Genomic DNA, 144,179 nt, shown 5'->3' with positions numbered 1-144,179 from the left:
TATCCACACAAAACATCAAAGCCTTCAAGCTCGCACAAAAATGCCTGTGGTGGAATCTTCAACAAGCAAGGTGGCATTTCTCTCACATCTGTTATGCTGACTCTAGTCTTGTTTCCATAGTCCAAAAAGAAAACAGAGAGCTCACCCTCATTTTTGTCAATGACCTCTGCACGATACCAAAACTCATCGTCTAAAAAGCGAGCAATACATAGACTTCCAGGAACAAGAGCATCTGGATCAATATGGTTCTGACCTGCTGAATTCTCAACTTCTGAGAGACCTAATAAGATCTCATCATGTTCTTCTGAACTAGCAGACTGACACCAGAAAGTCTGATCATCATTTATGACTGTGACATAGGCTTCCAATTTCTGCCCCTCAAAAAGGTCTTCCAGAAAGTTATGTGGGGAGCAGTGGCTCAGCACTGATCTCTCTGGCACTTCTCTGATATCAGATACCTGGGATGGCTCCTTCCTTTCCTTTACTTGCTCAAGTTTCTCTGAAGTGATTTCAGGATCTACAGTAGGCACTTTATACGTAACCTTCACACCATTGTCTTCAAGGTTAACTTCCCACACAGACCCAATTTTCCTGACAAACTGGCACTTGAACACTTTTTCTCCACTGCTAGAAATCTTTTCTTTGAAAGCAGACACCACATCTGGATCAACTACAACCTCTTCCCCAAGACCAGCAGCATCACTCAGCATACAGTGTGTGCTGTACATTGGCAGCTGCAAGAATTTCTCGTGGAGTCTGCCCATCTTGGAAAGTGGAGTCATGACTGTATTGCCAAAATCAACAAACTCAATGAGAGCCATTGCATCACCATGGAGTTCTCTTACAACTGCTCGGTACCATGAGGAATCATCTGCGAACTGTGCTTGAACAAGGTCACCTGGTAGCAATTCTTTGAGCCTGTTGGTTTCTGGAGTTGAATTGGGGTCATTGAGCTTTTCTACCAGGGAAAATATATGATCCTCATCCCTTAGACAGTGCACATAGAAACTTAATGGGCTGTTACAATGTGACATGTAGACATCTGCTACCATACCAGGTGTGACAGAATTTGAGGGCAAGTCTGAAAGTTTAGGAAGCTTTTCAGCATTACTTTCCTTTTGGGATTCTGTGCCATTTACTGTTGACTTGAGTTTCTTGGTATCTGTTGGAAGATCTGAAGATCTGACATTGCCACCAGCAGATGACTGCCTTTGCTGTGGAGGTGTGTACAACTCTAGTTGTGGACTCTTGATCCTTTGACCATTTTCATGAACTGACTTTGTTTTGTTCCAAAGTTTCATTTCATTAGATTTCCTGTCATCCCTTAAAGTAAAAGGAGGTTTTGAAGCAGAGAAACTGTTTTTCTTCAGGAATTGTGTGTCATCTTCCATTTTTGTGGTCCGTTTTGTCGTCTTTTGCAAATAACTCGGTGAAGCCTCAAAAGCTCTCCGACCATGGCAAACAACCTGGCTTTCTGTGTGCATCTCAATCTGAAACTTTTTCTTGAGCTTTGAATTGATCTGAGTGTTTCCAAGATAGAGCTCAACTAGCACTTTCCCATCAGGTTCTCTGGCCACTACTAGCGCTCGGAATTTGCATTCTGTTGCAGTTGTCTCAAACCAGCTGTTCACCTCACTGGAAACATTCACAGGGACATCAGAAAGACCACACACCACTGCTTGCACAGGTACAGACATGATGTCGTTTGCCTCTCTGGGAACTGGGAGCAAGTCAGATTTATCTACTTCAATAGTGTCCCCGTAATCCACAAAGTGAACCAGGAGTGCTGGCTTTGTGGCCTTGATCTGCCCTCTGTACCACTGCCCATCAGTATACCTTGCAAAGCACAGAGTTCCAAAGACTGCTGGAAGCTTCACATTCTCAAGCTGACGACAAAAACTGCTCACTTTCATCTTGAGGTCATTAATCACATCAGCATTCTTTTCAAGCTGGCAGTAGAACTGATTGACATTGTTCACACATGTCACTGTGACCTCTTCCTCCATCCCAGTTTTGACACTGTGTGTTGAGTAGTAGTATGTATCCAGATGAAAAGATGGTCCCATAGCTTTTTTGGGAGGTGTACCTTTCATGACATTTACCATACTAGTGCAAATACTCTCAAATGGAGTTTCTAGATCCACAATGTTGAAAACAATCTTCTGCTCACTGCACATGACAGCATATATGGTGCATTTCAGAATCACAAAGTTGGAAGCAGCCGAGTCCACAAAGTTTTTAAACCTTTCTACTGCCTCTTCGCTCCACTCAGTTACAGCAGATGTAGGGTCATTGGGATTCCACAAACTGCATCGAAAAGCCTGACCATGCAGAGTAAGAAATTCTGGGCTGATTCTCCTCAGGTCTTGGAAGGAGACTGTCTCTGTCTGGCCATAGTCAACAAACAACACATCCACATGAGCAGTTTCATGTTTATGAATCGCAAGGGCCCTGTACCACAATCCGTTACCAGGGTGACGAGCAACACAAGCCGTTTCAACATTTGGCTGAAACTCACTGCCTGCATAGTGTGCCTGTATGTCATCCATGAGCAATTTCAAGAGTCCTGCATTATAAACTAGCTGGCACCAAAAGTCGCTTGGGCTCTCAATGAAGGACACATTGACATCAAGGACACTTCCGATAGGAAACATGTGTTCCTTAAAGGTAGCCATTCTTCCTTTTTTCTGGCTAAGGCCAAATATGTTTTGGACTTGGAGAGCCAATCCAGTGTTCTTATTCCCACATAGTGGGCTGGCAACTGGATATTGTGTGGGAGGCGTAATAGCAGGATGCATTGTGTCTTTGCACTGCCCTGGTTTGTCAGCCTTTTCAGCAAGACCAGAACTACACAACAGTGTACTGACTTGTTGTTCTCCCTCTGCTTTGGGATCTGTCAGATGGACAACATAGCCACTATCATATTTGGCCAGTACATGTACTTTTAGTTCTTTATCAGTTACTGCTTTTCTGAAAAAGGCAGAGGCACTCTGACTCCATCTCCCATCTTTAGGTCTGACACCAGCCAGAGTACATTTTAGTGCCAATCGTGGCAGCTTTTTGAACTCAGCAGGAAGTATCCTGAGGTTTCTCCTATTGACCACTTCTGTATTTCCATAATCAACAAAGAATACCTCGACCTGTGTCTCACCAACTTCAGTCACAGTTGCTCTGTAGAAATCACCATCTGCTGCTTTGACTGCACAGTAGAGTCCAACAGTTGGAATTCTAACAGATCCTTTATTCAGAGAATCTTTGTAGAGATGGTAGATAGTATCCATTAATTCATTCAACTGCTTTGTATAGTTTTGCGTTTGGATGTAAAACTCTGATGGGTTTGTTACATGCTGAACAACTGCCACATGTGAGGAGTTTAGCAGGAGAACTTCAGCAGGCACCCTCTCTGCAACTGCTTTCCCTTCTTTTTCTTCCACAACTTCTCCAGGAGTTAGCATCGTTCTTTCTTGCTGGGCTGGATGCGGTTGCCTGTGTGCTGTGTTGCGAATAGCATAATCTTCCAGTGTTTTTTCACAGTCCAGCAAACAGCCCTCTTTGGAACCAAACAAGATGTTCATGTTTGTATTGTCATCTCCATAAAGAGTGACATAGTGAACACCCTCTGAGATGCTTTGGTACTCAAATTTGGCAATCATCGTCTTGTACAGCAGGAGAGACTTGAGGTAGTCAATTTGGGTGGTTGTCCATCCTACCCCTTTGTCAATAACTCCATGGAGAGAGCAGATGTAGGTGACAACTGGCATCCTAAAGAACTCTGCAGCCAGTGACCTTACATTCTCCACTTTAACAAACTCTTTGGTTCCACTGTCAACATTCAATACTTCCACCATGTTACTGGTTGGAAATACCTGCTGTAGAATAGAGCGGTACCATTTGCCATCACTTCCTCTTGCAGAACATGGAGACCCAATCATATCTGGGCCTATAATGCAATTGGGCATTCTCCCTTCGCAGCTCTGTGTAAGCTGATCTGACAGTTTCTTCAGTTCTTGAGAGAAGACCTTTAACTGGCAAAAAATCCTCTGTGGGTTTGTCACTTCTGTTACAACGACTGTCTCTACAGTTCCTCCCTGTAGCTCTGGGTACATGAACACCTCTTGCTTGCGCAGTTGTTCAACAGGTCCCACGGACAGCCGTTTGATCTCTGGAAAAACCTCAGCTCCACTATGGGGCTGCACTGACTTCAGGACAAAGTCCTGGAAGATGTTTGGGGATAGTTTCTTAGCAAATCCCATCTCATACATTTGTTTGGATATGCAAGGTATGTGTAGGAGGAATGTTCTGTTCAGGTCTAGTACTTGCTGCACATGTGCTGAAACACACTTCCCAGTTAGAGATTTCAGAAATTCAAGCGCCATTGGGGACCATTTGTTCTCAAGTGACAGTGGTAGCACATTAGCTAGCACACAAAACTCCACTTCAGGAGGCAGTTGGAAATGCTCCTTTTTACTCCATGCAAGCCTACTTGTGCTGGCACGGCATGTTGTTCCTTTGTCAATGAGGAACACTGTGTATTTCGAGCCATTACTTGAGACTATGCGAGCCCTATACCAAATACTCTCAATCTGAACCAAGCACTGGTCACCAGGTTTTCCTTCCAGTTCTTGCAAAGAGTCCCCAGGGGACTGGATGTCTTTGGCTAGACGTTCATACTCTGCAGTCCTCTCCAGGCTAAATTTTCCCCAGAATTCCACAAGTACACAATAGGGATGCACATGGACCCTGGATATGAGAACAGTTACATCTGATCCTCGTGTAGGGAGTCCTAAGATTGACGACATTTTGGCAGTTTTATCAAATCTAGCTACCCATGATTTGTCACCTCTCAACACCGCTGCATGAGGATCTGGATCTTATCTGGAAAACACAAGAGCGCACACACACACACACACACTAAATGTAACAACCAGTGGTATAAATTTGACGTTGCCTCATTTGAGTTATCACATTCACAAGATTCTTAGAAAACTTGACCTCTGACCTTGAGATTTGAACTTCTCCAAGATTTTTTAGCAGATACATACATGGTATGAGTTTCAGAATCCTGAAACTGAATTCAGAAGCCCCATTCTTGAGTTACTGCATTCACAAACTTGTGTCCACGGCGTGGTTATATCACCTACCCCTAATTTATGTAGTAGAGCAGCAGTTCCCAACCTTTTTTGCCCCATGAACGGTTTAATGTCCGATAATATTTTCACGGAAGGGCCTTTAAGGTGTGGCGGATAAATAAAACAAAATAAAATTATACAACCAAGACAAAAACTCTGGTATTTTGTAAATATAATAATAAACGCAAATTCACTGTGTAATTTCATTAGCAGCGTCCTCCTAAAAGGCGCCAACAACATTAGGAGTAACATCCTCCTCTCTGCCCCTTAATGCTCTCTGGTCACTATAGTAATAGGTTAATAGGTTTTCCATCAAAGGAAACAAAACAAGAAACAAAACATCAATCAAAAAATTGCTCTTTTTTATTCGGGCTACTTAAATTTATTTTGGGCTACCAAAAACTGAAGAGCCCCTGCCCGAAGGGCTACCAGGGATTTTGAAATTTTGCGAGCCCTGGAACAGGCTTTTCCCCGCAGCACGCTGTGAAATAAATACTTACCAAGAAAACGGCGGCCGTTACAACTTATGTCTAAAAATGTATAGTTTCATACATCGGTTAAAACACTCTACTCCAGCTACATGACGACCAGCTGGAAACACTTCACGCAAGTCGAGCTCCCCGAGATTCACAGAATTTACAGAAAATGTTAAATTTTTGTGATTTATATCGTTATCGGGACGATAGATGTCTTATATCTAGATGGCACCAGCAGTATGCACGGCGACACGTCCGTCAACTCTGCTAGCTTTGCTTTGGCTTTCGCTAGCCTTATCCTTCTCTATTTTATCCCAAAATGCCCTCGCTCTGCGTGTGTACAATCGCCAGTTACTCTTAGAAATCAAAGCATCGTATACCCTGGCTCTTAAGCAAACTGAGACAGGAGATAGAATAGAATAGCCTTTATTGTCATTGTACAGAGTACAACGAAATTGGAGATGATTATGGGCCTCCTCCACCACTTTTTGAGCCCTGTATCCCGGTTTATCTGTGCCAACACACATACACCACTTCCTGGAAGAAGCGCCCGAGGAAACGGGGAAAGCGGGCTGGTACACTCATCAAAGTCCGAGCTCTTCTCCGTGCTTCTCGTGGAACTACTGGACCAGCAGAGTGCGTCTTTAGATGAATCCTGCCTGTTGTCCCTGGAGCTCCCACGACACTTGATCCCCCGCTCTCAGCTTTTTATTTCCCTGAGTGGCCTGGGACCCGTGGATGCGGCGTGGACCACGGAAATCTTCGCACACTTAACCGAGCTGGAACATCTGATGTTAGGATCTACACACTCCAAATGGCTTTACTAAATGTAAGATCATTAGCAAACAAGACGTTTGAATTAAATGACTTCCTAAAGTCACAACAGTTGGACTTTCTGAGTCTGTAGCTTTTTCGGGGCTGGTCCCTCCTAATTTCTCATTCTTCAGCCTCCCTCGGTCCTCTGGTAGGGGGGGAGGCTTAGCCACTGTGTTCAACGCTCGATTTCATTGCCATCAAACATTACAGCACGACTCATTTTCTAGTTTTGAACTCCAGCTGTTTGAGTTACACCTGAATTCTGCTGCGCCTTTACTGTGTGCCCTCATATATCGCCCTCCCAAGTTTAACAAGGATTTTATCAAAGAGTTTTCAGGTTTTATGGCTGGAATCGTTCTTAAATTTGACAGTTTTTTAATCCTTGGTGATTGTAACATCTATGTCTGCTGTGACTAAACTTTTGGTCAAGGACTTTTTAAATATTATTGACTCTTAACTTGATCCAGTGGGTTACTGGTCCCACGTAGGGCTGGGCGATATGACCCAAAATTCATATCTCGATATTTTTTAGCTGGATGGCGATATAAGATATATATCTCGATATTTTTTTTAAGCCATAAAGTAAGAACAAAAAGAGAGTTCTTAGTCAAAGCTGTGTCCCAGATGTCACACAGGCACTTTTATTGACATACAGCGCAGATGTACATGAAAAATTACTCAAAATTAAATTATGAGCATTCATTAAATAATAATGCTCCATAAATAAAAGAAAACAATGTTGTTTTTGTGCTAAACAAAGAGCTCACAATTGTGCAGTCAAAATGTAAACTAAAAGACGTTGAGCGTAATAACAAAGACAGACAGATTTCACAGCTGCTCTGTTCCCAAGTTCTACTGCATGACTGACAGCCTGGAGTTTGAAATCCGCTTCATAACCACGTCTCTTACAGGTGCTATTTATGGTCCTTATACACACACACAATACGGTAATACTACGTTGAAGCACAGTACGTATCACTCCGCGAAGCTCCTCAGTAGCCGTAATGCGCCGACAATCTATCAAGCAGTGCAGCTCCGTAACTTACCAAAGTCGAACTAAAACATTTTTGACAGACTGCTGAGCGCCGTGTACCACATAAAATCGGTTCGCGGCCATCAAGCACAACCAGAATTCATACATAAGGCGCGCTATTAACTTTTGAGAGAATGAAAGGATTTTAGGGTTAGCGCGGTTAGCTCGTTAGCTCGTTAGCATGGTTAGCTCGTTAACACGTTGACGCCGTCCAGCCCCACGCATGGGGCGATGCGCAGTAACTCGTTAACGGAGATTTGCCGTGTCCATCTTGTCGCTGCCTGCACGTGAAGCGATGGGGGAGGAGGGGGAGTTGTCTTCAGTGAAGGAGAGAGGCGAGGCCGAGTAACGTTGCGTAGAGACAAAAGTGGACGAAAGAGAGGCAAACTTGTGGCTTTGTTAGTTTATGTGATAATTCTGGAGTCACTTCTTCACCAAGTATGTGCGATGATTTTTTAAAGCATTTTTTAATGACAAGATCCTATTGATTAGGGCCCTTGTCTCGTTGTCTGCTGCCTCAGATCAGAGTCCTTCTCCTGTGTGCTCAGCTGTCTTAGAGCAGTTTGATCCCGTCTCCCTTAAGGACTTGACCGCGGTAGTTAGTAACCTAAGATCATCACACTGCCCCTCTGATTGTCTCCCCCCGAGCTTGCTTAAAAGCACTTTTAATACTGTTGGGCCTTTTATCCTGAGATTAATTAATACGTCCCTTGCTACAGGCTACGTCCCATCATGCTTTAACCCTCAGAGGCTTTAAGTCAAAAAAGGGACCCTTTTGGGTCCCTTTGGATTTTTGATTCTCAATATATCAGTCATTTTAAAGACTAGTTGCATGAAACTTGGCCAGGAGGTGCATTTTAGGATTATTTTTAAAATTCAATGATCCCCTCTATGGTGTTGTGTATAGTAAAGGAGATTCACATAAGTGTTACCACCTGTGTTTATCGTACCATTTTGGGTCCCATTGACTCCCATTATAATCACATATTTTCGATATACTGTAATCCTGACATGTGATAATTTTTTATCTAATGGATCTAAGCCTCAGCCTTCAAAATAAAAGGAAAAATATGTTTTGGATCCAATGAGCACAATATTAGGTACAGCACCACCATAGACATTTTCAGTGGTTTTGAATGCAGGACATGGTTATCTTATTATGCAAAATACATGACAATAAAACAGCTGACCACCATAAAATAGTCTCGATGTAGTGGAGCTGATATAAGAGAGTGGTGTGAATGTGATTGAGAATATATTTATAATATATATTATGGGTCCCCCCCCCCCCCCCCCCAAAAAATAAAAATAAAAATAAAAAATAAACAGGGGTCTTTATGACAATAAAGCTATAAAAACATAAAAAATATTAAGAAAATTATGAAAAACTTTATATCAGTGGATAGGTCTGAAGTTGTTTAAACAAGCTGTAGTTCAGCCTCTTCTTAAAAAACAAAACCTGGACCCAACTGTTCTGTCCAACTACAGGCCTATCTCAAAGCTTCCTTTTCTATCTAAAGTCTTGGAGAAAGTGGTCTACCTACAGTTGCAGGCACACCTTGATTTTAATATGATCTCTGAAAAATTTCAATCTGGTTTTAAATCACTACATAGCACTGAGACGGCACTTTTAAGGATTTTTAACGATATTCTTTTAACTCTGGACTCTGGCAGCCCTGCTGCCCTTTTATTGTTGGACTTGTCAGCAGCTTTTGACACGGTCGACCGTGACATCCTGTTATCACGGCTAGAATTTCATGCTGGCCTAAAAGGATCTGCCCTACAGTGGTTTCGTTCCTATTTGTCAGAAAGGTTTTTTTTATGTCAATATGGGCCCCCACAACTCCAAAATAGCCCCTCTTAAATACGGTGTACCTCAAGGCTCTATTTTGGGTCCTGCCCTGTTCGCACTCTATTTGTTGCCATTGGGCTCCATCTTCTCGCGGTACAGCATTTCATTTCATTGTTTTGCTGATGATTTGCAGATTTATCTACCTTTAAAAGCAGGGTCAGACCATCCGCAGCTCTTATTACGCTGCCTTGATGATGTCAAACAGTGGTTGTCATTAAATTTTTTAAAGCTAAATGAAAATAAAACTGAGGTTGTCATTTTTGGCAACTTTAATCGTATCGACAGCACTCTGGGCACCCTTTCCTCGTATTGTAAAACATGTAAAAAACCTCGGTGTCTACATTGATGGTTCTTTTAAATTGAATAAGCAGGTGAGTGCAGTAGTTCAGTCCTGTTTTTTTCAGTTAAGACAGCTAGCCAAGGTAAAGCCATACCTTCCAGCTAACATCTTTGAGCGTGTTATTCACCTTTTTCTTACTTGCAGATTGGACTACTGCAATTCATTGTATTATGGTCTGGATCAGGCCACCATCCATCGTCTTCAGATGGTTCAAAATGCTGCTGCTCGCCTGCTAACTGGTACCAAACGGAGAGAGCATATAACCTCAGTTTTAGCTTCTTTACACTGGCTTCCTGTCTCCTACAGGATCCAATTTAAACTTCTACTTTTTGTTTTTAAGTCACTTAATGCCCGAGCCCCTCCTTACCTGTCTGAGCTCCTCTCTGCCTATGCTGCCTGCCTAACCTCAAATCCCGTGGTGATAGATCCTTCTCTGTGGCAGGTCCCAGACTTTGGAATAGTCTCCCCTTAAATATTAGATCTGCACAAATACTTGACAGGGCTCTAGACTAACTTTTTGCCATGGGCGTACCGGTACGCCTAACTTTAAAAAGTTAGGCGTACCGGCACAAAAGTTAGGCGCACACAAATTTTCTAATAATTTATATATTATAATGTGTTTTTCTGGATACACTGTGCTTTTTCAGCATTCAAAGATTGATGACACCGTGTCAGAGCACTGGCTATGAATTTCAGAAGGATCAGGCCTTAAGTTAACAGAAAAGTTAGCAATAGTTCCTTTCCTATTACAGCTACATCCACTTCTGTTGTGCCTAGGCTGCTCACTAGGGCTGGGTATCATCACCGATTTCTATAATCCATTCGATTCCGGTTTTCAAAGTCCCAATTCGATTCAACTTAGCCTCAAACAGTTAGAAATATTATAATTCTGATCATTTATCAGCAGTGGCGTGTCCAGCGGGGTGGCCTGGGGGGGCACAAGCCACCCCCCCAACCAGACTGGCCACCCCAGGTGCCACCCCAAAGGCAAAACAATAAAATTCAATCAAATATCAAATGTCCGATTATGTTTTCACGGTGAAGCTCAGATATCCGATTGTAAGTGAATGCAGCATCGGCTTCTGCGCTATGCGCATCACGTTAGCAAAGGTAGGAGAGCCAAGCGCGAAAGATGGCACTGCAAGAAACAATTTTTCGGTGAAAGAAAATGAGGACAGAATAAATGTCCCGGTAAGTAATATTAAGTTTGTTGAGTTTAGTAAACTTCGGTGAAATTAGAATACCAAGGAAAAAAATAACACTTAAAGAATTATTGCAGCCGTCGAATATTTCAGACAGTATGCTACTGAGGGCAGCTAACATAAGAGTTATGAGTTATAAGATATAATCTAAGTCGTAACATTGCTGTATGGAGCTGCAGATTTGGTTGCAGGTTAACATCGCTGGACTGGCCATCGGGCATACCGGGCATATCCCCAGTGACTTATTTTTTATTTTTTTTGTAATGGCATGAACAATGAGAGGTGGTGGATTGGCCAGATGCAGGTCGATGTGTAAAAATAACTCAGTTGTTGGTTGGTGGCTATCGCAGAGCTTCCACAGAGGCCAGCAGGTGGATGAGGGAAGGGGAGGCAGTAGGAGAGCCCCGAGGCAGCCACCAGTCCGAGTGTCAGGTGAACTGAACTTCAGGTAAGAAGTTATGAGCTGCAGTCTATCTGGGTCAGATATAAACCACGTTTAGGTGGAGTTTATTTTCGTTGTGCTGACTTTTTACCCTCAGTTGCAATAACTCATACTGCGTTCTAGCCAGTTTGACGGAGTTTTTATACAGCTGGGTGGGTGCTATGATGTTACTGATAGTGAACTTTATTTTATTCATAAGGTTAGTTAGTAGAGTTGCCAACGGCTCCTTAAAAAAATGGAATGGTCCGTCATTCAGAGAAAATATTACACGTTTTGTATTGAGCTGAGAAGAGACACAGTTTGTCCCGGACTTTCGCTATAATGAAAAAAAGACACAAAGCTGGAGTTATTCTGTCTTTACGCTGCACAGCTGCCTCTTCTTCTCTCATTCTCTCCCCTGCCTCTCCTGTTGCTACTTCAATCATGAAACTGATCAATGATCAGCTGATCGGCTTTTCTCTCTTGTTTGTTTATCGCCCACTTTGCGCCAGAAAGAGGAAACCAGCGGATGTCGCGCTAAACAACAGCAGCACGTTTAAGCTTGATCAGCTGTTGTTAGAATTTATTTAATATTAATTTCTAGTATCAGCTGATGTTTGCTGGAGCCACAGCTGTAAAGCTGCTGGTCATTATGTCGGTTTGGATATGTGGTGAGAGGGAAACATGAAGATGAAACCAGGAGATGTCCTTACTGAATCATCAGAGCTGTGATGGAGAAAAAGGTTTACCTTTTAGGTGACATGAATGAGTTGAAGTTATGAACTGTTTCTGAGAGACAAATAACACCAGGATCCTTTTCTATGTAGCTGACAGCTGGTAACTGTGCAGGGGTGGATCTAGCAAAGTGTTGCCAGGGGGCCAGGTAGGGCATTAACAGGGAAAGGTGGGGCACAAAGAAATACTTTTCTTTCTTATTTTCATTTAAAATATCTAGCTTTTATTAAATAATTATCTAAATCTTACAACCAAAGTTTTTATCTGACGTAAAATGTATAGAAATCATACATATACCAACAAGACTGTACATCACTGTCACAACAGCATTTGTTTTCATTCAAAGTCTTTATGGCTTTAATACCTGGTGGGCCGGTCTGTAGTCAAAATGCCCAATTTTCTGTCCCAGTCCAGCCCTGCAGGTTAATACTGGCAGTGTCACCATGCCAGCTGACTGGATTTCATCATCAGCCAGTGTTGTTCTTTATCAATATTACCACAGTTTACCATAAGGCAGCATAGAAAGTATTTACTTGCTTTCAGGTTTTATTCAAATGTTAGTCTTTTCAGTTGTTTCCCCACTTTTTTTCTGTTTCAAAATCAAACACCAGTTTGTGAGAAGATTATCTTCTTTTTTTAATAGGCAGATAAAGTTTTACATTGGAATTTGTCAATTGTTTGTTACAAATGTTCGTATTTTAATATTAAAAAATGTTTTTGCCCAAAACATATGTGCACTACATGGCAGTAAAAATACTATGCAAATATTGCTGTCCTTGAATGCTGAGTAAACACTGACAAAACACTGATTGTACAGTGGGGCAAAAAAGTATTTAGTCAGCCACCGATTGTGCAAGTTCCCCCACCTAAAATGATGACAGAGGTCAGTAATTTGCACCAGAGGTACACTTCAACTGTGAGAGACAGAATGTGAAAAAAAAAAAAAATCCATGAATCCACATGGTAGGATTTGTAAAGAATTTATTCGTAAATCAGGGTGGAAAATAAGTATTTGGTCAATAACAAAAATACAACTCAATACTTTGTAACATAACCTTTGTTGGCAATAACAGAGGTCAAACGTTTACTATAGGTCTTTACCAGGTTTGCACACACAGTAGCTGGTATTTTGGCCCATTCCTCCATGCAGATCTTCTCGAGAGCAGTGATGTTTTGGGGCTGTCGCCGAGCAACACGGACTTTCAACTCCCGCCACAGATTTTCTATGGGGTTGAGGTCTGGAGACTGGCTAGGCCACTCCAGGACTTTCAAATGCTTCTTACGGAGCCACTCCTTTGTTGCCCGGGCGGTGTGTTTTGGATCATTGTCATGTTGGAAGACCCAGCCTCGTTTCATCTTCAAAGTTCTCACTGATGGAAGGATGTTTTGGCTCAAAATCTCACGATACATGGCCCCATTCATTCTGTCCTTAACACGGATCAGTCGTCCTGTCCCCTTGGCAGAAAAACAGCCCCATAGCATGATGTTTCCACCCCCATGCTTCACAGTAGGTATGGTGTTCTTGGGATGCAACTCAGTATTCTTCTTCCTCCAAACACGACGAGTTGAGTTTATACCAAAAAGTTCTACTTTGGTTTCATCTGACCACATGACATTCTCCCAATCCTCTGCTGTATCATCCATGTGCTCTCTGGCAAACTTCAGACGGGCCTGGACATGCACTGGCTTCAGCAGCGGAACACGTCTGGCACTGCGGGATTTGATTCCCTGCCGTTGTAGTGTGTTACTGATGGTGACCTTTGTTACTTTGGTCCCAGCTCTCTGCAGGTCATTCACCAGGTCCCCCCGTGTGGTTCTGGGATCTTTGCTCACCGTTCTCATGATCATTTTGACCCCACGGGATGAGATCTTGCGTGGAGCCCCAGATCGAGGGAGATTATCAGTGGTGTTGTATGTCTTCCATTTTCTGATGATTGCTCCCACAGTTGATTTTTTCACACCAAGCTGCTTGCCTATTGTAGATTCACTCTACCCAGTCTGGTGCAGGTCTACAATACTTTTCCTGGTGTCCTTCGAAAGCTCTTTGGTCTTGGCCATGGCGGAGTTTGGAGTCTGACTGTTTGAGGCTGTGGACAGGTGTCTTTTATACAGATGATGAGTTTAAACAGGTGCCATTCATACAGGTAACGAGTGGGGGACAAAAAAGCTTCTTACAGAAGACGTTACAGGTCTGTGAGAGCCAGAGATTTTCCTTGTTTGAGGTGACCAAATACTTATTTTCCACCCTAATTTAGGAATAAATTCTTTACAAATCCTACCATGTGAATTCATGGATTTTTTTTTTCACATTCTGTCTCTCACAGTTGAAGTGTACCTCTGGTGCAAATTACTGACCTCTGTCATCATTTTAAGCGGGGGAACTTGCACAATCGGTGGCTGACTAAATACTTTTTTGCCCCACTGTATCTCTTGTACTTTATCAACGCAGTATCTAAAAACTTTGCACCGTAGTGGTTAAAATCTTATTCTAATAAGAGTTAAAAGTGCATTCGGTTATTAGGTTTATAGGATTATTGAATTATGGTTAACGGTTGGTAGAATTTTTTTTAAACATTATCTGCCAATTACATCTGCCACCCTTCTCCAAATCTGTGCCCCTACCTGGCCCCCCCAACAAAAATTTTCTAGACACGCCACTGTTTATCAGTACTGACTTCATCAGAATTGTGAACATCACAGCAGATGCCTTTGTGTGAAAGTAACTGAGAATACAACACAGAAAAACATGAAGGAGATTTTCCTGGTCTGGCTTTTTATAGCAGATAACCTTAAAAATATTCTACAATGTTCTGCATATAAAGCTTAAATTTCTTCAGTATTGAACAACAGAAAAAAATAGGCTTTCTTGTCCGAGGTCATTTAGGTGAAAAAAAGAAAAGAAAAAGACAGCAGCCGACAGCGCTGTAAACAACGGTAGACTGGTGGGTAATAAGCGAATGAATAATACAGAAAACAGAGATTGGAGACGGGAAACTGTTCTTGAAGTACAGAGAGAGAGAGAGAGAGAGAGCTAGCTGTGCATGAAGTGTGATTTTAATAGTCGTGGAAGCAAAACAGCAAAATTCATGACGACATTGATCAAATGTGAAGCGCAGTTTGCTGCTTCTTTTGCTGCTGGCTCTGTGAATTTTGGCTGGAGAGAGAAAAACCTGCAGCTCAGAATCAGCGCAAAAAGACGTAATCACAGCGAACAGTTGGTCGCACAGGTGCAACCAATTTTTTTTTTTTTTTTTTTTTTTTTTTAAGTCGCACCACTGAAAAATTTGGTCGCACTCTAGAGCCCTGCTTGAGCAATTTAAATCTTTACTAAAGACACATTTCTATGCCCTGGCTTTTAACACACTATGACCCAAGCATTTTGGTCTTATTTGAATTAGTTTAGTTATTGTTTTAATTCTTTTACTGTCCTTTTATTGTTTTTTTTATTGTTATTATTGTATTACATTGTTGCTTTTTAATACCATTTTCATATTGTTAAGCACTTTGTGCAGCATCGGCTGTTTGAAATGTGCTATATAAATAAATTTGACCTTGACCTTATATCGGGATATGAGATTTGGTCATATCGCACAGCCCTATTATAATTATTTATAAAGTGTTTTTTACAAACTCTAACATTAGGTAACCGATGGATTTTCCAGTTTGAGTGCAGCTGGTCAAACAGCCAAAGAATATTCTCAGTTTCTTAAAACCATTTTGCAGCCAGTGACAGCACAAAAGTGAACACTTAAACTGACTTTTAGTGTCGTTGTTTTCCTTAGCGATTCAGTCACTAGTTAGCTAACATAAACTAATGTAATTCTATTAGCCTCAACCAACCACATGAGGTCACATTCCATACTGACGGAAGATGGCGCAAAACATAAGACTTTAAGCACTTGTACTTGTACTTATGTTAGTTTTTGAAAGCAAAGCTTAATGATGTAAATTAAGCTTTACGTGTAGAGTTTCAAGCCCCATTTGAGTAGCGTTTATGTAAAAATACAGTAGTCGTGTCCAAATTCATGGGCTGCATCCTCCCGAGGACCCGGCCTTCGCAGTCTACGTGGGCCAGGTCCTCAGAAGGTCGGGTAGGCCGGAAGTAAACAGCTGTGAAATTGGACGGTCTAGCCTTCTGAGTAGCGTCACCGCTGTCTCGGTGGAGTTTAATAAACTCGGCTGTCTGCTCCTTGCTATCTAAAATATAACAGGACACTGGCGTAAATTCTCGACCATCTCACACTTCTGTTTAATCAGTTTTCTGTTTGACGTTTATTCAGCTGTGTGAAAACCAAGGAGGAACCCACCAGGGGGATTAATAAAGTTTTATTTTATCTAATCTAATAACTTTAATCTCAGCCAAACCGATTTACTCGCGAACAAATAAAACACTGAAAAAAGCCAGACAATAACATTTTTAGGTTGTCTAAGTGACTTATATATTACGTTTAACCTGAGTAGCGAAAGTCGGTGATCTGAAAATGATGTGCCGGGAGTTGTGTCGTTCTCAGCGGCTCTAGTGACCCTCAAGCTCTCGGCTAGCTATCGAGCTGGTGGGTAACAGACGTCTCCGAAAACGTCGGAGCACTTTTGCAAATATGCGATATCTTGATAACCTGAGCAGATATTTGAAGTTTACACACCCACATTCTCGCCTGAAAATATGTTAAAAGTTTATTTTGTGACCCAGAAAGATTAAAAAGAGTAATTTTAAAACTTAGTAGCGGCCGCCATTGCCGGAAACTGGAGTTTGGCTGGGCCGCGCTATGAATTCTGGGATATGGTGGGCCACGAAGGACACACCCAACCCATCCTTCAAATTCGAGGAAAAGGACGCATTTGCCGGCTGCATTCGGAGGAGTCTACGAATTTGGACAGCCTTCGGCACGTCGCTGTGACGTAATCGGTCTACAAATGCGGCCTCAGGAGGATGCAGCCCATGAATTTGGACACGACTGCTCCTTACCAACCACCAAGGAACGTATGAGCGCCAATCTCAAAGAAAACCGTTAGTAATACCTGTAAAAACTCTCAATGATGCAGTAGAAAAAAAAACTGCTGTCGTATTATAAGCACATTTATCTTGGTAGCTACTGTAATTACATTCGTTTGTGTGACCCGCAAAGACCCGTATGGGCTCAAAATGTGGTCATAAATATTTTGTACTTGTAAATCGGTTTTGTACTTGTAAATCAGGATTTGTATGTGTAAAAAAATTTGTGCGTGCGTAAAAAAGATTTGTATGTGTAAAAAAAAAAAAAAAAAAATTGTGTGTGCGTAAAAAAGATTTGTATGTGTAAAAAAGATTTGTGCGTGAGTATAAAAGATTTGCAGGGGTTCTTTTGGCTAAAAAAAAAAAAAACCCCTGCAAGTTACAAGTACGAATTTTGACCCTATTTTTCTTCCTTTCATCTGATTGGTCAATGTCATGTCAATCACAAATGTAACAATCCAATCAGAGAACAGATGGGTTTGGCCGTCGGAAGGCCGCTTTTTTTGAACTGCAGGTCTTTGAAGGAAATAAATGCCCTTTTACATGCCAACCCAGCGTTTTCCTTCATCACCACAAAGGAAAACAGTCTGTGGTCGTCCGAGTTTGGTGATTTTTGTGTCACAGGTCTACGTGTTTAATATAGGGACTACCACAGCCTTTTCACCAGCGCTGCGGAACGCAGGGTGGGGGCGGGCAGTGTTTTGTAAATGACAGTCTTCATTACAAAGCTTTCTTCGTTATGAATTAGCATACATGTTTTTACATTTGAAGAACTAGCAAAAAAACCAAACTCTTGTAGAGGACATAAAGTCAGAGATAGAAACGACAAGGAGCAGGTGCATCTAGTACAGGTAGAGCTGCTGCAAAAACCCACAGAGCTCAGCAGCCAGCGCAACAAATTCTGGATCCTTTGCTTTTAGTTAGCAGTTAGCATTAGCAGCACATCCTGCTCTGATGTGAAAGGACTTTTATGCTGCGCACTGTGACTCACAGCAATGGTCCCAGGTCAGCCCTGACTTTGTGTTAAACTAATCCTAAAGTAATAACGGTATTTCTAACCACTGATATACCACAACTTTTTCCTTTCAACAGCTACTGAAAGTTAGGGGACCTAGCTGCTATTGGATATTTATATAGAGATCCTCCAGCTTCAAACTGTATTACCCTTCAAGGACCTGCAGTTCAAAAAAAAGCGCCCCTCCGACAGCCAAACCCATCTCTGCTCTCTGATTGGATTGTTACATTTGTGATTGACATGACATTGGCCAATCAGATGAAAGGAAGAAAAATAGGGTCAAAATTCGTACTTGTAACTTGCAGGGGTTTTTTTGACACACAAGTCCACACACAAATCTTTTTTACGCACGCACAAATTCTTTTTACACATACAAAACTGATTTACAAGTACAAAATATTTATGACCACATTTTGAGCCCGTAGACCCGCTCTGCAGAGAACTTCACAGGCATACATTAAATTACTGGGTTGCAGTGATGATAAGTAAATGTGTCTAACAGTGGGGTCAAGTAAAGCCTCAACCGTCTAAATAGCAGGAACTTTTTCTTCTTTTTTTTCCACGACAAGATTAAACTTCGAAATTTTAAATATACTTTTCAATTATTTTAAATATTTTAAACGAGGCGAAAAACGGGACACATGTTATCACAGAAATGTTTGACATCATCTTGAAAATTAGCACTATTAGCACAACCCTATCGTTTAGTTATTGTCTTTTCTGACAGTCCAGTCTAGTGTCAGAAAACAACATTATTCCAAACCTTTCATGTTAAGAACTTATTTTAATGCTAACTAATTACCTATTATCACACGTTACTTCAATAACGCAAAAGCTAGTATCATATCAGGTACCAAGTTAATAGGCGAGGGCTCATTATGATGATTGTCCCTCAGTTTAAAAGCACACAGAATTATAGTAGCGAACCATGCAGGATTTAGTACATAACTTACCGTTTTTACACCTTGAAATCCTGCCGAGTGTTCTGGAAGTACCGTCGACGTTAGCTCCTTGAAGACCTGCCACCGTTAGCCTAGCCAAAAAGAAAAAAAAACGCCCGTAGCCCCAGCGGCGCTAAACTTCTCCTCACCTAAACTTTGCAGATTTAACCCAGTGAGCTAAATGTTAGTCCAGGCTCGGTGTTTTTATCGTTTCGTGTAATTTGTCTACCACTTTTAAAGACTGATTTTCGTGGTAACAAAATAATCGAACTCGACGACCGATTACCGTTAACACGTCCAACTCCCAACCACGCGCGTGCCCAAAGTCGTTTCCCTCCTCCCACCCGGAACTGTTATTCGCGCTTTTTTTTCTTTTTCCTTTTTTGTCCCGTGCTCATATTAGTATATGGTGCAATATAAAATGAAATAAAATTCCACAATTAGATTTATTAGATTTTTTAAAATTAATTTGTTAATGACCCATCCGTCACGTTTTTTTAAAAGTTATCTGAAAAGCATTCAGTTAAAGTAGGAACACTCACTAGAGAGGTCACACTTCTCCCATAAATAAAAATAACAATATTTAAAATACAACTTTAATGTATACTTTCTAAACTATAAAACGTACCAAGAAATGAATTTTCTATGAATTAGTTGTGACTCATATTTGTCTTGAACCTGTCTTAAAGAATTCAAACTATTATATTCACTTAGAAGAGTTAGAAGAGCACTTTACTCTCAGATTACTGTTTACCTGTTTGTTTGGGGGGGGGGGGGGGGTGTTTTGGTTTTTTTTAAGTTACCAAAAGTAGAATCAGAGAAAGAGCCTAAACTATTTATTAGTTATGCTGCTGGTTTCCGTCCATAGAACTGGTTTTGGTTCTTTTCCTGTAAAGGCTGTTCTTCCTTGCTACTGTCACCAAGTTTTTGTTCATAGTGCATCAACATATCACAGGGTTCTCTTTGTAGGCTATTGTAAGGTTTTGCCATACAATATTTAAAAAACAGCTAAAAACTCATCTTTTTAAACTTGCCTTTGGTTGATTTATGTTTTTATGTTTTAGCTTTTCTGTGAAGCACTTTGTGATTTTTATCTTGAAAGGTGCTATACAAATAAAATTTTACTTACTTAATATTGTTCACTTGCCAATTGTTGTTGTTAACAGGTGCAAAAATAAAACAGGTTGTACCAATGCTGTAACCAAGCACTCTGACAGTATAAATAGTTTGGGTGAGGTTAGATATATATGAGGTGTGTATATATATATATATATAAGGAACAGACATGAGGTATTTGTTAGGGGTAAAACTGGCCAAAACACACAGAGCAGAAATACACCCACTTAGTTTTAGTTTAATTTTAATGGCAATAAATATTTATTTTGAAAGTAAAATATTTGCTTTAGCAACTTTTATATATAAAAATATTAACGTATGCAGTTATTGTCTGTTTATCAATTAAAAAGACCATTTGAATCATCTTGCCAGCTGACCTGACCTTACAGTAAGAAATGCGCAGACCGCAAAATACCTTGTACTTTTTGAAAACTGCACATGCTCAGGAAACTATAATGTGTAAAAACAAAATCCTGCTATTTCCTCAGAATTGATATGAGCTGGAACTTTCCATAAGAAAAAAATATTTTCAAGAACTCACAATGAGAAAATAAGACAAAAATAGGGTGGTGAGAAATTCATTTTCTATGAATTAGCTGTGACTCATATTTGTCTTGAAGTAAATAAATGCCAAAAGAAAGAAAGCTTAATTATGTTTAAGAGCTCCTGTTTTTGCAGAAGTGGGTGGAGGAAAGAGGAAAGGTTGCCTCAGGAGTTATTTCACCAGAATCCTTCCTCCACACAAACAGGACAAAAGGAAATGTGCCACTCTATGCAGATAAAGTTCAAAAGCTACTAGCAGTATGAGTACTCATATTCGGACATAGACATTTGCAGAGCTAAGCACTGGTATGATTACAGAACTTCAGCATCATTAAATGTGAGCACGTGTTTTTATTTAACATCACACAGCTGCTCTCTTATCTTACAAAACCAGTGTAAGAACAGTAATAAAGGTACCACAGACCTTTAATAATGTGTGTGCAACCTGCCACACAGTTGTGTCATGTAATAAGAAGAGCAAGGATGCTAATGTTGCATTTTTCATGTAGCAGAGACTGTCATCTCAAAAGAGTAAAAGTGCTTATGATATCTGGGAAATCAGAGTGAACACCCCCTCCCTAACCAAAGTTTTTATTATAATTATATAAAAGATAAGGATATATGATAATTATGCTTTATTGCTCACAGCCATAGTATTTGTTTTTTTTAGTGCTGTATTCAAAAGGTACATTTTCTTGTGATTTGAGTAGTCATCCTGCAAGGGGCAGAATATTTAAATAAGTCACGCAAATGTGACGAAGAAAGTCTGTGGCACGAAATCTAATATCTAAAAAAATCATATCTTGCACCTGTTGTGGCTGTGATAGTTGCTACAAGCAGTGTTGTCTTTAGAAGGGCGAGATGTCATCAGAACCAGTGCGTAATGGCCACATGGATGCATGGATGCTCAAAGCTGTAAGCAAAGTGTCAAAACTCTGGCTTCGTCCCAAAGCTCTTTTTTTTTTTTTTTTAGCAAACACGAAAGTAATTTTCATTTGAACATTTAATCCAACAACCAAATAAGTGTGTGCGGCTGTGCTCATGCATGAATGAGTTAGTCTGTAAGCACAGTTATAGGCCCATGTGGTTCTATCTGTTGACTATTCTTGACTTCACTATTGGTGTAGAACCTAACGAAACTGAGACATCTCCCTTTACAAAGTGTTCTACAAGTTCCTGACACACACACACACACACACACACACACACACACACGTACATATATAATTTGCAGACCCAATATTACTCGCCCCATATGCATGACTCTTAACTGATGCCCATGACCTCTTAACTGTTTCTCACATCAAAGTCTGGGGTCCACTCTCTTACTGTCAGTCAAGTTCATGATCCTTCCTGAGGGAATGAGCTGAGCTGTACAATCACAATCTTTCCCTCTATAAAACATTATTGTTCCCATTACCTGTAAGTTAGTACAACTTTGTGTTCCAGTGGTCAGCTTGGTATTAAATGCAACAACTGCCTGGTAACAAGATAGTGATTTGAATCAAGTGTTGTGGAGCAGGGAAGCACCTAAAAATCTAAAACAAGAAGTCCCAGTGACTATACTAAAATTTTTAGTATATATGTCTCAAAAACCAGTAGACAGACTGGGGGAGCGTGAGAGAGAAACACCTATCCACCTTTAAAGGTTAGGAAAATGAGACAGAGTGGTTTGGTGGAAAGCTCTGTGTTTGGGTTCAATCGGAAATCGGAAGTACGTCACCAGTCAGCTTCCGTTGCCATTTTGACGAGAAGAGCCGAGCGCCTGGTGGGACTGCGTGTTTATCGTTCGTGGGTTTAATTTGAACGAAACAACCCGTCACAATGGCTATGCAAGCAGCAAAACGCGCTAATGTAAGTGTGAGAAAGTGGGACTGTGAATTTTGTGATAAATAGAGCTTCAGAAACATTAGCTCAGTTAGCTTCGAAGCTAGCCTTAGCTTGTGTTAGCGCACGGTTAGCCACTTAGCACGTTAGCAAAATGAAAACAACAACATTGTATCGTAACATTTCTCGTTGGTGCTTTTTATGATGTCTATCTTGAGCACACGGTTAAAGTCGTCTTCTGTTTGAGATGATTGATGCTGTTCGGGCTTTGGTCGTTAGTTTAAATGTCTGAGTTGTATACGTAAGGGCAGGAGAGGGTTGAAGGGGCTGGTGGGTAAAATAAAAGGAAGAAAATAAAACGGTTTACTACTGATTTAACTTAACTCCGGCAAGGTTTGAGTTAAATGTCTACAAGCTACGTTTCCGCGGTAGCTTTGTGTTGAATGCTCGTCAGTAGTCGTAACTTCAACAGTGTTTATTTATCCGAACTGTTTTATTGTTTTTTTGTGCTGCAGATCCGATTACCTCCTGAGGTGAACAGAATCCTGTATGTCAGGAATCTTCCTTATAAGATCACAGCAGAGGAAATGTATGATATCTTTGGGAAATATGGACCAATACGACAAATCAGAACGTAAGTGTTTCACTGTAGATTTTCAGAAATAGCAGTTGAAGTGCATGAAGTCATATTTTGGAGTTGGACTCCACGTTTATCTGTCTTTCTCTATCTTTGACCAATATCTTCAAATGTTATTCAAATCTCTCAATTATTTAAAGTGGACATAAAAGCACTACATCTTTCTGCTACTTTACTGTACATTAGCTAACTAGTCACAGAACTGATAACTCTGTAAAAAACAGGTACATTGAAACTTAAAAGCAGTCTAAGGAGGTCACTTTTCTCCATGTTAAAAAACCAAGGACATACTGTCCACCACTGTAGGACTAAGCATTGTTAGCTAGCTCCAGGGTACCTTGGGTGAGCAGACAGAAGGGCTGGCAGAGCAGATGCCCCACAGGCTGCGGCAAGCACTGTTGTATGCAATAAAATAGTCTTTCTTTTCCCAAGCGTTTCCAACCAGGTTACACCATAATGAGTTACGACATGTGTATCAGATCTGAAACATAGCTAAGTTCCTTACTGATGCATGATCAGGAATCTTAGCATTCATTGGTGTGTTCACAATGAGAATAGACAGACCAAAAACAAAAAATGGCAGCCTCAGAGGAAGAGGTGCAAACAAATTATGCTATTTTGCTAAACAAATTGTCCTTCCTCATCTAATAGTTTTGTATTATGGCACATTATTTGTTCAAAGTCTGATCTAAATTTGAATTTGGTGGTAATTTTATTGCGTTAGAGCACTGACTGCAAGAAACCGCAAGGTATGACCATCACGACTGAATTTCTGAAGCATTTCCTCTAAACTTTGTATTAGCCCGGAGCTTCTAGCCAAGATAATAAGACTGGATTCAGAGATAAACAGTACAAAGTGGGGTAGATGGTACATAAAAATCAATCTTCTAGCAAATGACATAATGACATTATGTGGAGGACTGCTATGAGAATGGATCCCTGATGTCCTTTGATGACCTGAGGAAGAAGAATCTGTCCTGAAGAAACTTTGTTTTATATCTCCAGTTAAGATCTTTTCTTAAAGCCACTTGGTTAAAAACTGCTCCATGAAGGAAACTCGCCTGGTCTTATTTCAAAAGTGTATTCTGTCTTAATGTGTGCTGTTCCAGAACCGGGGTCACAGGTCAAGGGAGATGTGGGGCTGTGATTTGCATGTAACAAGTGATGCAAAACGAGGGTCGCAATTATGTCAGAAATGTTTAAGTGCAACCATTAATTGCAGATACAGACTGACCCATTATGACTTTCTCCATCAAACGTACAATTCGGCAAAAAATTTGCATAAATATAAACCAGCGTTATGTAGGCTGTGCTTTAGATGTAGCCTTGAGGAGGGTTCATTCCTGCACAGTACGTGGTTTTGCACAAAGGTACATTCTGGCATAACTTTTCCAACATTATGTCAAAACCTTTAGTTACCCTCTCCATTAGATCCTCAAATATGTTTATTAAGAAACTTTACAAATGTTGTAACAAAAACAAAACCACTCTGCATAGAATCCTATACAAAGGTTGATAGAATACATAAACTTATAGTTATCAGAGTCAAGCATTGACTTCTCTTGTTTTTGCTGCTTCTTCAACTTGAAAATCTTGCAAAAAAAGGACAAAGAAATACTTCTTTCACATTATCTCATTGAGTGCATCACTTCAAAGTTGAAGTGAGAAAAAGCAAAGCCAAAATGTAATGGATGGAGATTTCCCCCCCCCCCCTCACTGTGGACAGTATCCGGATGGATAACTAGCTGAAAACTAATGCTTTAAATGGTAAATGGCCTGTATTTGTATAGCGCTTTACTTAGTCCCCATGAACCCCAAAACGATTTACCCATTCACACACTGGTGATGGCAGCTACATTGTAGCCACAGCTGCCCTGGGGCGCACTGACAGAGGCTTTAAACACCTGTTTGATAGTTGACATGACAGTTTTTTAAAAGTAGGGCTCCATGTTTTAAATTAGTCTTAATAAATGTAGTTTTAGGTGTTTGTACTGGGTGAAGATTGCTCGAGGTTTGAATTTGATCCACAAATGTCGCTAACAAAGCCACTATCCCTAATCAGGGGATAAACAGGTGAGATATTTAGCAAATGTAGCACGCTTTCTTAAAGTTGTGTTTTCAGCATGCAGGCAGTGGGCAAATTTAAGCGAATGTTCCAGTAAAATCTCCACAAAAAGTCACAAACAGTGTAAATCCAAAGCTAGCCGGACCATAACCTCAAACAAGTAAATAATGGCTAAAATCACAGTGTTTTTAAATTCACTCAGTCTAAGGTTAGTGACGATGAGGTTGCTAAAAGTTCCACTGCTGATGAGAAGAAAGATGGTCCTGACCAGAGCTCTGACTCTGCCAGCGTTCTTCAAGAACATAAAATCCAACAGACCTGTGTGGACTCTTATTTGCCTTTATACAGACTAGTCCATGTGATTGTTCAGTGCAATGGCACCAGCTGCACATGCACGGTCCCAGAACTATAAGGTTACTATACTGGCATGTCCCAAAGGTCGTGTATTCCCTGCATTGCAGTGAGAGAGCTCCTGGATGTCCTGGCCAGTAAAGTAATAATTTTTTAAAAAGTCCACTTTATTCAGCTCAGAGGAGGTCTAACATTTAATTAAAAAAACACCCCGCTGTCATGTGTATACAATAATAACACAGGAAATAAGAGAGGGCTAAGAAAACAGGAAAATGCCCCACTGTCACCCACCATCAGTAGGTCTGGTAATGATTTCCTGTGTCTGATGTTTTTCGTAGAGGGAACACGCCTGAAACAAGAGGAACCGCTTATGTCGTATATGAAGACATCTTTGATGCCAAGAACGCCTGTGACCACCTGTCAGGCTTCAATGTCTGCAATCGTTACCTCGTGGTCCTCTACTACAATGCAAACAGAGTACGTATGAGCATTACATCACTGCAGGCACAAAGGTCTTTTGGACCACATGGTTCTTGGAGGTCCCTGAAAGTAACTCTGTTCCTCCAAGCTACATAGATAGCTTCAGGGCTTCTCAATGTTTGCGTTTGAGCTGACAGTATAACTGCTAACATGACCTAACAGCCAGCTGGTGAATGACACAGCAAAACATGTCATTGCTGTGTCATTGCTTTCCTGATGATAGCAGAGCTCGAGTCTTTGGCCAGCACGCGAGGAACAGAGTAGCTGTAGCACCACCCCCTCCATCACTTAAATGCTTTTATGCTACATTGAGAAGAAACAGAGGGTGCAAATACAGCCGGTATGGCTTTTTTAAAAACTTTGTTGTAATCCTTTGTTTTCAGTCTTCACTTTTTCAGTGTTTAGATGCCAAAGGCAGAAAATCACGTGTAATTGTGCTTTAATGAATCAGCATTTTGTTGTATTTCCTCAGCTACTTCTAAACATGTATAAAGACTTAAAGTTCCCCAAACTATCCCTGCAGTGCCGACACACAAATGAGGACAAAGTGCTCTCACAGAACAGGGCTTAGTCTGTGCTTTAATATTAAATAATATATAGTTTTGCATTTCTATAAAATGAACAGAATATTCATGTACTTTTTTTTAATCAACTCTTTTCGCAGGCTTTCCAGAAAATGGACACAAAAAAGAAAGAAGAACAGCTGAAGTTGCTAAAAGAGAAATACGGCATCAACACAGACCCTCCAAAGTAGTCTTCATAAAGCATTTCTTTTCAGTTCTAGATGTGACATGTTGCTCTGTTTGGACTGGTTTGTTCTAGTACAGTTGTTGCTTATACATCCTTATTTTGGTTTTCTGATTTTCATGATCAAATCTGTATGAACCTGGTTACACCGTCAGTATTTGAGTTCAGACCAGGGCAAAATCTGCTTGTCAGTTTAACTTTAAATTTTTGTTGTGTTCCTGTCAAAGTGATTGACAAGCGAGACAACCTCTTTAGCAGGAGACACGTCCTAGTTTTCACCCAGGGCAACATGTTAAAGTCTGCTAGAGCACATTGCTTTTCTCTCCATACTTTTAATTTAAAGCTGACCATGGATTTTCATTTCTATAAAATAAATCTTTTTTTCTAAAAGCTGCCATCTCCTTGTGTTTTTAACATACTGTAGATGTAATTTAGTGGAAATGCTGTCCTCTGCGTGAACCCATTTAGATCAATAGACTGTGCATTTTCCACATTTGCACAAGGGTTAGGGGTCGGCCGATTCTTAGTTTGCCTCAGGTTTTAAATGGCTTGTGATGCATCCCTGGGGTTTCAGTGGGATGATGAGTGTGGAGACGAGAGCCGCATGGTGACCTCTGTGCAGTCAGTGGTGTGCAGAGTCATGGGTAAACACCACAGGCTTTCTCAGTCACTTCCTCTGAACAGTGTTTGCATTCCAAAGTATTACCAGGAAAACACAGGATTTCCAGAGGAAGAAAAGACGATCACAATTTTAATATTAACATTAAATCATTCCTTAATAGTGACACCTAGTGGTTGTACAAGGACATTTCAGATGATTTTATTAGCTGCGTCATTACAAGGTTTTCTATGGCCTTTTAGTAAATTAGGGCATTATTTTTATGTATACCAGTAAATCTGAAATAAGGACCCACATTTGAATTTTACATCAAGTACCTGTTAGAGCTAACAGATGTGTGGCTGAAGATCACAGCAAGGAGTGCAAATCCAAAACAATTCCAACAGTACTTGTTTTTTATTGCTTGACAGTAGGACGTACTGTAATTATCTAATAATAACTACCAGCTCAACACTTACAGGAACCGGATTAATCGCTTTTCCTTAATTATGCTTAACTGGACTGTTAAGTACAGTAAACAAGACTAAACACATCACTTCTGACATTCAGTGGATTGATAACATCTTGTTTTGGACTTCTTTAAGTTACTTGAAGACGTTTCACCTTCATCTGAGAAGCTTCTTCAGTTCTAAGGTCACATGGTGGAGAGTCCCAGATATAAACCTAGTGGGAGTGACCCCCCACAGAGGGACAAAAAGACCCCCTGATGATCCTCTAATCGCCTGAGCCAAGGTGTGAAACTGGGTGTGGGTCCCAATCAGCCAGAGTTTCGGGTGTGTTCATTGTGAAACCTGGCCCCACCTTATCATGTGATTTCCTGAGGTCAGATGGCCCAGGATGTGAGTGGGCGTTAAGGCGTCTGGGAAGGATCTCAAAACTGGATTATAGATGGCAGAGAGTTGGTGTCGTAAACCCCGCCTCTGTTCAAAGATGGTCGCTCACAGTGGACATAGATGCTTCTTTCACTCCTCTTTCAAACCATCTGTCCTCTCTGTCCAAAATGTGAACATTGGCATCCTCGAAAGAGTGACCTTTGACCTTTAGATGCAGATGGACTGCTGAGTCTTGTCCTGTGGAGGTGTGGAGGTCATTGCAAGCTCCTTTGACTACGATGACCTGGATGACTGAGAACCTTCACAGAAACATCTTGTTTTATTGCCGTGGTTCTTTAGAAGCGAACGATCCCAGTCTCGGAGGACTCACAAATGTAAAGTGGAATCTTTAATGTACACTTTATATATTTCCTTTGTAAAAGCATGGACGGAAGGGTATGCTAGGCTTTGGCCCACATCAGTCTAAAACTGTATGTAACCATGAATAACGTGTTTGGGAAACTACCTGCACAGCAGGCAGCACTGTTAGTTCTCTCAGTCTCAGAGCAGCGTTTCTAATTTTGATTGAAACTGTCAGAGAAAACGGCAGCTTTGAGCAGCCATGATATTAATTTACAGAGGCTGTTAGAATTATATGTCTAACGTTAACATGTTGGTGACACAATAATTTCATCCTAACGGCACTGACGTATTCATAGGGTTAATCTTTGAGACAAAATATCACGAGGTCGTCATGATTTTGCAAATATTCCACCTGGTAGTGCAGTTTGCACAAATTGTTTTAAAAATGCACTCAGCCTACAAACATTACTGATGAGTCAAGATCTGCACAAAGTGACAGAAACACTGAAGCAGCTGCACATTTTATTCTTATTGTCATGTTTGTCCTGTTTGTCAGGTGACAGCAGAACCAACACAAAGCTCAGAGAGCAATGGTGACTCAAGATCACAGGTGAAACTGGATGATGACCTGGTGGTTTGTGACTGTATTTGAAGCACATGTGTGACTGCATGTATGTGGAGTGTCTCACTGTCATTCATCAGGTGACAGAGGCAGCTCTGCCATGTTGTAGCTCAGAGGTGACTGACTGATGATTTGATGCTATAGATTAACTTGTAATATATTTTTATTATCATGACAATTGTTAGGCTGCTGATGTAAATTGATTCATTAGTGTATGTTTGACAAAGAATCTGAATTGACATGTCTCACTGTTTATATGGCACAAAGCCATGTGTTATTTTATCAGGTGGCAATATGTCCTAGTGCAGTCAGAGGGGAGGAGCCAGGGCCAAAGGTGAGGCACATCAAGCACAGAATAATACTTTTAATCTGAGGATAAAACGCAGGTACTGAGGCTGAAAGAAGCTTCAGTGCTCTCAGAAGACTAAAAACATGGCTAAGGTCAACAATGACTCAAATGAGATTAAACAATGCTACTGTATGTCCACCAGGACAGACTGGACAGTATAGATGTAAAACCAATATGCCAGCAGTTTATCTCAGTTAGTGAGAGGAGCAGGCCTGTGTTTGGCTGCTTCACATAGTGGACATTGAGTTGTTGTGTGGGGCATGTAGCCCATGTCTGTTGCTGTAACCGTAGTTCATGTTTAGAATAAAAAGCTCACTGACTTGATCGGGGCAACAGTGTCTAAACTGTTGCATAATGTTGCTGAGAGATCTTTGACTCTGAGGTCATCTTAGACGAGTAGTTTTATGGACAAAACCCAGCAGGTCACTCAGTGTTCCCTTAGTGCCAAAATATAACAGATGTTGGTGTAGTATAACTGAAGTAATGTTGTTAAGTCCTTAAAGTCATATTCTTTTATTGTCATGACTGTATTTGAAGCCATTTTTATTTTTGTATGATACCTGATTTATATGGAATATGGCTGAAGTAAACTAAAGCCTGAAATACTTCGTCAGTCATTTGTTTAATAGTAATTTAACATTATATAATTCACATATAAAACTATGAATTGTAATTTTAAATGGTTTAAAAGCAGGTAGAATAGCATATGTAGGCAAGTATACTTCTCCTTTTTTATCAAGAAGCAAAGACAAAAAGGACAAAAAAAGAAACAGGGCAGGTTCAGTGGTCGGATCGTCCGTCCCCACCGACGCCAAAACCAAATCTACGCCCTTGTGTAAAAGTATAGAATGGAAGTTGAAATGTAGTGAAACAGGAAATAATTGGGATTGAATTGGAAATAATTAATGTCGGCTAAAACCTACCAACCTACCTTGAGTGTAGCTGTGAGGAAATATACTTGATTTTACACATTTGTGTTCAATGGAACGTTTTCACTCTTTGTTTTTGTGTAGTTTATTTTGGGTAATTCCGTCACCATTTGTGTGAGCGAATACGCTCACGTTTTATTATTTTTATTTTTTATTATTTTTATTTATTATTTTATTATTAATATTATTCTATTATTATTATTATTATTTATTATTTATTTTATTATTTATTATTTATTTTATTATTTTTATTATTTTATTATTTGTTCGTAGGGTTTTTTTCTTGTTGACGACCTTCCAGCTGTTTCTGCTGAACATCTGCCTACGAACAGAAAACTTGATCAATGTGGCCAGTTTGCTTAAGCCAACAGATGTGTATCGCAGTGTGTAGGAGAACCCACACATACACTGTGATAAATGAACATTTTGAGTACACGGTCGTGTTTCTTGGGCCAAGAGTCCTGAGTGCTGTTTAAAACTCTCAGTTAGCACCAAGTGACTGCAGAGACCGAATAACCACATCAGTGTTCTTTTTAAATTATTGGTTGTATGAAAAGTGCTGAAACATCTTATTTAATAGTTGTTATTTCTATAGTATTGATTTAGTTTGGCTTAATATGTAAACCCTTAATGATGGTGTGACTTGAGCGGTCGAATAGCAGCACGATACAAAGGCTGCCTACTAACGACATTGTTTTGTTTTGTCAGTGTCGGTGCTCCTTACTGTCTTCCTTCCCATAGAAACAGTAAGAAAGTATGATATGTTTTATAGGACTGTGAAAATGTTCTCTGTCATCACGGCTGCACGACGTGTAATTCATCTGAAATAAGTAGAATAATGGAAAAAGAGAACAAGTAACCAAAGAGGAGACGGTAGGAGTATTAGTTAAACTATTAAAAGTGATGAAAATAAAGCTTAGACAGGTGAAAACTAAAAAGTTTAATAACAATCACTGAGAAAAGCTTTAAGAGAAACATTAGCTCATTTTGAATTTGAATGTTTTTTGCAGATTGGTGAACCTCTGCCGACACTTCTGAGAAACGCTGCCTGCGTCAGTCATGTGACGAAGTTCACCACATTATTTGCAAAATGTTATATTTTTCAGTTCCACTTAAAGAGCTAATATTTTGAATGAAATAGTAAAATGTCTCAGTTTAAACCTTTGGTATGTTTTCTATGTTCCACTGAGAATAAAAAATCTTAGCATTGTGTATTTGAAATTGGGTTTGTAATAATTATTACTTTAAGGTAATTGAGAAATAAATGTATTAGCCAGAAGAACAGCTAATGCTAATATGTGTCCAATCGTATCAGTGACACCTTTTTGTCTCGCTAGCTCTAAGCTTAAACAACGACATCAGCATAGGTAACTATGAGGGGCCACATGAGACCGAAGGTTGGGGACCACGAGCGTGCCTCCATGATTGACCTTTAAGTAACTGAGCAGACAACAGCCCATTGAACTCCTTTTATTAGATTAAACCACAACACAGGGAGTAGTGCAGCCATGTCGTCAGGGACACAATACATGCTACAAAAGAATCCTCGTACACGGTTGCCATTGCTTACATTTGGTATCTTGATAGCAGTAAGAATAATAACAGAGTTGTAATTAGAAACATTATCTGGCCAAAGATGTTCATGTAAAGAAGTTCAGATTAGAAACTCGACAGGGGGACAAGTCACACTGCTGTAAGATGACGATGGACTGCTATGATATATCTTTATTGCAGTACTGTGTATATTATGACACGTCACGTCTCCTCTATCCTCCGCTAGCTCGTAAAATACCGGTGGTTTTACGCAGGCTGGAAAATGGGCAAACAGGTGATTTCCAAAGCATTCTTGGGCGGGGCACTGCGCTTCACTGAACTTCTCTACACTTGGTATGCATCAGTACGTGTACAATTTGTGAGAGAAAAGGAGTAAAAAAGTACAAAAAGTCTGACTGACTGGTTAGAGAGAAAGACTTTGAGGGGTTGAGGAGGGGGGCAAAAATCGTCCGATCTACTAAACACACGGCTTTACGGAAAGGGCCGTCCTCTGGTAGTAATGAAACGTCATTCACTGCTCCTTTTGCTGCTTTAGCACTCATTTACTTCCACTGAAAAAGACAAACAAGACACTCCAACAGCCTAAGAAACAAACAAGAAAACAACTCCTCTGAATCCATCGTGATGATATGCAACCCGTGGGCGAACGCGAACGAAGTGGATGCGATGGTAACATAGAACAATCTAACTCCTGCTGAAGTGTTTAGCTCCAGTGCTTCCACTTCATTTCAAAAATCCTCCATGTTCAACATCTGTTAATTTGTATGATGACTGGATTGTTGTGTTTCAGTGCGCGTGGAGCAGGGGTTTAGTTCTTAGCAACATGTACCACACCTAATCTACAAGGAAACATGCTCCCACACTTAAAGCAGTCAAAAGAAAACGTCTCGACAAATCACAAAAAACCTACATCCCATACGACGGACTGACTGCGGTCAACTTTTTCCTCCCTAGTCAGTAAAAATGATCTCTCCCGGTTCTCCCACCACCAAAGTGTCATTGCGCTGCTCCGATAAGGCTTCCTGTCATCGATCATAGGATGCAAAATGAGGAGCTTTTTTTTAAGGCAGAACCTAAAGGCATGCAAATTAACTACATTTACAGTATTTACCGACAGCACGAGCATGTTTTCGGAAGGAAAAGTTGGACAAAGTCCATCTCTTCTAGAGCTATTGGTACTTGAGACGATGGATAGAGTGTCTTATTGGAGGCAGATACATTATCATAGGAATTTGGTTCGGTTGACGTTACTCGGTATAATGAAACACACACAGCTAGCGCCAGTAAACTCGGAACAATAAATAGAGTAGCGGCAAATTCAACGTAGCACATCACTGATGCGCAAGCTCCAGTAGAATGAACCTGTATGGAAAATACTTTGCACACTTCACATTTTGGCAGTTGATCTTTAAATAATTTAAATATATATTCATATTTATAGATCTATATATATATATTTATATATATTAATTGTGCGAGGTGTTTATATGTAGCGAGAGTTGTGTGTGCGTGTGTGTGTGTGTTTGTACTGTGAGTGCGCACCTGCACACTAGTTGTATGTTGTGTGTAGATCTTTTATAGCAAATAACATTCTCATGCACACGAGTGTTTCAAACACAAGAAGCAGATCCATTGAAAGGTAGTCCAAGCATATATAGAGATTTTTTTTCAGTGGAAATAGCTGCAAACTGAATGGAACATGAAATTCTTTCTGTGCAGTCCGTGGCGGCTGGTGGAGCGCTCCGCTCGCCCTCCGGCCTATTTCTGGAGGTCACACTGCAGCAGTAATACGATGGACGGGTCGCTCTTGGCCGCCTCTTTGAACTCCTCCAGCGAGATCTGATCGTCGTTGTTCTTATCCATCTTGGAGAAGATCTTGTCCACCCTCTGCTCGGGCGTCAGGCCGTCCTCGTTCATCTTCATCATGATCACCGTGCCCACCATCTTGTAGATGGCCTGCAGGGGGAGGAAGAGGGCAGAAGACTTTTAGAGCACGCTGCAAAGTTTCCTTCAGCTGCCAGTCTCTAAATCTGTACTCTAAATATATGTTCCTGTCTATTTAGTCCTGAGGAGGCTGTAAAACGTTGTGAAACTAGCACTTGTGTTAGCTGTTAGCTGCTGTTAGCTGCTGTTAGCCTGTTAGATACTATTAGCTGCTGTTAGCAGACGCTAGCACACGTTAAAGATGCTTTACATTGTTGAGCTCGGACACTTACATAATCATTCTCACACAATATGAAAGTGAGATTTTTGGGATAGTTTTTCCTGGTACTGGCTGGCATAATATTAGCTTATATTAGCTGGCTTGTTGTCAGCTGTCTGGAGATGTGAGGGCTGCAAGTCTGAACTGCTGACAATAAGTAATTGCGACAATATTGGGAATAAATTGACAGTTTTGTGTGTTAGAGGCGAGGCTTGAGGTGAGGAGGAAGAGGATGACATGGAAATGAGGAAGGAGGGAGACTGTGAAAGATGTACATGTTCAACTGTTGCACATTTATAGTTTGAAAGAGCTATTTGTGATCTTAAAATTCAAAGCAACTTCTATCATAAGTGGACCACACATGTGGCGGCTCTCCAGCCACAGTCCAACACCTCTATTTAAGATGGTGGGACAACATGGCAAGTTCCACAAACTGTGTCTGCTCCTCCGTATTCTCTATGGATTAATTATGAGTTTATGAAAATACAGAATTAATCACTAATCGATGTATATTTACAATATTCTTATTTTTCTATAAATACCCTCAATAAATTACTTACTGTACCTTTACGTGGAATTTAAGCTTCTGAGTTCGATCTACGTGATAAAAATACTGTAATCACAAACTCTACACAGTAACTTATTGTGTAGTCTGACAACAACAACTATGACAAACATGCTCTTTACTGTTGTTTCCTACTAAGCATTTCCAGTAGCTTCTTCAAAGAGAGAAACTCCACTGCAGTTATAGCCAGTCGGCTGCAGAGCTTTCTCGTGTGCTTTAGCTAAACCTATCAAGGATGCTGAAGTATGAAGCTGCTTAAAAGTGGTGACTTTGATAGTAAAGTTTGCTGTAATGTCTATTAGGAGGTTCTATTTGTCGGTATAATTGGATATGCTGATCAAATAAAACAAGGACAACACAATATCTGCAACCTGCGCCGACTACAGATGTTGTTATTGTTGTTCACCCGCACGACCGACAGGGTGAAATACAAATCTGTGCAAGTTTCCTCTGAAAAAGCATGAACACCGCCTCTCTTCTATTGCTGCTGACACAAAGCTTTTTAATTATGTCTTTTGTAGTCAGAGAGACATTAAATTCTATATGTTTCAGATCGCCTGCAGGCGGAGAACGAACACTGCATATTTTCCTTCAGCTGTCACGTTCTAATGTTTTCGGGTGTCTTCGGATGTGACGTTACCGTTCAGAACAACTTCACTGTGGATTTTGTTGCTAATGTTTGCCTGCATGAAACAGTGGGAAATGCCTTTGGGAAGCATGAAAATGAACTGAATGCTGAATATGAAGAGGCATCAATTCCATGTTTCTCCAAATGGCATTTTATTGATCCTTAAACAAGGATCACGAAAGAATGATAAATTAATGGATGCCTCAGTGCAAACAGGTCGAGGGGCAGGAGTGGCCTGAATTACAGATGAGGACGTTTGTCTTTAGCTGCAAATTGTTTGAACAGCCTGTCTCAGACTCGACAGCCTCAGCTCAGCGCTCAGTAACCAAAGTACAAAAATAGTTGTCCTGGTGACTCAGCAAGTTACAAAGCTAGTATAAGGCTGTCCAAGTAAAAATAATCAAACCCCTTCAGAAAGTTTCTAACCACATTATACCTCGATGATCTCCAGCATCTCCACCCGTGTGATTTTGCCGTCTCCATCCAGGTCGTACATGTTGAAAGCCCAGTTAAGCTTCTGCTCGAAACTGCCCCGTGATGTGATGGACAGTGCGCAGATGAACTCTCTGAAGTCGATTGTGCCATCGCCGTTCTTGTCGAAGGTCCTGAAGGCGTGCTGGGCAAACTTGGACGCATCGCCATAAGGGAAGAACTACAAAGAAAGAGAAAGGGGTGGGTATGTACTCGGGTATGTTTCTATGATTCAGTCATTTGAAGTCATTGGGCACAAGAGCCTTTAGATAATGTTTCAGAAATACAACCTCTAGTGTTTTTCACATGAGTGGCCAAATAATGTACAAACATGACGTCTCCTGAGAAAGCAAAGCATTTGCAATCAGTGAACACTGATTATCTTGGGTGGCTAAATGAACTTCGATTTCCTATTGCAACTTTTGTAGGCTGTAGCTTTGTTCTCATTAGATTCACCAGTGACAGTAATTGTTCCAGGTGGTCTGTTTGGCAGTAGGATTACTCAAAGTTGTGGACAAATGTGCACAAAGATTTAGCAGAAGTGTTGGCTGAACGTCTGAAGCTAATCTGAGATGGATGAACTGAACTAACAAAAGACTCGATATCCTTGTGGACCCAGCCTTGGTCGAGGTTTTCAGTCTCACGTGGCTGTTGCTGTGTATTCATGTGCAACCATCCATACTGTAAAGATGTCCTGGATAGCTGTCGCTTCCAAACGCCCAGAGCCTGCAGTCTTTCTTAAATTCTAGTTCCAAAACAGGCAACTCCGGTTTACCGTGTTCACGAGTCCCTGAAGGTGACCCCAGGCTTTCCCATGAGTAATGAACGTCAGGATCTCTGACACAAGTCGCAGCTAGAACTACTTTACACTTTAGCTCCAAGAGATATTCACACGGCTGTTTTATCCTGACACGTGTGACTTTAATGTTCCAAGTTACATGACCTTTTCCCTCACAGCTTTGTTTCGCCGGACTTCCTGCTGATGCTGATCTGATGTCTGATACATGTGCATCTGTTGGCTATGCGGCTGCTAACGTGAGGGTGATGATATTCACCTGCAAGCGCGGTAGAGCCCATACTTTTGTCATTTCATCAAACCTAATTAAATCAATGTTTTGTAATTACTTTAGTGATTAACTCACTTTAATTTAGCACTTTAGCCCGATTGCTAGTGAAAAATGCCGATAATTATCATCATCGGCCTTCTCAGCAGGACCACATTAGCATTCTGATTGGCTGAAGGTGTATTTGTAGCATAGATGCTACCTTTAAGGCAGTTCTGTAGATAATACCTGAATTATGTAACTAAAAACAAACCAGTTGAAGGTGTAACCATGTGCAACATAATTTCATTTGTTGAATGTTGCAGATGTTTTTATTTCACTCAGCTTTCCTCTGTTTTTGTCCACTGATGCCTAATTACACAGCCCATCTCTGCTCTCGACAGTTCAGTAAAGGCACAGGATCCACTGGGTTTTACCCCCAGTAAAGTACTTGAAGCACAAAAAGTGTGTTGAGAGTCGAAGCAATCCATATCATTACTGCACGCCAGCAGCATATGAACACAAGGGCAGAGATTAATGCTGTAACTGCGTGGAAGGCCACCAAGCCCCCGCTCAGCTCTTTGTCATCTACCGTACAGCACGAACCCTGTGGGCGGCTGCGAGAAGCTGAGCCATTCATTAGACATAACCTTCCGTTTGACCTCCCTGGTAAAAAGTCTGGGTCGATGGTTAATCTTAGCTTGAGCGAAGCTGCTCCCTGAGAACTTGGGCGGGCTGCTTCAATCTTCATCGAGCAAATGGAACAAAGAGAAAGATATTCCATGTTGTTTTATTACTTTTGCACCTGATTTCACCATAACTCGTTCAAGGTCAGGCGCAGCCATGCCACAGAGTGAACGTGTAAAATATGAGCAAAGGAGTCTGTGCAAAAGAAGAAAGTCAGGCCCTCTTAAACTTTGTGTAATCTCTGCGTGTTCACAGGCTCACATTCAGGAACCACAGCAGGCATGCGGGTACCTTCCCCATTTAATATATCTGGAAATGTCAAGGCATCCTGCTTGTACTGACATTTGCAGAACTACACAATGAGCAGCTGAGTTGAAACACAATTTTTCTTTTTCTTTTCAGTGAACGTCACATTTCCACTATCAGATTTCACTCAGAAAGAAACGCTGTCGTCAAAAGAAGACTGATATTTCCTTGTGCAGTAATCTTTGACAGCATGGATTTGTTCTTGGACCTTACCAGCCTTGCACACATAAAAAACACAAGCAAGACCCCGGCACAGCACAGAGCGGGAATCAATGACAAAGATATGGCATCGATTAAGCTGTGAAAATCATTAAAAGCGTGAACAGTTGAAGCTGTAACTTCAAAGTGTTGAAAAAAGCCTGCAGATGGGTAACAGGCAGCAGTTAAATCTGGCTGGTTTTCACAACCAGTGGAGTTAAAGCAACATTAGCAGTTATTTGAATTGCTAAAGTCACCCAGCTCCGTTCTGGCCAACATCAGTGTTAGACTCGGGTTTGTGTAGAAGCCTCATGCTCCCCCATGTTCACCAGCAGGTTTGCTGTTCAGTGTTGGACACGTAGTTTACAGCAGAGCCTTCATTTAGATGAAAAATGTATCTGGTCAGAAGTGTGGGGTCACACCACCTGTTCTGTGAATTCCTGTGTTTCCACAGGTCGATAATATCAAACACCCAGACTCTCTGCTGACTGAGTAACTACAGAGTTATTCAGCGGTTATTCCTCCGGCGCTAACACAAAAACTGTACGCCTCAAGCTTCATAGCATGGATTTCCAGGGCTGAGCAGATCCTGTAGCTGTTGTGTGCAGGTAGCCCAGTACTCGTGTCCATACAGTGCACCTGAAGCGAAAGAGTGAAATTGTGTCCCAGACAAGGTAACAATGAACTTAGTCACACAACAGAGCTCTGCAAAGCTGACTATAACTCCAGAGTCAGAGGATAACTCCCTACAAGCTGACCACAACAACCTTCACAGCTTTGGTTTAAACGGTGATATTTTAAAAAGGATAGCAGCCGATGACAGCTTGGTGACCGAACTCATCAGTTTCAAAGGCTGCAGCCAGAGGAGAGCACCCGTCAATCATTATTCGTTATTAGCACATGCACACAGGGGCATTTAAGGACGCTTCCCAGCACTGGACTCTTGAGGGGCAACCACAGGTTCTGTCCCTCTGTGACATCCTGTTACGTCACACACCAGCAGCACATGTTTTGATGGAAACCTCACATAGCCTCTCTACTTAAACCAAACCCTGCATGACAAATTTTCTGCTTTATTCCCAAATGAAGTGCAGTCCAAGGTGTTTTTCAGTGTTCGCACCGTTGTTGAATCTGTTTTCAGCTAGTTCCCAGAGCCGCTGGCTGTCCCTTGGTTGTATAGCTTCGGGCCAATGAGGACTGAGACATGTAATGTTCTGTTGTTTAAAAGCCAATGTAACGATACTGGAATACACAGCAGATGAACTGGAAGTGTAATGACTCTCATTGACTCTCACATGCTAAAGTGACATGACTTATGCAGCATATAGTTGCTTGTTTGCACATCCAGAAACATTCGTTAGGTGTTTGTGTAGGTTACAGGACAGCACAGAAGCTCTGATCACAGCAGCACAAGAGCATCCTCTAAGCACCACAGAGGCAGGAGTCCACTGACTGTATCACCCATGCAGACTGTCCAAAAGTGCCCCAGAGACTCAGCACAGAGCAGCGAGATGTTAGAAGCAAGCTGGGATGGTGTACAGTGGGAGGCACAACCAAGTGGCTGTGCTAGCGTACAGGAACATCTGTGCCACGTATGAAGTCTCCAAGCTCCCATAGGAGCTTCCAGTGTTCCACACAGACAAGCAGCTGCTGGCCGACCAACCACACGCAGTGGTGACTGACAACGATAGATGAGAGAATCCCAGCAGACAAACAACAAAATAAAGACATACTCGGTGCCATTAGGAGCATCAGGCCCTGTAACCCCGAACCTGGAACAGTGACTCCAGCAGGTTCCAGGCACAACATCAGAAGTTTGAGGAACAGCTAAGATGCACAGAAACCTCAAACTCCTAGGCCTCTGCTACAGGACCTATACATGCATGTATACACGTGTCTGTATACTGATCAACTACAGCAAGCCAAAGCCCATGTGTGCAGCAGACAGTCTCGTCACACTCAGAAACAAGGATGCTGCCCCATCCTGCACTAAGACTGGGGGAGGAGACAAGGCCATGAATCCTAATGGGAAAATGGATTGCAGTGACTTGGAGATGAGGGATGAAACCACAGAGAGTAAGGGTTAGACCGTGTTAGCTCAGGTTATAAAAGCCACAATGAGGTCCCACCCATGTAAATTCTGCTGCAGTGCGAGCCGATCAGACTGCAGTGGGAAGTTTAGAGAAGTTCAGAAGAGAAAAGATATGCGGGGGAGGAGGGTGTCAGCGGGCACAGAGATGAGAAGAGACAGAAGAATTTCAAAAGAACGAAAGGAAAAAAGGAGCAAGGCAGACAAAGTGTGAGAGGGAGAACGACAGAGCTTACACCCATGATCCAGGTCCTTATCTGCCCTTTCAGAGAAGCCACACTAATGCGAGGCTGGAAGTCCCTTTAGGGCAGGGACAGCCAGCGCGAGCCAGCTTGCATGCACGGGACGCTTTGTGCATCAATGCAAAGTGGCTTCCTTCCCTCCTTCCCCCGCACGGTTCTGCCTCAGATCATCCCCCAACCCCGGAGGAACGGGAGGAGGCACGTGGACCTACGGGACGACGCGGGAAGAGTTGAGGAGAGGGAGGAGGAGGCTAAGTGAGAGGGGAGAGGAAAGGTGCCAAGGAAGGGATGCGGGAAGGATGTTTAAGGGGTGGGAGGGGAGCGAGAGAGAACGCCACTGCAGTTCCCCAACAATCTGACAAGTTATGAAACAGTTACGTAAAAATGAAGAAAGAGCAAACAGGCAACAACAAAACGTTCACTCGATGGCACGCAATCACAGTTTAACAACCAAAAATGAGCTCGTCACCACTTGAAGGGACCGTGTCCTCGACTTTACACTTACAGATATTAGGCCGTTAACGTCTCCATTAAGTCGTTCTCTCCTGCTGGTCTGGCAGCTGTTTGCAGCCGGCCATCAAAGCCGGCTCAGTGCCAGACCGCTCAGCCAAGGGCCAGGCGCACAGGCGCAGCTGCTCTAATAAAGGCTAATGTCGCAAGGTTTGCATGCGTGTGTGTGTGTGTCAAGGCTGATTCTGTCAACAAGCACACACCACCTGAAACATGCTGCTGGTAAATGGAACATTAAAGCCTTTATAATCAGCCTGCAAGCTGGTACTGGTGCTGATCCAAACGCTGGGAGGCAGGGAGACTGGGCAAGAGAGGACAGGAAACGCGTGTGGGAGAGAAAGACACTCAATCGTCACACTTAACTGAAGGCCATTTCACACTGACAGAACGACTGCAGGATCATGGAGCAGATGAATATTGCAGCTCCAAAGTGCCGTGAAACTGCAAGTGACTCAAACGAGCTCATCAGTAACAACCAGCACAATGACTTTGACTCCAAAATAACTTCCAGGAAGTGTCTGATCTGCATTTCTCTTTAGCTGAACTCTGCCGGCTCTTCAGATAAGCGTTCGGCTGAAACTGCAGCTTAAAAGCTTTGAGTGATGACATCACAAGGGTCAGCATTTAAAGACATTATATTTACTATCCACAGTTTCTGATACAGTTTGGAAGCTGCTAATACTAAAACTGCTGCACTGTAATGTGTGTGTGTGAGAGACTGATGAGAAGCAGCAGATAAGGACGAGCTGTTTGGCATTTCTCTGCAGTTTGAGCTAAACTCGCCACCCATGACGAACTCTGCAGTCAATCCAAATCCCCGGACCTTTAACCAGGAAGTATTTTCATTTTGACCAGCGCTGCCAAGTTTCTGTTACCTCTCGCTGAGCTTTCGAGCTCATCTTGCTAATGAAAGTGGGCAGCACTGCCAGATATGAGTGAAAGCTGTGGAACACGAGAAAGATCAAGTTTTATCCACTCAAACGTCCACAGTGAAGGTGAGACAAAAGATATCGTAGTTTCTGAAGGCGATATGGCGCCAAATGCAAATTAAAATATAAATACATGCAGGTGATGTGACAGGATTATCCTAACAAGCCACCATCACACAATGACCCTATTATGATGTTATCGTGACATCATCATGACTCTGACTACAATCTAGGCTCCAACCAACCCAGACCTAGAGACCATCTGTGATCGTTGGGGTGGCACTGGTTGCTAGGGAAAAATGAGAATGACCAGCGAGTGAGTGATTGGTGTAAAACTGGCTGCTACAGCCCTACTCACACATGGGTCAGTGCCCACCCCCTCCAGCAACTCCAAGTTACTATGGAAAAGTAAGTATTAAACAACTGGTTGTTGGAGGTCACCTGGATAAAACTGGTCATACATGGAAAGCTGCTTTTAAACAGAGACAGGAGACTCTCCTGTACAGTGAGGTAATCTGAAGTGTAAATACATTCGATGGCTTTTCCTGGAAGCAAATTATAAGAATCCATCAGTAAATTTAGTGCTGAATGTATTTTGTTTTTAAATGCAAGCATCACTGCTTTGCTTTAACCTCCTAGGACCTGCGTCCACATATGTGGACATCACATTTTGGGTTATTTAGACAAAAATACTCAATTTTGCTCAACAAGGGCCTGATATCCACTTACGAGGACATTATCCTGCTACTGTTCTATCGAATATCCTCATAAGTGGCTCTCATTTTTCTTAAAAACAAAAATAAGGTAAAAAAAATAATCTGGTGATTCTTTGTTTTTACATTCATCAGGTCCCAATCAGCCCAAATATCAAAGAGAAATTAAAAATGCTGCTGTGGAAGAGTTCAGGTCTGAGGAGGTTAAAAATAATAACAGATGCAAACCAGCCTTATCATGCATTGTGCTTATAATCTTACCAAACAAAGCCAGTAGATGAGCTGCTTTACATGCTGCAGACCTCTGCAAATGTCAAACCACATGACCTATTACCATCCATGCACTCAGAGTCCCACAGCGCCCACTCTGAACCGCTGCCCTGTCGATGCCGTGCTCCGTCACTCTGTTTTTCATGGATTGGGAATCATTTGAAATCTATCCCTTTCCAAATGATTCTACTTGCTGCTTCGATAGAGCTGCACACAGTGAACATACTCGACACTCAGTTTGCTGGTCATCGCTTCCCTTAATATGGACGGTTCAATATTCTTTTGTCAGGGAACTAAACCCAACAGGGAGACAATAACAATAAATCAGACTGATAAATATAGTAATAATTTATGATCTCTTGGTGATGCATCCACACAGCCCCCCCGAGGTCAAGGTCTCCTTGCATAAGAGCCCTGCAGGACACTCTGTTCTGCCTCTCTGTTGTTATCAAAGGCACATTTGTTATTGGCTGTGCATCTCTCCAGTACACGAGCACAGGGTGCAGAGGTCAGTCTGAGCCTGTGATCCGCCCTTCAAAGCGCTCGAGGTCTGTAACAACAAGGCTTTAGCTTTGACGTGTTTCATACAGTTTCCATCGCTCTGGCACCGGGGGGAGGGGGGGGCCTCACCTTTCATGCATTCCTTCGCCAACAGCGTGAGATGTAAGCAAAGATACCCTAGCCTCGCTTTGCTCTACGGCTGTTTACATCACCACGCCACCAGAGGTCCTGCTTCATTGAGCTCGAGAGCAGGAGAGGAGAAAACATGCATAATCAATCGGGGGGGTGGGGAGGTTGCAGCGTGTCTGCTTGCGTGTGCGTGCGCTCTTACATAAAACGCTCAGTGACGTGCCAGATACAGACACTGAGCCGGCGCAAATCTGTGGCTGCTCCTGCGTCCAAGGCCCCGGGGTTCAAACAGACAACACAAATACAAACACACACTTTGCTCTGGAAAATGCATTTTTAGTCATCCGCTCAGGTGAGTGCCGGCTGCGATATCAGCTTTGTAGCAAGGGAGCAGTGTGTGAAGAACAGTCAGTGAACAAGAAGAGCTCACCTAAGACGCGAGTGTCGTTTTCATAGTAAGTAGAATTATTTTTGTGAAATCAAAGCTGCTTTTCATTTTGTTGATTGATGAAACCTCCGTCCTCACACAGTCAAACATCTGTTTCTTTCTTCTACACTAGCATCTTAGGGAGTGCAGGTAAATGGAAAGATTAAAAAACTAATTTCTGAGGTCAAAGTCACTTATTTATTACAAGAATAAGAACACAATCCGATTTTCTCTGATATTATAACGTCTTATGAAACAAACTGGAAAAATTGTTCTGAAAAAACTTGAGAGATGTTTGAAACTTTTGGGAATAATAACCTGAGCTTAGGTTAGACTTTAACATCAAACATACAAAATCTTCTGAGTCTTGCAAATGTATCTCAGAGAACATCCATATTTTTTCTTTTCTCATAAATGTAAATCAAATCAAATCAAAATTTATTTATATAGCACATATTAAAACAACAGTGTTGACCATAGTGCTTCACAGTCAATAAAACTGTGACAAGTCGTAACAAGGTTTCCGTAGGTGAACCTGCGGAAGGATCATTACTGTACAACTGTAATCTTAGATGGTGCAGATGTTCTTCTTTTTGTCCTGTATCCCAGTTTATACAGCACCAAATCACAGCCTTTATCCTGGAAGCTCTTGGCGACAGTGGGAAGGAAAAACTCCCACAGCCTTCAGACATTACTAGATTTTTCTCTACGGTACCATCGGGGAGAAATGTACTAAAGCTTACTGAAAACACGTCAGCGCTCTGCTCTGCGCCCTCCTGCTGTCACTTTATGCTGACCTGTAAAACAACATGTGTTTGCTGTCGTCTTAAACCACACGTGCTGTTACCATAGTAGCCAGGAGTGCAGTTTTTTTAAGATGACGATTTTAAGTAAGCAAGTTTGCTTTGATTAGAGGGGGAGGATTTTAAAATAAGGACTAAATATTGGGCCTTGAGCAAGAGAAGCCACTTCACAGAGCCATAAACCAGTCCCACCAGTGTCTGTTACGACACCACATACAAACGATATGAAAGCCTGCTTTGAGAAGCTGGCGAGATGTCCCGCTGCAGTCCAGAAATCGGCATGAAAAGCCCGTTCCTGGGCTGCTTGTGCATTGAGAGGAATTTGGCACTAACCTGTCTCCAACCCTGGTTATCAGTGGTTACAAAACACCCATCTGGCAGCAGCAACTCTGCATTAGGAGCATAAATGACAGCACAACAGCAGATGGCACTGTTGAGGTGTGGAAGCATATTTAATGCCCGAGGGAGCGAGTGAGGAGAACAGCTATTGGCAACGAGGAAAGAATGAATAAACGCATCATGTTGCTTCCATAGCAAAATTCCTAAACAATAATCCAGATTAAAACTCTTCATTCTGATACATAAATATCAGATATACATATATGTGTGTGTATTAGCCGGTCTTATCCACCATTATTCCTCCGTGTCTCTCATCAGACACAGAAAAGCTAGTAAGAGGTGCAGGAGTGAGTCACTGCCAGCTTTGGCAGGTGGACCTGAGGGCTACCCTCTGCTCCGTGTGACGTAGTTCAAAGCGAAGCAGAACAACAGGGCAGAAATAAAAGGACGACTGTTTTATCTTCCCTTTGCCAGTGGTGAGTCTAAAATGGTCTTTTAAGAGCTTGGCAGATAAATCCACAGCAGCTTGTGCTTTTTTGAAGGCGTCTTTTAAACAAAAGCTCACGATCGAGCTTCTCCTGCTTAGCCGGGGCCAGGAGAAGAAGAAAGGAGGCGAGGGAAGAAAGAGATGTAGCGTTTGAGAGGGAGGGAGGGGGAGAGGCAGGGAGGGGGAGAGGCACGGCAATTTTATTGGTGTAGCACACTTTCAGCACAAGGCAATTCAAGGTGCGTTACATGATTAAAATAAAACATGAAACATTATAAAAGTAAAATACAAGAAAACATTTACAATAAAACAATAATCAAGACAATAATTTATATGAAAAATTAAAACAAACCAGTAGAGAGCCATAATAGGATCAGTTACTCATAAGCAAGTCTAAATAAGTAAGTTTTAATTTTAGAGTTAAAAGAGTTCAGTGTCTCTGCAGCTTTGCAGTCTCCTGATAGTTCCAGATGTGAGGGGCATAGAAACTAAAAGCTGCTTCTCCAGGTTTAGTTCTGGTTCTGGGGACGGTCAGTAAACGAGAGCTGGAGCACCCGACTGATCTGGATGGTTTGTACCATGACAGCAGATCCCTAATGTACTCTGGCGCTAACCCATTCAAGCATTTATAAACTAATAAAAGCACTTTAAGGTCTATTCTGTGAGCTACAGGGAGCTAGTGTAATGGCTTTAGAACTGGAGTAATGTGCTCTATTTTCTTGGTTCTAGTGAGAACACGAGCAGCAGCGTTCTGGATCAGCTGCAGTTGTCTGATTGGTTTTCTGGGTAAACCTGTGAAGATACTGTTACAGTAATCAAGGAGATAAATGCATGGATGAGTTTTTCTAGGTCTAATTGTGCCATCAGTCCTTTAATCCTAGAAATGTTCCTCAGGTGATAGGAGGCTGACTTTGTTATGACTTTGATGTGGCCCTGGAGGTTCAGGTCTGAGTCCATTATTACACCTAAAGTTCTGGCCTGGTCGGTAGTTTCTAGTTGGACCAGCTTGAGCTGATTACTGATATTTAATCGCTCTTTTTTGGGTCCAAAGAGAAGTACTTCAGTTTTGTTATTGTTCAGTTGAAGGAACTTATGAGACATCCAGTTATTAATTTGGATAGGTTCAACATCACCTGGTGACATTGAGATATAAAGTTAAGTATCGTCTGCATAATTGTGGTAGTTAATATGGTGGTTATAATCTGGCTTAACGGGAGCATGTAAATGCTAAATAAGAGGGGCCCTAGGACGGAGCCCTGGGGGACCCCGCATGTGATTTCTATATTTTGTGATGAAAATTGGCTAATTGACACATAGAAGTTCCTGTTCTTAAGGCCGGACTTGAGGCGGTGAGGAAATACCACACAACGGGGAAAAACCCCAACAACACAACAACAACACACGACCTCCTCTGAGTTCTCTCTGGATGTCTGCAGCATGCTTCATTACTTGCATTGTGCTTTCATTTTACACGACTCATCAAACATCCTGGGCTTCTTCCTCCTCGAGCATGAATTCATTATTCATGACTGCTCAGTCATGTTTGAGTCTGTGCGTGCGTGCACACATGGAAAAGCCCGGTCCTGACTCTGCACGTTCACGGCTCTGTCGCCTCTGCTGCCACGGTGTTGTTTCCATCTGACTTAGAGAGGGCTAACACACCCACACGATGTCTTAATGGCTTCTATCATCTCCCCCGTATGAGCCTATTTATAAAAGTCAGGGATGTAATTTTGACGTGTGCTCGTTCTCACCCTGAGGTGCATGCCAACGTACAGCTAGCTGCACTCTGGAGGCTACACGTCTGTAACCTACTTTAGGAGCACCTGCCTTACACGCACTGAAGTGCTGCCAGCTGACTGCTCTAATTTTAAGTAATCAGTAGTGCTCTGATTTGATGTGTTGCGTGCTGTGGTGTCGCAATTACATGAACAGCAGCAACCTTCTCCTCTCTCGATCCACTTCTCACAGGTACGGGCGTCCTGCCTGCTCTCTGAGTTTGCTCGGAGGGTAACTAGTCTGTCCGGCAGAAAAAAACAAAGACAACACGTCCAGCAAAAATGCCTTGTTGATGTCAGTGGTCAGAGGGAAACAGGCAACAGTAACTCAAACCGAGGTATGCAGAAGAGCATCTCTGATTGCACAACATGTCAAACCTTATAAATGGTAAAAGGCCTGTATTTGTATAGCGCTTTACACATCCAGTCATCCACCCATTGGTGATGGTGATGGCAGCTACATTGTAGCCACAGCCACCCTGGGGCGCACTGACAGAGGCGAGGCTGCCGGACACTGGCGCCACCGGGCCCTCTGACCACCACCAGTAGGCAACGGGTGAAGTGTCTTGCCCAAGGACACAACGACCGAGACTGTCCAAGCCGGGGCTCGAACCGGCAACCTTCCGATTACAAGTTCAAACTCTTGAGCCACAATCGCCCCTTATACTTCTAACAAACTGACTCTTTGTTGTATCGCTTGGTATTTTTCACTTGCTGTGGATGTAAACATTACAACAGTACGATTGCAGGTCAGTAACAATCTCACGGCCCTCGTAAGAAACCACAGGTCTAAAATCCCAGAGCATGACAACTTCCCACCTCTCGTGACTCAACTTTGGGAGTCATGGAAGAGCGGCGAGGCGTCCTCCGTGATGCATCACACCATCCTCGTGGTGAGTATTGAGATGGAGGTACAAGGTAGCACCTTTGCAAACATCTCTTGCCCATAGGCCAGAATTTTAACAACATGAAGCCGTTTCATGGGTCCATCCTGTCTTGTATTAATGGTGCAGGCTGCTGCAGGTAGCGTAACAGTGTTGAGATATTTTCCTTGCACACTTTGGGCCCACAGTACCAGCTGAGGATCATTTCAACACCACAGCCTACCTGAGTATTGCTGCGGATCGTGTTCATCCCTTTACGACCACATCTTCCGATGGCTGCTTCCAGGAGATCATTCCACTTTCTTGAACATGACGCTGTACTTCACTGTAGTTCGTTCAAATGGCCTCCACAGTCACCAGATCTCAATCCAGCAGAGCACCGTTGTTGGATGTGATGGAACGGAAGATTTGCATCACATGCACCAAACAAATCTGCAGCAACAGTGTGATCCTGTCATTTCAATATGGACCAAGATCTCGAAGGAATGTTTCCAGCACCTTGTTAAATCTGTGCCATATAAAATGAAGACAAACGAGCTTCCAACCTGGTACCAGCCAAGAGTATCTAATGAAGAGCCCCTGAGTGCATGTGCGCAGTTCTGATATTTCAAAAGCGTACGGACATCACACGCGCTCCACTACAGTAGCTTTGCATGACAATGGTTCAAATGAATCCTTATTCACCTTACACTGTGGAGCAGGTGTATGCCTGATCTGCTCTACCTGACATCATACGTGACATAACTTGTTTGGCTCATAGGCGTACTTACATCGACCTCAGTATCTGACACGTTGATCAGTTTGCGTACCTACCATCAGAACAGTACAGAGAATCTGGAAAAACATAGCAGATCCCTTTATAATTCTGCAGTTGTATTCATGTTTTATATCCAAGTCTGTTGATTATTATCATCGTCATTATAAAGTCTTACTTTACAGCTCAGGGACATAAATATCTAAACTTTCTCCAATTCTTCAGACTAAAAGAGAAGCTAACGCACTTACTGATGCATAGTGGCCACATGTAGGCTAGGCTATATGTCACGTTCTATGTAAGTACTGAGGCGTAGGCTTTATGGGTGCTTATACGTGATGTTCTGCAGCACTTATCACGTCAGTCACAGCAGTTTGAATCGGTCCAGATTTGCCTCCATAATTAAATGCTTTTGGAAAAACAAACTTCATTCTGGGAATCTGTTGGCTTTATTATCTGACATGGCATACCCACGGGGAAGGAAATTCAGATGCTGCTGATTGAGAGACCCTCACTGCATAACCACCAATTTACTAATGTGTTTATCTTACTGCTCAAATCATATCGATGCAATTATGGCACAAACTGAAGCATGACACGAGCTGTTGTGTGGTTGGGATCATTTTGTGACAGAACAAAGGTCTCATCGCTGTAATGGCTTCACTTTTGTAACGGTCTGACGATAGTTTCTCTCTTGCAGTCATGACAAGTAAACCAGACTGGACAGCTGGGTCAGCGAGGACAGATAAAAAGATGGCAGTGAGTAAAATCTGAAACAGTGGACTCGAACAGCAGGTTCTACAGCACCACAGTGAGTGCAGGATTTGTGTTTGTGAGGGGGTCATCAGGATAAACCTGGATTTCACTGAGTCCAAGTCCAAGCATAGAGGTAGACGTGAGTGTAATAGATCCTCTCCAACAATAATTATATTTTTTCTTGAACAGTTTTAAAGCCTGAAAAGCTCACGATGCACATCTTATCCTATTTTTAAAGGTCCATGTGTTTGAGAATGTGCATGCCTTTTGAAAACTGGTAAATATAATATGTGTGTATAAAATCTTGACTTCTTCCACATGAAAGTCAGGGGTCAGAACGATGGGGCTGCGGCGTCTCTCTCTTGGGTGGAGCTTGCTGACAGGGTGGTTTGCACTCTTGTTAACCAGCTGAAGGTCACTCTGGCTGCCACGGCGGGATTTAGCCTGCACCGTGACACTAATAGCCTTGTTCACCACTCGTCTGTGATAGAGGATGTGCCAGTGTGCGGCTCAGTCTGAATATAATTTCCCCTGCTGAACGGACCCCATTATCGCTCTCCGTGCATCTAAAGGCCCTCACTTACTTCCTCTTCTCTTGCTCCCACACCTCAGCAGCAGCAGTGAGGTGCCCTCAAAGTTACTGAATAATTCAATTACATTTTTACAGTCCGGACCGAGGCGCCGCAAAGAGGCCAGAGAGCAGCCGGAAGGCTTAAAAGCAATTCATTATTCCGAGTCGCCATCTGTGCGTCGGCCTTTTCGCTCTCTCTGTTTCGACGTGCCTCTGCAAGCACATTCACGTGTCCGTTACAGCTCTACAGCTTCTAGTGCATCTGATCTGCAACACTCGGAGCAATTAACACCAATTTTCTGTTCTGAAGGACTCGCGGTGTAGAAACCACTGTTTGTCTTTGTGAAAATTACAGTCTGCTTACTCAGTGTCAGATTCTCCTCCCTGTGTGCTTTCCAAACATTGTAAACTACTCGTGTTCATAATGAGTGAGTCATTTAGTCTCCAGTTTATCATCGTCATTTGTCTGCTTCGCGGTTCCTGAGCAGCTTCGAGAGCATCGGGATTGTTTCTATATTTGTGCAACTCGTGAACTGAAGTCGACACGAAGTATTTCATGCTGTCGATGGAATCTCTGCCTTTCAGGAGCCGCAGTGTGTAGCATTCAGCACTGTGTGTGTGTGCGCTTTGTTGTGACAACGATGGAGAATGGCATGAGTGCTTCTGAGATGACAAAAGCTATTTTTAGTGCACGGCAGCCACAAGCCTCCTTGGAAGGGAGGTGAGAGAGGAAGTGGGCAAAGATGGAGGAAATAACAAAGGGGAAGATGCAGAAAGGAAGGAGGGAGAATGGCAGGAATCGACATGGGAATCAAATAGGAAATTATAATAATTTGATATTCTTTGTGCATGTTCGAGGGGCTGTAAGAGCTTTGGTGTTGTCCTGCTCCGTGTATCGTTTTGTTACATTTATTATTTTACAGTAAAATTATAGTAACACATTTTTTCAATCTTTCTAAACCAGAATAACAGAACATCAAAGAATTTACAGAAAATAGCGCGAGAACGATCCGTAAAAATGTAACACGTGCAAATAAAAGACAAAACACAAAGACGACATTATGAACCGTTACACAAAAGCCTGTACAAGTGTGTAGGGCTGCAGCGTTTGATTATTTTAGTAATCGAGTATTCTATTGATTATTTCATTAAGTAACTGGATAAGAAAACAGCCTTGTTGTGAACTCCATGCTCTGTCGGGATTGCTGCAGGTAGTTGCTGGATGGGAAAGCGGTGGTCCTGCGGCCCAGTCCTGGATTACTGTCCCCGCTGAGCCTCGGACAGCTCGCACTCAGGGCGTGGAGGCGGCTCAGTGCCAGGCTGCCCTGTGTGTGCTTTGGTGGCGTACGTCAGGCGTATCGGGCCGATTAGCAGGACAGACCAGCTGTTTGTCACCTTCCATTCCCGAATCCTGGGCAGAGCCCTGTCTAAGTTGCTGTTGTCCCGCTGGGTCGTGGAGGCCATTCGGCAGGCGTAAGCGTCTTCAGGAGTTTCTGGAGCGTGGGTGCACTCGACTCGAAGGGTGGCCACATCGTGGGGCTTGTTGAGGGGAGCCTTCCTCTCATTTGTGCAGCGGTCAACTAGTTTTACGGCTTGAATGCGCAGCCAGACCCTCTTTCGGGTAGCAGGTGCCGGGTGCCCCTCAGCGACAGCCTACATCTAAATGGTCAGCCTAGTGTTTTGCGGTCAGACCATAGCGGCTGGCTCTGTTGCAGGACTTGAGGCCAGGATTGCGTCTGGCAGACGGCTTTGCCTTTTGCATCTGGTGTGGCCTTCACCGGGCCGTCCTGTGTAGATGTAAATCTTAAATAGTTTGTTTGCAACACTGCGATGGGTGTGGGCTGCACCGTCTCCTCATGGGGTGTCTTAAAGAGTTACTTAGTGAGTTATGTTGGGTAATCACAGCAGGCTAAATCATGCACTGCTTTCTCCTTGCAGCAGCAGCAGCAGTGCATTGAGCCTACGCTACACAGCTGTGTGCCATTGTCTACAGTTTGTGGCACAGCGAGTAGATAGTGCTTCCCCGAGCTGTTTGCAGCCAGACAGAGAGACACTGGTAAGCATCGTCACAGTCAAGTCTAATTATCATTATTATTATTTTCAATTATTTAATGAAATTCCAAATTGTCTGATTAAAATCCAATCTGTTAATATCCACCATCACCCACTCTAACGAGTTACTGCCTATCAGTAGCTGGATTACTGTTTCCATTTTGGTTGTTCCTGATTTTGCACCCTTCGTCCAAAACGTGGTGATTTGTTTTTGTGTCATTTGTTTTCCATTTTTGTAGCTAGAAAAACAAAAAATCTTCACTGTAACTAAGGTTGATACTGGTCCACGCTGACACATCCCAACAATTAGTGATGTAGCAGCCTCTTAAAATATTCACATTTTGTTGTGCAGTACAGAGATCTCTCAGCTCCAAGCTGCTTGGCTGTCACAGAATTATTAAATATGTATACGCCCAAGACTTTTATTTGTTTTTGTACAAGTGTGCGCTGTCACATCTATGCCAAACGATCTCCTATAGCTAATTTTCCATGTCAATCTGAGGCTGCAGCGCGGTCGTTTCAGTCTTTGTCTCCTGTGATTAGGGGACATATGTTTCCTCGCAGAGACGGGCTGTTGGCCAGATGATGTCAGTGTCCTTCTGTCACTCCATTTACCTTCCTCGCATTCAGCCCTCCGATCCGTCTTTCTGTCTGTTTGTGGGGAACACGGGGAGCCTCGCAGTCTGCTGAACGGTGCACACAAACACACATGCGCGCGCATCACACCCGTCGACAGGAAAAGCCTTGAGGCTATGAAAGCGTGACGCGACTGAGCAGAATCCATCCATACATCTGCTGCATATTCAGGTCAGCATCTGGCTGAGCGTGGGCCAGCGTTACAACAATGCATCAATCGCCTCCCGCGCAGCCACAAAGCACACGTATGATGTCTCCGTGTATATTTCCCTGGTTTTAGGGATTATGAGGACCTCGTTAAATGCATTTAGCAAACACTCAAACTGGTTTCGCTTTCTGTCTTTTTGCTGTTTTAATGCAGGAGTCAGCCACAGACGACTGGAAGGGAAAAGACAGAGTTTCTGTTTGCAGCAGAAACCACAATGAAGGCCATTATACTGATGCTGCCTTATCACAATAAGTCTATTGATGCTCACTGGATGTTACTTGGCAAACAACACAATAACACACAGACACACAACACCAAGAAGGTATGAATCCTGTTTTGCAAGTGTTTGGATCACTGTTAAACATGCGCATTTCTGTGCATGTGTGTGCATGTGTGTGTGTGTGCATGTGTGTGTGCATGTGTGTGCATGTGTGTGTGTGTGCATGTGTGTGTGCATGCTTCAAGCACAAAAACAAAAAATTTTGCAGTGACACAAATCTATCACCTCTTTGTTTCTGCGAGTGTCATTATCCTGTTACAAATGGCTCACGGAGCAGCTGGCATGTCATGGATGACAAATTTCACACACTGTGGCATGGACGCACTCGAGTGCGAGTTGGCACAGAAGCCTGCGATCAATTTTTATGTCGCTGTCTGGTGTTGGCAGTGCCGCTAAACGTGAAGATCCGCTGGGACGCGATGGCTGCAACGAGTCATTTCAGCGACCTGGGACAGTTTGACCAGGATCTGTGGATTCCACAGGCTCCGTATGATCTCCGGCTCTTTGTGACTCAGACTCTGCTTTGTGTCCTGCTTGGCTGCAACTGGAACAAACTAAACATCATGTTGAATTTAATAAGTCATGAAATGAACAGCTGACAGAATGTGTTTACTGTGGCAATGACTCACATTATAAAAATGCTTTCCTATAGTTGCCTTTACAACTGGCCTCCAATGGCTGCACGTTGTTGGGTAAACTTTTCCTTACAGCTAAACTAACTTTTACGTACAGAAGACAACCAGCCTCAGTTTCACATCATCCTAGCGAGTGTGATTTATAAGAAAGATCAAATATGTGGATATAAGAGAACATATGATGGTTTCCCTGTTTTCTGTCATGTATATTGTTACAGTGCTGGATGCTTGTACTGAATCCCTGCGAGCTACAATCTAAACGCTTTGTGTTAGACAGTCCTCCATACTGTTGGCTCTGTATGACATCACACAGACAGGATAACCCTAATACGGTCATTTCAGCCAAATAGAAGCTTAGTCACCACCTGTGGTTCAAACTTTCTGCCAATCAGAAGAAGGTTCCCTTTTATTTAATCCACAAGCAGTTGGTTTGTGGATTAACATAGTGGGTGTTTTCTGAATAACTCTGATTTCATTCACTCTTCATATAAACTGCATTTAAATGGATAAATTCCATTTCATTTACCGCACTAATGCACATTTGCATTGTGCCATTATCATTTGGACATTTCATCCAATTTTACAATCTAAAATCTAAACGTGACTCAATGTGATTTCCTATCTTTCAAACGTATAAAAGCGACGGCTTCAAAGAAGCATAATTCAGCACATTTAATGAGACGTTCTCTAATGAGAATGCAGCTCGTTCATAACCCTCCAGCTCCAATCAAATCTAATAAGCAGAGGGAGCAATCACAGCGTTAACATGTACAGAGAAATACTGACTCGCCACACGTGTGCCCTCAGACACAGACACTGTTATTTCCAGCTGACACTCTGCACCTGCGCTCTATCGCAGTGCCTGCATCCTCCTACAAGAGCGAGAGACAAAGTGCGTGTCCAACCAAAACAGTGCATTACCTCCAGGCTGGCAGCCGAGTGTTTAGCACCCTGACAGGGAGGGCTTGTGGACGGCTGTCGCAGGCCCGTGTGGGGACGGGCAGGATGTCTCCTGCTTGTAAACGTAGGAAGCTCGACTCCAACGAGGCCTAATGACTAATAAATAATGCACGCGGGCTTCCTTTCGCTTGCTTTTACTTTTCTCATCTCTGCCCCTCTCTGCTTCTCGCTTTCAGCCAACGCAAACATGCTGTCCCGCCCCCCTCCTGCTAAACACATGACCCCCCCACCCCAGCACTCCCACCCACCACGAGCCACCCAGGAACAATCTGTCCTGTTAATGTGCGGCCCTGTTTTCCCACACTTATCAGCCCTCTGGATTTAAATACAGCCGTACCGCTGATACTCTGTTGCCTGGAAACACAATACGATGCAGTAATAATAATAACAGCATTTTACCCCCAAAGCCTGCAGGACCCTTTAAACGGGGGCCACGTTGCCCCAAACTGTTCCTCTGTCGCACTGAGAGGTAAAGAGGCTTCTTTCTTTTTCCGTGGGTTTCTTTTGTGCCTGTTTCCGTCCTTCAGCAGCTCGGGTTATTTCTGCGCCGTCATTTTAAAAGATTTTCGGTGCCTTTCAGGAGACTTTAATGGAACAACTGATCCAAATGGAAAATGTCATTTCTGGCCCTGACAGACGTTCTTTGTTCGGGTTCTTTTCTCCAAGAATACCTTCACTCATCTCCAATGTTTTCTTCCTCAGTTCTTTTCTTTATAACAGCTGGTCTCAGCTGATGCATGACTTCCGACGGCATTTAGAGGAAGTGCGCCGATGACCTCACTGGCAAGGCGTGTCTTACACAACGGTAACTCCCTCAGGTTAAGAAGCATTTCCTGGCACTCCTGATGAAAGCTTCTTACTCTGGCTCAGAGTGCTTTCTTCCATGAGAACTAAAGTTAAAACACGCAGTGAACGAGGACGAGATGCTGAGATAAGCCTGATGTAACAGCAAGATAGTACGGAAGCACTCGGCTGCACTTTCATGTACTCAGTGTTTTTAGGGCTGTGCGATTCAGAAGTGGCTGCTCCTCTCACAGGGAGCTGCCGGGACTGCTTATGATCTGCCACACGTGTGAATAAATAAGTTTAGATCTGCTGGATCACTTCGAGTCATGAAAACCTTCCTTTTCCTGTCAGTAGCAGCACTCCTGCTAATAGAGAATAATTGTTAAAGTTGATATTTTTAGCCACTTTTTGCTATTTTATTGCAGTTTGTTTGTTCTTGGATCATCATTGAATGCGTTCATCCTTGTTTTGTAAGACTAAATGAAGAAATCAGGGGATAAATTCGCACTGCTGGGTCAGAGGTAATGCGATACGGTGGGATATTAGCATTAGAAGGTAATCATCTGTGATATCATCTCTGATATCAGCCTCTACGATGGTTTTCTGCCCAGATACAAAAGAGGCGAATGGGAACGTGGCAGCATGCCGGCTCAAACCCAGAAGGGTTTTTAATGGCAGCGTAATTTGCCTCAGTGGTTCTTGTGGCGATTCAGAGTACACTCAAGTGAGCCTCCAATCAGCCCTGCTCACACCAACTGTGGGAAAACTCACTAAGTACACATCATAGTGGTTTTAAAATTAACACATCTTTAATGACTAACACTGATGCCACAATATCAGCCCACCCTACTTCTCTGACTGCTGGTAGTTTTACTGTCATTATACTGCAAACCTGCTCGCATGCTAAATCTCTGCTAAACCGAACCAAAGGCACCCAGTCAACTTTCCTGTATTCAGAGCTGGGACTGGTGGACTAAAAGAAGCCTTCGACGATAAGGCTGATCTGGGAAGGCGTTAGACTCTTCAATCTTTAGAAAATCCAGCCTGTGACAGGAAACTTTGGTCATTTCAGACCAGATCCGGTGAGCACAGGACTCAAAGTCCGATTTAGTGTGTGGGGAAACCTGAAAATCCACACCGCTAGCATAGCAGCAAGGAAAATATTTCCCCTCAGAGAAGCTCCTCCCAGACTGATGTCTGTTTTCTCTGTGGGAAGGCGGTGATCACGCCTGATCTTTGTGGATTAAGCCAAACATATTAGCTCCTGTTACACGAGCTATGATGCTACAAGCGTAGAGCTCGTATGAAGGTGGAATTTGGCAAGTGATGCTAAAGAGCATCACCAGCTTAAATAGAAATTCACTCGCTGGGCTCACGTCCTCATTTTAGGTTTGACAGCGTTTTAGTAGCTAAACGTACGAGCTGAGCTGCGGTTTGGGGAACGCCTCAAAGGGGACTGCGGCGGCTCCCGGCCCAGCAGAGCCCCATGTACTAAATAGAAGTGGGAGGGAGGGTGGAGCACGAAAACGAGAACAAACAGCTTGTAGAACTGAGGGGGAACATGTGTAGATGAGAGCTGGAAGGAGCGTTTGGAGGCGTGGTCCCGCTAATAAAATAAAAAAATACTTTATCTCCAACTAATGACGGCGACTTCTGGCCGAGGTGAAGATGCACAATTACTTTGTACTTCAGTAGAATTTTCATGTATCTGTACTATTCTTGAGTATTTATGCTTTTTACACAAATATCTCTACTGTTCACGTCCCCGAGTTTTCAAAAACAGGCTTGTTACACAGAAGACCCTCCACGCGCCGCTGGGAAAAAACACATCATCGATGCATCGTCTATGGAGCCACGCTGAGGGGTTGAGGTGAGCCGGGATGATCCAGAACAGCGTTTTGGATGCAGATGTCTATAAGTTTCGGTTGCGCTACCACAAATATCAGCAAACATACATACGTGTACAGTCTGTGGCACAGTGTGTCTGCTAGCTGCAGGTCCAGCTGCTCTTTCCCAGGGAGAGAAAAGAAAAAGACGGAGGTGATATTCAAAGGTAAGGACTGGAAACGTAAAGCTTGTGTGCAAAGCCTCATTTTTGAGGCTTTTGAGAAGCTGTGCTGCTGAGGTGATGCTTTCTCACAGCGGGAAACATCCTGCCGTGCAAACCGAAGTATATTAACGTTTTGTTATCCAAAGATTGCCGGAAAAAACTGGGGAGTGTGTGCAGCTAAAGCGATTAGCCTGCAGCACTGTGGTGGAGTTTACAGTAATGTGCTGTGCTGGTGCAGAGCATCTGTGGTGGACATCATGTTAGGTTACATCAAGGGTAGCACACATCTATTTAGATTTAAGCTGATGATGCTGATTCGATTCAGTGAGCTCCACCTTTATAAAGCTTCATACTGCTTCTGGTCTCCAGATGTTCCTGCTGCTGCATACGAAGCACGTATTCAGCTCAAGAACACAAAAATAAACTTTTTGGGGAGTTTTATGTTTTAAGGTTCCCATCAGATAGAATTACTCATTAACTGGACTGGTTAAACTGGGCTGGATGAAGTGCCCAGTAAGATCCAGCTGTATGTAATACATTTGTGTTGTCATAAGGGCTCAAAACACTAAGTAAACTCTGCAGGTTCATGTAGCTTCATTTTTCATCACAGCTTGTTCCTTCAGTTTCAAAACTACCCTGAGATGTATGAAAATGCTAAAATCAGCACACGAGCTTATTGTTTGCTTGTATATGACACTTAAATAGTTTGTTTGCTTGTTTTTTTGTGTTATAAATATGATACAACCCTCCTGTACCACGACGTGACATCACACGGTTGGACCGTGTTCTGATTTTCAACTTGAACCCGAACTTAACGTGACCGCGGAGGAAAACACGGCGAAACAAAACGTGCATCAATACGAAGACGCAGAGTTCACAGAGGTGAGGCGGTGAGAGTGGGCGGGGCCCCGGCGGCTGAGAGGAGGAGCGTTTGAGCGTTTCTGGTCCAACATATTCAAGCAACTGTAACTTCATGATGTAGTTTTTTTTATCCAGGTTTGTTTCGCCTCGACTGACAAAAACACAAAAACAAAGTGTATTTACTGGTCTTTGGTTTATTACTGGTCTTTGTGGGGGAACTCCCGAGCTCACTGAACTGGTCTCAGAGGAGACAGCGGATGGTTTACTGCCAAGCAGGGGAGCACCTAACGTTTCCCAACTCTCCCATTTCTTAAATCCAGTTTGTCTTTAGCTGTCTCTGATTTGTGGAAACAACAGCCGGCGGTATTTAGACCGCACGGATCCTCCCCTTCCTTCTCCTCTTCTCACTTCTGTTGTTTCCTCTCGCCTGGAAATGTTAACCAGAAGCTTTGTGGTGTCGTCGGGATGATTAGAAATAGCAGTTTTATAACTGGTTTATGTCATCAACCCTCCAGTGAACTGCAACCGAAGTGTAATTGCAGCATTCATAGGTGAAAATATGTGTTAAATATTTCAGATGTTTTAAGACGATTAAGCCTGTTGGCTGAAATCGTTGGTTCTTCTTCACACAGCGAGTCGAGCGTCACTCTCTGCAGCAAACTGTGCCGCTGCCTCTTTATTCTCCTCATCCAGTTCACACAGCGTCACGTCCCTCTACTGTAATCTGCCCTCGCTGTTAGCAGCCACACCAACAGCTGCTCTGTGAACGCCTGCTCGCTGAGCTACAGGAGAGTCAGTGTGTCGTGTAGTAGCACATAACACGTGTGCAGTCCATCACAATGAAAGTGAGCCAGTGGAGCCTCACCTTGACGTAGAGCTGCTGGAACTCCTCCAGGTTGAGCCGGCCGGTGGGACAGTCCTTCAGGAATCCCTTGTACCACTGCTTCAGCTCGTGCTCGTTAAACTCCGTGTTCTTCACCAGATCCTCCATCACTTCAGGGGTCAGCTTGCTGTTCTGTTTCCCCATTTTTCCTGTGACAAGCAAAGCACAAAAAGGGGGAGGGGCACACAGCATCTTTAAATTAATACAGAGCACAGAGAAGAACGTCTCCTTGTGTGAATCTGCAGGAAAAGTCTGGAGAGCGATTCATCGGAAAGCAGAGAAGTCGACACCAGAGCTGCGTCTAAAAATAAGCTTTGAAACAAATGGAGTGAAATGCTGTTTGCACCTCTTGGACAACAGGGTCAGTTTGTCAGACTCGCTGCCTTTGAGCAGCTGCTTGGCCCACTTTTGTTTACTTTGTTTTTAAAGGAAAACTCAACCACTGAAATCATCACAGCTTCTGAATTACATTCATTAAAGAAGATTAGCCCAGATTAGCATAAATAAGAAAATCATCCTAGACGACTACAATGTGTGCGGACTACCAGTCTAGGGAAACAACATATAAAATCTTTTTTACGTAGGTGTGTGCCTGTCCTGTCCTTCTTTGAATTATTTTTAAGACCACGTTACATTAAAATCTTGTTCTTCCAGTTAAACCTTTAACCACATTTCCTGTTCTGGCCTTTAGTTCCTCCTAAACAGAGAGAATCTCATCCTAAAATCCTAAAAATGAATCTCTGGCTTTTGGAAAGGGTCCCAATGACATGTTAGGCTCCTAAAGTAGTTAACCCACTGTGACTGTGACCCACTGAAACACTCAAGCATGTTTTGCTTTAAAGTGCCTTAATTTCTCCGTCTGCCCCCCAGCTGCCTCTCCTGCATCGAGCTGCCTGCATCTGCGTGATGCTGATGCTGCCACTTTATGGCCTTGATTAGCGCATTAACCAACTCATAATTATCCTAATGTGAAAAAGATGGTTTCGAGTTTTGGAACATTTCCGCTCGCTCTCCTGAGATGTTTTATTAGATCTCTTCAGCTCAAAAACCAGGGAGCACGTGAGGCAGCAACAGTGTGACGTGTGTCTCTGCGTGAGCACCTTTCTTGGCGTGTCGAGGCTTCAATATGTGGAGAAAATCAAAAGAGCTCAAACTTTAGAAAGATGATTGTTTTGTATTGGCAGGGTTACACTGTGACTGTGTGGCAGAGGCAGCGCAGGGACTGGTTTAGAAAAGTGTCCCTGTGTTAAAGATCCTCTCACATCTGCCAAACAGCAGCCGCGCACTGTGAGAAGTTATTAAATTAACAAGTTTACAGTTGCCAAGTTTGCTTATTGATCATCTATTGGAGCTGATTTTGTCCCAGTGCACCGCTGCTATACCCTTGTTGCAGATCCAAAAACCTTCTTGGCTGCTAGAAGACAAGTTTATATGGAAGACGCTGACATATCTGCAAGCACTCGCTAACTAGCTGCCAGGTTATACGGTGGAGCTTTTCCCCAGCAGTGGCGCCCGCCCCGATGTTTGAAGCCCTGCTGCTCACTCGCTGAACAGAAGAGAGGGCAGCAGCAGAGCAAGACCTTCATTTCATGAAGCAGCACTGTTCACAAAAGCAAAGTCAATAAAGGGCTACGAAAGGTGCTCGGTCGGCCACGAGGAGGTGAAATGAAGCATAACAGCTGTGAGTCAGAGAGATGTCAGCTCCCCAAGCTCAAAGAGTTTTTACATGTGAACCCCCAAATTAAAACAAACACATAAGCAGCGATCTGAAGCGTGCAGTGCTACCTGCAGCCATACGTGACACTGTATCGTAACGGGAAAATATAATAAGGAGAAAAACGCATTTTTATGGCATTTGAAAGTGATAACATTTTGGTTAATATGGTCACAAACATGAAAGAGTTTCAGTCCCATCTAGTTATCAGCAAACTCCATTTCACTCAAACGTCTTCCTAGAAGTTTAAAATAGGTTTGTATTGTTTCACTATGATGAAGAGCAGAGCAGCTCTTTTTTATGAGCCCTGAACCACAGGTCAGGCTATTATAATACATCGTGAAATGATACGGATGGTGTGTGTGTGTGTGTGTGTGTGTGTGTGTGTGTGTGTGTGTGTGTGTGTGTGTGTGTGTGTGTGTGTGGACATCTCAGTTGCTTCATCTAATCTATCTGCAGGATTGTTGATGGAGAACTCCAACAGTGGAAAAAGCCACACATCAGATCAGAAAAGTTATTCTTAGCAAATGGGGAAAAATGAAAAGTTCTTCAGTTCATGAAGACCGCATGAAGCAGACTTTTCAACAGCTCAGACACTCCCTGCACCAAAATCTCTCTACGGGAGATAGATATACTTTGTCCTGAAAGACAATTTCAAAAGGTTTTTCCAGCTCGGCTCAGCGTGACCCGAGTTCACAGGGACGGTTTACCAAACGGAAATTTGAGTTATGCAATGACTAAGTGTGATACCACGTTGTCTGCAAGCTACATGGAAATTTCAACAAATAAATGAACTCATAATGAATGAAAGTGCTGCAGGTGCACTATGACACAGACTGTACTGAAAATATGAAATTTTGATAACAGTGAACAAAAATCCAATTAAATCAGAGAAACAGTGTGACACAGAGCCATTAGCTTCAATACCTGATGGGAGGTGGAGGTGGGAATCCAGCCAAAACTGGGACAAAGATGGAAGCAGAGAGGAACGAAGAGAGAGGAGAATACAGATGGAGAATGTCTGAGCTTTTTCCTAATGCTCAGTAAGAGACTGTAGAAAGACAACAACAGTCACGGTGAGGATGTAATGCGAACTTTTCCCAACTCTGAGGGAAGGACCGGGGATGAAATTGCAGGATGCTGCTTTCGAGCTTGGAATGTCTGCTCATGACCAACCGTTAGCTTCAATGTGACGCACAACAAGTAAACTGCTGCTGTGGACACAGCGTTACACTAACTATGTATTCTGCATGTTTACTGTGTGTATATGATGTTTAACAGCAAGCTGTGAACGAACCCGAATGCACTTACCAAAGTTTCATGTGTCTGTGCACACATAGTGAAATTACTCTACAGTAAATACGCTAATTTAACATTAACACTGTGGGCTGGCCTGCAAGCCTGAGTAAACTCTGCAACTGTTAGCTAGCTAGCGCTGGTATCAACTTTAATACCAATGTTGTATCCTTCTACTGCTGGCCTAAAACCTTTGTGCTAAGATAACAAGTGCTCATCGTGTAGAGTAATTTACACTTAGCGACTTTCGCGAGTCCAGTACTCCTACGGCACTCAATTTAGTTGTACTAGAGCCTGACTGATTTATCAGCAGGCCAATATTAGCAACAGGCTGTTGTTATAGCTGTTTGCTGATCACTCATCAGTGTCAGAATATATAACGGTCGAAAATTAAACAGTAAAGAAGAGAAAGGAGAAACACCCTTCAACCATATTAGGTGTTGACGTTGCACAGTTTGTCCAGCAGGGGGCACTCTGCAACTTCCTCAGTCTGAACGTCACAAATACAACAGTTAGCTATAAACAGTTGGTCAGTTTACCTGAAAATAGTAATTAGTTACTAATTAGTGATTACGTCTCCAAGAAAATAATCCTATTACTTTAATGATTACTTATTTTCAAAACTAATTAGTTACTTTATTCCTTAGTTACTTTTTAAAAACACGATCAGAAGAAAAACAGATCAATCACCTGATATCAGTCAGACTCTAAGCCACACATACCACGAACACATATCCACTCAAACAACTGCCTCGTGAAAGAAAACGAAATGAAGCTGAAATGAGCCAAACTGTTCAAAGAAAAACAAACAAACAGAAAAACTGCTTTTAGAAAATGTACTAAAGATTTTGTTTAATGTTTCCAATTTTACTTTGGATCTGACTTTTCAGGGAGCCAAAAACTCCAGAAAAACCCTGATATCACAGCAGCCCAACAGATGCAACAGATGCAGTACACTGGACGCATCCCACCACTACTGTGTGCTGCTCACTGAACAAGAACAACGCAGAGGGAGGAGCTGCGGCAGGACTGCTGCGTGTCATCAGTGTGTTCATAATTTGTTTTAATCATCTTCATTCATTCAAACCAACAAATTAACCAGACACTCAGATACATGGATATTATTGGAGCTAATCATTACCTGAGCTTTGGGACATAAAGCTACAGCAGAATAACATCTCACTGATTACACCAGCCATGACCTGTAAATGCAGACGTACTTGGCTTGTAGTTATAACACAGATTATACAACCTGAACACTCAAAAATGTTCAGTTAAAAACAAACCTTGCATCCTTCAAACAGTAGCTTTTGAAGAGCGCAGAAAAGCACGCCTGTGTTACTGTGACCTGCTGGGCATCCTAAATGCTTTCAGCTCGTTCTGTAAAGAAGCAGCTGAACAGTTTCCTCATTCATAACTCAGCCTGTCATCCTTCCACTGTGCTGTCAGTGTGAGAATCTACTAAACTGGCTTTCTAAGATTTTTGGCAGCAATTGCAATTATTCAACAGAAGTGAATCAGCTATACAGCTACGGCGCTGCTATATTATGAAATAAGGCTTCTTTGTGAAAATGTTTTTTAATTACAAATGAGAAAAAAGAGAAAAAGGAAACATCAGCACATGGCTGATTAAAAAAATTGAAAATAACGACGTTGGCGTATGTACGAGTGCTCAGGCATTTGGCTCATATTGAAGATAATCTACGCTCGGCTCTGTATGATGTCACTGAGAGCAATTATCACTAATAAGGCCGTTCTAAGGAAACAAGCCCCTCCCACCTGCTGTTCAAGCTTTCTGTTTATGAGGCGCATAAATAAATATTCGGAACTGTGAATCATACAAAGCAATTTTTAGTCCAAGAGTAAAAATGTGTAGAAACGAGGGTCCCTTTAAGGTAAGTAGCACAGGCTTGATGTGAAACATTGACTGTAAACGAGCGTTTCCCTGTAACGGGCAGCAGCAGGTTAAAGCTCCTCAGTGTTGCAGTGAAACTGAGGAGCCTGAGTGCAGCAGGAGGCCACCGTGCCCTGGAAGAGATGTGAGCAGAAGACGGTCTCACTTACTGTCAGTGCATACGTGAGTAAGTGACTGTGTGACAGAGAGACAAAGTAAATGCATTTGTATTTATAAAGCACGTGTGCATGTACGAAGGCATTACTTATGTGTTTAGGAGCGCAGGTCTGTCACAGACGCTCGCTGATTGAGAATGAATTGTAGTGCACTTTGCATCCCAAAGATAATGGAGCTCATAAACATTTGAGGAACATCTCAAAGCACCCTGAGCACAGTAAGAGCAAGCAGCAGCATATGCAGCGCTGCGGCAGCGCACGCTACCCGTCAGAACCTCCAGGGACTGAATGCACTTTTGATAAAAGACACAAACATCTTCTGCGCTGTTAATGGTAATTCTCCTCTAAAACATTCAAAACCTGCTTAACAATAGCGTCGCATCACAATGCAAGTGTTGCTCTCACCAGTCATTGAACAAGGGCTGAATCTGCATCTGCAGTGTGCCAGCGTGCTGCTAGGATCCAGCTTTACAGCACACGGTGCTATAGCTGAGCCTTCAGGAGGGGGGGTACGCAAAATTCATGGGCTCAGCTTCATGGTGCGGCTCTTGGGTTTCTGGAAGTAAATGACTGTAATTTTTACTGAAACAGCTGAGACACTTAAATGTTGTGTAACATCAGAAAAAAGGCTGACGGGCTTCAAAGTCAGCAGAACGATGTTCAGCTTTAACAACACTGGGACAGGAGACGTCCAAGACAAGCTTGGTGCTCACAGTTTAACACGGCTGACCGATGCATATGCTGGTGCAGTGAGACCATTTACAGCATTAACTCCATGTGTAGTTCGAGTTAACACATAGATCTCAGAAATATAATTGATATATTATCATTGCCAACAGCTTTTTAGAATTTTTTCTTCTGGCAAGGCAAACATGTCGACACCTTCTCGGCTGAATAAAAACTGCATGTACACCGAGCGCGCACACACACTGTTACACCCTCAGTTGGACTTATAAATGAATATCGTGTTTTTATAAGAGAATGCAAATATATCCTTTCTCAAGGAGTGAAAATGACAAGTCACACATCGTCTTGATACCTCCCACCCCATCTCGCTTCATATAAAACCTGCACAGCCTTTAGAGTGACGCGTGAGGCAACATGGCACGTGGCACAATTTCAAAACCTATTCAACCTACACATTTTTTAAAAGCGTTTTTTCTGAGACCTTTCATTTATGTCTGCAGCTGATGATTTGAGTGACGTATTTATCGGCTGTATCAAAGCAACCCACATGGTCTGTGTATCTGAAAACATTGCTGTTCCACTGACTGTCATTCTTGCGAGCTGCCTACGAGCCCGGTAACTCCCTGTCACCTTCCCCCTGTTGTTGATGTTTACTGAATTGCAATAAAATGAGAAATGGAATCAAAAGTATCTTTTTACATGAACGTCGCCTCTCGGCTAACAAATGCAATAATGACTAAACTCGTTTCCATTCTTACTTTGTTACACTGTCAACACCAGAGAGAAGGCGCACTGCAAGAAATGGGATGAAGGCAAGGAAAGCAATCAGGGAGGTGACTGGAGACACCCCCCCCAAAGAAATACGCCTGATGACACTTAGTTATATGCACTGTAATGTATTGAGGCGGTTAATCACATCTACAAAGGGCCAAGGGGGGCAGCTAGTGCATCATCAGCCAGTGGTTTGTTTTAGCAAGAGAGTTGAGTGGGGCTGAGTCTGGGACGAGGGGTCACTCTGCAGTGCGATGCAGAGCAGAGCGCCATGCTGACTCCAAACCTGAGTCATAGCCCTTTGTCTCACAGTCCACTGAGGGTTCAACAGATAGTAATTACACATCATGTAATTACACATCAGCACACAGGTATGGTCTGACACAACAGACCTGCCCCAGAGCCAGGCTGTGGGCTGTTACATAACACTATCCCTTTGCCATCATTTGCCAACATGGATGACCTTGAGAGGCGGGCAGAGTCCGGGCTAAGACGAGCAAGGATAGGAGCAAAGCAATCTGAGGCTTTAATATGGGCAAATATTACAGGAGAGATTAATGTGTGTCTGTAGAGAGGGGGGGGGGGGGGGGGGGGGGGCAGCAATGATTGGATGGGGCTGGTGGATGTGATGTGGTCATGCAAGATTGATTTGCAAAAGAAAAAAACAACAACCAGGCGCTTCCCACTGAGGATGATTGGGGTTAAGGACACACACCACACCCCGTCTTCTTCTTGCACGCACACACACACACACACACACACACACACACACGCACGCACCTTGCGCAACATCAGCACCAGTGACAAACTACAGCACATCACACCACACGGTGCCATGTCATAGCAGCCCACCCCACGCAAGTCACAAGTACAAATCGTCAAATTTCACACAGTCCCCACTGTTACACAGAACAGCCTCGCTGTCCTCACTTTTGTTGTTAAATCCACAAGCCTTGTGTGTGTGTGTGTGTGTGTGTGTGTGTGTGTGTGTGTGTGTGTGTGTGTGTGTGTGTGTGTGTGTGTGTGTGTGAGTGTGTGCGTAAGCAGCAAGAGTAAACCCAGGTAAGAAACAACCATGTTTATCTAATGCGATATGATCAGAAGGCTGTACTGATATATATATATATATATGTGTGTGTGTGTGTGTGTGTCCTTATTAAAATGGACTTCAACCACAATACATCGATACATTAGCCTTATGATACCGAAAGGATGACGCACTGAGTTGCATCATGCTGATATAAATATAAATAAATATAAACTGAGATGATGCCGAGCAGTACAATAATAATTAGATTTTCCTGCATCTGTCAAGATTTTACGCAAAGCCTTCATCCTACCTTGCGAGAGTGTGGAGTCAACGAGTGTGGAGTCCGGTCTGGTGTCTGGAGTGGTCCAAAAGAAAGAAAAGAGAAAGAAAACACCTGCGAGCACGGCAAACAGCAAGAAATGCTCTTCTGTCGAGCTGAAGATTAGCGGTGCCTTTTGGGTTGTTGGATTTATTTAATTTTAGTTTAATGCTGGGGAGAAGTCGGGCTTTTACAGAGAGGAAGCTGTGCAGGTCCGTAGGATGATGCTGCGCAACACAAACTGCTGCTGATGTGCTGAGAGGAGGAGACAGATACTGAGAGAGCGCGCAGTGTGCGTCTGCCTCGCTCCCGCTGCCAGCCTGTGGCTGTGGATCACCGATACAGACAATAAAGGCAGCGAGGAGCAGACAAACACCAGCGTTTGTGTCCCCAATAATATTTTGTGAAGTAATACAAACCTTTCTTTGCCTTCCAGTGTCAGAAATACACATTTCAATGTGTTAGCAGAGGCTAATATCGATGGTGTTGACTTTATGTTAGCTAAAGCCTTAGTTACGTCATATTAATCAGCCCTGTTAGTTTCGCGCCAAATGTGGGACATCAGTTGGCCAGCGATTGTAAATACAGCAGCCTGGTGAAAAAGCTTTCCTTCAGAAGGTAACAAATGTGGGGCAAAAAACGTAACTCTCAGCATCTAGAGAGTCAGTGTAGCTTACAGTGTAAAACAAAGTCGCAGTCTTTCTTTCATTATTATAGCAATATCACGAACTAAGCTAGTGAGAAGCCAGCTAGCTTCACTTGTAAATATTACCTCTATAAAGCCTAACATACAAAAACCAAGTTACACTATTACAAGTGACTTTAAAGAGTAATTTAGGGATCTCTGAAGAGGCAGGCACTTTGTATGAACTGTTAGTTCTGTTGCAATGGCTAGAAAGTAAAGGCTAAATGAAGGCTAACAGCTAGCAAACCTAAGTCTCTTTTTACCTTTGCTAGCTACAGGACACTACCTTGTTATAGTAGCATGAGTACAGTAATGAAATATTTCATCGTGGCATTCTTTAGTTTTTTGATCGTTGTTCACGACAGTGGTGATTAACATCTACACCTGTTTTCCGTCTTTGGAGAATTTCTTTTGTGGTTGTTTTACTAAGCCAGCTACAAGCTACACCTACAGCAGCTGTCATGAAGCTCCTGGTGCATAGTTTTGTGCTGATGTTAATGGAGCTTTACAGAAAATTGAGTCAGCAGAGCTTTAGTGACCTTGACACACTATACACCTCAGCAGCCCTGCTCCAAGTTTAGCTGGTGTGCCATTTGTGGCTGAGCTGCTGTGGTGTCTAAATGCTTTGAGTTTGGATTAATTCTACTCACAGCTGATTAGAATATCACAAACTGGCTTGTTGCAATGATGATATTCTATTACAGTAGCATACCTGAAATCATTGAGCTCTTTAGGACAATCCATTCTTTAAAAAATGTTTATAAAGGCAGACTGCACGGTTATGTGCTTGGTTTTATACACCTGTTTCAATGGGACTGAAAACACGTGAATTCAAACGTTAAGGGATGTGACCCAATACTCTCCATATATTTTGGGTTGTATGGAAGCCCCAAACGCAATTTCATTGTTCTTGACAATGACAATAAATAAATAAATACTAAATACTAATACTATAGTGTATATATCATGTAGTAGACCGTTACAGCATTTATGTGTGACAGGATATGCCAGGCACCCTGTTGTCCTGAAATTCTTCCTTCTGTCTTTTGTGTGGGTAATGGCAGCAGTTTGACATGTTAGAAGCACAAATCATGAAATGAATGCTGACTGACTTCCACTCAGCTGTTTCTGTTTTAGGTTATAGGGTCATGGCTCAGTTGCTGTGGGAGCTGATGTAAAAGATGCTAGTAAAACTCGTTAATATGTTATTTGATCAGTCAAAATATCTTATAAAAAGAGGCTTATCATGCTCATTGTACACAAAGTACTGGTACTGAGGTGTATAGTGTGTAACCGTCAGTGGTATGGTCAGAAACCACATCAGTACTTGATACTAGAATAACACAATATTATCTTTTGTTTCTTTAAAGGATTGTTGGGGGATTACTTCCATGTGATTGGAGTCATAAGGTGAGATGCTGCACGTGCTGTTGTGTAATGAAATGTGCACTCTTGTACATGATGAAGTAGCTCATTGTTCACCAGCATTGTTATAATGATGCCTTTGTAATCCAGCCTCTGCATCGTGTTTTTTCTTCCTAAAAATGTTATTTGCCAACAGTAAGTTTTGTATTAGCAACATTCTGGACATGATTGCTTATTTGACGAGTAACACTCGGATTTGAGCTGTGTAGCTTCCAGATGCAGAGCTCACACTGTGGTGGGCTTTTTTTTAGGTTTTATAATTCGATGAGAACATGAAAGTCCCACAAGATGATGACATCTCACAAACAGAGAGGGAGCTCACGTCACCACCCTCCCCAAAACGATCCAGACCTGAGTGTAGAGTGATGAATGACCACAGTGGGTTAAGCAAGTTCGACTTTCCAGAGCTTTTGACATTTAGGAAAACTAATCATTTCCCATCATCAGCAAGTACCCTGCAGAAAACCGAAGGCCTGATTAGCACATTTGAATGTTTGGAAGATGAGAAATCTCAGGAGCGACCACAAGACACTAAGTCTGACGTCAGTCCTAATACTGAGGTGACTTCATACAATAAGAGTACACACGTGGAATCATCTAAAGTGTGTTTTATTCCCACTGAGAGCTACCTACTCCTGGGGAAAGAGGAGCAGCTTCCAGTTACTGAAACAGACAAACTCAGCTTTTACCAGTCAGATGATACAGATGGTTCATTAGGAGGGTCTGCCACCATAGCCAGTACTAACACATCCAGTCATTCTGATGGCAGGCTACCAGGGACATCCATTAAAGATCAAACCCCTGGTGGTTGCAGTCCTTCCACTGGAAATGAAAAATATGGGAGACAGGTACAAAAAAATGTCAATGAAATGCAGACGAGAAATGAAGAGGTCAGATGTCAGCCTAATTGTACTAATAAAGAGTCAGTCTGTGACGTAGGTTACTGTAGCACAAGGAGCCAATTTGCTGAAGTTGTAGAGACGACTCAGAAGAGGACTGAACCTGAGTTTAATGAGTATATTGTTTTCACTAAGGAAGAGAGTGAGAGTAAGAGATCTTCCAGTGATTATGCAGATTCTAAACCACTCTGTTCAGACCCGGTAGAAGAGCCCTCTGGGAACTTAGTAGAAGCTGGGAAAAAGGAAAAAAATGATTCAGGATTACAGTTCTGTGAGAAGGAAAATGTTTCTGTCTGTGATGGGAAAACAGAAGGCCAAGTTAATAAGAAAGCCCTCATCCTTTTTGCTGCTGTATGCGGTGAAGGATCAATTCTTTCTCATGATGTGATGTTAGAAAGAAATCCTGCAAATGAGAGCCCGAATCTCGATGTTGATGACCTCTGTGGGGAAAAAAGAGCGGATGGTGCTTGCAAGATAATAGCCAAAGCTCAGAGTGAAACAGCTGATCACACAACAGTGACTACGTTGCCGGCTAGAATCAGTCAAGAGCCGGCTGAAGGAGATAATGATGAAGGCCCTTTCCATGTAATTGACCCTGCGATCTGTAGTGAAACTGACAGGGAAGCTGAAGAAAACTGCTGTAACTCAGCAAGCGCCGCAGGTCCCAAATTATCTCCATCAGTAGAAGTCGACAAGATGGAAATGCCTCTTCCACTCCATTCCCACATGAGGACATCAGAAAAGGTTTCATGTCCCGACCGGACAGAGTGCTTTAATAATGAAAGCAGGACATGGCATCAGGAAGGTGCAAACGATGACTTCTGTCAGGCAGGACTACAGTCTTCTTCCGTCACCACCAATGAAACGCACAAGACTTTCACTGAATGTGACTGTCAATGGAAATCCAGGTTCAGCAGGAGCCCTACAAAGCCTCTCCCTCCTGGGGATCATGCAATACAAGGAAGCCACGGTTCCATGGGACACGAGTTCAAAGAGCAGAGTCGCTCCAGCTGTTTTTCTGTCAGGCTTGACCCCCTGGAGACGTCGGAAGTTGAACATTCACAGAGAGAAATTGACAGCGTGGACATGACAGCTGTGATAAAAGAAAGCAAAGAAATCTGTTTTGTGAAAGAATTGGAGATGAATGACTATATGAACCCGAAGAGGACAGTGGAGTTGGAGGAAAAACCGCTACTGCAGAATGGACAGCACAAGGATAACACAACTGAACTACTTACTTGTGATTGCAAGGCAGAATGCAGCGAGGGTGAAGCACATGAATGGGACAGTGAATTAAAGCTCACTGAAACTGAACAAAGAAGCAAGCTCGAGCGTTTGTCTGACCAACCATTCAGTGCTGATATTTCCATGACAGAAGTTGGAGACGAAATGAAAACTGATGGGCCTGAAAACTCAGCAACACTGGTGCAATCTGAGGATTATGTTCAGCAGCAAAATGACCACAAAGCAGACGTGACTCAACTGTCATCTGGTGATGGCGCTGATGAATGGACAGAGTGGAGCACATTGCCCTTGGGAAGCGAAGATGGACAAGAACACAAGCTTAGTTGTGTCTCTGATTGCCAAGACAAAGCTGAAAATAAAGCTGACTTTTCAGCCTTCAGTTTGCCTTCAACAAGCGATGCAGTCGTACCGTGTCAGGGCAATTTAAGCCATTCACAGAAGGCTCACAGTAATCCCACTTCCATAAACTGCATTGACAGATTTTCCCCATTGCCATCTGCTCTCTGTAACCTAGTGCCGGAGGGGTTTGACACTTTCGAAAAGATCCAACTCTCACTAGATGATGATGACGCCACTGGAGTGGGCAACATCCCTGTCCTCGTCAGCTCGCCTGGGCAGCTGCTATACCACTTTATGTCAGTGGCAGAAAGCAACATGCGTGAGAGGATACCAGAAGAGGAGGAGTGTATCACTGAGAACATGGCAAACAGGCTTCTTAGCAGCGATTCTGCCTGTAATGAACTCCCAAACTTCATCTTAGGAGCAGATGCCATTGCTCTCGAATGGCCCGAGCGAGAGCCTAACTGTGAATCGGTCCGTGATTCCTCTGAGCGCATTCAGGGTGAATTAAACCCAGAGTTAATGTCCCCTACTGTTTCCGCTGAGAGTGACAGCCCTGCCTCTGGTGTGAACAGCTGTGCTGAGTTTGAAATGAAAAACCAGTTCGACTCGGTCTTGAAAGAGCTGAATTTGTTTTTTGAGATCAGTAGAAATGACTTTGAAAGCGACTGCAAAGCAAACTTCATCTCGCCTGAGCAGTGCACTGACAGAACTAAAGTCTTGGAAGGCAGCGCTTCAGAACGGACAGAGTGTCTCACCAGTCCAGACGTGGGACGCCACAGAGGCGCTGCATCAGGTAGTTATACGTAGGATAGAGCAAACACAGTAATACTGACAGCGCCCGTGAGATACAGCAGTAAGCACCCCAGGCATTTCCATTGACTGTTCAAATAAGATACTTCAGCTGCACAGTTTAAACTAGGGTTGTTAAAAATACTAATACTTAAGCTCTAATCGATACTTAAAATTCTATTTAAGTGTATGCATTAATTTGCAACTGCATCAATACCAGCAGTGCTGTCTTCACCTCCTCCAGTTGACCTAACTTCACCCAGACAGGCACACGGCACTTCCTGTTACTGACTTTCAAAACACTGAAAAACACTTTGTGAAGTATTAAAGAGGTCAGTAAAGTTCCTGTTACTACAACGTTAACCTTACGAGTGCATACTTTAATGTCACCCACTGAACTGTTAGCAGTTAAATAACCACATTAGTCATCTCATGTTATTAAAGGACCACCTCACAGCTGTGGTCAATAATAAGAGCCTCTTAGTTGTTTTTCAAGTGACGAGTAGTTTCCTGGGTATCGGTATTACGTTTGAAGTTCTAGTACTGTGACAGCCCTCATGTACACTGTCCTTATTTAGATGTCCAAATCCAAGCTAGCATGCTCAGACGAATAAATCATCAATGAATAGTTTGCAGAAATACACGTATTTGTTTCTCATGACTAACAGAGATGATTAGACTCTGTGGTCAGACTATGACATGATAGCATTCATTATTGTACCTTAGTTTTTATGTAATGTTACAAAAAGATGTAAAAGCAACCAAAAAAACCCCCCAAAGCGAAATAAAATCCAAAACAATTTGTTAAACTTGGTTCATGATATAAGTGCAAGAACCTGAAAAATTGATAAAAGACAAGCAAATTTTACTTTTACTCCATTTAAGTTAAATCATCCCAGCTGTTATATCAAAAACTAAAAACTAATATCTTTTACGTTTGGGTCAGATTGACCCCAGGAATCAAAAGCTTCCAAAGATGTCTGTCATATAATTTAAGCAAATAAAGCAAATTAAATTATATTTTTAAAGTAGCTGGTACTTGATATGCAAAATAGTTAACATTATCAAAAATAATAAGTAGAACTGACTCACATGGAATTAAAAGTTTGATGAACTTCAGCTGTTTCAGTCCAGCGTCTGAAAAATGAAGCAAGGGTTCTCAGTCATCCTTCCTAAAGTTACTTTCAACAGATAAAGGTGACAGTGGTCAAGAGGCTTCCTAACAGTGCTTTATAAACCAATGGATGACTTTCATCATGTATATACTGTCCATAATCCACTGTATATAACTATATATTGGTTCAATTAGGAGCTCAACTGATTCTTCTTGGATATCCTGATAATTCTGCCAGTTTGTTCTGATTTTGACTGCTCAGTGGAAAAATATATTGTTTTCTGTTTATTGTTTTCAAATTTTTAGATGATGTTGCCGAGGACCACAGCCTGGACATGTGTGAAGGTGATCCGGTGGTTTCTCGGACTGCTGTCAGTAGTGACGGAGAGCAGGAAGTGCCTCTTAGCGGACACCTGTGCCGGGAAGCTCCTGTTGCAGAGAAACACAGAGGTTCACAGCTGATTTAATTCAATATTTCTGGCCTCTGTTAAAAAGAAATACACAACAAAGATGAATATATTTATGAAGAAAAGGAGCAACAAAGTGTCTCTGTGATTAACATAAATAACATGGTTGAAAACGTCAGAAGGAAAAATGACAGGCTTGAAAAAAACATTTCATGAGAGTTGTTTAATTAGAGTTAAGTGCTCTTTTATTCCATTGTTTTCAGTTAACACTGTTTTTACAGAGCAGCGGGTGATTAAAAGGTCAGCTGGGTTAATTCACTGTGGAAATATAATTACTTTTATTGATTTGTCATTTCAACCTGACACAGCGTACTCTCATTAATGTTCCCTCCCCTTCCACAATATGCTGCGGTGGAACGATAACACGCTCCACGAATGCAGAAACATGGGCTGAAGGGTAAACAGAGCAGCAAATACAGTAGGACAGAATTAGCGAGTGCTTCTTCTCTGCCTGTCAATATGCTGCTTTCAGAGCCCCGGGAGATGGAGCACAAACAGGAAGTGTGGTCTCCATCCTTTATGTGTTTGACTCTTATGGAACAACTGAGCCACAGTGAGTTATATGTAAAGGCTGAGCTTATACTTAAAAACATCTCATGGATAAAACACTTGGGATGGGATTCATATTTTTTCCAGGATTTAAAGAGGGGCCAGAGGGGAATAGTGTAGCTCATTCAGTAATATTTTAGACTAATCGCTTTGTCAAAAATAGACATTTGAACAGAATGGGTTTGTACTGCATTTATAACCCCAAGTGTGCCTCTGAGTGTTTAACAGGAGAGGAATCTTACCACCTGCCTTTCTGGAGATGCAATGTTTTCTCCTTTTCTGTATGCAGGACTAGGGCTGTTCGATATAACGATATATATCGGATGACGATATAAAAACATCTATCGTTTCATTTTACGCTATCGTTTGTTTCGTGGTGTCACAAAAACTGTTTACGGCAATATTTTTACATGGTTCTGATGTCACTGTAGTGGCTGTATTCATTTCTTAAAGTTCTCTCTTTCTCTTATATTTAATAGAACCGCACTACGGACGGACAAGCGCCTGTTTTTATGCGTTGTTAGCAACAGCGACGGTAACGCCTTCGCATGTCTGCTTGTTTATGTTCCACATAAACCTTTCACAATAAAGCTCAAGATCCTGTTGAGACTTTTCAAAATAAACTGAATCACGTGAAAGATGCAGAGTATTTACGGATGAGAAGTAAAAAAAGAGCCGTCAGGTGCTAAAAAATAAAGCTTAGACTCAAACGTTAGAGCAGGCTTTTCCCCGCAGCACGCCGTGTAATAAATACTCACAAAGAAAACGGCGGCCGTTACAACTTATCTCTAAAAATGTATTTTCATGCATCGTTAAAACACTCGACTCCGGGTAAAGGACGCGCAGCTGGAAACACTTCACGCAAGTCGAGCTGCCCGAGATTCACAGAATTTACAGAAAAATGTTACATTTTTGTGATTTATATCGTTACCGGGACGATAGATGTCTGATATCGGGACCTGAGATTTTGGTCATATCGCACAGCCCTATGCAGGACAGAATAAGTCTAATAGCAGCGCTACTCTGTCATGTTAATCTTTTCAGCGTTAGTATATGAAATGTGTGGCTCTTATTTTTGCTGTGTATAATACTGCAAACACGCACACAGTGTCATCTCAGGTTGATGATTGTGGCCAACATTAGCAGCACTTGGGGAAGCAGCCTGTTTTCTTGCATTTTAATGTCCACATGCATCTGCACAATGTGGTTATGTTGTGTAGTTATATGCCAATTTACTTTAACACATGCAGCTGTCACATGTCTTACATTTCACCTAATTTGTTTAATTCAAAGACAGAGTGGCACAGCTAATGTAGGATAGCCAGGTAGTAACACCTACAGGTAAATGTCTTTGCATGTTAATCAAATACTATCTGTTTTACTGATTAGTATTTCTGGTGCCAGCTAACACAGGCAGAGAACATTAAATGTCTTGTTGACTCGTCACACACACACACCTCTCTGGAGCCATAGAGAAACAGGAAGGTGCAGGAATAGCTGGTTAGGAGTGATTGAACTTTTAAAAATATAGAGAGCAGAATGTTTAGTAGGAAATGGACTGCATATAGTGTCACGCTCTGAGACAGAAGACACATGAGTCACCAAGGATGTGTTTATGGTGTGTGTTGTGTGCAGGAGCCCCTGAGCAGCCCAGGAGACTAGAGCCGCTGAAAACATGTGCACGGCCGATCCGGGTTGGACTTTCAAAGAGAGCCAAGACCAAACACCTGCACCGGCCCCGCCCCTATAAGTGAGCGTTGGACATGCAATCAAGGGTGAGGTGTGCGAGTGTAAACAACCTCGTGTGAAGCTTTGTGATGCAGTGTTCACGACCTCGAGGGTTATTATCGGATTTACAGCATTCCTGTTATCTTTTCCTGAGTTGTTGAGGTTTCCGTACATTTTAGTTCCCCCGTTATCCAAAGATGTTTGGGTCCATAAAATATCCTGACAAGGATCCGTTCTTAGTATTTCTCCACATTGTCTAAGCCGGAAAAATATTCAGGTTTTTAATGGCAAAACATTTAGATCTTTATGTATTTATTAACTTATTGATATACTGTATTTATCTGCTTCTTTCTAGCTGTATGGGTGTGGTGTGTTATCTTTGCATTCTGCTGTTACTGTTGTCCTGAACTGTTCTCCTGTTAGCTGGAGTTCAGTACTGAAACTGCTTTATTTATTCAAATATGTTTCTGATGTCCACACTATGCGTGGCTGTATCTGTTGGAAAACTCTGATCTCTTGTGCAGTTTTCCTTGTTTTAATGTTATTCCATCATTAGTGGCAGTTTCCTGCAGTGTTATTAAAAACTTGATCAGATTGTTGCTTTTTCTTGCGTTACATTCTTTACGTTTACTTTTTCTCAGCAGCTGGGCGACTGTAGCGTCCTCAAGCAGCTTTCAGACAAACTACTGAAGCACAAAATACCAGCAAATATTAATGAAATGAATACAAATTTACTCCACTCGTGTATTTAAAACCTTCTAGTCTTAAAACAATGTAAGCTCCTCTTTCAGAACTGAGCTGAGCTGATCTGAACTCTGAGTCAGCAGTGGTTATGCTGGCTGCAGGCAGTGGAAGGGACACCTCAGTTTAAGTTCTAGCAACAGTATCAGAAGTGCTTTTAAGGTTCGCTTACATTCACAGCTCCTCGTTTGTAAAGTGAATGGGACTGTTTTTATTCTCAATTCAGACATTTTATTAAAATTGGAGGAGTTTGCTCCACATTGGGGATTTGTATCATAGCATTGCCATTATTATGTCAGAATTTTATACATATTACAAGTTCTTTTTAAACAGGAGACACATGAAAAAGTACAAGTCACATGACACATTTTGTTTCGTAATCAGGACATTTCTCTTCAAATTGGCTCCATTTGGTCCTTTTATTAACTGGTGTCCCCCAGTTTGAGCAGTGTTGTATTCACGCCTGTTTTTCGAGATTTTGGAACGAGATTTTTTATTTAATGTTTTCATCACATCTCAGAATCGAAACGGTGGAACTTTTCTTTGTCTCAGTGAGCAAGGTGCCTCAGCTGGCAGACGGGCAAGTACAAATCAAAGAGAAACAATGCCACGGCATGGCTTTCCAAAAATAATTGGATTCAGACGCTAAACATTCAATCTGCCTTTTTAATCAGGCCCAGTCTGTGAAGGCTGTGGGTGTAGAATTAGATTTCTCTCCTTTTGGGTTTGTTGGTAATGATTTTGTCAGTGCTAGTTGTGTCTGCGCCATGTTTGCCCAGTTTGCTGATTTGTTGCCGCTCCTTTCTTCGTGTGGATATTTCCCCTCTCGGAGACATTTTCAGCTCACTTTCTTTTTAATGACAGATTTTTTTATGACTCCTACAAACTGCTAATTTCTTAATACATTATTCATTTATCAATAGCGATTATTCTAATAGCTTAATGTTCCATCATTGTGTTTAATGATACCATATTTCCATCTCCAACTGCTGCTATTTCATCTTTAATCATTTCTTATTGATTACACACCAGCCTGTAATCGTCATGTTTTAGTAACACTTAACTAGACGTGCAGTCGAGTGTGTTAGCAACTGTTACACAATGGTCACATTTCTGAATAAAGGAATGATGAGCCTTTTTTGCACATAATGGGGATGAGAAGTTCATTCCAGACAGTTTTCCAGTTGATGAACTATACTTACCATACATAGAAACGGAAGTGCACGAACTCTTACACTGCTCTCAGTGTGTAGATCTCAGGAACTCTTTTTGCAGATTGGGCGCTTTGACAGGAAGTTGTCTGAGCGACCCGCTGCGATGACTCCTTGTGAATAAGTAGCTTTATTAACTTTATTAAGATGATTTTATTATTTATTAAGAAATGAAACACATTCACACTTTGTAAAACACATTTGGCAAAGTGATGCACTTGTGATGCATAATGGTATCCAGTAAGAATACTGGTCAGCCTTAGCTTGTTATCTGTGGTCACCAACGGTTCCAGTAACTGTGTCTCTGTTCTCAGATCTTTACAAATGTTTCTGTGCTGTTCTTGTGGGGAGAGATTGAGATACAAAGTCTAGAACGACTTTTGCCTGCTATATATTTTGTGTACGTGTTTGTAAAATTGCACAAGAACTTGATTTTAAATGTCCTTTAAATTGCTGAAATACGCAGTAGTGGTGCTATATCTGCTGGCTGTGTCAGAGTTTCTGCGAAAGCAGTTTGAAAATTTGATTCTGCATTTGCTGCTTTTTTAAAAGAGTAATCACTAATCACATGGTAATGAGGACATGGATTAAAATGAAAATAATGAGGGTAAAATGACTTAATGTGCTTCAAATACTAGCTTTTTATGTGTATGTAGAATTCATTTAAACAAATAAAGCCTAGCAGGCAGAGAGCAGTCCACACAGATTAAGATCATATGTAGATGTGACACATGTAAACTTTGAATGCAGGTATTTTCAGTCTCATTGTCACATGTGCATAAAGTCCTATGTCTGCTTTTACAGCTGTAGAAGAACAGGTTGTTCCAAAGAGCTGACAGAGTCTGCATGATACTGTAATAGGATGATGCTGTTGCGATAAATCGGTTTGTGAGGTTCTCTCTCCTCGCTATCCGAGCTGGCATTAACATTAGTATAAAAACTTAACCAAGGTAAGTAGCATGGATTTCCATGGCCATCCAGGTTCTGTAGTTGTAATCTATATGTAGCCTGGTACTTTTGTCCAAATAATATAAAATGCCTCCACACTCAAGTGTTAGTTTGACAACCAAGTACAGTTACAGTTGGCTAATCAATTAGCCATCTGTCTTCCACGTATTCTAAGCATAGGTTAATTGATCTAAATTGCCCACAGGTGTGGATGTGAGTGCGGTTGGTTGTCTGTCTCTGTGTGTTAGCCCTGCGACAGACTGGCGACCTGTCCAGGGTGTACCCCGCCTCTCGCCCTAAGACAGCTGGGATAGGCTCCAGCGCCCCCCGCAACCCTGAAAAGGAGAAGCAGAAGCGAATGGATGGATGGATGTTATTCTAAGCAGGACTATATGGAATACTAGTTTTTCCCACCACCTGTAAATATCCCCAGTCAGTAGCTCTGTAATGAAGAGGTCTCCCTTACATATGTATTTTCATTGTGGTAACTGGTACAGCACTTACATTATATATACATATGTACATATCTATCTCTCCCTCTCTCTATATATACATATATATATATATGACCATTTGCATACAAGAAGTTTAATTATTTATTGAATATTTATTGGGTATTTATGAATGATCTAATTAATAATAATTAGCGAGTAGGCCTTTTGTTCTAGGACCTGCACAGCTGCTCCTCATTAGGAAGTGTGGAGGAAAAAATGTTTACTGGGAGCAAATAAGGTCTACTGGTTAGCAAAAACAAGACAGATGTTTGTGTGTAAAGTCTTGAGGAAAAAGTGTTGGTGTAAAGAAGTTTCTTGTTGAAATGTGATTACTTACATGTTTGCAGTGTCCTCTCAGGGTGTTTGGGGAAATGCTTCCCCTGGGTCGGGAGACCAGGTCCCAGGATAGGCCATGGGTTAAGGGAGTGTGGGGAATTTCTCTACATGGATTTTTTTGTTCATGATGGTGCTGAGATGTAAGATTAAAATATAAAATATTTAACAATTATTAGAAAACGGTCAAATGCATATCCCAAAAAGTCGATTCTGCTGAAACTAGCACCACTGACGATCAGTGGTTCGGGCTTTCAAACCCCAAAACATGCTGTGCAAAAAATATTGGTTCACCCCAAGAATCCGGTCCCGCAGCACAAACGGAGTAACATAGTCTCTGCTGGTAAATGCCAAGAAGATTGCCAGCATTTATGCATCGGGGAAACCAAACAGGCGGATGGCACAACACAGAAGAGCCACCTCGTCAGGCCTGGACTCTGAGGATGTAAGCGCCGAGTCAAGGAGGCCATTTACGTGAAACGAAACAAAACCACTCTGCTATCTTGGGTTAATTGGTCACATGACTGCATCATATGACTGACATGTGTCGTCGTTTTAGAAACTCATCGTTTTCACTGTCCACACTGACGCTACGTCTCAGTGTGGACGGGAGGCCAAAACGGAGAGAAAACGATGCGTTTTCAAACGAAAAAGAATTTGGTGAGCTCACCTGTGAGTAAATAATGGTTTAGTCCTTTAATAGCTGAGAGGATTTAAGGCGCCGCTTGTCGTGGAGGAATCCGAAGCTTCCTCGAGGTCTTGGGTTGACTCCATCCCTACAAATCTGCTAACCACAGCTGTCGTTTCATCTGACTAAAAAGACCTAAATGACTAACGTTTTAGATTAAAAACACTGTCATAATTAGTGCAATGCTTTGCACAATGATAAAGATGTGTAATTATGTGTAACACTACCACCTCTGTCAGTGTTCTAGCTACCCAGTAATACTAACTGGGAATAATGAACAGACTTAGAAACAGCTCAAGTGGGACGAAGTTTCAAACTTGGATTTCTTCTTCTGAATAAAATAACTCAAACAGCAGAGTTTTCCTTTCCCTTTTATGTTGGATGTGATACAAGGTTTCTTTAAATGCTTATCTGCTTCTTCTCCATGTAGCATGAAAGAAACATCCCAGCTTTAGAAACAGTAAAAAGACTTCAAAGGCTCCAGTGAAGCCAGAATTTATCACTTTTTTCTTTTCATGTTCTTACAAAATGACTCCTCCCCCATATCAAAAGCTTCATTGTATATTTCACTTAGCACAAATTATGAGCTCCTAGCAACGCGAGGACCCGAGATGTAAAACAATACAAGAAGTGAAACCTGGCAGGGATTTAATCCTGTGTTTGTTAATTTCGTCCCCACCACTAAAATGAAAGGGATTAGACATGCACACATTTGTTTATTTCATTGGCAGAATGGAGGACGGCATTATCCCAGCATGAGGGTCCAAGTAATGTTATTATGTACACGGAGAGACCCTGAAGATGCAGAGTAGACGTGTTTCCTCCCTCGCTTTATGCCCTTTGAATCATCTACGTGACTACACTGCGTAGGAAGAACTACCAAGGCCTATACTTAGAAAGCTTATTACTGGAAATTTAGGCGATAATTAATGAGGAATCAGCTGATATGTGTTCAATATTTCATCAGCTAGCAAGAGCAGTTATGAGGCGGCTTTCAATTTCGACTTTTTCTTTGGGCCAGGACATAAGCAAAATGGGAGCACTAAATATACAATTAAGGATTCTCCAGGAAAGTGTAGCATCTTATTCTTTTTACCTTTATATGAAGACACTGGTTCCACCGTGGCTCAGGGGGGTGGGAATCGCATCTGTAACCGGAAGGTCGCCAGTTCGATCCCCGGGCTCTCTGTCCTGGTCGTTGTGTCCTTGGGCAAGACACTTTACCCTACTGGTGTTGGCCGGAGGGGCCGATGGCGTGATATGGTAGCCTCGCTTCTGTCAGTCTGCCCCAGGGCAGCTGTGGCTACAACTGTAGCTGCCTCCACCAGTGTGTGAATGTGAGAGTGAATGAATAGTGGTATTGTAAAGCGCTATATAAATCCAATCCATTATTATTATTAAAAGCTTGTTTACAGCAGAGTATGTTTCTAACATGTGTCATCTGGATCCATGCTCATTCACATGCTTGCACCAGCAGTAATGCACTCTACTGCAATTCACTGCTGGACTGTAGTAGCATGAAAGTGATTTTGATTGTAGAAATTTCACGTGATGGTTACTTTTAATAAAAGTGTGCTGCTCTTCATTTTGAACCTGATGCGATGTCACCTGGGAGTAGACCGGGACACAAACAGTGTTCAGTGGACGTTTCATAAGCTCAAAGCTGCTAAATCAAAAGTGAACGTGCAATATTGGTGAAAAGTGTCTTCACACAGTCTCTCAGCACTGTAATCTGTGTTTGGTGTGGAACGGGATGAAGCGTAGCAGGCCGAGAGAAAGCACAATAAGAGGATTTCACAGTCTGCTGTTATGACACGGCGCTGCGTTATTGTTTCGCCGCCTCTGAAAAGCTCTGATTAAATTGGCATTGACCGGACGGGAGACTCGTCCGAGTGCGACAAACAGCAGCGTCGGTCCAATAAACAGGTTCGTCGCTGACTCACTGCAGAGCGCAGATCAGCTCGACCCACGGTGGAGGAGGGATGAGTTGCCAAATGGGGCAGTTGTCCTGACATTTTATTTAAGGTTTGCAAACAGCATGGTCAACAACGTGGCTCTGTGAACATTCAAAATGCCACTGCACTTCCTCTGGCTGGTAGTTTCTGCTTTGAGTTTCCTCTCCGGCTGCTCACAGCTGTGACGTCTAAGACGAATGTTTTTGTAAAGAAAGCCGTGGCAGTTCTGAGACCAAATCCATATTGTAAGGTTTGTGTTGGCTCCATCTTCCATGCTGTGAGACTTAAACCAAGCTCATCTGGTGGAAACGTTAATGTTTCGGGATTGTTCAGGTTAACCGTAAATTGACAAAGAGTTTCATCTTAAATCATAATGAAATTGTGAAAGTCTACATTGTTTTGTGGTAAAGAGAAAAGTTTTCTCAAAGCTTGCTGGGAGCTCGCCACCTCGGTCACTGCTGCTTGACATAGATTTACAAAGAAGGCATTTTGTGAAACTCTGCTCTAACACGGGGACAGTGCGGTCAGCTTGTTCCAGAAGTCCTTTAGGGGCACACTTTTATGAGCTGTAGTCACTGTGATAATCACATTGTGGATCCATCCATCAATCCCAATCCAGGGCCAGGTTACAGGAGACTCCTGTCAACATAAGATAGCCGCTGATCTTGGAGGGTAACTGAGGGAAGACGATTGTATCTTAAGAGAAACGATCATTCTGTCTCTAAAAATGATGAACAGAATCCGTGACCACAGGTCCGACATTCTGTCCTCCTAAAATATCCCCACAGGACATCTGAAAGGATGCAGCTGACTGCCTTCTCCAAGTCCACACAACACATGTAAACTGGATGCTTTAGAGGGTAAAACCCACCCGGTGTTCCTCGCTCCTCATTTTCTAATGATGTTCCATGAAGCCAGTTGGGTCAGCTGGGCATCAGACTGCCAAAGCCTTCAGCTTTTGACTGCTGCACGAATGTCAAGGCACTGGACTCCCACAGCTCTTCCTGCAGGTTTTGGACCCACACGAGGACCCATGCGCTCGCTCAGGCCGAGCTTGTGGAGCCGAGGGTCCAGGATGAGGATGAGCCCAGTGAGGGTTCTGGATACCGAGCTGTCAGCTTCATTTACTCAGGATGTAATTATCAGATATCGTTGCATACATATTAAACCACTCACAAGCATCATCCCCAAGGCAGCTTAGGAAGATCTATTACAGCAAAACTTCCAATCTTGCATTTCTTTATTTATTATTCGTAGATTTCACTTACTTACCTGCTTTTAAACCCAATATTTCAGTCTTCACTTTTCCAGCTTCTTCCTCAGATTTACTTACAGCTCAGCTGTAACTGCTGGTAGGTCATAGACTGCACCTCAGAGGTGTTTTTAAAAAGACAGCATTATGAGTCATTTCACAGAGTTTTGGACAGCCATACAGTAAATCATCATTAGGGTCCATAACTACAAGTGCTGTTGTGGGCATTGGTAAAACCTGCTGCTGAGTGATGAGGCGGATGGTTATTTTAGAGAGGCAAAGTCCAGATGAGTGTGTGGTGGCTGAATTAGGGCCAGGGCCTATCAGCTAAAAGAACGTAGGTGGGGCCATTTAGTAATGGCCTGAATTAACAAGTGCCAAAATCTCTCATAATTCCATTATGGTACTTCATTACGTACATACCGCAGTACCATTTTAGTCCACCCACACTGTGAACACTGGCCTTTTGTATCCCAGCTGTCTCCAGTGTTTAGGTTTCAAGCTACATTTCATGCATTGCTATTCAGATATGCAAAAATGAAAGTATTCACACGCTTATACACCAAGAACTGAGAGCGCAAGAAGGAAATCGTGCCTCTGACTGGCAAACAAGGTCTGCAAAATCAACACAGATTTCATAACATGTTCTCATTGGGCTGATTGAACAAGAAAATATTCAGAGTGTTGGTGCTGAAGCACAGTCACTGAGCTGACATGAAAATGAGGGGCTGTCATAAATTCACCGCACCCAGTGACTAATCGCTGTCAGCTTCTTAGCTAACCCCACAGGCATGATGGGAGAGGGCATTAATCTGCAGGGACGAGCAGGAGAATTCGTTCCCTCATCTTAGATGACTGCAGTTTGTGCCGTTAATCTGTTTAAAAGCATCAACTACTTTAATAAGCTGCTAATGTTAAATGAAATTAAAAGGGAAGCCAGAAGTAAGAAGTCAGGGCACATCCTGCAGAGTCGGCGTGTTTCCTGCAGAATGACCGCCGTAGAAGTGAATTCTTTCTAATCTAGCTTTGCATCTTCTGCACAGACTGCAACATAAAGCACGCATTTTTTAAAGCTGTCGTGCCAGCTGTTTGGATCTGACACACTGCGTGCAACGAACATTTCCAAAACATTACTATCGACTATTTCACGGCTGACTTTTCACTTCAGCGGTCAAATGACAGTTAATCTGTTTATTGTGGTTCTGTTGCTCGGTTCAGCAGCGAGGGGATGCTGCTAGGCGGGAGCTTAGGGGTGCGAGGAAAAGACAGAAGACATGTCCTTTTCTTCTCAGCTTTTGATCAGATTTATGATTTTTCTCTTCAGACACTGTGAAACATTATTTTTCCAAGTGGATCGTCTTTGAATGGCTTTGCCTCATAAATATGCCACGCACACACCTCATTTCGGGTGAATGATGTGGGCACTCTGTGCTTGTGACCATCACAGAGGCCTGTGTGGAAATTACAGTAATTCATCTAAATTCTAAATATATGAGCATTAATTCATGTGTGTTTATACAGAAGTAGGTCACACATCAAGCATCATTATCGTTTTCATTTTAAAGACGATCTCTGATGACGCTGAGCAGGTTGCTTCATTCGTGCTGGGTTTGTCTGAGAAGCAGCCGCGTGTATTTGGTGACCGACTGTAAATCAGTTTTCAAGTTTCCGTTTAATAAATTAGAAAAATGTCCACGATTTTCACAAAATGCTAAAAAAAATCAGATCATGAAACAAATGTGGAATTTGGATTTCACAAAGTCCATCGTTGTTGCACTTTGACCAGTTTTACTGGTTGTGGCGTGATACATCTGATCTTTTAATCTAGTCTGACCAGTGGACCAGATCTGAATCTTTACTCTTACAGGACTCCTGGAGTACGTCATACGTGTGTGACCATCCCACTTACATGTGTTTTGTGGTGTTGGAGAAGTCTTACACCCAGCAGGGCGATCATAATGAGCCATCGGCTCATCGGCTGTATCTACATCCTTTGCACAAAGTCGAGCATCATCATCTTCAAAGGGGGTGTTGGACTTTTCCAAGGTGGTCCCTCGTCTCCAGTTCTCTTTATGATATTCATGCATAAGATATCAAAGCATAGCTGGATATCAAGAGCTGGATAATAAAGGGTTTGTGATGTGGGAACCTCAGAAGTACATCCCTGCTTATTGCAGATATGTCGTTCTGTTGGCTTCACCAAAACATGACCTGGCTGTTAGGTGGCTGTGGTGTGAATCAGCACGTCCAAGGCTGAGGCCGTGGTTTCCTGGATATTGTCAGGGCTCTGTGTGCGGGCAGGCGGAGAGGAGGATCCAAGCACAGGACTCGAACACAGAATTGTAATTCAAAACCTCGGCTTTATTGCTGACATGAAAACTAAACATGCCGTGAATGCAGAAACCAAAAACACACAGGTATAATCTGAGGGTGCGACACGACACCGAGCACAGGAACACACAGGGCTTATATACACAGGGTAGTAATGAGGGAATGGGCAACAGGAGGGAGACACAGCTGGGAGAGATCAGGGCTGACGAGACAGGGGAACAAAGCTGCACATACTAACACAAGACAAAGACTTTCACAATAAAACAGGAAACATGAAACACTACTCAAAGACACGGACTCGACACAGAGAGGCAGACAGAAAATAATACATGAAACTCAAACAATACATGAGACCACAATTCCTAAAACATGGATAAACAGAAACATGAAACTCTAATAATAAACATCATCATCATCATCATCATCATCATCATCATCAGCACAACAAGAGAACAAGAAAACAATCCATGATGCAAAATGAAACCAAAACATAATAAACGCAAAATACTGACAGATATGGTGGACCGCTCCCACTGGTTTGAAGGAGAATGATGGGAAAGCAGAGCACGACATTGGAGATTTCTTTTGCGTATATGCAGCTGGGAGGAATCCTTTTGTAAAACTCATTGAAGACGTGAAGTGGAAAATGTCACTAGGGAAAATGATGAATGGCGAATCCCAATAAACCCATGTTTGATACTGTGGTTATGCAGGCACACTGTGCACTGGGTACATGAGGCCGTGCGTCAGAGCTCACATGATATGATCAAATGGTTTAGTGCAAAGCCAAATCCACATAAGCACGTTAACCAGTAAACCCAGCAGTGGGAAAAACACCAGTTCCTTCCTGGTGCAGTTTGTGTTCACTGCTACCATACAAGCCATCGTTATGTCATTAAAAGCAGCTGTCCTCTCCGTCTATTGACAACACAAAATGCTGTGAAAATGCAGTCAGAGGCAGAATGTTTCTGTCAGTAAACAGAGCAAAACCCCCCAAATGATGGCGTATGTACGAAAAAACACAAGTGTAAGAAACTCTAAACCTGAAGGGACACGCATCAGTCGAAATGTCTGAGTCTAAACGGGGCGACTGACAGCAGAAGCTGACGCCGTCTGGGTCACGTCTGGGTCACGTCTGGGTCACGTTAAACAATAGTTGTTTTCAGTAACAGCAGCGCTTATGCAGAGGTGCTGAGGTGAATGCAACAAAGAGACGCAGCGGCACATCTGATCTTTGATACTGCATCTGTTGCTCTGTTTTGCTGTGTGCGGTCCCGGATGCAGCGTTCTTCTTCGATACTTAATAAGGTGTATTTATCTCAGCTGGCGGTGAAACTGTTTATAGTGCATCGATCCTGCAGGCGAATTCTCATTCCACACAAAGCCCCTGATTCACTGCTTCACTACACTGATCATTGATCTCCAGGGCGCTGTTGCACATCAGCCATGACCAAACACCGCTGGACTCTGCTGCTCGATGAATGTACAGGCCGCTGCAATGCTTCAGAGTAAACTGTCAGGTGATTGTTGGCAGCGCGGAGACAGATGAGGCGGTACAGAGAGGTGGAAATGACTGATGGAGGAACAGGAACATTGCTGCTGTGTCACCGCGTCAGTCGAGGCGCTCTGATGATGCCAGTGAGATATTTTCATGGGCCTCCAAGGATAAATCTATGCAGAGTGGATGATTTGACACAATTTATATCTGAAGTGTTATCACTGGCTTCTGCAGAAACCGATTTAGCCTTTTATTTGGGGGACAAACTCTTCTTCTCTTGGGCAAGGCCACTGGGAAATACTCCTCTGCTATACAGCCAGGCTATTTCACGATACCCCCAAAGGGTCTGAGCTGCTCTAACTGGCAGCGTCTTGAGTCCAACTTAATGACAGGGCGCTCTGCTGCATCACGACGACTGTTTCAGAAAGTGTTGAGTGGTTTTGATCTTTTTTCTGCTGCTGCGTTTGTATCATCCTCTTTTGATGTGTACAAAGTACAGACTGATCCCTCTGGTTCAACATGAAGACATGCTGAATCCAATGGGTTGGTACAGTGTGAAGTACAGAACTGTAGGTGAATTAACTATTTTGGGGTCATAATCAACTAGGAGACAGTCTGGCATCTTACAGGATAAATACCATCCTGACGTCTGTGATTATGGAGCTGAAGAGAAATTAAGTAGCCGTGATGCTACCATGCTAACAACAATACTGTGGAAAAGTCTCAAAAGCCCCTCATGCCTTTACATTGTGCTGGAAAAATGGGAAACAGGTGCAAACAAACACAGAAATACAACACATATAAGGGGAAAACACAGTTTGAATAACCACATATTACCAAACAAATTACTCCACGTAGTCTTTTTCAATCGAGGTACGACTTTACTGCTCTGCTCGTGTTTGAGATCAGTGTCATGCTGGAAAATGAAGATGGCATCGCATCAAATTCTGATGGTGTGTTTCTGCTTTCATGTTTCCATCAGTTTTAAGATCTCCAACATTTAGCTGAGCTCCGACACGTCACCCTTTTCTCCCCGTGTTCCTTTCCTGAGAACGGCTTCTTGACAGACACCATCCACTAACAGCATTTCTGATGAGGCTTCAGCAAAGTGTAGACGAATCAACTAAAAGCCAAATGCATCCCTCAAGTCCTCTGTCGGGGGGGGGTTGAGATGTGTTTTGAAGTTTTTACATTTTCGGCTTGTTGTCACAACAGTGCTGTTTTAAGCCTGTCACACTCTCATCTTTGGCTTTTTGTAGCTTTGACAAACGAAACAACAGGCTGCTGGTAACAAAGTGGCTAAAGATACAATTTAAAACAATACAATCGCTTCTTTGACAACTTATCTGTTATTTGTTCTCCTTGAATGATTCATAACTCAGCGATAAGTCGCCTAACAAATAAAAAACATTCCTTTGGAAATGTTTGGATACAAGGACCAGACTGAACATGCTTGAAGAAGCAGCCAAGTCACGAGACGTATTCCCGAAGACCACTTTAACAAAAGTCCAAGAAAATCTGGCTCCTTGGAAGCAGAAATATAAAGAAAATCATGTTAATCCAACCCAGTCTGCACAGCTATTCATTAAAACAGGGAATCGTTTTGTCCACTGGCCTTAAAAATAGAATAAAGAGCTCTGCTTTACTTTTCACCCCCCTCTCTCTCACTGCCATCAACACAGCCTCCTGCAAAGTGCCCCATCATTACGACTGCACTGCTGTGCGAAAAGGTTTTACCTCTGCTGGACTGTTTGTCAATACTGTGAGCCAGCATCGCACCTCTTCACTCAGCTGTCTTGCACATCTCTGTAGAGATTAGCTGATTTACCACAGAGAAAAACAGAAGATTGGCAAATCTGTCCGAAGCATCACGAGGCAGGCAGCACCTCTCACAGTATGATATTGATGTTTTGGAACTGATGTCTGTGTTGGCACAGAGGCTAATAAATAGCTTTGATCTGGTCAGAGAAAATGCAACGCCTGGGAAAATAATGCCATTAGTGTTTCGAATGAAATGATGGAGAGATCGGAGGAATTTCAAAGTATTATGGATTCGACAGAGGGACCTTAAAAAGATACGAGGACGTCAGAGTTAATAGATAGAGAGTCGGAGCAAGACACAAACGAGTCCTGGATCTTCTCAACAGTTCTTCACAATGAGAACAACAGGTTATAAAGCAGTGTGTCACGCTTTAAGTCCAGGACGTGAAGTGAGGTTTAGACAGCTGTGGAGCTTTTTTCAACTCTCCCTCCTATTCGGAGAGGAACCACTGCTGCAATGCAGCAAAGCAAATCACAGGAATCTATGAAGTGTTTGTTACTGTGAAACCCAGCCTTCTCCTCACACACACACACACACACGCACACACACACACACGCACGCACGCACACACACACACACACACGCACACACACACACACACACACACACACACGCACACACACGCACACACACGCACACACACACGCACACACACACACACACACGCACACACACACACACACACACACACACGCACAAATAAACTGGTGTTCAAAGAAAGTGCATCAACCCTGAAAACTGGAACTGTCATCCAAACAAAGCATATTTGCAACATTTCGTACAGAGTGCATCAGATAAGAAAACTGATGATTATATAATATTGCATCAACTTTCACAGCTGTATGAGTTCTCACAGAGTTACAGTCACGTTTGGTGCCTTTGGTGATCTCATCTTTTGGTTTTCCATTCGAAGGATGAGCGAGGGATGGGGAGCAAGTGAGACCTGGAAGGCTGCTGGGCCTCGAATACGGTGATACTAATGGAAATAATCTCAATCAGCTGTTTGAATTTGTAGAAGGAATATTGTTTGATGTGCATGGATATCAAATTTTATGCATATACATACATGCAATACGTACACACTCACTGGTCACTTTCACCTCCCGATGCTGCAGAACTGCCTTAATTCTTTTGAGCATGGATTCATGGATTCATGGGTTCATGGATTCATGGGTTCATGGATATGATAGCATCACCCAAATCTCCCACTCCACCAGATGCCAAAGCGGCTCTGTTGGACTGAAATCTGGTGACTGTGGAGGTCATTTGATTGGAGTGAACACTGTAATGTTCAAGAATCCAGTTTGAGATGATTGACGCTTTTCTCACATGGTGACTTCAGCAGGTCGTCTGTACCATGTCTGCAGGCTTTGAGTCGCTGCCATGTGATTGGCTGATTAGATGTGTGCATTAAGCAGCAGGTCCATCCATGATTGAACAAAGTACCTTTCCTTCTCCGTCCTGCAGTTTTCACTTTCAGAGTTGGGGTACAGGCACTGCTCTCCACTGTGGAACACAGATTTATGAAAAATACAATTTCACTGGGAAGTTTGATCTTTTCTTAAATTCTATGTATTTACAGTTTTTGCCCACTGCTTGAACACATTTTGCAAAACTCTGCTCTCTGTGCCAAAACTGTACACACAAGTACACATGACACAACACTGGGAAATATACCATTCACATCTGTGCCAAATTGAAACTCTACTCCCAAAACTTAAACTCTGCTGTCAAAACCTGACAGTCCTTTGTCAAAATGTAACTCTGTTGACAAAATGACACATACTTGCGTCATATGCAAACACTTACAGATCAGGGGGAACACACTAGTCTGCTGTACATAAAACACTGCAGTCCTTGATTTCCATTGTTTATTCAGAAGGCACATTTACAGGAGACACATTTCCAAACAACCAAAAACGCAAATAGACCTACCCAATGTTGTACATTGCAGTACCATGAATTCAGATAAAGCAAAAAAAACAACAACAACACAATAATACTGCAATAGAAAAAACACTATACTGTAAACACAAAAAACCATGACAATTGTGCATAAGTGGGCTCATGGATCCTGCCGTCTGTTGGGGTCTGGCCACAGGACCTCATCAACATCGCAAGCAATGTCCTCTCCCGCTAGGCACCGGGGAAAATATCCTCTTGCATGTCGAAACCATCCATGGATTGCTGTCACCTGAATGTCACCGCAGGCCTGTTCCATTGCCTGCAGAAGAGGCATGCGGGCATGTGGTTGGCGGTCATATACACGCCATCTCCAAGCCGAAAAAAATTCCTCTATAGGGTTTAAAAATGGTGAGTAAGGGGGCAAGTATACCACTTCAAATTGATTGTGGTTGGAGAACCAGGCCTGGACCAGAGCAGCCCGATGGAAACTGACATGATCCCATATCACCACAAACCTGGGCTGATCTGGTCTGTTCTGTACAACTATATCATGGAGAGCATCTAGAAATGTGAGTATGTGTTGGCTATTGTATGGACCCAGTATTGCATGATGGTGCAGAAGCCCTCGAAGGCATATGGCGGCACATAATGTGATATTTCCCCCGCGCTGCCCTGGGACGTGCACAATTGCCCTTTGGCCAATTACATTACGACCCCGTCATCTTGTTTTGCTCAGGTCGAATCCAGCTTCATCAATGAAAATGTATTCATGAGGCTGTGCAGCTCCATCCATGGCCAAGATTCTCTGAAAAAAAGGGGAACATATCCCTGTACTACAGAGCTACACATACAGCACCCTCACCCCATCACACAGGTACCTGTGTAGCTCTCAGAATGGATCCATGTGGTACTGATATGGTACATATTCAGCTGCTACTGGACTTCACCAATACTCTATTGTAAATGTAAGGGACAGTTACACGTACCCGTACATATTCAGCTCGAAGTCCTTTGACCCCGTCACTGTTCCTCTCGAATGGGACTCTGTAGAGCTGCTTCATGGTGATGCTGTGTTTACCCAAGATGCGTCTGATGGTGGTGATGCTCACATGGTCTATGTTGCTGAACACTCGCCTGTCTGCAAGTATTTTCCGTCGTAGCTGGTGGAGACGGATGGCATTGTCTGCCCTCACTAGGTCCACAACGGCAAGTTCCTGCTGTTGTGTGAACAGGCGTTGCCGTCCTCCCCCAGAAGGTCTTCGAGTCATTCTAGAGAAATACAACCACATATTGTCATCGGTTTGCTTATTTTTCTTACAGTACTTTACTGTATGTACTGTGTCATCCACTGTACAGCACTGCACTTCAATATAAGGAATCAGCCACTTTGGCTGCAAAAGGAGCATTAGCACCCCGTACACTTGATATGGTAATGTGATATACTGTAGAACAGTGCTATGAAACCATCTGAGTAGAGCAGAAGGTATGGAGGTGAAGACAGACCTGTTTTCTAGTCGGAATGTTCGTATTACAGATGCCACTGTGAAGCGGCTTAGATGTGGGTGGACTCTCTGCCCAGCTTCCCTCATAGTCAGGCCATGGTTGATGACATGGTCCACCAAAGTTGCTCTTATATCATCAGAAATATGGGTCCGTGCATGGCCTCTTCGGCCTCCTCTTCCTCCTCCTCCTCTACCTCTTCCTCTATCTCTCCCTCCATCCATGCTTGCAAAGTTCTTGAAATGGCTACGCTGAGGGCTTTTTGTAGTTGGCTAATTGGTGTTTGGTTTTGCAAGTAAGTGCCTTCAGGTGTGTATTTGAGTGGTTGCAATTACCCGATGTGTTTTGTATTTTGGATACATGTGTTTTCCGAATGGCACCCTGAAATTTCATTTTGTGAACGAAGTGTCTTATGTATGAAATAGAGTGTAGCATGCAGGACCATGTGTGTTGCATAAAGGAGTAAGTGTGTTGCATAATTGGAACTGGGGTGCAAAGCAGCGCTTTTGTTTAAGGTAGGGGTACATGTGTTTGAGGTATGGTAACAAAAGCTTCAAGTTGTGTTACTTTAGTGTAGGCATGGGTTTATAGTGTTCAAGCAACGGGCAAAAACTGTAAATAACAAAGGTTAGTTTCTATAATGCAACGTTTACAGTCCAATATGTCCAACCCCTTCTACTGTATATCTATATAGTTCTTATAATTATATTAGATTTTAGAAGCGTACTGGTGTGGCAGTTAACATGTAAGCAGACATTAAGGCCCTTTATTCAGTTATTGATTCTACGCTGATCAGCAGCAACATTAAAACAAGTGACCGGCGAAGGAAACAAACTGGTCGTGTCAGCAAAGAGCAACCTTGGATCCTGGTGTTACTTTGACCAGGCCACTAGAAGGAAAGCTGATGACATTCAGCATCTCAGGACACAAACCACTGAATTCAATTTTATTTCTATAGCTCCAAATCACAACAGAAGTCGCCTCAGGTGCTTCATGAATCTGATCTGCGAGCTTTTGGAGGCAGAGAAGAGAAAGAGTCTGTGAGGCCGAGTCAGTCAGCTGAGCTTAGCGGCAGTGAAAGGACCCGTGAATTAAATGTTGGCTTTCAGGTCGCTTTTACCTTCTTGTTCTGTTCGTCCTCGTGGGTGTTAGTATGCAGGTTGGTCTCCTCTGGTTGTTTTACTCTGAAGCTTAGTCTTCTGCTGTGTCCATGACAGTTTTACTTCCACTACTTGTCTTCTCCTGATCCTCGATTGTCTTTATTACCTGTTCCTCTCCTTCCTGTTTCTCATCTGTAATCATGGCCCCAGCCTTTGTCCTTTCTGTGTTTGTTGGTTTCTCCTGTTCTTGTTGGAGCAGCACAATAAAGGCTTGTTTCATGTTAACTTTGCAGTCCCGTTTGTTATTTCTCCACTTAGAGAGTTATGATTATTGTTTCCATCGTTGCCCTGAGTCTTGAGCCAGTGAATGGCAAAGCATTAAAAGATGGAAACTATTTCATTTTTGATGTTTATGTTTTCCAGACTTCAGTCGTCTGTAAAGGATATTTTGCCGAGGATGATTAAAAACCACAGCATGTATATACGTCCCTGAGGGCGCTCTGAGTAAAATGACTGTAACTCACTGTTTCAGGGAATATTTTGCCGAATCCCTCAAAACCGCACTAAAACCCAAATATGTGTGCTGTAACATACTTGCTTTTATAGCCTTACTGACCACTCAGTCACACAGTCGGTGACCCCATGGCAACCTCTGGTATCCAGGGAAAAAGGTGTTGCCTGAGCAGCTGGGAGGTGGTTGTTGGAGGCTGCTGGTCTCTAGCAGATTACCTCAGTGACCACACTGCTGTGGGGCTGGCTGCCAACTCGAAATGCTGAATGCTGAGCCACCACAGCTAACAGCTGGATCTCACTCAACTCCAGCTGCTTCCAACTTCTCTCGGTGTTCCCGCGAGGACTGGGCTGCTTCCTGTGGCTGTCACAGCATCTGAGTCTCCTGCGTGGCTTCTCCACGACAGCCGCCTATTAAAATTCATTACCATCCATTATCTCAGCATCTCTGCTGTGCAGTATGTTTCTGCTCTGCTGTGGGCAGGATGCTCTTATTACCTTGACTAAGGCAGTATAAACTCAACATACTGCTTATTTAACATTTTGCATGAAGACACACACTTTCTAAAAGGACGACTTCCAAGATTCCCAATTCTTCCTAATTCCTCCTGAATACACGCTTGTTATTTGTGACAGGTGGTTGCCAGATGAGCACCGGCGGGTGTAACTGAGGTCTTAACAAGTCACATTTTAACACTTTCTCATCATTAACCACAACCGATTAGGAATTAACTGGACACACATGCCTTTGCATTTGGGGGGAAGCCCGGCTACCTGGAGAGAAACCACACAGACCCACGGAGATCACGCAATCTCCCCAGACTTCGTTATACAGACCCAGCTGATGTGATTGCCTCAGAGAACATTATTAGATTTCATGCTGCTGATCAATAGCTCTGTTAAAGCCAGCTAATGGTTGCCAGGAGGGTCAGTGTGATGCAACAAATCCATGACTGACCCTTGGAATGTGAGGCCAAGCATTACAAACATCCTGAACTCATAAGTGCTAAAAATAAAACCGGACGCTTGTTTGATTAAACACGGACTGCATCCCTGTCGCCTCGTTCTTGTTGTTTCCATGTGGAGAAGCAGCAGCGCTGCGTTTCAACAAGCAACACTAGTTTTATTTGAACGCCACGTTTATAAATAGGAATTATTTTGCTGTATACGCGTTCAGACCTGCGCATGTCCTGATGAGCAGTATTCAGCACAGTGACAGAAGCTGTTCCCACAGCGTCCCTCTCTCTCCTCTGTTCCTGCACACCTGCGCTACTCTTTCATCTACTAAACATCAGCATCAATTTTTCACCGCCATAAATCACAGCCGCCCTCAGCGCGTGTGCGCGTGCGTGCGCGTGTGTCAGACACATCAAGGCGCGTTACGCAACGCATATCGCGTTTCACACAAAAACACGAGCCTCTCCAAACGGATCCTGCTTTGTGTCTCTGAGCATAAGTTACAGCAGCATGAATATAAATGAGCGTCATGACTAAGCGTTATCTGGCTGTCGGGCTACAGTAAACAGCAGATCTCAGAGCGCCGTTGGGTTATTTGGCAGAATAATTCCACCTTCCCAAAGTGGCTGAGAGGTGGAGGATCGCAAAGTTTCGTAAGTGAAAGGAGGAGAGAGGAGTTTTCATGTGGAAACGAAAGAAATAAAAAAATCTGCAGGTTGACTTGAGACTCATCGCTATGGTAACAGGCCACGTGCCTCGCCACCTCCCATCTCGGCTTTCTCCCTCTTTCTTTCCTCGCCTCCCACAGGAAGATGACACTGGCTCCTTCTGCGTGTCGCCGCCGCTGCCTGAGAATTCGCTCGTTTGGATGCTGAATAACCACGAGGTGACAGATCTCCATCCACCCACCAGCACATCACACCCTTTAAATAACTGCCTTCTATTTATCGCTTCCTGTCCATCTCCCGCGGTATTACTCTCCTTCTCACCTGCTTTCGGTGAAAACAAACAGAGAAGTTAGCGCAGCTCGATGCTTATTTCCCCACCTAATAAGCGGCCGCATCCAAATGAGCTCGCTGCGGTTTGTTGCTTATTTGGCCTGTTTGTCTCTGAAGTCGAAACTTCCTGTGGGACTGTCTTTAATTTCAGCTGGATGAATTTAATAGGATGTGGTCCACAGAAACCACTCCAGCTAATGAGGGCTCAGGATAATCACTTGTAATTATAATCATTTTCATATTTTGGTGACCAGAGTAAACCGGCCGTTTATGGACTGAGTTTCTAATGAACTGTGGGACTTCCAGGAAGCCCCGTTGGCATTGTTGTGTTTTGCTTGTGTCTTCTTTAAAGGTGCAGCTCGGGGTATTCGACTACCATATCACTCATGTGATTAAACCTTCTGTTAAGCATGGCTCAGCGTCCTCGCCATGCTTTGGTTTCTATTGGTCACTTCTGCTGCTGTTCCGTCACATTATCGTCTCGTAATAACACTTCTGTTGTGTTTTTTGTGCTTTCGCCCCCTCAGGACCGCCGTATACTGGAGCTGTTGTATGGAGCGCTTAATTTAAAGCGACATCCTTAGAATTAACAAATCAGCTTCCTAACGATGTCAGAACATCCTTTAAAATAGTCAAAAAATAATGCAGCAGATTCCCGGATGTCTTGGCTTGAAAGGAGAAACATGCTTTTTGTTTGTCTGTGACAAATTAAATCAGCAATCAATACTATCAATAATGTTAATCTCCAAACGTCTAGGCAGAGCTAGCAGACAATTCTGACACATAATGAAGCTAATCTCATTTGTGAGGTAAGTTTGCATGAGGGTTAAGCATGCTCCACCTGTATTCTGCATGGACACTCACAGGAGTCACTCTGCGTTTTTCCAAAAAGAAATCTTTGTGGATATTTATAGCAGAAAACCCCCGAGAACAATATTGGGGTTTTTTGTGTCTGAGCTTTAAAAAGCCCCAGTGGGGTTTACGTGGCCTAAACATGAACCATGTGACGTGAATGAGATCCCCTTTAGTGGAAAGTACGAGTTAGGCTTTGGATTAGAAAAGGATTGGGCCAACACTGACATGTGCCTGTCTGTTTGTACTTCATTACTACAGGGAGTGCAGAATTATTAGGCAAGTTGTATTTCTGAGGAATAATGTTATTATTGAACAACAACCATGTTCTCAATGAACCCAAAAAACTCATTAATATCAAAGCTGAATGTTTTTGGAAGTAGTTTTTAGTTTGTTTTTAGTTTTAGCTATTTTAGGGGGATATCTGTGTGTGCAGGTGACTATTACTGTGCAGAATTATTAGGCAACTTAACAAAAAACAAATATATACCCATTTCAATTATTTATTTTTACCAGTGAAACCAATATAACATCTCCACATTCACAAATATACATTTATGACATTCAAAAACAAAACAAAACCAAATCAGCGACCAATATAGCCACCTTTCTTTGCAAGGACACTCAAAAGCCTGCCATCCATGGATTCTGTCAGTGTTTTGATCTGTTCACCATCAACATTGCGTGCAGCAGCAACCACAGCCTCCCAGACACTGTTCAGAGAGGTGTACTGTTTTCCCTCCTTGTAAATCTCACATTTGATGATGGACCACAGGTTCTCAATGGGGTTCAGATCAGGTGAACAAGGAGGCCATGTCATTAGTTTTTCTTCTTTTATACCCTTTCTTGCAGCCACGCTGTGGAGTACTTGGACGCGTGTGATGGAGCATTGTCCTGCATGAAAATCATGTTTTTCTTGAAGGATGCAGACTTCTTCCTGTACCACTGCTTGAAGAAGGTGTCTTCCAGAAACTGGCAGTAGGACTGGGAGTTGAGCTTGACTCCATCCTCAACCCGAAAAGGCCCCACAAGCTCATCTTTGATGATACCAGCCCAAACCAGTACTCCACCTCCACCTTGCTGGCGTCTGAGTGGGACTGGAGCTCTCTGCCCTTTACCAATCCAGCCACGGGCCCATCCATCTGGCCCATCAAGACTCACTCTCATTTCATCAGTCCATAAAACCTTAGAAAAACCAGTCTTGAGATATTTCTTGGCCCAGTCTTGACGTTTCAGCTTGTGTGTCTTGTTCAGTGGTGGTCGTCTTTCAGCCTTTCTTACCTTGGCCATGTCTCTGAGTATTGCACACCTTGTGCTTTTGGGCACTCCAGTGATGTTGCAGCTCTGAAATATGGCCAAACTGGTGGCAAGTGGCATCTTGGCAGCTGCACGCTTGACTTTTCTCAGTTCATGGGCAGTTATTTTGCGCCTTGGTTTTTCCACACGCTTCTTGCGACCCTGTTGACTATTTTGAATGAAACGCTTGATTGTTCGATGATCATGCTTCAGAAGCTTTGCAATTTTGAGACTGCTGCATCCCTCTGCAAGATATCTCACTATTTTTGACTTTTCTGAGCCTGTCAAGTCCTTCTTTTGACCCATTTTGCCAAAGGAAAGGATGTTGCCTAATAATTATGCACACCTGATATAGGGTGTTGATGTCATTAGACCACACCCCTTCTCATTACAGAGATGCACATCACCTAATATGCTTAATTGGTAGTAGGCTTTCGAGCCTATACAGCTTGGAATAAGACAACATGCATGAAGAGGATGATGTGGACAAAATACTCATTTGCCTAATAATTCTGCACTCCCTGTTCTGAGTTACCATAGGTGGAAACCTTAAGATAACTTTTACCAGAGCCCTGTGGTCTCAAGTCAAGTGGCTTTATTGTCATTCCAGCCATGTGCAGTGGGACAGTACACAGTGAGACACAGTGAGACGAGACGACGGTCCTCCAGGACCACGGTGCTACATGTAACGATCAACACAGGACTGCATAAAGTACAAAGTGTGTAAAAATTGCAAAAAGCAGTGCAACACCAGAGAGAACCGAACGATACGACACGAGACGGTGCAACAGAAGTGTTTTGATTGCTTGGGTCTGGCGTTGGGTCATCACCAAGAGTTCAGAGGGTTAAACATTCAAAAATGGCAAAATTTATTGTTTTGCCAGTTTTTCAGAAAGGTCTTTATTTTAGTTTGTATGTGTTCTAAATACCATATTTGAAAAAACTAAACAAATGAAAATGTGTTTTTTCATCAATAAATAAAGTAAAACTAGTTCGTTCCATGCAAACATGTATTTTATTAGTTTAACTGACATCTAATATTCTGCAGACACCAGGTGAAAGTATATGCAGCGAGCACCGTTTCTGAACAGTCAAAAATAGAGCAGTGGGTCTCTTGATCCACGACTTACTGCAGATTAAGAAGCTCGAAGCAAGTCAAACAAAAACACTCAGCTGGGAAAAACACTGACACCTGGTTCAGAATTTCTGCAAACAATAAACGTGATTTCATAAAACTGTTTGCTGAAATATGGCTGGGCTAGGATGCCCTTCTGCTTTGAGCCGAAAATCTGCCGCGAGCTGCTGTTGACTCAGATATTCTGCAGCTGAAACAAAGGCAAACAGAGAGAGAGTGAGCAGCTTTATAAATCCTCTGATACAAATCCAACCACAAGCAAGTCCAATTGATTCCAGATTGCATTTACCAAAGGATCCTTTCAAGTCCATCGACAGATTGACCGAGTGCTGGGAAGCAGAAAAAGCTGCAGGTAATAATGCACTCAGTGAAAGTCGCTGTAAATAGAAGCATCAGATAAATGCAATAAGACAGAAATGTTTCTAAAGACAAAAAAGGGCTCAGCACATATGCTCTCTCAGTATGAACGGCCTGCCTCATGCACTTGTTACAGTTCTCTCCTGAGTCTCAGTGGCAGCTGAAAAACCAGGAGAGACAGCTACAAGTGAGTAAGGGCTTCTTCTGGTCCATCCGCTCAACAACAGGCTTATCAGCAAATCTCGAGGGGCCCTCGTGTTATTTAACAAGCGCTCAGTCTGACCAGCGAAGAAGTGAGGAAGGAGGAAGCAAGGATCTGAGGGTGAGAAGAGAGTGGAACGCTTGTTCTTGAAGTCAGCGGTGGCTCGCAGACGGGCAGCTTAGAGCTCCCGTCAAGCCTGCTCCAAGACACAATGAGACTTTAATGAAGTTATGCTGCTGCAGCACAGCGATGTGCAGGCTCAGGCGCCTTGGAGATAAGGATTGGCTGGAGCATGCCCTGAGGTGCGTGTTTCAACTGTCACTCAGGTAAACGTGGAGAAACAGCAAAGCAGTGATCCCTGGTCATATGGATTAAAAGTGATTCCCATCAGTCGTCCACGTGAGGGTCTAGATTTCACTTTCTGTGGAGGTCAAGGATGAGCGTGTTGTGTCAGATTTGTCCCCCGACCAGATTTAACCGATGAGCTCGTCGAGTGCTGGTTAAATTATTTAGTGATGGAGGGGGAGGACGGGCAGTGTGCTGTTAACCTCTGAAAAGCTCCTTGAGTGGTGAGCAGGAACCTTTTAAACAGAGTCACAGAGGATGAGTGAGAGGGCTTAGGAGTCACAGAGAAAAGGAGAGAGAGAGTTTTTCGTTTGCATCAACCAAGAGGGGAAATGTGCCATCCAAACGTCAGGAGATCTTTGCACATCAGACGAGCTCAAACATGTCTTTGTTTCTCTTCTGTGAGGTAATATCAACATTTTAAAGTGCTGACCTGCAGCATTTGGAGAAACTGCTGCGGTTGTGGCTCAGGGAGGAAAGCAGGTTGGAAGGTTGGGGGTTTGATCCCGGGCTGCTCCAGTCTCAATGCCAAAGCATCCTTGGGCAACAACTTTGAGTTGCTCCTGATGCAGTCGTCAGAGCGAGCATGTTCGATAGAAACAGAGCATGAACATATATGTGTTAGAAAAAGCAAAACGAGTGCTCAAGTGGCAAAGTGCTACATAAGAACCAAACCCCCCCTTGTCTCACTTGTAGCTACAGGTTGTGGACGTTATCACTGCAGGCTGTCATTATAGGAAAGGATCCATTCGTTTTCTTTATACTCTTCCAATGCATATCCCAGCTCTCAGTGTAAGAGGCAGGGTACACTGGACGGGTTGCCAATCTGTTGTAGGGATACCACAAAGAGACACAATCATGTGCACCTACAGCCAATTTATACAGTGGCTTGCAAAAGTATTCGGCCCCCTTGAACTTTCCCACATTTTGTCACATTACAGCCACAAACATGATCCAATGTTATTTGAATTCCAGGTGACAGACCAACACAAAGTGGTGCACACGTGAGAAGGGGAATGAAAATCATACATGATTCCAAACATTTTTTACAAATAAATAACTGCAAAGTGGGGTGTGCGTAATTATTCAGCCCCCTTTGGTCTGAGTGCAGTCAGTTGCACATAGACGTTGCCTGATGAGTGCTAATGACTAAACAGAGTGCACCTGTGTGTAATCTAATGTCAGTACAACTACAGCTGCTCTGTGACGGCCTCAGAGGTTGTCTAAGAGAATATTGGGAGCAACAACACCACGAAGTCCAAAGAACACAGCAGACAGGTCAGGGATAAAGTTATTGAGAAATTTAAAGCAGGCTTAGGCTACAAAAAGATTTCCCAAGCCTTGAACATCCCACGGAGCACTGTTCAAGCCATCATTCAGAAATGGAAGGAGTATGGCACAACTGTAAACCTACCAAGACAAGGCCGTCCACCTAAACTCACAGGCCGAACAAGGAGCTGATCAGAAATGCAGCCAAGAGGCCCATGGTGACTCTGGACGAGCTGCAGAGATCTACAGCTCAGGTGGGGGAATCTGTCCACAGGACAACTATTAGTCGTGCACTGCACAAAGTTGGCCTTTATGGCAGAGTGGCAAGAAGAAAGCCATTGTTAACAGGAAACCATAAGAAGTCCCGTTTTCAGTTTGCCACAAGCCATGTGGGGGACACAGCAAACATGTGGAAGAAGCTGCTCTGGTCAGATGAGACCAAAATGCAAAACGCTATGTGTGGAAAACTAACACTGCACATCACTCTGAACACACCATCCCCACTGTCAGATATGGTGGTGGCAGCATCATGCTCTGGGGGGGCTTCTCTTCAGCAGGGACGGGGAAGCTGGTCAGAGTTGATGGGAAGATGGATGGAGCCAAATACAGGGCAGTCTTGGAAGAAAACCTCTTGGAGTCTACAAAAGACTTGAGACTGGGGCGGAGCTTCACCTTCCAGCAGGACAACGACCCTAAACATAAAGCCAGGGCAACAATGGGATGGTTTAAAACAAAACATATCCATGTGTTAGAACGGCCCAGTCAAAGTCCAGATCTAAATCCAATCCAGAATCTGTGGCAAGATCTGAAAACTGCTGTTCACAAACGCTGTCCATCTAATCTGACTGAGCTGGAGCTGTTTCAAAGAAGAATGGGCAAAGATTTCAGTCTGTAGATGTGCAAAGCTGGTAGAGACAGACCCTAAAAGACTGGCAGCTGGAACTGCAGCAAAAGCTGGTTCTACAAAGTATTGACTCAGGGGCTGAATAATTACACACACCCCACTTTGCAGTTATTTATTTGTAAAAAATGTTTGGAATCATGAATGATTTTGGTTCCACTTCTCACGTGTGCACCACTTTGTGTTGGTCTTTCACGTGGAATTCCAATAACATTGATTCATGTTTGTGGCTGTAATGTGACAAAATGTGGGAAAGTTCAAGGGGCCGAATACTTTTGCATCCACTGTAATGACTAATTAACCTGAGACGTCGGTCTTTGGATTATAGCTGGTTTGGGGATTGAAACCCAGGAGAGTGACAGTACTAACCCTCCTAAAAAATGTTGAAAATATTCTGTAACTGTTTAAATAAATATATTGCTTCACTACCTTTCATATCCCTATCAGTTTTTATTTAGATTATTTTGCATGTTTCTATGATACGAATTAATCTAAATTGCTAAAAAGAGCAAAGAGCCTGATAAACAGGTCCTGATCAAGTACTTTAAATTTAAACCTCATCACTTGTTAATCAAACAGGTGGAAAATTGGAAAACTTGCAGGCAATGAGATCTTTTGAAACGTTTAGGAGACATACTGGCTGCTGTGACGTCTTCTCCCATCATATTGCTGACATTTAATGAAATCATTATGAAAGGATCTAGAACATAGAAGTGTTTCCCCTTTAGCCCAAGGCACCACTGGGAAGACTGCAGTGTCTACAGAGCCTTGTCAGCCTTTTCCCTCTCACCCTTGCTTCACTCTTGTTCTGCCCAGATAGTCATCTTGTACTCAGAGGTCAGCCCTTGATCTTTTTGTCAGGGTCGACTAACCATTGATCTGTCCCTCTGCTGCTTCCTCTCTCCTCCTCACTCTCTCCCATCATCCCCTTTGGACCTGAAGAGACTTGTCAGTCAGCTCAGAGCTAAAGAAACACAATCACCTGGAATCTTTAGGGTTTGATCTTCGGCCAGAAGTCGAGGCGGAAGAGTCAGAGGTAACTTGTTTCCTGGCTCCTTTCTATCAAACTCTTCTCACATAGCAATTAGGGGTGCAACGATACTCGTATCGATATTGAACCGTTCATACAGTGCTTTCGGTTCGGTACGCATATGTATCGAACAATACAACATTTTTAATTTATTTGATCAACTTTCCTTCTGACGATGCTGTCTGTGTGGAGCGCTCAGTGGATCTGCGCTCGACAGTGCAGCCTAGGCGGAGTAGTCGAACGCAGATTCACTGAGCGCAGGGCAAGCTAGCGAGACAGAAGCTAAGCTCTCCTTGCAACATGGCAAATTGAACCTCCCCCACCCTCATTCAGATCTGGTCTTTGGAATTATTTTGGTTTTCATGTGACGTATGACCCTGAAGGTAAGCGCATCATGGACTAAAGTAAAACAGTATGTTGGATGTGCCACGCAATGCTCAATTACATGGTAGGAGCTAGTGTGTTAGCGCAGTTAGCTCGTTAACGTGTTGGCCGTCTAGCCCCACGCACGGGGCGATCCACTGTAGCTCGTTAACGGAGATTTGCCGTGTTGTGGCGTTAACGTCATTTCAGCTTAACGCTGACAGCACTAGTGGGAACACAACGAATATGACTGCACATTTACTCCGACATCATCCTAGTGCAAAGACAAGTGGAAGCAGACAAAAACAACAAGCACACATGCTACAAACTTTACCCGAGTCATTTATAGCCGTTAGCACAGGATTCTCCTTATGGGGACCTGATATGTTTAATATGCTGCTGAGAATATAGCCCAGAAGAAGCTATAGTAGAGCTTTTATTTTGGAAAGAGACATTTCTCTGTAATAAACTCTCTTTTTCAAAGATGAGAGATTTCTCCATCAGATTTATTTTTTTATTACTTTGTTGTTTCAGCAACATTCAATTTAAAAACTGTACTTTTGAGTTAAAATATATTTATAATTTTAATAAATGACAAATTAAAAAGGCATGAACATTTTTTGTATCGAAAAAATATCGAACCGTGAATTTTGTGTATCGCTGCACCCCTGATAGCAATGTTTTTGGTTCTATTCATTTTGAAGCTTAAGCATCCTTAGCATTAAGCAAACCGTTTATTTGGTCTTTTTGTGGCTCCAGACCCATCGCAGCTCATCAGGTTCAGTTTTAAATGGACTGAAATCATCTCTGACAGGATGAAACTATGTGGTCTCCCTGGGTGAGTTGGTGTCATCTAAAATTGAGGTCACCTGTGATGTGCCTTTAAATCTGTATATATGATGCCAGTGGAAAATATGAACGCGCATAAAATCAGTTTATATGTATATTTAATTGATAATACATGCCTATGGCTTTCACATGCAGTAAGCCTAAATAATGCATTGCTGTATCCACTACATTAAAAGACAAAATAAAGTCAGGCTTTTTGACTGTTATTTGAATTCAAGTTCAGAAACACTGAGAACGTTTCACCAAATCAGAAACGTCGCCTGTGTGCACATGTCCACACAGAAATGCACTTTGAGTCACTAAAAACAAAACTCTGAGGAGTGTGACAATTTCACCCGTTTTGTAGTCCGACTGTGCACCATGTGGTTGTTTGCAGGCTTCTGATTGGCTGACATCTCTATATGCTTATGGTTATAATGTGGATGGAGACATTTTTAGAAATGAAAGCTGAAGTTGTGTTTACACTGGACTTGACACTGCACATATACAGAGCAAAGATCCAGCTTGACTGCAGTGACTACTTTAGTCTTTGGAGCAAATACTGTCCTGATAACCACGACAGGAGCAGCCTTTACTTTCTAGAATATGAGGTAACATGAAGTATAGCAGTACATAAAGAGGTAAGAGTCCCTTTGTAACGGTCACAGTGTGGCTGAGGCTGACTGTGTGGAAACACGCAAAACAAAACTTTGATTTAAAAACGGACGAGCTGTTTATTTAAACAGGAGAAAACTAAAAGGGTAAAGGCAAAACTAAAAAACTTCGACTGGGTGAAGATTGAAACGTGAAGAAACCCTGAACGTGAACGTGAAGCCCTGACATGGATACATGTCAAACCTAGAAACATGACGTGAACGTAGCAGACGACCGGACGAGGAATGAATGCAAACACAGACTAAATACACACAGGAGGTGATTGGGGGGAAACAGCTGATTACAATGAACATGGAACAGCAGACCTCTTCAAAATAAAACAGGAAGCATAATGAGATGTGAACATGACAACACGTGAAGGGTGAGGGAGACAAACACAGGGGTGAAGATACAAGGAGCATCTAAGAAACAATGAACTAGAACAGCAACCTAGGAATGAACTCAGGTAACCCAAAGAGCTTGAACATAAACATCAAAATATATAAAAATGCTGAAAGGCGTTGGGTCAAACGACCCAGGATGGTGACAGTAACACTGTAACCATCTTTGTATTTTTGCAGGAAAAGGAATAATGCTTTTCTTTGGAGTTATATTCATACTCAACCATGTAAATCCATGTGATCCGAGGTCGGGAGCATGGCAGGGCCTGTGGCAGCCGTGTGGCTGGACAGAATACATTTCAATACATTTTGTTTAAGCTTGATTAGAACAAAACAGCAGATGAGTAAATCATACTCAAAACACAACAACGTTTTAAAAGGCGGTGGAGCGGTTGCCATGGATCCCACAGCCCATCTGGGCAACGCAGCCATTCGTCTTGGCTGACAGTTAATTTATTCCTGAGGCTGTTAAGGATGCACCGTGCAGGCAGAAACCATTTACAAATGTGCGGTTTGACTGTATTTATGATCTGTGTGGGCTTTTGTTCTTATCTGTGCTTTGTGAGGAACCACATGCTCAGTGGTTATAGTAGAGGATCAACGGGGCTAAATGTACAGTCGTGGATCAGTCTCAGTGCAACACTGTTGATCACATGATGGACTTTCTCTTATTTAGTAACTGGGCGGCGTAGCAGCTGCGGTGCAGAATGATGATGTTTGGAAAATCAGGGATTTTGAAGCATTGACGTTTTTGTATTTTACACTCACAGCCGACTGTAGATCACATTTTGACACAGCAGCTGTTTTCCAATGAAACAACCAGTGGAAGCTGGTTTGTGACTGTGAACACGTCTCCACAACTCAGTCCTATGGAAAATCTATCGCGGAAGCTGAAGCTTAATGGGAAACCAAGAAACCACAGAGTTTCTGCTAAGAGGCGTGGCCAAAATCCCTCCTGAGATGTGTGCAAAGCTGGTGACCAACAGTTGTGCTTACAAAGGGTTTTGCCACCATTGGGGAAACCGGAAGTGAGCGACCTTACAAATTCCTCTGTGCCATGTGTCTGTGCACCGTCTGAGTTCCTACAATCCGACCTTTTCATAGAGCCACACAAACGGGCATCAGTGCGAGGCCATAAATCCTGTGTTACTGCTGGCTTTTCTAAACTGGCTGTTTTTTAAAAAACTAAAAACACTTTCCAATATCCCATTTGCAGCTTTTTCCCTCTGTGACGCATGATGAATGTGGTGGCTTAGCGCCAGGGAAGTGGCATTTTAGTCTGTCAAACATTTCTCTCCTATCTGCGTCAGCTTGATGTTTTGATGAGTCACAGCGAACTGGACAAACCTGAGTGGGAGGAGAAGGGCAGTGATTTAGCCCGTGTAAATAATGATTGTGAAGTGTGATGTTTGTTCTTCGGGCGTCTTCTGATCACTTTTCTCTCGAGAGGAAAAAAGTAAGATTGAGAATCCACTCCACCTCCTGAACTGCAATCCGTCAGTAACGCTCCACCGAGTCTGGGTTTTATTGTTTCCTCTCTCAGCTGCATTACTTCTGCATGTGTGTAAAGCTAATTGCCAGGCTCCCCTCCTCTGAGCCATTCATAACTCTGTTTACATTACTTTATTCAATTATAGAAGATGCAGCGATTATTCAGTTTTCACCTCGCAGCATCACTTGGAGGAAAAAATTAATACTTAATACTGAATCAACATTTTTATCTCTGCAGGCAACATGTGTGTGAGCAATGCCATAATGGTTAATAATAGAAAACTCTCTTTTAAATCAGTGACATTTACCTGTGTCTGCTTTGTGAGCGTGCAACTCCTTTAACCCTCGCGCAACCGAGCCGATTGCAGAGGTCACTTGATGGGAGACGGCGTGTAACTGTGGCCTGATTAAGTGCAGACAGATTGCCAGCACATTGCAATCAATCAGTCATGCAAAGCAGTCTGTGCTGATGAGTGCAACTGGTTGCATGAGAGGACTCGACACTGCGCCGTCTCCACTGCAGTCGTAACTTTCATCCTTGCAAGCAGAGAAAGTGTGCGGCGTGAGTTACATACACTTACATGTATTTGGCTGAACACACTGCTTGTGGAAATATCATCCAATCTGCAATGAACTGCAAATTTTCCACAACTTTTTGATTTGTTAACAAACGAAAGTGAACATGCCTTACAGTCAGATATTCAGAGATGTTGTACCTCAGCGCCATAATTTAATGATCACGTATAAGCGTTGCAGCAAACCTCATTTGAGCGTACTGAAAGACAGATAAATTAGAAAATAATTTGTTTTCCTTAACTGTATTTTTTCAGCAGTAAACTCACACGGGGATGCAAACGAAACAACTTGCAGGCAGCCATATGGTGTGAATGTATAGATGTCTTTACACAGACAGGATGGCCCTAAAAGCAAATTATGAGTCAGCCAGTGTTCACACTGCAAGTGAAGATTTATGACAGCCGAGTAGGCAAACTTCTTCCTGCCTTCTGTTTTCCTCTCAAAGCATAAAATCCCTCTGGTATGTGTTCACAGCTTCTGGCAGCAGGTGCATTTGCCCCGGCCAACATTTCCTCAGATCTTTCAGTCAGTCATTGGGAGATGTGGGTGGCAGTTTGCTAGCCTACTGGTCCTAACATTGTTCTGCTATTACAGTGCAAAACATGCAGGAGGTGCACTCTGCCTTGCTGCATGGAAACATTTTCTGCATGTCCAAATCAAACTATCAGCATGTCTGTGCATTTTAAAGACTTTTTAAGACTTGTCTCCTGAAACATTCATAGCAAGCAAATAATGTTCTAGGAAGTGTTGGTCTGGGTGAAGTGTAAGCACAGATTGCAAACAGCTCTAACTGTGTGTCACTCGTGCAAATCAAGGCTCAGAAACCTCTAAAAAGTGCACTAATGCTAGCAAAGTAACAAAGGAGACATTCATGTAAAAATCAGTTAATCATTCAGGCCGTGCAGTAATGCGCCCTGTGCCGTTTACATTGATGTGCATGCACGACAAACCTCATCAAGAACAGACTCGTCTGCAGTGCTCCTACATTTCCTTTCAGACACACGCTCACATCCTCACCTAATGAGCTGTTAAAGATCAATAAATGAGCGCTATGCTAGCAGAAGTTCAATTTAAAAACAGCTATTGTTTGGAAAACGTAACATTGCAATCTAAGCTAGATTTCAACAAAGGCTGACGCTCAGAGACCGAAGCTGGTGAAACATTTTACAATTCTAAGTATTCCCCTCACGCCTTTTATTGGCATCCTGTAATATTTATTAATGAGTTCTGCTTAATGCTCCTCATAATCACCACGACATATGAAACCTAATCAGTTGTGCTGATGAGGCCTTTAACTGCACCAATTAGTACATCAGTTGTCAAGTACGGCTATGCTAGTGTCCTGGTTGCTTTGGATAATCCACAGCTGAGAAGGAGAAAAACGATTTAATGTTCTATGATGAGCTCGTGTCAGCATCATCGTGTTGCATCTGCACCAAACTGTAAACAAGACGTAAGGAATGGTGGCACCATCTGACCTCAGACACATATTTGCTTTGTTTCCCCCAATTTGAATAATTAGTATGTTTCTGTTCTGGGACCTCCCGAGCCTGTCAAGCAGAACAACAACAAGACAGAGCAGGCATCAGTGAGGACAAATATGACTCTGAGAAAGCCCTCTTCATCATGAGGAGGAGGAACCAGGGGTTACAAAGTGTCTTGCAGATGTGCAGCAATGGTACACTTTATGAGATTTGTCAGGTGGATGCATACAAAACCATGAGCGAGTGTGACTCAATGACCCGTCAGAGCTATCGTTCTTGATTTGAACCATTACTGAGGTGCTTTGCATGGTTGCCATTAATGCCATTAAAAAAGTTTGTTTTTTGCACATTTGAAACACTTAAATATCTCAGATCAGTGAACAAACTAATATTAGAAAAAAAATAACCCAACTAAATGCAGAATGGAGTTTTTAAATGATGATATCATTTATTAAGGGAAACCTAGTGCGCGCTGGAAAAGTAACATTTTTCTTTTTTAGAAGAAAAAGTTCACCAACCACATCCTACCAGACCTGCTGAATCGAGAGGTCACTTAAACTCTCTGACAAAGTGAAGTGGACTAAAATATCTTGCAAACATGATGTTATTCATGCCTAAAACACAGCTGAGAAACAAAGTCGTTGACATCTATCAATCTGGATTGGATGACAAAGCCATTTGTAAGGTTTTGGGACCCACAGTGGGAGCCATTATCCACAAATGGAGAACACTTGAAAGATTGGCAACACTTCCCAGGAGTGACTGACCTACTAAAATTAGTCCAAGAGCACATCAGCCAATCATCTATGCAGTCGCAAAAGAGCCTAGAACCGGAGGAACCGGAGGCTTCACGTCTCAGTTGAGGTCAGAGTTCATGATTCAACAATAACAAAAAGATGCAAAAGTTCCACGGAGAAAACCACTGCTGACCAAAAAGAACACAAATGTTCACCAAAAAACCATCTTGATGACAAATGAAGACGAATGTAACTGAGCTCTGAACTTTCTGAGAGACGATGTACAGTGAAGCAAGAACACGACCACGTCTTCCTCACAGTATATCCACCAATGCCATCAGAAGTCAAACAGTCTAAAAGGTCTGTCTGCATCACGTTTGTCACCACCACACTAGGTAATAGTGCTGAGTTTACTAGTGCAGCCTATTTTCATGGCTCTTCTCAAGGGTACTGAACAGGCTTAGCATAATACCTTTACATGGATTCAACAGTCATTTATTTCTGAGCCACTTCGCTGAATATTACCGTATAAAAGTCAGCCGGGGCCTTTTCTTCTTGAGGAAAATCACGTTAGAGTCCAATAACAATTGAGAACGAAAAAGATTTGTGGCCTATTTTCACGATAAATTTTAGATTTGGCTCCCTGACAGGAAACACACACACGGCAATGGGACAACGCATAGGCAGCGATAAATGGACAGTAGATGGAAACAATGTATCTCAATGAAGGCACGTTTTGTGAAATAAAAAAGGAGTTTTAAAGCCAGTGGCACTCATAATTGAATATATTGGGTTCTAGAAGTGTTTCTCATTACATTTAATTTAGCAAAGTGCTCACCTTAGACTAAGAGCATCAATGCAAACAGCAGTTTGTGCATAATAAATATTGGTGAAGGATTAGAAAACGGATATCCTCCAGTAGCTGAACAACTCTGCAGAACTTCACAAAGAGGCAACTTGTGTTTGGATATTTCATGATGTACGAGCTCACACGCACGCACGCACACACACACACACACACACACACACACACACACACACACACACACACACACACACAGTGGAGAGACTCCTCCTTGTCTCAGGCTCAGGCAGCCAGTGCAGCTGCAGAGAAGCAGAGAAGCAGAGCCTGACACTGTGCAGTGAAAGAACAGCAACAAATGCTGCAGCCCCTCCAGTTCTCTGCGATGCATTCATTGTTTCAAAAGAAGTTGTGAGCACGCCGTCACTTAAAGTGCCATCGGATCAAAGTATCATGCTGCTGCCTATAAGCTGCAGTTAAAGCTAAAGCTAAACCAGCCTGTAGCCCCAGCATGCACCTGCACCCAGCCGGGGCCTGTTCATGTGCTCCATGTAAACTCATCATATTTCTTTTTAAAAACCTCTCCAGCCTGTGCTGTTTTGCATAAGACGTGTTATGTTCTTGATGAATATTAATGATCTTGTGGAGATCTCAGTACGATTGTTGCTGTTAGGTAATTTCCATTTCCCTGGCTAAAAACACTGCTGACCCCCCCCCCCCCCCCCCCAAAACTTCCCATCCCCCTGTTACAGCTGAGCAAGTAATAAGAATCAAAGCACCGTGCCAATTACATACAAGGGCATCTCGAGACAACAGAGGGGCAATGCATAAACAGCAAATGTTGTGCCGAGAGAACGCCACCTCTCAGACGGTACAACGGATCAAAAACGCTTCGTTATATTGTGCTTTGGAGCTAAATGATCAGATTTTAAATTGCACTATTGTATTGATCTGAAAAATAAACCCCACCTGTTTGCCAGAACTGCAGAAGAATTTATCTGGCTTTCTGAAGGAACAGGGCCTGGACACGGAGCAAGTCCATCGTTTTGACAGCTGTGATGCATCATAATAATATGTTAGGGAAGAACAGGCCACACAGCCTGCTTCGGTGCTACGGGGCAAATCTGCAAATCTTTCAGGTTTTTTCAAAATACATTGAAAATGAATGAGCCTTTCTGGAGAAAGAAGTTAGAAAAAAGCAAAAAGTTTAGTCTTTAGTTATTATTACTTTGTGTTCTGGATTCTGGTGATTTCGTTATTCATACGAGCTCTATCATCTATGTAACACAACTTCCGGTTTTATGCTGATAGCCATTTGTCTCGTGTTAGATTGACTTCCCCATGTCCTGTTACCAGGTTTAGTTCAGCTGTGTCTAGTTTCCCAGACGTGTCCACTCATCTTTCTGCATATATCCAACCAGAGAAGTTCCTGAAATCAGGGGAGTTCCCCCCACCGCCCTTCACAGACCTGAAGGTTCTATCAGTCTTTTGTCCACAGCGTACTGATTTAGCCTGTGGTTGCATATTGTCGGGCCATCGGTTTCCTCTCCATAGTTTAAAAAGTATGATGCGCTCTGTCTCTATGACTGCCCGTCTTTACCCAAAACCTTTACAACTGTTATTACCACGTGACGTGTGGGCTTATCCAGATGATGCAAATGCACACGTTGTCACGGTCGGTGTGGCAGACCGTGGGGGTGAGAGTTTAGATTTAGTTTAGATTTTAAAAAATCTGAAATCCAATTTCACAATAAGAGCAGAGATTGCTTCACGTTAACACAAAGTGCATCACCTGCTCCACAAAACAGGAAAAACCCACTGTCACTAATTATGAACGTTTGTGCTTGGAATAACAAATGTTTCAATGACATCAAGATACCGTAGAGTGAATCGTGATTGTGGAACAACAGCAAACAAAACATGAATATCTTATTTATCTGTATGGTTTTTACACCGTTTTTGGCGTTTTCTGTTCTCGTTAAGTCACAGTTTGAGAGAGAAAGTACGAGATGGAAGCATTTATTGTTGCTGTTTGTGTCATTTTTGGGCTCTGTAGTAATGAGGTGTGGTGTCTCTCCTTCATCCTCAGAGCCTTTTGACAAATCAGACATTTTAGTACTGTGGAGGGATACAAAGAGAAGGCAGACTGGCAGGAAAGTTGGAGGTGGACATCTGCACATCTGCTCCTGGCTATTTCCACACAGTTATGAAACGTAGCTGAAACACATGAGAGCACAGAGACATGATGCTTTCTTATTCTGAGCTGCTGACAACCTCACAGTTTCTCTGCTAATCACAGTAACGAATGTCCTCTTAGGTATTATTTTTGCATCATATCCTCTTTCTATGTGAATTTGACTAACATGCAAAACATGTATTACAGTAATTCATAAGCAGTAGGGCCACATTTCTAAGCTAAATACTGTAACAGCAAAGGATGTTCATATCACCAAGTCCTGTTTCTTGAGTGAGTCATCATTCTATGGATTTTTCTTTTAAATGTCAATCCCAGTATTTCTCCTTGGGTGCTGCAGCTATGGGTCTAAAAACAAACTGCAAACCACCAATGACAGCTGCTCACCACTGACTCATCTGTTTAAGGAACTTAAATCAACAATAAAAGTGTCGCCCACTGTCGAGCTCTTCAGTGGTGCCGGCTTCCTGGATGTCTGCCTCCATAGACCTTTTAGAATAAACAGTACCACTAAAAGGGTCAAATCAATGGGAGCTATTTTAAATGTGTCTGCAGGGTGGCCTTCACACTGAGGCTGGGTGTAATTCCTGGGTATTTCTAGCAGGAAAGCTAAAGGAAAGATTTTAAGGCTTAAAATAGTTTGGATGCTTGTGGCTCATACTGTAGTCTCAGGGCTGTCGAAGATGTTGTTAGAAATGCTTTTTAATCTCTGTGACAAGAATGTCCATAAACAGCTTTTTGAACCGTACTCTGACAGTGGCTCACCAAAGTTTTAAAGCCCGCTTCAATCATTGTGCGATTTCGGACCAGTTTAGACCGTAAACTGGCACATTTTAGGCCAACTATGGACTCTGTGTGGTTCCTTGAGATCCAGATGTGGTTAAGTTTCATAACCAACCACTCAGTGCCAGGGTAAAATGTGTACTCTCAGCCTTATTGGAGAGGTTGCTGGAGTTCGCTGGTAGTCACTATGAAATCAACCTCAACTGAAGGCCTAGAAACAGGTCAGTGAGAACCCTGCATAACAAATGCGTGTTAGCAAGTTAGCAAGTGGTTAGCAAAAACCTTGTTGTGATTGCTTTGTTTGCTAGCAGCAATGCAAGAAAAACCAGGAACGTAGAATATTTACTTTGAAATTAAAAGCTGAACCTTCTGAATCAATTCGGTGTCGGTCGTAAGGCACAGCTTTTATGTTCTGTGTTTGTAATTTTTATTGCTTTTTTCCAAGTTTCACTACTGCTAGGTTGTTTGTTAGCAAGGAGTGCTTGCATGCTAATCAGCGTCGTCCAGGATGTAGTCTGCTTGATTTCTTTACGTAACATTGTCAAAACCAGTTTTATGTTTGGATCACGACTGTAAATGCTTATTCACATTTTATACAAATATAAGCCACCATTTAAAAAGATGTACCTTTAATTTTGAATTTTACCTTTACTTCATGCACTCTTGGCTCTCTATGACATCATAAAAATCCCCAGTTTGAATGAGCCCATTTTTGCTCATTTGTCCTATAGCTAAACTAAGGCTATAAGGTAGGCAGTCACAACAGTGAGGCAGCTGATGTCATATGTAATATGGTTAGCTCTAATTTTGTCAAACCTGCAGCAAACCAGAGGAAATGGTATGAACAGGACACCATGTATGAGCCTAAACATATAAAGCTTTTGAAGAAATGCTGCACTGATATTACGTCCTCTCACTCGTTTAAATGCCAGTCTGGGTTAAGCAATCAGCACATTTTCCTCTCGTGGTTTTTACGTATACAAAAAGCACTTTTCCCAAACACTAAATCAGTGTGGCTGCCAAGTCTCCCAAGAAACTCATCCTGCCCTGATTGGCCAGCGTTGTTTTCCCTCAAGTGCAGGATGAGGGAAATTAAACTATAAAGCATCTGCAGTCCCCGTGTTTTCATAACATATTTGCAGCAAGCAGACATGGATAAACTAAATTGGATTTCATTAGCACTTTAATACAAATACAGGTATATTCACATCACTGTGCATGCTGGGAACGCCAGGCACCTCACTCTGACTCTGACACCACATTTCCAGATCTGATCAGACACCAGTCCAATCTGACGAGGAAATTGAAGGAGAGCTCTTGTGAGAGTTGGTCCACCTGGGAAGCTGCTGCTGCAGAGATCTGTAATTACAGTCAGCGAAAGTGAAAAGAGAAAGAGGACAGAGACACACACAGACATCGTGATGGGAAGGCAGCCCGTAAGCAAGCTTTTAACGTGAAACAGTTTCTTGGTCCTTCAATGCAGAATGAAAGTTTTTGTTATCTGAGTAGATCAATTTTTCATGTTGCAGCCAGATATATCACCTCATTGTGAGAAGACAAGAGAAGGTGTGATGAGCCAGCAACCATCAGTTTTGTTGAGTAATATGAGCTACTTATTGCTCAAAGATATATACATCTGAAGACATCATTTCAGCTCTGGAGACTTTGATAGGACTGGATGTGACACATTGGGAGGCTGTTGGGATGCAGCATTTTAAGGAATATATTGGCACATTTTGAACGTGATGCTTGCAGCATATTTCAGTTGGAACAGGCCCATGTTTAGCACTATGTGGCATTCCTGCTCCTTTTGACAACGGGCAGAAAAATCCGGGAACTGAGGAGCCCAGCTGCTGGACTTTTGGGAGAGGGATACTGTCCCGTTCTCGTCTGATACAGGATTCGTGGGTCTTGTTTCTTGGTGAAAGCTCTGGACTTGCTAAAGGATATAGTTAGGGCTGGACCAGGTGACCCTGAATCCTCCCTTAGTTATGCTGCAATAGACGTAGGCTGCCGGGGATTCCCATGATGCATTGAGTTTTTCCTTTCCAGTCACCTTTCTCACTCACTATGTATTAACAGACCTCTCTGCATTGAATCATATCTGTTATTAACCTCTGTCTCTCTTCCACAGCATGTCTTTATCCTGTCTTCCTTCTCTCACCCCAACCAATCACAGCAGATGGCCCCGCCCCTCCCTGAGCCTGGTTCTGCTGGAGGTTTCTTCCTGTTAAAAGGGAGTTTTTCCTTCCCACTGTCGCCAAAGTGCTGCTCATAGGGGGTCATATGATTGTTGGCTTTTTCTCTGTATGTGTTATTGTAGGATCTACTGTACAATATAAAGCGCCTGCTGTTGTGATTTGGTGCTGTATAAATAAAACTGAATTGAATTCATGTAACATGTAAATAATTAGTTACCTCAAGTCAAACAAGTTTTTGCATTTACATTTGACGCTGCATTCTAACTCTTTTGAAATTGAGGCTGTATTTTATTTGAGTTTTCCAGAAAGAACTCAAACCCTGCAAGCCAGTGCAGCATTTACTTTCACTGCATCCTCTGTGTGCTTTGCGCAGCACCGTGTGCACGTGCAATAACTGTGAAACAAGAGGAACCCAAGTTTCCCAAGCTGCAGAACAGCTGGATTGCTTTGACCTCCATAGCTTCAGCCAAGCTACCAACCATGGCCTCTCACCGTTACAGAACAACAAACACAGATGGATGCAAATACAGCCGCTCCTTCTGTCAGACAGCAGGGCAGCATTAATACTGTATGTCTCGCTGAAAGTAGCATGACAGTGAATGAGTCCTTTGCATCTTTCGTTCTCTTTGTTGCTCATATGAAAATCAGGAGCGCGCCTCACAGTGTGATGGTTTATTTTCAGCACAGGAGCAGAAGGGCAAAGACATCAATGAAGAAAGGAAAAAACGGTTTGTTCCAGCACTCGGCAGCTTGTTGAGTGCACAAAGTCAAAGTGAAATGCCAGAAAGGAAAGCTTTGTCACTCCAGTCTCAGCAAAACGGAGAGACATGATGACTGCAGACACAGAAGCAGAAAAGGTTTTATGGTGGGATAAAACATGCCGGGCCAAATGAAACAACAGAAAACATGGATGTAACAGGTGATGACAACACGCATTTATATGCTCTGTTTAAAGAAGGTGCTTCACCTTTACAGCTTTGACATTACTGGGAGAAATCATGCCTCCCGTGGCTGGACACTGCTGTTTCTGCTCTGTGATGCTCATTTCACGTCGGCTTTGCCGTCGGCTGCGAGCGTGGGTGTAGGGAACAGAACATGAGCTTTTTCACTGAGAGAAAAAGTCATGACTCTCGAACAAAAAGCCAACTGATGATGTGGCTCCGTTGCATTCGTATCGATTTCTGTCAGTAGAAAGACAGTTATTAACCAAAACTCTTCACTTCAGAGGGGCTGACATTAAATATAACACTTATTGTTCAGCTGGTGGAAGATGTAATCAAATCTCAATGAACTCAAAGGCTTCGCTGAGCTTCTTCTTCAACAACACAACAAAAATGATGCAGCAGGTTGGTCCATTTTGCTGAAAATTCCACACAGGGGGCGTGTTTGCATGCGTGCCACTGCATGCTACTATATGCATGTCTGACAGCATCTGGGTCGCTCCTAATGAGACGACGAATGGAGTCCTGGGAGATCTCCCCCAGACCAGTGACTGAGCCCGAGGTGCAACCTGGGACTGAAACAAGACGTCCCAGAGGGGTTCTGTTGAATTTCCTACTCTTGCAACATGATGCCGGGCATTGACATGCTGAATGATGCTACAGGCAGCTTAACGTTTTCTTCTGACCCTGCTTTCAGACCTGAATGCCAGTGGAAGTGCCGGGCAGTGAGCACAGGGCCCAGTAGAGGACGTTGGGCCCTCAGGCCACCCTCATGAAGTCTGTTTCTGATTGTTTGATCAGAGACATTCTCAACAGTGGCCTGCTGGAGGTTTTGTAGCTCGGGCCATGCTCGTCCTGTTCCTCCTTGCACAAAGGGGCACGTACTGGTCCTGCTGATGGGTCGGGGCCTCCTACAGTCCTGTCCAGCTCTCCTAGAGTGACTCCTTGTCTCCTGGGACTGTGCTGGGACACACGGCAAACCTTCTAGTAATAAAATCAAGATTTCGAGAGTTTCCTGGAGATGATATATTGATATTTTGGTACTCGTATTGTTGATATAAAGACTTACCAAAAGTTGTGTTTGAGTTAAACTGGATATTAAAGTAAGGTGATGTTTAAAACAACTTATTCTCTAACTGCTTAATGGTTAATTCTCTGCATCTGCTGAGCATCAGGCTCCTGTGTTGTATTGTTCCCGTATATCTAGAAGTGGCAACAAAGACATAGTTAACAGGAGGATTATTGTCTTCAGTTTATGTAATGCTGGCTTTGGGATCTGGCATCAGTTTCCATGAAGTGCCCACAAGGAGCACGTGCTGTCAGCAGGAGTCTTTTACTGATTAAATAATAATTACTTCTGTTTAACAGGAACGTTTCTGTTTAGATTATCACGACTATATTTATTAAAGAAACTCACTCACACAGACACTAATACATGCGCTCCAGTGCTACAGCCGATGTAAGCTGGTTACATAAGGACAGACTGGAGGCTGGCAGAGTGCAGCAGTCAAAGCGCTGCATCGATGCAGGACGAGAGTGGATGGATGTGCTCGGTACAGTTTGCATGTTTAATCACTATCAGCTTTGTGCTGATTCATGCACTTGGTACTAAACATGGAATCTGTTGCCTTTTGTTCATATTTAAACATAGAATTACAGCTATGCTAATAATCTCATCTGATCTACGGTTAGCATGAGGTATTCCAGGTTGCTGAGTTTATTCCGTATGCATTATCGCTGAGATGTGATCATACGCCTGATTGCATTCTGTTCACAGTGCATTCAACACACATTTAGCATTTGCTTTGCATGCAGACTGCATATTAGTGTTTAAATGGAGTACACACGAAGGTCAGAATTTTAAAGCGTGTGTTAGCTGCACCATTTAGATAAGCACTGGAAGGAGAATGCACCTGCACACAGGTGTTTGACGTGATGGCTATTTACAGACTGTGCTACAGATACAACCTGTGGTCACGAGGCACAAATGTGTGTTCCACAAATGTTTGGTAAGTGGTTGCCAGCTGTTGCTAGGTGAAATCAGTCACAGAGAGGGTTCCTCCTGTCATTGGTGGCGAGCAGATTGCTGCGCTCACTCGTAGTTTGTATGCAAGATACCAAATGTTCTGGAAACACTTGCAAGCTACGAGCCAGGCAGTAGTAAAGCTTGAAAATGTGTAATGCAAAGTGGACCTGGGGAACAGCCTTCAAATTAAAAGTTGTGCAAGTTTTAAAAGGCAGGAACCAACGGCTCATATCAAAGTATATTTTTCACTGACTGTGATCGACACCGAAGGTGTCAAACATATGGCACGGGGCCCAGAATCAGCCTCCCAAAGACTCCAATCTGGCCCACTATATGGCTTTGGAAAATGTGAAATAAAGCTTTTCCTAATGACAAAGACGTCATCAATGGCCATTCATACTACAGCAGAGTAACAGATAAACATTTAAATAACAGGACATTTCCTGTGTTTTTTACTATTCTCTGTCTTTATAGTCTGCAGTCTGGGCAGAGACTTATCAAAACTTTTCTTATCATTTAAGAGAGCCATGCTGACAGATTTCTTGCATTTGCAGCAAGGAGAGTTTCACTGGTCCGTGTACGGCCCACGATGCTCTAGTGTTGTCACTGTGTGTTCGCATGCTGTTTGCTGGTTTCCATGATAGTTGTTCTACAAACTGAACCAGTTACTTAGACAGCCCGAGAATACTGTAGATACTATATTACCTCCACAGCATCATGTCATTCAATACATGTAAGGGAGTATAGTATAGTTATAGTATGTTATAGGTAGCACTACACCCCCGCTGCCCCTCTTTCATAATCCTTTTATTTATTATTCTGACAAAAAAAAAACCCTCAAACAGCTCAAACTATCTGCCTAAAACAGCTTTCACCCTTCATGGCATGGATGCAGTAAATGTCATGTGATGTCTGGTCGCACCCCAGCTGGGTAGCTGGCAGCTGGTCTGGGTGAGGCCTCTATAAATCAAGCTTGTTTTAGTGCATCTTGTAAATTTCTTTGTGTAATGCTCAAGAGCAATCTGTAAGAAGCTGTAGAGAGACCTGAGCTAAAGTAACAGCCACACAGAGGGAGGTGCTGAAATGATCATGTAAATATTAATGCTAATGCAGGAGGAGGCAGGAGGAAGTCTTCAGTCATGAATAACAATAATTTCAGACAACATGTGGATATAAACTAACTCTGTGCCTGCTGTAACAAAGACAGACTCCAAAAGCACACATTTATAGTCACGTACGTTACACTGCTCCAACAGAAGCACGTTTCTTGGTAAATGGCCTGTATTTGTATAGCTTTACTAGTCCCTAAGGACCCCAAAGCGCTTTACATATCCAGTCATCCACACATTCACACACTGGTGATGGCAGCTACATTGTAGCCACAGCCACCCTGGGGCGCACTGACAGAGGCGAGGCTGCCGGACACTGGCGCCACCGGGCCCTCTGACCACCACCAGTAGGCAACGGGTGAAGTGTCTTGCCCAAGGACACAACGACCGAGACTGTCGGAGCCGGGGCTCGAACCGGCAATTACAAGACGAACTCCCAACTCTTGAGCCACGATCGCCCCGTTTCTTTATCACAGACAGTTAATATTTGCAACAGTGCACACAACCTTTTTTCTACTGCTGATTAGGATGGATGCAGATGAGATGGTTCACTGCACAAGTCCATCCTCCCTCTTCTGTCATCCACCCATCCAGCATCAGTCCATTCCTCATCCATCACTCCTTTCATCCGTCCCTCTGCAACAGCAGCATTTATGTAAGAGATACAGCCCAAACACTATAAGCCAAATGGAGTGAAGTGGGCCTACTTTAAGGGCTGTGTTATGAGAGGAGTTAAAATGCCAATGCTGCTCACTTGGAATTAATTTTCAGTTGAAAGAGTGTCGTTTCCAGCAGCCTCTCGTTTTCATCTTCATGCATCGGGCCAAAGTTACTGAAATAAAATGCTGTGTTACTGTGAAAATATCAATCAAATGAAAATGTCCTCTCACTGATTGACCCTCATGAGGTTTCCTGCTTAGAGTCCCTTCAGTTTTCACAATTTTAGGCTGATCCATGATCAGAAATCTATTAGATCAAACTGTTTCACTTTTTTTCACAGCTAGTCAGACATGAAAAGTTATACTTATATAATCAAATATGCTGTCATAGCCCAGTATGCATGTTAGCACACGTTAGGCTTAAGAAGGCTAAAACAACTACTCTAAGTGCTGTTTTGTTCCTACTGTGTGACCCATGCAAGTGTTTCTAACACATACTGTAAGCATCTGAGACCATAGCCTGTATTTAAAAGACGGATGTACCCACTGTTACCTCACCCAAGTTACCAGCTAGGTTATTAGTTACTTTGGCTACTTTAGCTAGCATAATGCGTACAGATGCAGCGCACAAACAGCAGCTAATTATTGCAACGTAACAGACTAATAATAAAAACACAAGAACATCACAAACCCTTGGACGAGCTGTTCCACACAGAGCAAAGTTACTTGTCAGATAATAGTGGAGATGATTTCATATCTCCTTTCAAACTCATCTCTCTCTGTGTTCAATATCAACAATCTCCTCGTTGTTTTTCTTTCCTCCCCCTGCCTGTTATCACCGGTCGCTCCTCCTTTGGTAGCATTTTCTCCTCAGATGAATCCCAACAATCCACAAAAACAATTTTTTGTACTAATAACTTTAGTCACAAGATGAAAAATGTTAAGATAAAGTTTTAGCCCATACAGGTGTCTGAGTTATGCCCCCGTGTCGACGGTGTTCTCAGACTTTACATTTCCTTTGATTGTTTCTATATTTAGTGTTGGTTTAGTGTCAGCCATAATCTCACTTTTCCTAACAATTTTCCAACTTTTTAGATTTTGTATTTGTTTGTATTTTAATTAATTATCTTATATGTTTTGCAATAAATTATTCATCCATAGAATGTTTATCCATTTTTTATCATTACATAAATAATATACATATTATATTATATTTTATTAGTCATATATTTTTCAGGTCAACAGACTCTCTAATTGCAATCAGCAGATCACACATTAAATTAGGCTGTAATAAACATGTACAGTAATTTTGAGAACCAGCTGCAGGTTAAAGCATTAATTAATGGATACGTATCATTAAATTGGGAGTGTTCACTACATTGATTCCCAAAGGATTTTGACTCATTAAAGTATAATTTGACCTTATCAGTGGCACACCACACTGGTAGAAGTCTGAATACGCCAAAACTCATTGATTAATGGAAGGGAGTGGCATCTCCCAATGATCCTTTTATACTGAAATTACTAGATAACACGAATCACTCACTGAAACACGTCTTTATCGTTTAAACCTTTAAACGAACAAAATATATGGATTGTAAATCATATGAAAAATATCCAATAACCAAGACCTTGGAGCAGACGGCGTCACAGGAAGCATTTGCTGTGGGATCTACCTCCGTACATGAAGCACCCAGATGATTTTGGCACCGTGCAAATAAAATTGAATTGAACGTCACATACATTTAATGTTTGCTGCTGTATATTAAACTCTGTTGTAATTTTTCCACTGATTTTCTTTTCGTCAGTTTTGAGTATTTTGCAGAAATCTTCACTGCAAACATTCATCTGTTTGTTAGACTTTTATGCAAATTTGGGCCCATTTAATAAAAAAGTGCAGTGATCACCTGGGAAACTGCACATTCACTTGTTTAGTTTGATTTTGCTGTTTTTGCCTTAAGACAATGAAATGTGCTGTATGAATAAAGCTGACTTTTCCTTATATTTGAGCATTTTTGTCAGAAGGACACGCAGAAATCCTTTTGTGCTGCTGACCATATTTTCAAATTTATGGAGAGAGAAAAAACTGGGGACACCATCTGTCTGTGAAAATCCTTTGACTCCAACATGTCAACAAAAGGAAGGAATAACTGTGAACAGTCTAATCCTCCGATTTAATGATATGTTTGCATGTTCAAACATAATATTTTAGACAAATATATTTCGTGTCAAATCAAATTTGACCCTTTTCAAATATAATATCTCCCTTTAAACTCGAGCCGTTGCCCCAAAGGTTTTTGGTAAATTTCTCAGAAATGTGACTAAAATGAAACAGATGGTTTCCTGTGTAGTCCTGGTAAAAGGCATCGTCCATCTCAGTGTACACATCATTTAAATAAGGAGAAATGACGTGAGGCTCAATAACATTATTTTTAGGGTTCGAGGATTTTCGCAGTTGGACTCTGATGAACAAACAAAGACATAATACTGGACGGGACCCCTGCAGTCTGTGGAGCAGATGGTGGATGGAAACCTTGGATGAGTCTCTCTGAGCATCCGGGGCAGGGAGAGACGGGGAAGAAGGCAGGCTGAGCAAATGACAGTCGTACCAGAGAACAGAGAGACTGACAGGCTCAGAAAATCAAAGGATGCCAACAAAACTAAGGATGAGGACAATCTGAAAGAGTGGGAAAGAGACACAGACTTTTCCCTGGATTCAAAAAGGTCTCCTCTCTTATTTCTCCACGTTGCTTTTTAGTCGGAGTGTGAGGATCGCGCCCGGTGCTGTGGAGAGGAGCTCACGCTTTATGTTGTTCCCGCTGCGACGCTAATTGTCTGCTCTGGGACACATTTTTCCTTTCAGACAGCTATGCCAGACTTTGAGGCTAATTTGCAATTATCTATTTTGTTTTATATTCCCTCAACTGATAAATCAAAATTTCATTATGCAAATTAAATTAAGTCCAGTGTGTTATTATCCTCATCTCTCATAGCAGGCAGAATGCAGCAGCGGTGCAGGCTGGGAACTAAAAATAATGCCGTTGTTTAAGCGTGCTGGTAGGAAATTGTTCCATGACAAATGAGTAACACTGAACATTCAGAAACTTTGCTGCCTTTATTGGAGTGTGTATGCGTGTAAAAACAGGCATTTACACACTAACGTGAAAACCACACTCACAGCATGCACTGGTGAGTTTGAAGCTCTATGTGTGTCAGTGGTGCTGGCTCAGAGCCCGCCTTCCACGCGCCACTCCAACCCCACGGACGGGGGTACATATGCCTGCTCCGCCCCGACGTAGATCAAACACAACGCACATTAATAAATGTGCCCCCAAAAATAACAGCAGCATAGAAATAAAGAATCAGCATTGGTTTACGTATTAGTTAGTAATCGTGTCACAGGGTCTCAGGATCAACGGCCTTATTGCTTGTTCAGTTTATGACAACTTCCTTTTGGCAGAAGATGGCGTGTTCCTATTTTACTAAACGTTACAGCAGAAAGTGCTGCTGCTGTTGCACTTTTGTGCTGCAGAGTGCACCTCTAAATCTAAACATCCTCTAACTTTGGAAAATTGATTAATGGAGCCTGATAACTTAGAAACTACGATGCTTACAAGTGTGGTTTGTATTGTTAACATACTGCACAGAAACTAACGTTAAAGATTTCACCTGACATTCAACCTCTGACCTCTCTTTCAGGGTCAATAGACTAATCTGAAGGTCAAAGTGATAATGCTATATAGAGCTATTCAATAACACAGCTGTGGACATGTTGGACAGCCAGCAGTCCTTCGCCTGGGCGCATGCATGGTTGAGGCATTGGAATACAAATTCCCTGCAGACGAGTCACAAAAACAGGCTGGCACGCAGAGATGTGCGAGCATCCTCACCCTCAGACTCACAAACATGCAAAGTGTGCAGTCACAGTGTGACTGACATACATGCACAGTTCTTTCTGCTTCCCTCGAACTGGTTCAGGTTGGTTTTGTCCCACAGACAGAAGCATGTATCATATCAGCTTATTAAACACTCCCAGTTACAAACAAACGAAGTCTGTTCTGCTGATGAAAGAAGCCGTCATGTTGTGTAGTCTGTTTATATCATCACACAATCATTGCCATGAACTTAAACGTTTGTGGACACACAGCAAAGAAACGTCAGTCAGATATTTCAGTGGGAAACTCCCATCATGTCCCAGCTTGACACAGTCCAACATGTCCAACAGTTGTCTTCCCCTCTGAAGAAAGCAACATTTCTTTACATACTTTATAGTTTTGCTACATTTGAACTGATTTTGCTTCATTTAACATTTTCTTGTAAATTTGGATCATTCGTGCATCATTAACAGATTAAAGTTGCTCTCCTGGCCCTTCAGCCTGATGCTACAGGCAGCAGGTTGACAGGAGCCGAAGAGGGATGCAGTATTGATTTCACTGTTGGATCTTATTGCACATCCTGTTTACCCCCGCTAATATGTTTGTTTGCTACGCAATACTTTGCTCGTGTGAGTGCAGCCCAGATAAACAAAGTGTGTGTGTGTAAAAGAAGACCTTAACTTTTGATTTCGTTATCTTTTTGATTCCTGACGCACAGACCGGCTCGATCATTATCTACCATCATCTAATTGCTCTTATGTTCCTGCTCTGTGCTGGGCTGAAGTGAAATGAAGATGCTTCACTTCTTAATTAGGGTTTTTCGAGGTTTGAGTGCAGAAACTGTCGTCATTTAATAGCCGTGGTGAGAAAACCTTATCTTGTGATACCGCAATCAATAACAACACAGGATTTCTTTCATCCCAGCTTGTTAGAACCACAGAAGCCTTGAAGTCGAACTGTGAACAGTGTGCAGCAGCGTTGCTAATGCGCCGCGGATCGAGTACGGCGGCAGAGAGGAGCGAGCGACTGAATTATGCAAAAAGTGAGGAAGTTGTGTATTTAGCTGTGAAGTTGGTGTGTTTGGTCGAATAATGAGGGACTGAGCGATGCTGTGATCGACTCTGCAACGCAAAGAATGATGCAATTCTCATAAATGAGCAAGTGAGTGAGCCACTCAATAAGAGAGTGATACAAGTGTTTGGTCGGGGGGGGGGGCGCAAAAGTTTGGAGTCATTATATGAGTGAGTGAATAATGCAGTTAGTGCATGAATGATGAAAGAAAGTAGTGCGTGGGCGAGTGGTGCACTTAGTTTATGATGGAGAGAGTGTTAAGTGAGTGAGAACAACTGGGGATAAGAGAGTGAACCAGTGAGCCAGCGTACACTGGAAAGGAAAGTAGTGTACCTGCAATCATATCATTTAAGCACCTGTTTAATATCAGCCTGCGCATCATACAGTCCATCCATCCTGTCATGGGTGTCTTAATGCGAGAGGCAGGCTACACCCAGTCTGTTGCAGGGGTAACACGTGCATGCACACAAACCCACACAAACACGAGGAGAACATGCAAACTCCACACAGGAAGACCTGATGGTCGAATCAAACCCAGGACCTTCTTGCTGTGAGGCAACAAAAAAAATGTGCCGTGTGTTTAAAATCAAACATTAAGTATCAGGATGTAGTTAGAAAATTAAATAAAATGAGATGTTAATGAGAAGCATTTGATGAACTTCTTTTTTGACACTTTTTATTTGTTTAGGAACATTTTTATGCAACAAGATAAAAGAAAAAAGAAAAAACAGAAACAGTATGAGGTCATGGGAAGATAACATACACCTGTACATACATCTGCACATCCACACATACATACGTCAACAAGTCTGCATTGCTAATTCTATGCATCAAAGGGTGCTGCCACAAGCTGTAAAGTCCAGCCATTTTCTCCACCGTCTCCTTCCCAAATCTCCCTGCAGTCGCAGAGTGAAGGTCATACATTCCATCAATTTGACGTCTTCCACTATAGAGGTAAAAAGTGTTACAGTGGGAGGATCTCTACAGAGCCAGCGTTTTGTTATGGCCTTCCTCGCAGAAGCCAAGAGAACTTTCAGAAGGTAAACATCATCTGCAACTAAATCGTCTGTAAAATATCCCAGATACAATGAGGTAAATGTACAAGACACGTGGAATCCCAACACCTCTGTAATTATCTTTATAACTTCCGTCCAGAAGGGTCGTATGAGTGGGCAGGACCAGAATACATGACCGTAATCAGCCACGTCTTCCCCACAATTCCTCCAGCAAAACGCAGGTGTAGCACTGAATTTAGACTTCTGTTTAGGCGTTATGAAATAGCGTATAATGTTCTTCCAGCAGAAGTCCCGCCACATGTTGGAGTTAGTCGTGGTAAACTGTGTCTCCCAGATCTGTGCCCACCCATCTTCTGTAATCACAATGTCCATTTCTTTTTCCCATTTCTGCTTTATGTAAATCGTTGAGTGCCCTTTGAGCTTAGTCAGACATTTATACAGTTTACTTATCAAGGCTCTGTTACTCCCAGAGTCATAAGCATCAATGAAAATATTAACAATCGAGAAGTCTCCACGGACACAGCTCTCCAGTCTTTTGCCAATATAGTCACGGAGTTGCAAGTATCGAAAAAAGTCTTGTTTCCCGAGATCGTAAGTCTTGCATAGGGTATCAAAAGCCATAATTTTAGATTTTACAATAACCAAACACCCAGCAGTGATTCCATGCCACACCCATTGTTTAAATCTACTATCGTGGGAAGCAGGTAGAAAATCAGGGTCATACGCTGGCCACCTCAGAAGTTTTATCTCTTCCTGGAGTTGCGCCTGCTTGACCACTCCCCTCCATATTTTTAATGTAAAAGTGACCCAGTGGCTGGGCGTCAAGGTATCGTCCAAATCAGAAGCCGCGTGACCAAGTCTAGACTGGATTGGCGTGTCTGAGAGAGACATCTCAATCGTCTTCCACCTCGCACAAAAAGATGGATTACACCAACACACCAAGGACCTCAGCTGAGCAGATAAGTAGTAATTCCTTAATGAAGGTAGAGCCAAGCCCCCTTTGTCTTTCGGCAACTGCAAAGTAGAGAACTTCACCCGTGGTCTTTTGTTAAGCCAAATGAATCTCGAAATCTGTTTATTCCATTCCCTGAATGGCTTCTCTGGAATTTGAATAGGTAAAGCAAGAAAAAGAGTAGTTTGGGGAGAATATTCATTTTAATTATCTGTATCCTGTTGCCAAGGTCGAGAGGGAGCAAGGCCCAAATGTTGAGATCGCTATATATTTCTCTATTAATACGACTGTAATTAATATCGTACAGTTGTGTCAGATCTCTAGGCAGAAACACTCCCAAATATTTGATAGCAGTTGCCTCCCAATTAAACTTGAATTTTGCCAGTAGTGTCTGGTCCGGAGAAAAATTAAATGACAGAACTTGAGTTTTTTTGACATTAAGGACATACCCTGAATACAGGCCATATGTTTCCAACATCCCCATTAACACTGGTATACCTGAGCTGGGATCCATGATTGTCACCAAGACATCGTCTGCGTATAAACACACCTTGTACTCGTCCCCTCCTATTACAATCCCTTTCAACGATGTTTCCTGACGTATAGCCTGGGCTAGAGGTTCGATAAACAAGTTGAAGAGGTAGGGGCTTGCTGGACACCCCTGTCTACATCCTCGTTCTAAAAAAATAGTATCGGAGAGGCTACCGTTAATTTTTATTCTGGCAGTAGGGAGAGAATAAAGAGCTTGGAAACATCTTATAAACTCGCTACAGAAACCAAATCTTTTCATCACTAGGAAGAGGAAGTCCCAATTCACTGAATCATATGCTTTTTCAGCATCTAAGCTAAGAATAATTGAGCTTTTTTTCTTATTATTAATGTGTTCGATGATGTGTAAAGCTCGTCTAATATTATCGTGGGTTTGTCTATTTTTCAAGAAACCCGTTTGGTCTTCATCAATCAAAGAAGGCATTACAGCATCCATTCTTCGCACCAAAATAGTTGTGTATAGTTTATAGTCTGAGTTCAGGACACTTATCGGCCTATAAGATTTGCAGTTTAGTCTATCCTGTCCCCCCTTTGGCAAAACCGATATGAAGGCCTCCTTCCAAGAGGGAGGTACCAGACCTCCTTTCAAAATGTAGTTAAAACTAGTTTCCAACAGGGGAAGAAGGCTTTCCCTCATGGTTTTGTACCATTCGGCAGGGAGCCCGTCGGTACCTGGCCCTCCATATCGGACACCTTTTCCTGAAGCGCCCGTTGATTTTCCAACAGCTGCACAAGTGTATCCCTAACACCAATGTCCCAGCGTTCCGAGTCAGCCATGTTGTCCTCGACGTGCTTTAGCCGACCAGTCATCTCCTCCACCTGATCCGCCATCTCGTGTAATCTTTGATTCAATTCCTTAGAGAGTTCGGCCATTTGCTTCTTTACATCCTCCCGAAATTCCGTACCGAATGCTTTGAAGTCACTCTTCAATTCGGTACGCAATGTAGCCATTTCGGCCACCAGTACGCTACTCACAGCATCCCGAAGCCAACCCAGACCTTCACCTCGGTCGCCATCTTGTCCCGATGCGAGGCTTGCCTCACTAGCCGCGGCGTCCTTCTCCATTTCACAGTCAAGAATGTTTCGTAGCCCGTATCCTCCCTTTTTAGATTTATCCCCACTCATTCTTGAGTCGAAAAATGGCAATGTAGCCCTAATACAGCTCTCGAGTCCGGGGAAACACACGGTTGGTGCCGGAGGTCACTCTCTATGCGGCCATGCGGTGCTACGAGCCACCGGAAGTTGATGAACTTCTTGATGCATCCAGGTAAGTAAATCTCCAAAAGCTGATTCTGTTCATCTGGATGTTTTCAGTGGGAGAAACGTTTCGTCATCATCAGCTGACTGCTTCAGTCTCAGCTGACTGCAGGTTTCAATCTTAGAAACAGGACATTTGCATAATGACAAAAACCAGCCCACTGAGGGAACAATGGGCTGTACCCAGGGGGATCTACACCAAGTCTGTGTGGTTTACCGAAGATAAACAGGGTGCACCTTTAAGACCGACTGTCTGCATGATCAACTCGGTCACCTATAACATCTCGACGTTTCTGGCTTCGATCCTCAACCCGCTGGTGGGCAGCTCTGAACACCACATCCAGAACACCCTGGGTTTTGTTGAGAAGGTGAGAGATGTCATGATGGAGGCAGATGAAACCATGGTACGATGTTACGTCTCTCTTCACTTGCATCCCAGTCACGGAAGTGTTGGAGGTAGTTCATAAGAGATTACAGGATGCCCCCAACCTCAGCAACAGGACCGCTCTCAGCATCCACCAAGTGTGTTTGAACTGTGTCTTCATTCCACCTACTTCACATACAAGGCTCAGTTCTACAGGCAGAAACACGGGTGTGCCAGTTTCACCCAGTGTGGCCAATTTGTACATGGAAGAAGTGGAAAAGAGGGCTTTGCTGTCCTACCCTGGAACACCACCAAGTCCCTGGTTCAGGTATGTGGATGACACCTGGGTGAAAATCAAATCTCAATCAAATTTCGTCCCTTTCATCAGCTCAGTTGTGGGCAAATAGATATTCTCTAGCAAACCTGAGGCTGCGAGTGCTTGGTCCAAGCTGGGCAAGTTGGTACTTTTAACTTCTTTCTATGAAAGCTTGATGCCGGCCGTTCTGTTAGACGGTAGGTTATAGAAAAATGTACCACTTGGGTTCTGGCTGTTTGGCAGAGATTTACAGTTATTTGCACCCTTGTAGGTGGGAAGCATTGCGTTCCTGTGAGAAACGTGCAGTGGACCTCACCGCCACTCACCCACATTTATTAGGGTGTCACACGAACTTGTGGACAGGTAACGAAAACAATACAGTTGGAGGGATACTCCCGCTGCGTTTTACTGACCGGCGTAAGTTATCTCCTGCTTTCATTTACAGAGTACCGAGCTGCTGCTTTGCCGAGTGGATTTCTGGCTGTGGGCAAAGGACCCGACACATCAGTGTGTTCTAACTTGTTTTAACCTGGTGTAATTCGACAGACTGTGACTGCTGCGGCTGTCGATTTTCTTTGCCTCTTGTTTTACTTTTCTGTATCAGTAGGCACCGCAGATATTGATTGTCTTTTAGTGTTTTACCCTTTTATTTATATACAGGTGCAGCTGTTACACGGTTACTTTTATTTTATATTAAAATTAAAACCTTTTTAACTGACTGTGCGCCTGCGGCTCCGTCCTATTTTAAATAGACATAAGCAAAAACCTGTAGTGATCCCGTACGTGTCAGGAGTATCGGAGCAGTTGAGACACATTTTCTCTAAACATCGCGTCTCTGTGGCTTTTAAACTCCAAAACATGCTGCGCCAAAAACTGGTCCACCCCAAGGATCGGGTCCCCGACACAAACAGAGTAACATGGTGTACGCAGTTAAGTGCAGGAGGAGTGCCAGGATTTATACATCGAGGAAACCAAACAACCTCTGGCTAAGAGGACGGCACAACACAGAAGAGCCACCTCACCAGGCCAGGACTCTGCAGTCTATGCACACCTACAGGCCAGTGGACACTCTTTCAATGATGAGGATGTAACATCCTGGACAGGGAGGAATGCTGGTTTGAGGGCGGAGTCAAGGAGGCCATTTACGTGAAAAGGGAAAGACCATCTCTGAATGGAGGAGGGGCCTAAGGGTCCATCTGTCACCATCTTACAATGCTGTGATTGCAGCCATTGCCCACCTCTCTGTGAATGGGACTCATGGTTATTGATCAGTGGTTGTTGATCAATGGTCATGAGAATTTGCATAATTAAGATTAAGGAACTGACCTCCCAGCCCATTGTTCCCTCGGTGGGCTGTTTCAGTCATTATGCAAATGTCCTGTTTCTAAGATTGAAACCTGCAGTCAGCTGATGATGACGAAACGTTTCTCCCACTGAAAACATCCAGATGAACAGAATCAACTTTTGGACATTTGATGCATTTGTGCAGCGCAGTGCTGGATAGCATTTGCTAATTTGACAGTGTCGATGATAAATGTTCATGAAGTATCACATCGGTTAACTTCCATAATCGTAGTCAACTGAATATTCCCAGCTGTCCCTCAGTTTCCAACCACGAAACACCTGCTAATAACAGAAATGGAAAATATGGTTTGAAATCAAGTGTCTGGTCACGTTTGGGTAGAACATTGCAGCACAACATCGTGGAGTCACCAGGATGTTATCTAAAGTGAGGTTGCACAGACAGGCTGGTCTACCAGAAATCTGAATATTTAATCATCATCTACAAAATAATACGTTAGTAAAATAAAGGTTTCAAACAAATAGTATATTTATATATGTTTACTTACTGAATATAATGTAGAGGTGCCTAACTGTACTGAGCTACATTACTACTGGTCATATCCAGTTTTCACCCAGTGGTGTTGGACATTATAAGATTATTCAGTGGCATTAGTGGCTTTCATGTTATTAGCAGGTCTTTCATGGAGGAGGAGGCAGGAAGTGCTGCTGTAATCCACTCCATCTGTATATATAAAGAGCTCAGCTCATGACAACCAAAACAACTGCTGTTGTTTTCATTTAACATCCTCTTATTTCTCTAGATTTTGCCAGGAAAATAGGAAATAGGTGCAGTAATTTAATGACACGTGTGCAAACAAACATGCTAATACAGTGTGTGGGTTCTCTGTCGATCCCACACTGCTTCAACACTATGGATGTGCAGGCTGTGGGGAGGCCAATCCATGACTCATACTGTCGCATTATTTGCTTTTACTGCATTGACTGTGTGTTTGGGATCTTTGTCGTGCTGAAAAATGAAGTTGTTGCCAATCAGCTGTTAGCATCTTTCTGGATGGTAGTGCAGGGTAATCTGACAGTACTCTACTTGTGTAATGTGCACCTCAGTCTTTTCTTCTCGTTTCTATTCATTCATGGCTTCTTGACAGCCAGCCTTCCACTGGAATCATGAAGGTTCATGGATCAACTGAAGGGCCCGATGCATCTGTCTCAGTGCACAAATACAGTTTTCTGTCTGTATCTTTTAAGGTTCATTTTTTGTAGAATTAAATGAGAACAAATGATAATTTTGAGATTGTCAGCGTCCCTGGTCGGTGTACAGCACTGTTCATAAAATCAGTCAACAGCTGTTTTCATCAGTACGAAGACGAAACACAATAGAAGCCTGAGCCCTTCAGACTTTGTGATCAGCGTCCTAAATCCTTAAGGTAGTATTGTCATGATCTGACTGTGTGCAGGACCCAAATGCAGACTCACAGAGACTTAAACTCAAAACACCGCTTTATTTGCTGAATGGAAAATTATACGCAACTGGGAAGTTATAAGACCTAAACACATGGACAAGAACACGCAACAAAGAGGGAGATCGCAACGCTGGCCAGAAGAAAACAAAGGGCTAAAATACAGTGAAACAGAGCACGCAAAGCTAAACATAACACATGAGACGAGGTAGCTTCAGAGTAAGAGAAGCTAAACAGAACATGGCGCACACTGACAGGAGACTACCAAAGTAAAACAGGAAGTAATGGGAACACACGCACAGAGACACGACAGGGGAAACGTGGATGACATGACAGGCGGGGGGAACACGAGGAGGGAAGCACGACAAATATAAAACGCAGAAAGAGACACAGAGGGCAAAGACAACAGAATAAACTCAAGATTAACAAAATGCACTTAAACATCACAAATCATGATACAAAATGACAAAAAACACAAGAAAACTCAAAACGCCGGGTCAGGTGACCCAGGACCGTGACGCATGTTAAGCAACTTTGAAAGACCTTCAAAAAGCCCAGAGGACTGTTGCTCAAGGCCACTTTAAAAATAATATCTCCATGGAAGCAAAATAAGAAGAAACTAGCAGTGCCGGGATACTTTAATGTAAATGATCTAAGAAATTAATTTTATTAATAATGATAAATGACAGCCAGCAGATTATTATTAAATGAGAAACTTGGAGGAGGGGGGCAAAGGTGACGTGACTCCATGATGTAACTTCACCTGAATTTGTTAGGAACAGGAAAACAAGCCATGAAACATCAAAACTGACACATTTTTGAAGTGCCGATTGTAGAATTTACTGAAGCGAATGATGCGATTAGAGACGGAGATGTATGGACTAAGTGTTTAGGCGAGCAAATGAGTTACTAAGTGAATGACTTAACAAGTGAGCGAGCGAGGCAACTAAGCGATTGGGAAAGGAAGCAAGTGGGCGGGTGAGTGGGAAAGTGAACAAGTAGCCAAGTGAGCAAAGCAGCAAGTGAATCATGGAGCAGCAACAAACCATGCAAGCTGAATTTTTATGCTGACCTGCAGAAGAATGAGCCCGCTGCCAGTGATTGCCTACAGAGTTTACAGTGTACCCATCAAGCTGCGTCATCCAGGTGTAAGGACGCCCAGCTTTGCAGGAGTTTGCATTTGAAACAGAAGGGATTAGATCACAGCACGAAATATTGTTTGAGAAACACACACCAGTGCCATCACATTAATAAAAGGAACGAAAGAAGGACTGAACGAGTGGGAGAAAAGGGAACTGGCAGACATAAAACGATAACACAGCGAATCTGATTGAGGTGGTTAATGAGAATAAAAGAAGAGGTAAAAAGAAAAGAAGGAGAGAGGAGGAGGAAGAGACTGTTTGATGGTTCTGAGGCGGACAGCCGACGTGACTGCACGGCAGAGAATAATAACACAGCAGCATCAGTGCGGTTACATAAGACTGTGCCAGTGCCTCAGGAAAACAGCACATTCATGTTTCTGCTGCCACTGAATGGGACACATCCTGCCACTGTGAAGAGTTTCATTTGAAATTGTTGTAAATGGTTTAAAAGCAGTTTGGCGCCGAGGCTCGGCGTCACATTTGTCTTCAACAAGTAGAATGGCTCTGGGGCAAACAGCCTATAACAGCAGACTGATTGGGTAAAAGCAGTTTACTGAGGACTCACAGATGTTGCTTTTCTTCCCTCGCTGGACTTAAAGCTTTGCAAAACTGAAGGATTTTGCTGTTTGTTTTTATGCCTGAAAACACAAAGTAAGTCTTCTGACTGGACAACGAGCCACCTGCAATCAGCTTGCTCGGCGAAGCTGGAGTTTTCAGGTGCGCCAGCTTTGCGAGCAACCGACACGCGGGAGGTCTGTCGTGCCATCCCACACACACGCTGCAGTGCTCCATGAGAATCACAGCAGCTTCAAAGCAGACACGACACACAGTCATGTTGAATCCCATCTGTGCGTTGAGGTGGGTGTTGTGTTTAACATGCTTGGCATTGTGTTGAGAAAAATAGCAGTTTGGGTGTTTCGAACACGACTAAACAAGGACGTGGACGGTGGCAAGTTAAATAAAAGAAACTAACAAAAATGCAGAAATCTGCAAGAATTAAAATGTGACTCACTGCTTTTAAAAAACTCCTATTATACAAATAACTGGACTTCAATTTAAATGAAAATGTACCAGTGTTATGATTGAAACAGGCTTTTACTGAGTGATGACTCAGTCATTTGACAGATCGAGGATCTCGGTACAGTTGATTTATATTAGCAATGAGCACAGATGCTAACAAATTTCCTCTACACTACACAGTGTGTGAAGCCTTTGCTATTCTAACATGATGCTAAATGTACTTTAGCAAAGAGCACATATCTGTCAAATAACAAACGTGTCTTATGCAAAAACTATAACCAGAATTTCCTTTGCTTTTATATTTGAGGTATTAAATTTGACATCTAATTCTATGTAAAAACTTCAGACCCCATCAGAATCAGCACAAAAACTAACACTTTATTGAGGCTATGCAAAATCAAAGAAAACATCACTGTTATCAAAGTCAAAGTCAACTTTATTTGTCGATTCTGCCACATGTACAGGACATACAGAGAATAGAAATTGCGTTACTCTCAATCCCTAGATAAATAGCAAATGAACATTTAAATATATTTAAATATAAAAGTGATTAAAAATGCAAGTAAAATAATTAAAAAGTAAAAAATCTAAATAAATACAATTTTACATATAACAAGAAAGCTATACAATATACAATATAATGGGTAAGTGACATTGAGTGTAAACCAGGCAGAGTAGTGCAAATAGGCAAATAGTGCAAATGGAGATTTAGTAATGTACGGTAAGAGAAAGTGTAACAACAAAGTCTTATGAGGTAATGGCAGTCCAATGCTCCACAAAGTGACTGGTAACTGGTGCAGGCCAGTGAGTGAGTCAGAGAGAGTGTGTGTGTGTGTGTGTGTGTGTGTGTGTGTGTGTGTGTGTGTGTGTGTGTGTGTGTGTGTGTGTGTGTGTGTGTGTGTGACAGAGTTCAGTGAGACCGTGGAGGAGAGAGGGGAGAGGGGGCAGAATCGGGAGGGAGTTAAGCTTCCTGACAGCCTGATGGATGAAGCTGTCCTTCAGCCTGCTGGTCCTGGCCTGGAGACTCCGCAGTCTCCTCCCCGACGGCAGCAGCTTGAAGAAGCTTTGCATTGGGTGCGTGGGATCAGCCGCTATGCAAAGGGCTTTTTTAGTGAGACGGGTGCTGTAAATGTCCTGGAGGGAGGGGAGAGAGACACCAATGATCCTCTCTGCAGCTCTCACTATGCGTTGGAGGGTTCTATGGCAGGACGCATTGCAGGCTCCAAACCACACAGTGATGCAGCTCGACAGGATGCTCTCGATGGTGCCTCTGTAGAAAGTGTACATGATGGGGGCTGGTGCTCCTGCTCTTCTTAGTTTGTGGAGAAAGAAGAGACGCTGCTGTGATTTCTTGGCCAGTGCTGTGGTGTTGTACGTCCAGGAGAGATCCTCTGTGATGTGCACACCCAAGAACTTGGTGCTGCTCACTCTCTCCACAGACGCTCCGTCAATGGTCAGAGGAGCATGTTGGGTGTGCATTCTCCTGAAGTCCACAACAATCTCCTTCGTCTTCTCCACATTCAGAGAGAGATTGTTGTCAGCACACCACGTGGCCAGGCGTCTCACCTCACTTCTGTAGTCGGTCTCATCCCTGTTGCTAATGAGACCCACCACCGTTGTGTCGTCCGCAAACTTGATGAAGAGGTTGGAGCTGTGTGATGGAGTGCAGTCATGGGTCAGCAGAGTGAAGAGAAGAGAGAAGACAATCACAAAACAAGCAGACACCAAAAGTACAGCTGAAGTCATGCTGGAAAGCACCAAGAAGGTATTTGGTGCATTCTCCGGACAGAGAGAAGAAGAAACGGAGACTTGGTGGTAGAACGAGGAAGTACAAGAAAGTCTTCAAAGGAAGAAGTTAACAGCAACAAAGTGGGATTCTCTGAGCCGAGGAGAAGCAAAGAAAAAGGATTACAGTGAGTTAAAGCTGGATACTCAGGAAAGAGAAAAGACTCGTTAGGCAGAAAGAAAAAGCTGGAAAGGATGTGCAGCAGGTTAGGGTGATGCAGGTGGAAGTGTATTCATTTGGGTGGAGGAGGTAGTGTGAGGCGCTGATGAATGAAGAAATGAGAGAAGGGGACGGATGGAGAGAGAAGTGCAGAGGATTATTAAGGCTGGAGGGAGGGCAGCTCTGAAGAGGATAAAAAGTGGAAATACGACGGTCCGGATGACGCGCTGTAACAGATGCATGTCTATTAAGCATTCATGATCTAAAAACAGGAAGAATTTCATTTGCACCGCATGTGACACTGGACCAAATTATTGATTACAATGTAATGTTCTTCCACTATGTCCACAGTGCACCGTCAGGAAGATTAAAGTATTTTTGATTAAGCAGTAAAGGAAGCAGTAAAGGAAGCAGTGAGTCAGTCCGGCATTAAAAAAGCCATAAAACACAAAGTGCCTTCTATTCGCCTCAGCATTGTCTGGGGGGGTGTTCCCAAGTGATTCCAGGCTCTGTCTGCTGGCGCTCCTCTCTCTGATACCATCAGGGGCCGCAGCACCAATCCCGGTCGCTGTGGAGACTGACACTGCCGTGGCACACGCACGCAGGGAGGAACACACCCGCAACAGAACACACACGCAGAGAGCGACGCAATGCACCGGCAGGACTGCAGCTCGAACACGGGCGTGGGGGGCACCTGAGCCATCTGTCTCCATAAGAGCCTGTTTGAAAAGGAGCTTGCATTCACACACACATTAATTAGACCAGGCTACATGTATGCAAATTCATGCGTAGAGGCCATGCCTGCACATGTACCTTTTACTTCATGTGTACAATTACCAAAGGGTACACACATGGATGAAAACACAAGGAGGTTTATTATATGGCACAGAGCTCCATCAGGCTCTGACAGAAGGAATCTGGTAAGTGAATTATAGTCACACACACACACACACACACACCCCCCCCCCCCCCCCCCCCCCCCCTCAGAAACAAACACGAACGACTAAAATAAGAATGAGAAAAAAATTATTACATAACAAGAGATGGAGGGAGCCGCTGCAGCATGCTGTGTTGGCATGATTCCATCAGAAGATAAATATATTTGAATTATAACCTGGTTTCTCAATTAGCTGCTCATAGAAGCAATCTGATGTGCATTTACATTCAAACCATTCTCAAAAAGCTCTCAACAGTGGCCCTCAGTCACCGACATGCGCCTGTTCCTACCTGCGTGTACACATTAGTGAATCAAAGTCTTTGTAAAGACAGATTTCACCAATAAGCATATGAAAACTCTGTCCTGGAGAAAGCTGTGAAGTTACAGGAGACACGTTTTTTATTGTAAGGTAAAGACTCCAGAGAAATGTCCCTATGGGCAAGCACCTGGTGACAGTGGGAAGGAAAAACGTCCTTTTAACAGGAAGAAACCTCCTGCAAAGCCTTAGGGAGGGGCAGCCACCTGCCATGACTGGCTGGGAGACTTTAACAGACAGAGAGCACACTGGGAAAACAGGAGCACCACACAGCAACACAAAGACAACGGCTACAAACACACACAGAATACACTGCAACAAAAAACAATTAGGGGAAGTTAAAGCAAATACAGGCAAGAGACTACCAAAATAAAACAGGAAATAACATAAAAAGGAAAAACCTTTGCACAGAGACAGACTTAACAAGATGCAGGAAGACACTAGGAAGGCTGGACTAGGAGCTGCAGGCCTGACAAGGTCCACAACATCAAGGAAGATGTTTTTGAACTGGCAGAAACAAATAGGTTAGGGTCATTTCACAGAGGTAGCATTGAGGACTGAGCTGCTACTGTTATGTGTGGATGCAGGAGAAGCGGTTATACTTCCATCCTGTCGTCAAATGACAAAGCCCACAGGCCTTGTTAGGATGTCTAACGTCCTTGCATCGTTTCTCTTCACTGGACTCAAGGCTGTCGTAATTGCGTCTAATTAAATCAACTGAAATCTGCTCTGTGGCAACGCTGGAAGGTCGGCACATTCAGAAAGGACCTATCCAAACCTGTCCTGATTAGATGCGGTGATATAAATGTAAAAAAGAAAGAAAGCAAAATAGCAGCTCTCTGATTGCCCACTTGGCTGTTTGATTGTAGGTCAAGTGCTGGGCGTTTGGCTGCGTCTGAGCTTGATTAAGGTTTTATTATTCAAACGCAGAGCTTTTCATGACGAGATTTCAGACTCGAGGGTAAACCGAGTACAGGAAATAGGACTTCCAAGCTGTGGGACAATTTGGCTGTTTCTCGTTATGCTTTCGTTCTCATCTCAGTTGTTGTTGGAAATATTCTGAAGCTTACAGATCCCCAAACTCCCCGCAGAGTTTGATAGGATGAAAAACTGGTCAGAGGCACGCGAATCTTGAAATTATGTCCTCGGCTGGGCGTCTTTGATAGCCCAGCGTGGGGGCAGACAAATTACCCAGCGACTGACGCAGACCACAACAAAGTGTTTCCTTTCTCTGCTTCGCTGTCACACGGTTCACAAAATACCACAGTAGAACACACAAGACAAACATGCATGTGCAGCACAGCGACGCACCCACACAGTGCTGCAGATAAGAACAGGAGGAGGGTGCTTTGAATTATTGAGCCAAGATGATAAAAATAGGCTTTCAAAAGCAGCTCCATTAAATATTCACAGGCGTATCTTAAGGAACTCGATGCTGCAGAGTCGTTGCTGTGCATTGCTCCTCTGTTTCAGAGAAACTCCCCTTGGGGCGGGCGGGGGGGTTACATTCGTTTTCTCCAGCGACCAACACACTTTAAGTTGGTTGTGTAAAAAATGTAAATGAACAAACAAAACCGTTTATTCTGCTCTGACGTCAAACTTGTTGATTACGCGCTCTTTACATGAATATACGTTTGAAAATAGTTATTGTTTGGAGAGAAATCATTGACTCCAAACTGTGCAAGGTGTGTTCGAGTGTGTCAGTATTTTATCGTATATTTCATACGATATCAATGCAGTAGTTGAGCACACTGCATTTCTTTATATTTTGCTAAAATATAAATATAAATGGGACATGGTTGTACAATTCTAATGAAACTGAAAGTCAACATTTGGTATGATTAACTTCAGCACAGCCTAAACTCCTGTATAAAAGCTTTTATTGTGATTTAGAGGATCCTGAAAAACTGTCTGGCCACAAAATGCCATCACCCAAAAAACTGGTGTAAAAATATTATATAGTAATATTTTTTCTACTTTAAATGAATCAGTATTTTAAAACTACTTCAGCCTGAAATATAGGCATCAATTATTAATCACTTTTAATAATATTTTTTGGATTTTAACCCTTCAAAGGTCAGCATGTTTACATGGTTCCACTGTTTATTATTGGAAAAAACAACAACACCAAAAGACTAAAGTCATTTCCATAAACTACATTTTAGAAGTATATGAATGTTATTTGTATTAGGGCACTGAGATGGGTCAATGATTGGCAGCAACATAGATTTGGATGCTTTTTTTATTTTTTCTACGGATTTTTTTTTAAATTCATCCAGGAAAATAATGCCCCCTGCCCTCAAACGTCTGTGTTATACATTAATACTTTTTCCACTTTGAATGCCACAGCGTTTTAAAACTACTTCAGCCTGAAATATAAATATCCAATAATAGTTAGAGTTCATGGAGGTGGTGCAGAGGCTGGAAGTGGAAGGATGCTTTTGAAGGCTCCAGAGAGGTCGGGTTTCATTAAACTAAATTTGGGCTGCTGGGTATCAGAGGGCCTTGACTGGGTCCAAACAAGGCTGACAGTGTTGTGCAGAGCTAACAAGCACAGACAGTACATATGTCACATTATAAGCCTCTGTTCTACAACAACAACCACGTCACTGTTTGTGGAGGAGTTCCTCTTTCAAATCTACAGGGTTGTGGCCGTATGCAGCGTGAACTTGTGAGTGTAGTTTTCCAGATTTTGATCCAAATGTTTCTGTAGCTTTACTGCTGAGGACCAAAAGAGAATCTAAAAGAACAGAGATGTGGCCACTGCAGGTGCACAGCTAACAATTATGCTGAGCTTGAAAAATGAAATAGTGGTGCATGCTCAGAGTAAATATACACGCTTGTCTACTCAAGCACAGGCTGAGGGAAGCGTTGTCCACACGCCTGGGGTGTTCAGGTCCTGACCTGATTATGTAGCTACAGCTTAGGTCTGCTTATAGTGTGTTCTCATATGCACACTGCTCAAAATCCAGAATAATAATAATAATACATTTTATTTGAGGGCGCCTTTCTAAAACCCAAGGTCACCTTACAGAGAGAAAAAGACATCAATGAAACAGTAGATTAAAATAGATTCTAATAAATTAAAATACACAAACCAGCAAAATACAACCACAAACAATAAATTAAAAAAACAAACAAAAAAAACATGATTTGATCTGTTTTAAAGCGAGTAAGCCAGTTTAGACACGTAGGTTTTGAGATGTGACTTAAATAAGGAAATCTAAGTGAGTTCCCGAGCCGAGGAGCAGAGCGACTGAAAGCTCTGTGCCCCACAGTGGAAGGCGAGCAGAAGGAAGAACAAGATGAGTGGCAGATGAAGATCTGAGCGAGCAGGAAACTGGTGATGTGAAGCAGATCACATGTGTAGTTCCCACCAGAACGAACTGGAATAAAGCAAATCCAACCTTCAAACTAATAACATACCAAAATAAGAATTACTGAAAACACAATAAGTCATTTGCATGACAGTACAAACCAAATGACTAACATCTGCGTATCTCCTCTGAATGTCAATTATATGCATGTCCCTTCCCTGCTGGTTCCTTTAGAAATGTCACAGTGTGACCAGCCTGGCGTTGGCAGCGCTGACCCTCAGGAAAATGTAGGCAGAAAAACACGATGGTGGCGGCTGGACGCCTGCTGTAATCTCAGATTGGTATCCATACAATCTGAGTTGCCCTTAGAGATGGACAAGCGTCTGAAATAAGTCACACATTGTGTCCAGTGATGGAGTCCACACACGCAGCACTGACACGTGCAGGTGAGCATGTAAAAGCATCCTAAGAGTGTGAAAACATTTGAAACGTGTACAGGAGAGACCCGAGTTTGGGTGGAAACTAGAAGAGCGAAATGCAGAGCACACAGATAGTTCATTGATCTGCCTTTTATCGATCACGCATTAACCTGAGCGCAATCAATCAAATTCATAATGGCTTTATTTTATGAGCAAAATCAAACGGCTCATTATGGCTTCCTTTCCAGACCGAGTGCTGATCTCTCTGCGCTGTTACTCAGAAAACCTCCTGGTCTCTGTTGTGCGCCTGAAGAGTGTAATCAGTGAAATAAAGCAAGGCTCTGGCCTCGGGCCAGAAGCAGCTTCCAAATGCTGTTTGAAGTAGCAACACCAAGGCTTCAATGACATGTCAGCAGCAGCCTCTGCATTTACCCACCTACATACACCGTCCAGCCACAGTGTTGAAACATTTTTGAGTCCTGTTATTCACACCGATGCTACTTTGATACGTCGTGGCAGAACAATCCCATCCTGTACCATCACAAAGAGAGCTCAAGGCGTTGGCCTAGCTTCCTCTGCAGCACTTCGGCATTAGCAAGATACAAACTTGATCTTTGGAATCACACAGCCGGAAAAATGTCCTGCTAACACCGTGGTGCTGACAGTCTCAGTGTTCAGGCCCTGATGGTTCAAAGCTGTATGCACAATTAATAAGAGTCACATAATAACATATAGGGGTCATAAAACGAGTCTGTATTCTCTTCAAACACAGAATCCAAATTTGCTCCGTGTACTGATGCCAGACGTGTCAGATGTTTTGGGCTGAAAAACGAAACCGCTGCTGAAAGATGCGTGAGGCAGGACCCAACTTTGACATGCCCTCTATGTCTGATGCCATCCACATGCCTCATCATCACAACAGGTAAAAACACCAGCCGAGGAGGTAGCGCATTCGCTCCACGATGGGATGGTTGGGGGTTCAAATCCAGCGAACGGCTACTCTGAGGTTCCCCTGAGCAACGTACCGTCCCTACATACCGCTCCCTAGGTGCTGGATTGGTGGCTGCCCACTGGGTAATTTCCCTAAGGGGATTAATAAAGTATGCAAACAAATGTCTTACATTTTCTCTGGAACATTCTTCCAGGGGGGAAAAAAGTTATCCATGTGAGGAGGAATGTACTTCAAACAGAAAGACAAAGATGACTGGGAAGAAGAACAGGGCTGCTACGATGAGGTGATTGCAGGAGAGGTTTTAGGGGGACATGCTTATATGTAGGGAGGAAAAAACATCTGCAGGGCAAAAAGGAGGA

The 144,179-nt window shown here is 42.8% G+C and overlaps 4 protein-coding genes and 1 long non-coding RNA gene across 9 annotated transcripts in view; 3 read left to right on the top strand and 2 right to left on the bottom strand.

Annotated features, from left to right (window-relative positions):
• The window catches only part of tdrd6a (tudor domain containing 6a), a 28,848-nt gene extending 9,550 nt beyond the window's left edge, over positions 1–19,298 (bottom strand). For all 4 annotated transcript variants that reach the window (XR_013093074.1, XR_013093073.1, XM_004542273.4 and 1 more), the window contains exons 1-2: positions 18,966–19,298; positions 1–4,875 (exon numbers count right to left, since the gene is read on the bottom strand). The exon at positions 1–4,875 is cut by the window's left edge and continues 797 nt beyond it. Coding sequence is in view for 2 of the 4 variants with exons in the window: in XM_004542273.4 (XP_004542330.1) it covers positions 1–4,799 (4,799 nt within the window). In the remaining 2 variants the exon portion in view is untranslated. The remainder of the gene's footprint in view (positions 4,876–18,965) is intronic.
• A 3,009-nt stretch (positions 19,299–22,307) lies between these two features.
• On the top strand, positions 22,308–27,109 carry sf3b6 (splicing factor 3b, subunit 6). The gene is made up of 4 exons (XM_004542274.4): positions 22,308–22,466; positions 22,955–23,073; positions 25,831–25,969; positions 26,637–27,109. The coding sequence occupies exons 1-4, from the start codon at positions 22,437–22,439 to the stop codon at positions 26,724–26,726; spliced, it is 378 nt and encodes a 125-aa protein (XP_004542331.1). The 5' UTR covers positions 22,308–22,436; the 3' UTR covers positions 26,727–27,109.
• A 4,758-nt stretch (positions 27,110–31,867) lies between these two features.
• On the bottom strand, positions 31,868–67,737 carry vsnl1a (visinin-like 1a). The gene is made up of 4 exons (XM_004542275.5): positions 67,480–67,737; positions 59,584–59,750; positions 35,800–36,015; positions 31,868–33,923 (listed from the first exon to the last, which is right to left on the bottom strand). The coding sequence occupies exons 2-4, from the start codon at positions 59,743–59,745 to the stop codon at positions 33,726–33,728; spliced, it is 576 nt and encodes a 191-aa protein (XP_004542332.1). The 5' UTR covers positions 59,746–59,750; positions 67,480–67,737; the 3' UTR covers positions 31,868–33,725.
• Positions 43,681–66,435, top strand: LOC105940734 (uncharacterized). 2 transcript variants are annotated; one of them, XR_001167397.4, is made up of 4 exons: positions 43,681–43,906; positions 52,189–52,306; positions 53,300–53,468; positions 63,502–66,435. It is a non-coding gene; the product is annotated as an uncharacterized LOC105940734 (long non-coding RNA). The 2 variants fall into 2 exon arrangements; XR_001167398.4 differs by lacking the exon at positions 63,502–66,435 and having other exon boundaries at positions 53,300–58,787.
• Positions 67,738–67,874: 137 nt separating the features above from the next.
• On the top strand, positions 67,875–77,330 carry LOC101471427 (uncharacterized). The gene is made up of 5 exons (XM_004542276.4): positions 67,875–68,106; positions 69,544–69,583; positions 69,850–72,877; positions 74,294–74,437; positions 76,639–77,330. Exons 3-5 carry the CDS (start codon positions 69,871–69,873, stop codon positions 76,755–76,757), a joined length of 3,270 nt encoding a protein of 1,089 aa, XP_004542333.2. The 5' UTR covers positions 67,875–68,106; positions 69,544–69,583; positions 69,850–69,870; the 3' UTR covers positions 76,758–77,330.
• Positions 77,331–144,179: the final 66,849 nt, after the last annotated feature.

This window comes from Maylandia zebra, linkage group LG15 (genome assembly GCF_041146795.1).
Source record: "Maylandia zebra isolate NMK-2024a linkage group LG15, Mzebra_GT3a, whole genome shotgun sequence".
NCBI lineage: Eukaryota > Metazoa > Chordata > Actinopteri > Cichliformes > Cichlidae > Maylandia > Maylandia zebra.
The sequence above is the reverse complement of the archived record's forward strand: the minus strand, read 5'-3'. Positions and strand labels throughout refer to the sequence as shown.

Bases quoted from the DNA above. Each gene is read 5' to 3' on its own strand.
- sf3b6 (XM_004542274.4), top strand. From the start codon at position 22,437: ATGGCTATGCAAGCAGCAAAACGCGCTAAT. The intron at 22,467-22,954 runs GTAAGTGTGAGA...TTTGTGCTGCAG, and splicing joins AAGCAGCAAAACGCGCTAAT to ATCCGATTACCTCCTGAGGT. The intron at 25,970-26,636 runs GTACGTATGAGC...CTCTTTTCGCAG, and splicing joins TCTACTACAATGCAAACAGA to GCTTTCCAGAAAATGGACAC.
- vsnl1a (XM_004542275.5), bottom strand. From the start codon at position 59,745: ATGGGGAAACAGAACAGCAAGCTGACCCCTGAAGTGATGGAGGATCTG. The intron at 36,016-59,583 runs GTGAGGCTCCAC...CTTTCTTTGTAG, and splicing joins TCCAGCAGCTCTACGTCAAG to TTCTTCCCTTATGGCGATGC. The intron at 33,924-35,799 runs GTATAATGTGGT...CTCCCCCTGCAG, and splicing joins AGATGCTGGAGATCATCGAG to GCCATCTACAAGATGGTGGG.
- LOC101471427 (XM_004542276.4), top strand. From the start codon at position 69,871: ATGAAAGTCCCACAAGATGATGACATCTCACAAACAGAGAGGGAGCTC. The intron at 72,878-74,293 runs GTAGTTATACGT...TCAAATTTTTAG, and splicing joins CCACAGAGGCGCTGCATCAG to ATGATGTTGCCGAGGACCAC. The intron at 74,438-76,638 runs GTTCACAGCTGA...TGTTGTGTGCAG, and splicing joins TGTTGCAGAGAAACACAGAG to GAGCCCCTGAGCAGCCCAGG.